This window comes from Bos mutus, chromosome 2 (genome assembly GCF_027580195.1).
Source record: "Bos mutus isolate GX-2022 chromosome 2, NWIPB_WYAK_1.1, whole genome shotgun sequence".
Classification (NCBI taxonomy): Eukaryota; Metazoa; Chordata; class Mammalia; order Artiodactyla; family Bovidae; genus Bos; species Bos mutus.
The window spans coordinates 28459142-28598094 of NC_091618.1; the positions used below are offsets into that span (position 1 = coordinate 28459142).

Consider the following 138953-nt stretch of genomic DNA (forward strand, 5'->3'; position numbering starts at 1 on the left):
CACCAGCACTACGCACCCCCCTACTCTGTCCGAGGGCCGGGTCAGCCCGGCCTTGACTCCTCTCCTGTGGCTGGCACCGACAGCCCCGCATCCGGTTTGGGGGCCCGCCCAGGTAGAGGCAGTGGGGGCAGTCGGTGACGAGAGGTTGAAGGGACCACGTCTGAGATCGAGGGGGCGGCTGGAGGAACAAGGGGCGGGGGACAGAGAAGGCAGGGCAGAGAGGGAAGAAAGGGGCAAAATCTCGGCTGGTCAGAAGCTGACCAAGTCTGAGTCTGTTGCGGGAGGGTTGGGGTGGGGAGAAGCCAATGTGGGGCCGGGTAGGCAGCTGGCAACCTCGGAGCTGAGGCTGGAGAGAGGGCCAAGGGCACTGGCGTTCTATCTGGTGGCAGCCAGGAGTCATCGTAGGGGCCTGAGAGGCAGAGGCAGGCCGGGGTGGGGGGGTGGTCAGAGAGAAGAGAGGACGTGGAAGGAGGAGGAAGAAGATCCAGGGAAGGAGGGGGGAGAGGGCTTTGCAGCAGTGAAAGCTGCTGGGAGCAGATAAGGCGGTACGGCAGCGGGAGGGATTAAAGCTCCGAGGGGCCAGGGCGGGGGCGGGGGCGGGGTGGGGGGAGGCGAGAAGGAGAGGGCTGAGGGCCGGACCCCGGGGCCCAGAAGATGAGTGCGGGAAACTAGGGCTGCGAGGGGGCAGGATTTAACCAGAGACCAGACGTGGTCGTCGCCTGGTTGAGGAGTGGGGAGAGGACGGAGTCTTCCTGCTCATCTCTGCTGAGGTGGGGGACTTTTCCGCCACTGATGGAGCCCCCATACGCTGCTCTCGGGGTGGCAGAGCTGAGTGGAGAGGGCATTCCTTGGGAGTGGGAGGCTACTGAAGACTGCTGGGGAGGCGGGTGGCAGGGGCCGGCCCTGGGAGCCTCCGAGCTCTGATTAGAACTTGGACTGGACACGAAGCGCCTCCTTGAGGCGGCCAGTGGAAACCGTGTCACAAGGGACCTTGACCACAATCAAGGGTGCCCCGCCAGCCCACCGGGGGATGGAGACTCCCACTTACGTCCAGGGTGGCAAGGACCAGTGTTTCGGAGGGGGGATTTCTCTGTGGGTAAGGGCGTGGGCACGGAGAGGGACAGTGGCTTCTCCCAGCTCAAGCCTCAGACACGATGCCCCTTACCACCCGCCACCCACCTGTTCTGCAAACCTTCCTGAAGGGTGTCTGGGGAGGGAGAAATCCCTGATCCCTACGGACGAGGGCCGAGGGCGGTTCAGAGGTGGCCCGGGCGGCGGAGGGGAGCCCCGAGGGAAGGAAGGGGAGGAGGCGGCGGAAGGCGCGAGGGCGGCGGGCGGGGCAGAGTAATTGCACGTTTGTCAGTTCTCCCGTCTCCGCGCACGAGGGAGCCTGTGTGGCGGTGGGTGTAGCTTCGCCTCCAGGAGTCTGTGTCTGTTGGCAGAGGTGTCAGTGTGTCTGTCTCAGGGGGTCTGGGCTCTCCCTGGACCCCCGCCCCCACGTCGTGTTTTGGGGAGCGCGGCTCTGGGCACACCCAGCTGTGCTCCGTGCTGATGCGGCAGATGTGGCGGGGCCCCAGCTGTGCCGGCTTCCCGGGGAGGGGGAGGGGCTGCAATCTGCTCCCCCGATAATGGCTGCTAAGTGCCAGGGGGAGGGGATGGAGACGGGGGTGGGAAGGAGGCCCGGTCCCCGCCGCACCCCACCCTGGCCGGCCTCCCCCCAATCTGTGTTCTTGGCTCGGCCTCTTCCCCCTGGCTGGCTCCTGAAGCCCGTCCAAATTTCTCTCCACGCTCAGTCCCCTCAGTCCCCGTCCCCAGCTCTCCTGTCACCCCATCCAGCTTGGTGCCAGGGACCCGCCGCCCCCCCACCCGGCCCCCAGCTCGCTCCCCCTCGCTGATTTTACAGAATAATCTTTTTATGGAAACTGGAAAAAAAAAAAGCGCTAATGGCAGGAGCGCACCCCTCCCCCGCATCCCTCCCCCCACCATCCCATACTTCCCACCCCAGTTCCCTCCGTTCTCCCCAGGGGCCAGCACCCTCCTACCCCTACAGGGCCAATGAGGTCCTGGAGGTAGTGAAGGGGGACCCCAGCGCTCTCCCCTCAGGAGGCCGGACATTCCCACCGGACACTCCCACGTGCTGGGTCCTGGGATGTTCCCTTAGGGGTGCAGGGGGACTAGGCCCCTCCCAGACAGACTAGGCTTGAAGAGAGTGGAGAGCAATGGAACTTCTCTCCTTAGAAGCCCCCTCTGCACCTCAGCACAGAGACAACAGTGACCTGCTCTGCCTGGGGCAGGGGGCACACCACAGAGACCTCAGCTTCACTAGCCCCCTCCACTTTTAACACTGCCCCTGCCCCTGCCCCCACCCCCACTGGGCCCAGGAGGGGGTTCCTGGGGGCCAGGGCCTGACACAGACTTATTGGATTTCACGGTGTTTTGCTGAGAAAATAATTAAATTATCATATTTATGATGAAGCTGCCATGGCCTCTGCCAACCACTCGGAACAGAAGGGTCAGGACTGGGGGTGGAGAGGAAGGGACCGGGCCCCTGGCCCCCTGGCCCACCCCTCTCCCAGCCCTTCCCTCAGGGGCTGACCCCAGCCTAGAGGAGCCATCTGCAGCCCCCTGCGGACCCTACGCAGAGGCGACAGAAGGTCCGGCCTGGAGAAGAGACTGGAGGGACCAGGAGTGGGAACGAGGCAAGAAGCTGAGTCAAGGCAGACTGTATTGTAGATCAGGAGTGCTGAAACCCCAAGGTTGTTTCACAGGTGCTCTGACTCTGCCTGCAGGGGCCTCCAAGGGCTAGGAGGTCACACCTAGCCCAATCCCCAGGTCAGCCTCAGCCCAGCTCCGCCCCCCCCCCCCAAAGAAAGCACATCTTTCTAAGTGCCCAGCTCCAAAGCTCTGAAATCCTGGGCTTTGATAAAGGCCCTGGCACCCTGCTGCCTGCCACCCCTGCTGGCTGCCAGGACCCCCTCCTCCCTCCCACCCACGCCCTGCACCCCGCCCCCAGTCTCTTCGGGTAATTAGATTCCTCTCAATTAGCAGATTACGATCATTACCAGCTCATCTGGCAACTAAGCTCTGCACCCACAGCTGGGGAAAGGGGGGGGGGCACCAGGAGGGGCACACGGGGGTCACGGGTGAACACCAGAGAGAGCTGGGTTTCTCTGGGGCTTCAGGAATGTGGAAGGAAGACTGAGAACCCTCCACCTACCCACCCACCTGCCGGAAGAGGGCAGAGCCAGAGTGTGGGAGGTGGCCAGGGCTCCTCCCCTCCCAGAATGGAGTAGCTCCCACTGTGCTTCTGGAGAGAAAGGCAGCAGCTCAGGCCCATCCGGCCTGCCAGGGACTAGAGGACAAGAGATCCGGCCTCGGGCGGGGGAGAATACCCCCATCCCGCCAAAAGCCAAGCTGGGAGCAGATGGAGCTGGCAAAGTGGAAAGCGGGCCGGGACTGGGCAGGAACCAAAGAGACCGGACACCAGGTGATCCAACCTTGGGCCCTGGGCTCCCAGGCCCAATTCCCATGCCTGCCGCCTGCACCCCACTGGCCAACTGAAATCCCTCCCCCTTCCCCTTGGAACCCTTACACTCCGGAGCCTGAGCCAGGCCCAGTGAAGGGGAACAGGGAGCCAGCATCTGGGTGAAGGCAGGGCCTGCAGGCTAGGAGCCTAGAGGGCCTTCCTCCAGAGCGGCAGAGAGGCTGAGGCTGTAGGAGGGGGAAATTTACCAGGGCTCCAGATTCATTATTCATGAGCCCGCAGCAACAACTCCAATTTAAATGCTAATGTGGGGGGGCCTGACTCAGCTGCCCCCCTTCCACCATCACCCCCGGCCCAGGCACAAGCGGAGTCCGTGCTGGCTCCAGGGTTCACCCGGGTTTATTAGGGAGTGGAGAGGGAGGCCAGAGTCCTCCAACCACCCACGGTGCTCCCTGCAAGTGCGCGTGTGGAGAGCCTGCCTGGACAGAGGCTGGCCACGCAGGCAGGCAGGAGCCTCAGGGGAGCAGATGGGAGTTCAGGGGGGCCTTCTGGCAGGCCCCCTCAAAGGATGATCTGGTTGGTGAAGCTGCGGCTCAGCTCCTTGTGTGGCAGAACAATCGAGTTCAGGATGAGCACCTCGGCAGGGATCCGGACGCGGCAGCCTGCAGTGTGGACCAGGGCACCAGGGAGAAGCCGTGGGGAGGGGAGGTGAGGGGCAATGAGCTGGGGGCCACCGCCATCTGGGGGTGGGGGGGACCCCTCACTGCCCATCTGTGCCCCCTGCGACTCACACAGGACCTGACACACAGCAGATACTGGGTAAATGTTTGCTCAAGGAATACACACACAGACACACAGGCACACAAATGCTCCCACAGGGCATGGCCATCACCTGTGGAAGTTTCTCGCAGCCCAGCACCCCGGGAAGCATACCTAGTATAGTGATGGCAGGCAGCAGCTTCCCGTCCTTGAACAGGCTCTCACTGTCCATGTGGGCTCGGGGGTCGTTGGGATTGGGGTCATTGGGGGTACCCTCCACACGGGCCCAGCGCCCCACGGTGCTCCCCCAGCCCACGATGCTGTGCAGAACACACGTGTGCTCCTGACAAACAGCACGAAGGGAGTGAGGGGCCAGATGCACAGCCCATGGGGTGCACTCCTCCACTTGGCCTCTGGGGGTGCCACGTGGGCAGCGTGGGCCTGGATGCCTACCTGCAGTGTGGCTCCGTGGAGGACGATGCTCTCTCGGAGCCGCACACCCTCACCTATGGTCACCCCCTCCCCGATGGAGACGTTGGGGCCCAACTGTGGAGAAAGCACAACCATAGGCCTTGGAGGGCTCCAAATCCAGTCCCCTCACAGAAAAGATAAAGGGGAAGGGACCTGCTTGAGGCCACCCTACAAGCTGTGCACAAAGGAGAGACCCAACCCTGAGCTCGGGAGAATCTGTACCGCCCTACCATCTGATGGCCACCTCCCTTCCTCCCTTCCTCTGGGCTGGGCCACTGCTTACCACCGCTGATGGGGCCACCTTAGCAGTCGGGTGGATGTAAACATTTCCTAGAAGCAGAAGAAAGGACTGGGGACAAATGCCCCTAAACCACACTTGGTTCAGGGAGTGTGGGACTGAGACTTCACCTCTGGATCTGTGACCAGGAGTCACAGCTCAGAGGGGAGGGGGGCTGAGCTGGGGGGCAAAGGTTATGGATTGGGGCAGGATGGGTACCTCGAATCCGTGGACCCCCTGGCGTGTGCTTGGCCAGGCGTTCTGGGTGAGTGAGCTGGTACTGGCTCAGATAGAGGCGGGAGGCATAGAGGGCTGAGCTGGGGGCCAGAAAGTGGAATGGGGGCTCAGGGGCCAGCAGGGCCTGCGCCCACTGCCCCAAAGTCTCAGATGACCCAACCACCCCATCAGAGGCCACTCCCATACCCTGCGGACTTGATCTGGCTCCAGATCCCGTCAGTGAGGTGCACATAGATCTGGCCCTGCCCGGCCAGGGCGGAGAATACGTCCTGCTCCAGGCGGATGGTACCTGCCCCGGGCCATAGGCCTGAAGAGTCCTCCCTGGCACAGAGGGAGAGATGCTGACATCAGTTCCCCAGCTGAGCCCGACTGGGGGCCAACACAATCTCCTGGGGACAGGGATCAGAGAGAATCCCACCACCTCTCCAGGTCTGGTCAGATCTGCTCCAGAAGGATGCTCACATCTCAGAAAGCTCTCCTATCACCCTCACACACATCACCCGCCTCTCTCCACCCCCACCCCCCGAATTGCTATGTCCCCAGGCACAGACCTGCTGCCCATCCTGCCCTACATCCAGAGGGAGTTCGACCAGACCTAGGTTCTCCCCACTTTTCCCATTCTCCCCGCCATCCGCCCTCCCTCTCAACTGGATGGAATGAAACACAGACAGACTCACCCCAGAGGAAGGCAGCTGGTGAGGGCAGAGACAGTCACAGAAAGAGAGGGAGAGAGAGAGAGATGGTGGAGATGCCAGCTCAGCAGAAACAGAGAGGCCAGGAGAGATGGAGAGAAAAGCAGAGATGGGTGGGAGTGAGAAGATGGTGATGCGTGAATGAGGCATGAGATGGGAGATGGGCAGGGGAGGAGAGAGTGAAGGCACGGATCCACAGAAGGAGCAGGTCCCAGCCTAGGACGACGACCCTGGGCTGTGGCTGATGATGAACAGGGCTCCGGGGCACTGTGCTCCAGGGGGACCCTGGGCCTGAGAGTATGGGTGTACGCGCGCGTGCACATGTGTGCACACACACACGCCTGTGTGCACCCATGTGTGTGTGTTGCCGTCTGTTCGGAAAGGCATCTCTGGGACACTCAGGGCTTGAGAGAAATGGACCAGGAGGGGAGTGGGCAGGCAGTGACAGAAGAGGAACTGAGATGGATAAGGAAGAGGGACAGAATGAGGTTAGGAAGGGAGGAACAGGGAGGCTCGGCTGGAGATGACAAGTGGAGACAAGAAGGACAAGGAAGGTGAGCAGGTGGATGTGGAGCCTGCAGAGACTGGGGGCAGGTGGCAGGGGGGGGTGGTCTGTGACCAGGGGCACTTGGGGTCACAGGGTCATGGGGCCTGCCTCACAGTTGCCCATCCTGCTGATTTCGCTGGAAGACATCCCGGAGGGGTTTCAGGGCTTCTGGGGAAAAGAGGTAGATGCCGCAGTTGATGATGTCACTGACGAATGTGCTGGGCTTCTCCACATAGTGCAGGACCTGAGGACAGAGTAGGCTGGGGCTAGGGGAGGAGAGGCCACTGCCACCACCTCTAAGACCCCCTGAGCTCCAGGTCCTCCCTGCTGCCAGAGTGGTCTTCCTGCAACGCAGACTGCCCCCGGCTGCTGGCCTTCACCTTCAAGGTAAGTCTGAACTACATGCCTTTCTCCTCCCCACTTCCCAGTGTTCCCGGAACACAACTCCATGCTATCGCATACCTGCTCTGGGAATGCCCCTTCCCATCTCTTCATCTGAAAAACTAGGCTTTCAAAACCCAGTGTGAGTCCACTCTGCCCCAGAGCTGGCTTCTCAGATCCGGGCACCCCTGACCTCTGGCCACACCTCACATAGCACTAGTATCATTTGTGATGGCTGGGTTTCCCACTAGTCTGAGATCCTTAGAAACAGGGATTGTCCTTCAGCTCTACTTTTCTTACACCTAGCTAGTGCCTAGCTCAAAACTTCAAAATAAAATTTATGCATGCACATGTGTGTATACATGTATTTTTAATACTAAAGCTGGAACAAATAAAAGGGGTATGTGAAAGTCAGGCTCAGGGAGCTTCACAAACAATGACAGAGACTCTCCGCCTTGCTGATTGTGCTCTGACTTCCGTAATTCTGGAGACGCTACGTGGCTTCCTGCCTCCGGGCCCTTGCACATGCCGGTCCCTCTACATGCAATGCATTCCCGTCTCCTTCATCTAAACAGATCTTTTCCATGTAGCCCTCCCCTCCCCCAGCCAGGCAAGGCTGGGTTGGGCCTCTTTTTGTGCTCTCACAGCACCCCAATCATTTATCTGTGACGCCTTCACTCTCGCAATCTCTCTAGAAGGGGTACAAGATGAACGACCGAGGACATACCCCACCTGTTTGACAAGAGTGGGGCCCACCCCAGAGTGGTGCAGCATTTCCAGAGGGGGAGTGGTTGGAGAATGACGACACACACAGGCCCTTCACCCCCTCCTCCCACGCCTGTCTCCTATCTCATGCCTCATTCACTCATCACCATGTTCTCATTCCCAGAGCAAGCACCCAGCCAGCCCCCTCTCTGCTCTCACCTCATGCGTCTGTGGATTCTCCACAATGCAGCCATAGTTGAGGGACTGTGTCCTGTTAGCCTGAAAGACACACACAGACAGTGACCTGCTAGCTCCAGAGCAGCAGGGTCTATTTCCTCTGTCTTTCTTTCCCTCTCCTATAGCACCTGGCACGCATCTCCACGGCAGACAGGGCTTCTGTCTGCAGCAAGGGTGAGAACTGATAGCTGCCGCCACCCCCTCACCCGCTCCCTGCGGCTGAGCAGCCAAAGGGCTTGGGATCTCCACCGCCATCTCCACTGCTCCTGGGGTTTCTAGCACAACTCCATCCTGACGCCCGTTCCCAGTCCAACCCCCTGGGCTGCCTCCCCGACCCCTGCATTCCAGAAACATTTCTGGATCACACCCCCTTGGCACCTTCCAGCCCCCTGGGGCCCTCTCACCGTGGTGCCAAGGAGCAAGAAAGGGTGTGGCTGGTGTCTGTGGACATCCAACATGGCGCTCAAGGGGAAGTCGGAGCAGACGTCAGCGTTGAGCACGAAGAAGGCTTCAGGGCTTCCAGCCAGGATCTGGTCCCGGAAATGGTAGAGACCACCCCCTGTGCCCAGGGGGGCAAATTCCTGCAGGTACCTGTCCCCAGGGACCCCAGGGCCAGCTCAGTGAGATCAGAAGAGACAGATATGAGGAGCCTGGGTAACTGACTCCTCCTGCTCCCAGAGGTACACCTGCCTGCGGTCCACAGAGAAACTCAATAAACTCAGGGATTCACAGATGCCCCAATAAGAATCCTCCTAGTGTGTGAGGTAAAGTCCAGTGGATGGACCCCACTCCCAAGAACCAGAAGTTTAGGGCACTGCCCCCCAACCCCCACACCACCCATGGGCACAAACACCTGATGGGAAGGTTGAACTCCTGCTGGGCAGCTTCCAGGAACCGGGTAAGGGGCTCATCAGGCTGGTAGAAGCCAATAAGCAGAATCTCCTGCATCCCAGGGACCTAGGCATAAAAGAAGAGGTTGGAAGAAAAAAATATCTGATAGGAAAGAATGAAAACGGGGAGAAATCCCGGGTGCTGGCTGCGAAGTCTGGAGACCACAGTTTCCTTCTCAGCTGTGAGCCCCTGGGCACTCACTTTACCACTCTGGCCTGTTTCCTCCTCTGGACAATGAGGAAGTTTGGAGAAAGTCTCAGTCCCTGATGTTTTCATCTTTTATTATTCTATTATCCCCTGACCTCTCACATCTGAACTGGGGCTCACCCTAGGGAAGATTTTGCCTACCAAGCTGTGTTAAAGAATAACCCATTCACTCCCCGCACCCCATATTTATTATCTGTCAATCTGAGCTTGAGATGAGGATATAATTTATCAAGCACCTATACTATACTAGGCACTTTACAAACACGATTGCAAGCTTTGCCATCTCACAAAGCAGGTCTAATCATCTCCGTTTTTACAAATAAGGAAACTAAGGCTCAGAAAGACTAGGAAATTTGCTCATGTTCTTACAGCAAGTAGAAACTAGATTCAAATAAAACCCTGCCGGCTTCAATACCAAAAGCAATAAAGAAATTAGCTCCTCAGTGAGCAAAGGTATGAGTTCTGTGCTTTGCTATCATTAAGGTTCCCCCAGCTACAGCGTTAAATTGTCTCTAAGATTTTTGCCTGATCTCACATTTCATGCTTTAAAAATAGGAGCAGAATCTGAGCACGAGGCCAGATGAGAGACTAGGTTAGGGGAAGACAGGAGGGCATCCGTACAGAACAACTCCAGGGGGCAACATTCACATTTTCATTTGTAAATGGTGGTCCCTGAAGTTATGCCTTGTGGGAAAGTCATGGTTGGAAAAGGGGGAAATATGGATGAAGGAGATGAGCAGGAAGTGAAGTGGGAGAGGAGAGCCTATGGGGTTACCTGGGCACAAGCCTCAATATGGTGCTGGATCATAGGCACCCCCGCCACAGGAAACAGGGGTTTGGGCACCTCAAATGACAAAGGCCTGAAGCGAGTCCCTGGGAGAGGAGAAAGAAGCACATTTCAGCTTCCTGCCTCCTTCTGCACCCACCCAGTCAACCACTTCAGCCCAACCTCCTCCCCTCATTCCCCTGGCTCCTCACCCTTTTGAGGGCCTCCAATCAGGATCACAGCTTTGAGCATGATGGCGATTGCTACCTAAACCTCAAATCCCAACAGAGAAGTTAGGCTCAGATCTCACACCTCAACCCAGGAACCTGATTCATATCCTAACTAGGCCCCAAACCCCAAATAGTAACACTTAGCCCTCTCCAAGGATGTAAATCCAAAGTTCAATATGCACCTGCCCGGGACACAACACCTCATATATTTCACACAACTCAAATCCCAGCCCAGACTCCAGCTGGCCTTCAAACCCCACAATGAATCCACCCAAATTCTGAAATTCACACCCCACAATTTGACCCCTAACAGTCTTCTCTCTGGCCTCAGATTCAGCAAACTCAGAAACTCAGCAAGATACACCCTTCTCAGATCTCAAACCTCAAGAAACCTAAACTCCAAACCCATCAATTCCCATTGTTGCATCCTGACTAGATCTTAAGCCCTGTACCCCAACAGTGAACCCTGAATATTGAACCTCATACCCTGAGTCCCAAATATCTAACTACAATCCTAAGAATGCCTCCCAAGTACTGAACTAACACTGATGCGTATATAATGCATCCCAAATTCAATTTAAAATAAACCTATATAGGCTGAACCTGAATCCTAAAACAAACCTCTAGGTGATGAACCCCGAATCAAAAGACAGATTCCTTTAGCGTCCCAAACACCGAACCTACCAAGCCCTGAGCACCGATACTGACGACAAGTACTGAATCTCTGGATTCGGAGAACTGATTGTTGACCCTCTGAACCCCACAACTGACTAATAAATCCTAGCCTCGCGCAGCCAGAGATTGTGGTACCAACACAAGAGCGTTAGGGCGGAGAGTCAGTCGAGACCTCCGAGCCGCTCTCGGTCTACCGTCCTCTGCCCGCTAATCCTTTCGGCAACCCTCCATCAGCTCCGTTTACCACTAGTCCCCTTTCGCTAGATCTGTCGCCCGCTACTGCTCACTCCTTCCGCGCACGTGTCTTCTCGCAACTCGCGAGAACTCCTTCGCAGAGTCTGCCGGGAATTGTAGTTCTTAACTATCCTCTTGCTTTCTACCAAGAGCCAGGAGGTGAGATTTATGGGAGAGCACGGGGGCCTGGCCAAGGAATCTAGTGGGCCGGATCCAAATTAGAAGAATGGAGCCTGAGAAACTGAGATTGGAATTTAAGATTAGGCCCTGAGCTGTCTGGGAAAAGGCCCAGGGGTATCAGCCAAAGCAGAGAGCCAGGTCCCAGGGAAGAGCGAGGCTAGAGACCTGAGGGAGTGTGGCCAGTCTTGAGATGGACGGGGCCAGAGTGCAAATCCCCCAGGAGAAGGTGGGGCTTGAGCTATGCAAACGAAGAGAAGGCAAGTGATAGACTTCGTAGTGCAGGAACTTTTTGACCGTGAGAGAAGTCATATCTCAGATTCCCTGTCTGCAAAATGAACCACTGGACTAGGCACCTTCCAAACATTCTGATCCCAACTTTCTGTGACCTTGGTGTGTTGATCTGGAATAAGCGTGGGTGCAAGTGCAGGGGAAATGGCGTCTCAAAAGAACAGAATAGACGCCGAGGGTCAGAGAGCAGCTTTATTAAGCAAGATGAAGGAGGGTGGTCTGACCCACCCACCCGGGGCTCCGGCCAGGGCGACGGGTCTGAGGGTTCCTTTCAGGCCACATCCACGCGAGCGATGGATGGTCCATGCGCAGGCTGTTCTCCACTTACACCTCGTACTTGCCGCTGTCCTCCGGCGTGGCCTGGCGGATAGTCAGCGTCGCGGTGGTACTGCCGATCTCAAAGAACACTCTAGATGGGAAGAAGGGGAGGGCAGGGCCTGGGGTCAGTTTACGCGGGTTCCGCCCGGGGTACTGAACTCCATTCTTCGCCTCCCAGTTCCCCGCCCCCGTCCCACTCCCGCCAATTTCTGGACCCCCGCCCCGCCCAAGCTCCCGCTCCAGGTGCTGTCCTTGCGCAAGTCCTCGCCCTCACCTGTAGTCTTCTTCTCTTCCCCGTTCTTGGCCCAGGCCACGTCGGGCGCAGGCTTACCCAGGATCTCGGCAATCAGCGTTACCTTGGCGCCTTTGCGCGCCTTAGTGTTTATCCGATCCCTTCTGAATCTTCGCTGGAACTAGAGGAAGGGAGAGGGACTGCCACCCAGTAAAAGGACCTAGAGATGAGGCAGGCAGGGCATCACCTCCCCAGCTAATACCCATCTCTAAATACTAGATGGATTTAAGCTCGCTGTGTGATGGTGGGCAGGTCTTTAACCTCGCTGGGGCATCATCTCCTCAACTGTCAAGCGGGACTAATCCCGCCCTTCGCAGAGGTTAATGAAGAAGGATCAATAGAGATTCTAGGGCTGAAAATCTGGAAATGTTCGCACATCTAGCGATGCCTCGGAAATTGCCCTGGGCTGAGAGCCAGAAGACCAGGGCTCTAACCCTGCCTCTGCTTCTGGCTCGCAGTGACCTTGGGGCCCTGGAATAGCGTGACTGAAGCCCTTAGCGGACTTCATAGGCTGGATGGGATGGAATTCTGTGGGTAGGAAAGGAGTACGCGCACGGCCGGCGCTGCGCCCTGGTCTGCGGCTCAGGCTGTGCGGGGGCTGGGCCACATCCCCAGGCGGACTCGGGGAGGCCCAGCGGTAAGCGCAGCAAGACCAGGCTGTGGGCGCCCGCCAACTGGTGCTACTCCGCGCGGTGACGCTGCCCCCAGGGCGCGTAGTACCTTCCACAAGGATACGCGCCGAGTCGGAGCACTGGCCGAAGGGGTTGGTTACGTTGACGCTGTACTGGCTCAGATCTGCCATCTCGCCATCGTGCACCACCAGTGCCACTACGTCAGGGTCCTTGAAGACATAACGACACTTGGGCCCGTCGCGCAGCTCCTTGCGGTCCTTGCCGCAGCGGATGAATAGGTCCAGGAAAGCCGAAACGCGGCAAGTCAGCTTCGCCGCTCCGCCCTCCATCAGCAGCACCACGTCCTTCAGCGGCTCCAACAATCTCGGTGGCCCCTTCTCGCGCAGCTCCTTCCAGGACCTACCCGCACGGTCCAAGTCAGGCCCCAAGCTCTCATGACACGGCCCGGGCCCACCTGCAGCCCTGTCCATCCGTACAGCATCCCTTGCTCCCCACCCACCACCCAGCCCACTAGACCCTTAAACGTGTGGGGGTGGGTAGGGAAGGCAGCCGCTCCTGAATTGTTAGTAAAATTGTCTTCTCTGGCAGCCACCCCTCCACCCCTCAGAAACCGCTCTACTCTAAGTCCAGTGACCCTACAGGTACATGACACTGTGCTCAGTCAGTATCAGTTCAGTCACTCAGTCGTGTCCGACTCTTTGCGGCCCCATGGAGTGCAGCACCGCCAGGCTTCCCTGTCCATCACCAACTCCTGGAGCTTACTCAAACTCGTGTCCATCGAGTTGGTGATGCCATCCAACCATCCATCCATTCTCCTCCCGCCTTCAATCTTTCCCAGCATCAGGGTCTTTTCCAATGAGTCAGGTCTTCGCATCAGGTGGCCAAAGTATTGGGGTTTCAGCTTCAGCATCAGTCTCCCCAACCCCCCAAATACAGTCTACCCCCATCCCCCAAATGCAGTCGTGAGCGTTCTGCAGCTCCAGCTCCCTTCCTCCAGCAATTCTCCAGAGCTCCCCCTTACCTGTGGTCCTGGTAAGAGGCCTGGATGCGAATGGCTGCTTTCTGAACCTGGGGGTCATTGATATCCAGCATACATCCAGGGGGAGGGGCCGCAGCGGAGCAGAACACAGCCGCTGGTTTTCTGGCAGGAGCTGGGGAGCAGGAAACAAAGAGGTCTAGGCTGACACAGAGATTCCGAATTTCAGCCTTTTCCTGTAGGTTCAGAACATCCCCCTATGTGAGAGTGTCTAGGCTGACCTGAAGATCTAGACTCGCTGTGAGGGCTCAGCTTCACCCTGCTGGGTGGCAGGCGGCATGGCCTTCCAAACGGCAGGGCCAGGGCACGGGTAGTTGTTCAGCCCCAGGCCCAGGTTTTATACATGGCTCCCCTCCTTGCCTTCTTTGGCGTGGCTGCCCCAAGCCCCCGGGGACCCAGCCTCCATTCCCTGACCCACACAGTCTCCTTATTTAGCCTGAGGATGCCTGGGATGCTAGCTCAGCCACTGGGGCAGCCCTCAGGGGAAACCTGGGCGGCTCTGGGGTGCATCATACATCAGCACCCAGAGAGCTGGGCAGCTGGGCATGGCCCCATCCCCTTCCCAGAGCAGGGGCTATCCATCTCACTTCCAGGAGAACTAGGCACAGCTTCAGGTCGACAGGAGACTCAGCTCCCTGCTGGGGAAGTTTACACTCAGGTCAGTCTCTGGAGAGAGAGACAACATGTGGGTCCTGGACACAGTCAGTTAAGGGGTGTGAGTGTTTGTTGGAGGTGCCCTTGAATAAAGCCAGAGTGGCGATGGGCTTCACTGTCCAGCTAGCCAATTATGAGAGGCCCACGTGGCAGTCAGGACCAATCTGGAAACACCTTACTCCCCCCAACCCCAGGAGTCTAGGGTTGTCATTTCCACGCTGTGCCTCCTGGTGGTAAACAGATAAACCTAGAAGGGACCTTAAGGATTTTTGAGAACAGCCACCCCTCCTGCTGCCCCATTCCCACACTCCCCTCCACGGGACATCGTAGGGTCTGGCTGCGCTACACTGTCCCTGGAGATTGGCACTGACTCTGACCCTCTAGGTCTGCCCAAGCTCCCTCCCTGGGCATAAGCTGGTGTATAGGGGCATCAGACCACCGGGGGTGAGGGGGCTAACTCCTCTAAGATTTGCCTGGAGTCCAGTCCACCCAGGCCAGGGCACTAGATAAGCCTTGCTTCCCTTCACTGTAACTGCCTGGCCAGGTGTGGAGCGCTGTCAGCTTTTGATCAGAGCAGTTTTGACACGGCTCTGTTGACATAAATTACCTTTGCTCCTCCGGGTTTGGAACAAGCAGTTCACATGCCATTTCCAATGGAGATGAGAGGGAAGCTCAAGATCAGAGGGGGGACGGGAGAAGAATTTTACCATTTATCAAGATATGAGTTCAGGCACCTCATTTTTATATGAAAACACTTGCAGTGTGTAGGGGATTAGAGACTCTCACAGGCAAACTGTATATCTTCATCGCTAAAATGGCAGGTGGTAAAGGTGGCTCTCTGGCCCCTTCCAGCTGGCCCTAATATTCTGTTATTTTATGATGATGGGGTTTGGCTCTTCCCTTGTGTCCTGAGAAGCCAGAGAGGCTGGGCTGGGCAAAAGGTGGTTTGGACTACAGCCAAGGGAGCCTCAAACTTGATCAGCAACACACCAGCACCAGCTCAATGTGCTCACGGTGAAAGGCTTTATTCCTTTTACATGGCCAAGAACAGAGTTTTCAGTCTGGGGAGGGACAGTGGGGCACAGTCCCTCTGGACACAAGAACTGGCTCCCCCTCCATCCACCTCAGGGCAGGGCAGCCCAGTTACAGGACCCAGTGATCCTTCTGTGGCACTGCAGGAGGGCCGCTAGAGTCAAGGTACCTTAGCACCCAGTGGATCCCTGGCTTGCCGTGGGAATAAGAAGGGCCAGACTTAGTGTCCCTGGGCCCCAAGAAAATCCTTATCTATGGCCCCATCGCAGCAGGCGCACTGACGGCACTCACAGCTGATTGGTGTGAGTGTGCTGATTGGTGCTCTGACACAGAGCGTGGGCGCATGAGCCTGCCCTGCTTTCCTCTACAGCTCTTTCACCATCTGCTCTCACCAATCATCATGATGAAACCCCCTCTGCTCCAGGGGTCAGGACAGAGCTGCCCTGTCCCCTGAACAGAGTGAAGAAGGCTGAGCCAGGATGGGGGTGTGGGCTGGTCCCTTCCAGAGCCCAGCATCCTCCCATTGCGATGATGGAACATGTGAGAAGAAGTCGGGGCCACCCATATAGTTAGAGGCTGGGGGTGGGGATTCAGTGGTCCTGCCAGGATTTCAGAAACTTTAGAGGGAGAAACACACCCACATCTTTCCTTTCTCAAGGAATAAGGGACAGGTGAGGGGCCAGGAGGGTCAGAGGGCAGGGGAGGAAGGTCCTAAGGTGCTAGGTGGTATACCTCGGTTCTCACTGGTCCAGAAAAGGCTGGAATGCCCCGTCCCAGTACCCTGGCATTGTGTACGCGCTGTACCCCCCAGTCATCCCTCCCCATAGACCACACACATAGGTCCTGCTGCTTGCTGTTTTTATTTTCCTTGTGACAGATAGACAGACAGCTGCACAGACAGCTGGATGGCTGGGGGTGGGGTGGGGATGGTCAGGACAACATAGGCAAGAGGGATTGGATGGCAGGGAGACTTCATAAAAGTCAATAAATAAATAAATATGAATGAGAAGGAGGGTGAAGGCCACAGAGAGGCGGTGGGGACATCCTCGGGCCAGCGCAGAGGGCCCAGCGCTGCGTTCACCGGGATAGGAGGAAAGCGCTGCTGGCTTGAGACCCCGCCTCCAGCCTTCAGCCCTCCACGCTTCTCCTTCTGGGGAGGCTGGCAGCTGGCCGCGCGCCCCCACCTGAGTCCTCTCTCCTCTCCCTCTCCCACCTCGCTGCCCTCTCTCACCTACTGCCTCTGGCTCTCTGGCACTGTCTCCACGTCCTGTCCCTGCTTCAGTGACACTCCCAGCCCCTGGCCTGTAGACACCCCGGGCTTCCCCCATTTCCTCCTCTCCATTCATTCACACCCTCTTGGGTTGGTTCTCCCCCAGATGCTCAGTCTCCCTCCCCCGGAACCTCCATAGAGTCTCCCCCTCCCTATGCCTCAGCTTCTTTTCCTCACTTGCCCATTCCCTCCTTGTCCCTCTTGACCTGATCCTGACTCCACCCAGCCTGGCCCATGGGTCTCCGGCTCTGACTCCAGCTGGGTGGCATTGGCCGAAGCCCAGGGTCTCTGTCCCCACAGGTCCATGAGGTAATAGCCCGGCCGGATGTTGGTGCTGGTGGTGTCCGAAGCCCCCCTGGGCCCACCCGGCTCCACGGGGGCCCTGGAATGTCCCGGGGCGTCAGCGGGAACCCCAAGTCGAAGCCCGCAAGGCCGGGCTGTGGTCCGAGGCGCTAGGGGCTGCCTGGGTAAGAGCGGAGCAGCACCTTGTGGCGGGTGGCGGCCTCGGCCCTGCGGCGCCGCTGCTCGCCCAGGAACTCCTTGAGCCGGTTGGTGGTGAAGGTGAGTGTCTGGCGGCGCAGTTTCATCAGGTAGGCATCCTGCAGCCACGGGTGAGCCAGGCAGTCCTGCACGGAGGGCCGGCTCCTGCCAGGCCAAGCCAGGGACAGTGAGGCTGGAGGCATGGCTCCCAGAGGAGGACAGACTCCACCCTCCCAGAGACAGGACTCCCAATCCTGGATTCATCCCTAGGGAATGAGCCTGGACATCTCTGGGATTCAGTTTCCCAGTCTCTGAAATGGGGACAATGATTCTGCCTGTGTCATAGGGCTGTTACGGGCTTTAAATGGTGGCAGAACAGCCACTTAGGAGAAGTAGGAGTAGTAACCGTAGTAATAGCAGCAGCAGTGTATTATTGGTGTGGGGTAGGAGTTGGGGGGCTTAGGTGTGGGCTGGGCCAGGGCAGTGTGAGGCTGGGAGAAGGTCATGCTGGGAGGCTGGCAGGTGTGAGACCCACTCACCAGGGATGTACTGAGAGGACCTTTCGCAAGAAGAGGGTGGCACTCTGGGATGTGTTGGGATACAGCTGGAAGGCATCAAAGCGGCCCCCCACAATGCGAGCCTCTGTTTCCTGGGGGTCTGGCTCATAGAATGGGGAGCGTCCACTGAGCCTGCAGAGGAGACAGTTCAGTTAAGAGATGCAGATTGAGGGTCAACTCACAGGTCCAGGGGGACAGTAGTGTGGGGATTTCTAGGGGCACAGCACTCGGGGACAAGGATACCTGGATATTTGTGTGTGTACATGCATGTGTGTATGTGTGCATGACTAGTGCACATGCATGTGTGGGTGGGGACGTGGGGATGCAAGCAGAGGGTGGGGCCTGGGGGCACTCACATGATGTAAGTGAGCACACCCGCTCCCCAGATGTCCGTGGCAGAGCCGATGGGGTCTCCCTTTACCATCTCAGGAGCTGACAGGAGACAAGAGCCCATGGTGAGCCAGCTTCCGGGTGGCAAGGGAGCAGAGAGAGGCAGAATACGCCACTGGGGGCTTGGGAAGCAGGATGGTGCCCAGGTCACCAGACAATGGGTACAAGCAGAGCAGCAGGCCCCGGATACTGGTGGGCTGCATGGCCCCCAGGCGAGACTTGGGGCACCTGAGGAATCATCCCAGGCACTGAATGTGTATGTGTGGGGGTCCCCAGAACTACAGAGGAGCTAAGAAGCAGATGATCACAAGCTGTCTCAGATCAGCTCCAAAGGTAGGCGCTCATTCACGAAGAGTATGGCCAACACCGAGATTAAGAGCCTCTGAAATCAGCTGGGCTGGCTCTAATCCCAGCCTGCCCCTTCTAGTGACAGGACCCTGAGCACTGTACTAAACCCATCTGGCTTTCCATTTCCTCCTCTGTAAAGTGTGGCTTGCACAGTTATTCTAGGGAATGGAGATGATGAACAGAGTATTTAGCAGGTAGCTAAATGGTAGCTAGTTTCCCTTATTTATATAAATTAATAATCAATTCTCCTGTGTTTATCACATCCTGGGTCTACCATGTACACTGATACTGAACAAACACCTCCCTGCACCTCTGTTTCCTCATCTGTAAAACAGAGGTAATATTATGCCAATCTCCAGGGCTACTGTGAAGAAAAATTGAAAAAAATCCACGGAAAGGACTTAATTCGCGGCTCACATACAGTAAGCACTCAATAAATGCCACGTGTGTGGGTGAAGTGGGGTAAGCCCTGGCTGCTGCCCCTTTGCGAGTACCCCATTCCCCCCTTAGATAGCATGGTGCCCTCACCCATGAACTCCAGTGTGCCCGTGCGGTGACCCAGGGGCCGCAGAGCCTGGGGGTTGTAGGGCTGGGCACTGCCAAAGTCCACGATCTTGAGGGCGTTGTCAGGGGCCAGCAGCAGGTTGTCTGGCTTGATGTCCAGGTGCAGCACGTGGCGGCCATGGAGGTAATCCAGGCCTTGTAGCAGCTGCACCACATAGGTGGCCACATCATCCTCTGAATACCGGAATCTGGAGGGATGGGGGTATCAGGGGACAGCCGAGCCCAGCTCCCCCACCCCAGCTCCCTGCCCGCCCAGATGCCCAGCCACCTGTCGCTGAGCCCACAGAGAAGCTCCCGGTTGCCGCAGCTCTCGGCGATGAGCACGAGGTAGCGCGGGGTGATGTAGGCTTCGTGCAGGGCCATGAGCCGCTCGTGGTGCAGGGTCCTCAGCACCTCGTACTCCTGCAGGACCTGCCGCTTGCCCTCGGCCGCGTATGGCACAATCTTGGCCACGAATGTTCGCCCAGTGGCATTCTCCCGGCAGGCGCGCACCACACCAAAGCGACCCCTATGCATTGGGGGGCATATCATAGGCTCAGAGGAGGGAGGGAGCACTTGTACTGTGCCAACTAAGCAGAGGGTAAGCAGGGATCCCTGGGAGCAAGGATGCTGTGGTTCCCAGGGTGGGCCCTGGAGTTCACTCCTGGGATCCTGGGTTTGAGTCCCAGCTCTGCTCTTCACTGACTCGGCACTTCAGGCATATCCTGTAACCTCCCCAACCCATCCATGGAATGGAATAATGCAACGTCTCTCTTTAATTTTCAGTTGTGAAAATTAAGATCACGAGGCCAAAGCGCTGGGCATGACGCCTGGCACAGAGAAAATCTGAACTTACTCAGGCTAAGGACCCAGATCTCATCTTCCCAGGCACCCCCAACTCCCCAGCCAGGCTGGTCTTCTCTCTGAACCCCTGTTGCTGCCAAAGCTCCATGTACTCCCCACCTCTGTCCTCCTTCCCTCCCCCAGCCCTGGTCCCGCTTGCCTGGCCTTCTCCTCCAGGAAGGTGTATGGTTTCTGAGGAAGGCCCTGTCGAAGAGTGGTGCCCTCTGGCTTAGGAGCCCTGGGGGGACCACCCCCAGGGGAGCCAACCACCTCCTTGGCTGGGCTGAGGCTCCGCACAGTCACTTTGGTGGGCTCAGGAGGGGGCTCGGGGGCTGGGGGCTCAGGGGCTGGTGGTGCAGACACAAAGGAGGTCACCATATACAGGGGCATTGAGGAAGAGGCTGTTTTCACCACTTGAGGGGCAGAGGCTGGGATGGGGGTCCCAGTGTCAGGGACGGAAGACCTGGGCTCACTTGGGGAGTCCTGGGCACTGGGTGGGGTAGGTTCTACTTGCTGGGCAGCCTGCAGGCCCCGGTGCTTTCGTGGGGGGGTTTGGGGTGGTGGACCCACAGCCTTGAGGGAGGACAAGGCCTGGCTGGGGGGTGCTGGGGAAGATGAAGGGCCGAGAGGGGCTGCCTGGGGGCCTGGGGGAGCAGGAGCTGGGGAGGGGCTCAGGGGAGGGGCCAGTGAGGTAGGAGCGTCAGGAGGCGGGGCCCTGGCTGGCCCTGAGGTAACAGGGGCATCTCTGTGAGCAGCAGATGGCAGAGCTGAGGAATCTAAGTAGAGACAGAGAAAACCATCACCATGGTGCCTCAGGGGCAAAACCAGGTGCTCCAAGAAGGGGCTGGACCTGGAGCTCAGTAACCCTGCCCTCCCTGGCCACCCCCGCCATCCCACTGACCTTGCACGCCCCTGACGAGGACCTTCTCAGAAGGGTTGCTGAAAGGCCCTTGCCCAGCACGGTTGGCACAGGCCACACGGAACCTCACAGTCACGCCCACTGGTAGGTGGGTCACGTTGTAGTAGCAGTCGGGGATGCCCGAGCTCACGGGGTGCCAGGAAGACTCCCCTACAGGCAGCATGGGGCAGGGGCTGAGGCCACAGAAGAGGTGGCCCAAGCTCCCAGTGCCATCTGTGAGGAGCTCAGGGAAGGTACTTGTCTCCCCAACTTCACTCTCCACCTGCCCCCCACCCCTGACCAGCCTGCCAGTCCCTCACCATCCACCCGCCGCTCCAGCGTGTATGTGCAAGGCGCCTTGCTGTCTCCCGGCTTCCAGAGCACCAGTGCTGTGTCCTGGTAGGTCTGGGGCACCTCGGGAGGAGCTAGCTTTCCTGGGGTACCTGGTGAGAGAAGTGGAGCCCCAGTGAGCCCCTGCACCCCATCGAGTCCTGTCCCACCACCCACATCACTGCCTCCTGGGTCCCTGCCCTGGACTCACGAGCCACAGCCACGGTACAGGAGCTGGTGATGCTGCCAAGGACGTTGGTGGCGGAGCACTCATAGAGCCCCGCATGCCGCTTGCCCGCCCGGGGGATGCTCAGTAGCTGACGACCATCTTTGCAGGACACGATGATCACCGAGGGCTCTGACCGCAGGGACTGCTTGTCTGCGGGCAAAAGAGGAGAAGGACGGGCTGCAGAGTGAAGTAGCACATGCGTCCTCTGGGCCCCCTCAGCTGCCACTTCCCGCTGAACATCCCCTGGCCGTGGGGCCACCTGCCTACTCCTCTCTCTCTGGAGGAGATGTGATCGCCTCACCTTTCATCCAGGAGATGTGGGGTGCAGGGCAGGCTGCCGGCAAGCAGAGCAGGGTGGCTGCCTCTCCCTCCAGCAGCACCTGGTCCTTGAGTTTGATGTGGAAGACTGGGGGAAAGTCTGAAGCGACAGCAAAGATGGTCATGGGTCTGCGGGAACCCCGGCTCCCTCACCGCTGATGGAGGGGAGGAGGCATGTGAGAGCTAGCACTGCCTGCAGAGGGCAGAGTGAAAGGCCATCTCTTCCCAGGCAGATGGGGGAAGGAGGTCTTGCCTTTGAGAATTTCCTTTGGGGTGAGCATGACTTTCCCAGGCACTTGCTGTGTGTACAACTATCTTTTCCCTTCACTGATTATTGAAGACATGTCGTAGTTGCTACCTTGTATGTTTGTAAGTCACTTTAAGCACAGCTTGGCACTAAGTAAGTGCTCTACAAACACCTGGTTTTGTTTTATTTTTATTTGACTATGCTGCACGGCATGCAAGATCTTAGTTCCCTGACCAGGGATTGAACTCGAGCCCCCTTGCAGTGGTAGCAGAGTCTTAACCACTGGAATGCCAGGGAAGTCCCTATAAGCACTTGCTAAATAAGATGAAAACAAATATTGAAAAACTACAATGGTTAAGCTCCTGCAATACCCATTCATTCTGGGGTACTATAGGACAAGTGACAGGAGCTGGTGACCTGAACTGAGACTCCCAAGACTGAACATACATTCAGTCAAAATGTGCAATTTCAAAAGACCTAAAGTCAAGGCAAACCTGGGGCAGACCCTGAAAGTGTGTCAGTCTCCCCCATCCCTTGTCCCCGCTAGGGTCTGGGGCACCTGTCCCAGACCTTCTACACCCTCCTACAGATCAGCTAAGTGGCAAGAGCTTTTGAAACAGAAAGACACCGTGTCTACATGACCTTAGACCATGTCTGTAAATTGAGGAAAATAACACCAAGCTCACAGAGTTGTCATGAGCATTCAAAGAGGCAAGTAAAGCGCTTAGCAGATGTCTAACATATAATAAACGCTCATAGATGCTAGCTTCTATTGTTGTGATTATTATCTCGTTAACATGCCCAGTGGAGAAGCCAGCACAGACCCCCAAAGAGGCTGTTTCAGCAAAGCTGGCTTCACAGCAGGCTGGTGAATGGGCCCACGGCAGGGCTGCAGATGGCCACTGCCTTTGCTCCAGGTCTTTGCTGGCCTTGTGGCTCATTAGTGCCCTGAGGATTTGCACTTCTGCTCCCTGGGAATGTCTTTTTAGAAAAATCCCATCCTGGTCTGGTGATGGTAGTGGTGTGTGTGGGGGGTGGATTTCTTTCATGTGGACTGAGAGGTAGATACACCTGGGAGCCCTGGCTCCTGCCTGTCTGCGGAACCAGCAGGGGGCGGGGTGTGGATGAGCTGGGAGAAGAGGATCTGCAGAAGAGGCTGACAGGACGTCAGCCTGCCCCTTTTCCCACTGTACCCCAGCGCTCCCCTAGGAGGGCTCCCACACCCAGGTGCCATCAACATAAAGGGAATATGGTTTTGTCAATGACCACCTTCAGATCAAGGAGGATACTGGGTAGCAGGGAGAGAGACGGAGCCAAGGAGAAGGAGAGATGAAAAGTGACCCTGGTCCAGCTCTGCCAGTCCCACTCATGATCCTCCCAGGGGCCAGCCCGACTTGGGAAGGTGGATGTGGGACAGCCTTCTTCCCGAGGGGAGAGGGGCAGAGGATGAAGTAAGGAGACATGGCCTTGGCAAGAAACCAGCTGCACAAGCAACATGGAGTCGGGAGGGGGGGCCCCAGGTGGAAAGGGATCAACTGTCCCCAGGCCTCGGGCTGGCTTCTCTCTCTATGCAACCCCCCACCCCCCACCCCTCCTTCCCTGCCCCTGCCCCCACCGGCCGGCCTCCCTCCCTCCTCTTCCCTCACTACAGCCCCCTCCACCCACTGCCTAGAGTGAGATGCCCAGACTCCCCCACCACCAGCCAAGGAGGGACGAGGTCACATGTTCAGTCATGAGCCCTGCTGAGATGCATCTGGAACAGTTCTGAGGAGTTTTATCGGAAACTGGAGAAGAGATCTATGACTGATAAAGGCCCTGCATGTAGCCTGGTGTGGTGGGCCTGCTCCTCTCTGCAGGTTGGTCTGGAAACCCTGGCCTCCTGAACTTCTGCCATCCGTGAGTAATGCTCCCCACTTTCAAGGGGAGGACTGAGGTGACCCAGGGGGGAAATACCTCCCCCGCCATAGCCCCGGGACGTGGGCAGAGAGATAGACCAGGGCATATCCCAGGTGTTGCTCCCCCCAGGAAAGAGCCCCGGAGGTGGCTTGTCTGTGTGCAGAGCCTTTGGTGGGGGCAGAGGGGATAGGGAGGGGCGATCGGGTGTTCAGGGCTATAGAGAAATGGAAGGTTGAAGGCACAGTCCAGACTGTGGGCCTCTGGGCTGGGAGAGAAAGAGTGTCTTTGGGAGCACGTTCACAGGCTTCCCAGATGGCTCAGGGGGTAAAGCATCTGCCTGCTAATGCTGGAGACTCAAGAAACGAGGGTTTGATCCCTGGGTCAGGAAGATCCCCTGGAGCGGGAAATGGCAACCCACCCCAGTATTCATGCCTGGAAAATTCCGTGGCAGAGGAGCCTGGCGGGCTATAATCCGTGGGGTCGCAAAGAGTTGGACGCAAATGAGAACACACACAACAATCCTGTGTACACACAGCACAGGGGGCGCTGAGGGACAGGGAGTCCGATCCTGAGCTCCATCAGAATCACACCCAGGGACAGAGACCTCTGTGTGGTGGGGGTGGGCAGCTGACCAAAGAAAGGCATTAGTACGATATCACAAAGCCACTTCTGGGCTCTGGGTGCAGAGGGTCATACAGTCCAACTTACTATCAGCTCTGTGACTTGGACAAGCTACTTAGCATGGCTAAGCCTCTGTTCCCTCACCTGTAAAATAGGCAGATGACAAAACTAGCTCCTAAGCAATGTTCGAGGGGCGAGTGAGGCAATGCTTGTTAAGTGCTTAAAGGACACTTGGTGTTGCTAATTAATGGCAGCTGAAGCAATTATGATGATTGTTGTTCTTTCCTGACTCCAGGCCCCCTCCACCACTGCCAGGGCTCCTCCAAGCTACAACTTGTAGCCAAGTTATACCCGGCTATAACTTTTCCCTGGGGCTCGCAGGGGGCTACTCACCCAGCAGGCCTGGATTACCTGACTCACTGCGCACATACTGGTGACCCAAATCCTCCTGGACACTGCCAGAGAGGTTAGGCTGTGACAACCTCTTGTCCTTCCGCAGCCGAGAGAGGCCCCAGCGCAGGCGGCTTCGACTTTCTGCAGGAGCTGTGAAGAACCAAGCCTGTGAGCACTTGCCCAGCCACTACCAGGGAATAGAGAACTTCTAGCCCTGACCCTTCCCTGGTGGTTCAGTCGGTAAAGAATCTGCCTGAAATGCAGGAAACCCAGGGTTCAATCCCTGGGTGTTGGGAAGATCCCCTGGAGAAGGGCATGGCAACCCACTCCAGTATTCTTGCTTGGAGAATTCCATGAACAAATGAGCCTGGCAGGCCACAGTCCATAGGGCCACAAAGAGTCACAAAGACTCGAAGCGACTAAGCCTCGACACCGGCCGGCTCCTGCAAGAGCCTCTATCCTTCAGCCTTCTGCCGCCCTAGTCCTGCCAGTTCTGTCCTGGGGGCCTCCAGAAATGTCTCCGCTTCTTTGCGCTGGGAGTCCCTGGCCCTCTCATTCTCCCCGCACCTGACATACCAGCCTCGCCCCCGCCAGATCCCACCACACCTGTTTACGCTTTCGCCTCCTGGGGCCCCTTCTCACCAGAGGAGCCCGACGTAGCGCTGGCCTCGGAGCCCAGGGACTCCGCGGAAGGCGTGGCGGCGCCGGCTTGGGCCGCCAGCTGATTTTGCGCGAGGTCCAGGCGCCGCAGACTCTCGCCCTCGGACGTGGCCCTGCGCAGCCGGCCGAACAGCGGCGTGCTGCGGCCCGACGCGCCCCCCGAGTCCTCGCTGCTGCCGCTGCGCTGCAACCGGCTCGACAGCCGCTCCAGCGTGGAGCTGAGCCTCCGGCGCACCGTCAGCACCGGGGAGCCCCGCGCCGAGCTGCCGCCCTCCGAGCTCTCGCCGTCCCCGCCGCGGGGCTCCCAGGCCGGGTGGCGCTGCGCGGGCGGGGTCCGCCGCAGACGCTGGGACAGCGACAGCGAGAGGCGGCGCACGAGGCCCGGCTCCCCGACCGCCCTGAGGTCCTGCACGGAGCGCGAGCGCTCGGGCCGTCGCACCAGCTCCAGCGGCGTGCCCGCCGGGCTGGGCCGGTAAATGCCGTCCTCCTCCTCAGCCCCGCGGAAGGGGCCGCGCTCCTCCGACCGCGAGCGGCTCAGCAGCCGCAGCCCCCGCGACAGGGGCGACTCCCGGCTGCGCTTGAACTTGGCCTCGAACACGGCCTCCGACTCCAGGTTCTCGATGCTGCTGCTGAGACTGCTCCCTGGCCTGCGGGGGACCGCCGGGACCCGGGCTTTTTCGGCTGGCCCTGGGGTTGCTCCGGCTCCCGGCAGCAGGCGCTTCTCGGAGGCTCCCGGAGGTGGGGAGGCCACCCTGGAGAACACAGCCGGGTGGGGCTTGGGTTCCAACCGAGATGCTGGAGACCGAGATGTAGGAGATACGACTGCGCCCTGTGGGGGGCCTTGCGCCTGGCCTGGCAGCTGGAGCGACTGCATGATCTGCGCATACGGAGTGAGCGGAGGCGCTAGGGTTTGCAGAGCTGTCGGGGGCTGTGTGGGCTTGGGGCCCCGAGCTGGTTCTGGCGTAGATTCTGGGGCCTTCTCTCGGGCAGGCTGGGGTGCTGGAGGCTGTGCAGCCTCACTGGGGGTGCCCACAGGAGGTTCTGAAGACTTAGGGATGCTGGGCTTGGCTGCACTGGGCCGCACGGGGCTAGGTGGTTGGGCCTCGCTGAGGGCGGACAAGGAGGGAGACTCCTGCAGCTTGCGGGCCCCCAGCCGGGCCACGGGGATCTCAAGGGGTGCCCCTGCTCGGCGGTGCCGGCCCCGGGGCTCTGCCTCACCCTGCGAGAAGCTACTGCTCTTCTGCAGGCCCCGAGCCTCAGGTGGGTGCTGGTGGTGGGGTGCTGCCTCGCTGGAGGCTGCCCGCGCCAGCCGGGGGTCACGAGCCCGGCCCCCCAGGCTCTCCAGCAGGGGGCCCCTGAGGCCGCTGACCTTGCCATCATCGGGGCCACCCCTCAGCAGCCGCTGGCGCAGGGCCTGCAGCCTCTGGGCATACTCGCCCTCACCCAGGCCTCCTCGGGTCAGGCGGGTGGCCCCCGGGCTGGGGCTTCGGCGCTGCGGCAGCTCGACGGACGCTGCCTTGTGCAGGCCCCGGCCCGGTTCCCTCGGCCCGGCCCGGGGCAGGGCGCTCTCAGCCGAGCTGCCCCTGCGGAGCTCTGCCCGCCGGGGGCTGGGCCCGGACGGGGACTCCTGGCCTGGGGAGGGGAGTGCCTGAGGGCTGGGGGCCTCCTGGTCCTGAGAGGGGGCCTTTCCTTGTTCCTGCCAGTCCATGGGGGTGGCCGCCCCAGCCTCCAGGGCCCCGAGGGCCTCATCCTCAGTGGGAATGTCAGTGAGGGACACCCGGGAGCCCGAAAACTCAGGCTGCAGAGGTCGGGGCACAGAGGGCAGCTCCTCCAGCTCTTCCTCTTCAGAGTCGGATGATGAGGACAGCCCTCCACTAGGGGGTGGTCTTCGGGGCACAGCCACCCACACCCGCTCCGGGGGTGCTCGCAGCAGCTCCGGGATGGGGCGCAGCACCAGGTGGCACTTGTAGCTGATCTGGGAGCGCTGGAGACAGGGTACCAGAGTCAGACCTGAGGGCCCTTCGGGGCCAAACTGACCCACTCAGGCCCACCTCATCCTCAGGGGAGAAGGCCTAACGCAGGCAGACGTGGCAGCCGAGAGAATTAAAAAGTGTATGAAGATAGATGCACAGAAGTGAGAGCATCTGACAGAAAAGGCAGCATTAGAGCAAGCTGTAGCATGTTGAAGAAGAAGGCAGAGGTGGGGCTCAGCCAAGTTTACCTGCCACCTCCGCCGGGAGAGGAATAGCTTTAGGTGATCCGTGCTCACCACTGCACCCTTTGCCTGTGCCTGTAAACCAAGAAAGAGGGCCTGAGGGAAAGTCCTCCATCAACCCTAACGCTCGGGCTTCAGCAGTGCAGAGATAACGTCCACAGGAGGGGACAGCAGATACAGCAGCATCGAGTCTGAGCTCCTCAGGCTCCCTTCCCAGGGGGGTCTGTCACAACAACTCCCACCGTCAAGGTGCCCACATGTGGACAAATTCCCTGAAGCTAAATGGAGAGGCACCTCAGGCTTCTCACATGGTGCTAGTGGTAAAGAACCCGCCTGCCAATGCAGAAGACGTTAGAGATGTGGGTTCCATCCCTGGGTCAGGAAGATCCCGTGGAGGAAGACACAGCAACCCACTCCAGTATTCTTGTTTGGAGAATCCCATGGACAGAGGAGCCTGGTGGGCTACAGGCCATAGCACTGCAAAGAGTCCGACACGACTGAAGCGACTGAGCACAAGTGCAAGTACAGAGAGAGGAAATCAGTGGCTCCCAGACTCCAGACCTTACACCAGGGCTTGCCCTATCATGGTACACTGGCTGTCCTGGGAGGCCTGTGCTCAGGCCCCTCACTTGAAACCTGCTCCCCAGTTTACCAACTGGCTTCCTGAAGAGCCAGAGCCCCAGACATCTGCAGCCTTGGTGGGCCAGACCTCAGATGCTCTCCTCAGCCACCCACCCAGGCTGTCCTTTTCAGAGCTCGTTTCTTATCTGAGAGACCAGGCTTGTATTCCAAGCACAGATACCAGAATGACCTCAGCCTTCTGTTGACCCAGCACAGTTCTCCATGAACAGTTTGCTTTTACTGGGTCATTTGCTGAACCCCTCCCTCTGCCTGGTGCTATGCCCTGCGGTGCTGGGGTTTGAAGATGAGTGAGAACTCTGCCCATAGGGAGCTCAAAACCAAGAGGACAAACCAGCCAGGCCACCCACCAACCACAGTATGCAGGACCAAGGCAGGAGAGAGGTGAGCCCCAGGAGTGAGGAGGCCCAGGGCTGGGCTCAAGAGCCAAGAAGAACTCTCGTGAGGATCCCTAGGATGTCAGGGAAGGGGGCAGGTCAGACCTGTGCCTTGCAGTCCATGATACCCCAATTTGAGCCTCAGTTTCCTTATCAGCCAAAGGGGAGTGATAATACCTTCCTTTGTAGAGCTATTGTGAGGCTAACAGATTATACGTAAATAAAATGCATATCATGGTTACTGCACACAGGAGGGACTCAATAAATGGAGCTGCTAATAACGTTCTCTTTCCTTCCATCTCTTCTACCACCGTTTCGCAAGACAAGACTCACTTTAAACCAAGGATGTTCCAGGGTCTCCTCTGCAGTAGGCCTCCTGTAAAGGAAGGAGTATTAAAAAGGCATTTATCATTCATTCATTAAACGTTTGGGAAAACGGGGCCACTAAGGAGTTGGGGGACTGACTGTCTACAGGCAAAGGCTTGGGGCGGCGTGGGGGAACTCTGCAGTGGGGAGGCTCCTTGGGTCTCGTACTCACAGCCGGTCCCGCACCAGCACTTTGATGAGGAAGCCCCGGGCCTCCCTGCTCAGGCTCAGGAACGTGGTCTCCTCGAAGGCCACGTTGTAGTTTCGGATGTTCATCAATGTCGTCCGATCATTTTCCCCAACGAACGGGGAGATTCCGGTCAGGCTGCATGGGTGGAGAGGGCTGCAGTGAGGGTGGGGCGCCTGGGGCTGAGAGGAGAGAGTAGGAAGCCAGCAGGAGCACAGGGCTGGGGACGGGAGGGGGCGCTGGGTGAATCTGTGCAGAATCTTGCAGATACTTGCCCGTCCTGCCCCTATTCGGCCCCCTGATGGCAGCACTGCCTTGAGCCCTGGGCAGCCAGACCCCTGCCCTCGGCCCGTGCTCTAGCAGACCTGTGCCAGCCCTCCCCCAGCCGCGGCCCGTCCCTGCAGTGAGGAGTCTGTGGCCAGGGGATATGTCCCCGGAGCCCCGGCCCTTCCCTTTCTAGTCTTCTGGACTAGTCCCCTGTCTTAATGGCAATGAGTCAGCACTGGCCTTCCCAAGCATACTACCAGCGTGTCCGCCCCTTATGGAGGCACATGGCGGTGGACAAAGCTTGGACACGCAGGCAGCGTGTCCACGTTTATGCTCGTGAGGCCCCTTCCAGTGTAGGAAGCAGCCAGGGCATGGAAGAGAAGGGGCAGGCTGCAGCCCTCAAATGTTCTGTTGCCCCAGGCTCTGCCAACGTTTGGGCCTTCTACGAGAAACTGTTAGGAGACGGGGTTCCTGAGAGCAGAGGGGCTCTTACCAGAGGAAGGCGACGACACCCACGGGCCTGTGGGGAAAGGAGAGTGAGCGGTAAGAGGGAAGCCCCGCTCCACCAGAAGTGAGCAATCCTCTGGCCACTGCTGATCTACTGAGGAAGGGTCCTCCCTGTGAACACTGCCATGGACAAACAGGTACGGGGAGTCTCCTTTGGGGAAGACCCTGAATCCAGAGGTCACAACGTGCCTGGAGGACTCAAGGATCATGGCAAGGCTGGCCTAGGAAGTCTGGAGGAATCTGCGGACCAAGAGACTATGCCTGCTTCACTTGGGGGTGAGGCAAGGTGGCTGTAGGTGGGGAGGTGTGGCACCCAGGACTATAGGGCTGAGGCCTTGAGTGGCTGGGTTGGCCTTGAGGGAGGAAAGGGAGGTAGTAACAAGGGCAGGAGACCCCTGTGAGCAAGGTCAGCAGCTGACTGTCAGAGAAGGCAGGCATCCAGGCTTAGTAAAGCTCCTCTCTGCCCCTGAGTGAGTCCTCAGCATGGCATGGGGGGAAGCTGCCCCGGCCCACCCCAGAAGCCCAGCATGCCAATGTTACCAGATGTCAGTGACTCCAGACACAGGGGTCTGGTTGACAATCTCGGGCGCCACGAACTCAGGTGTGCCGTATTGGCAATACTGGGGCTCTCCCGGTGTCAGCTCTTGAGCGTTCCCAAAGTCACAGATCCTCACCTGCTCCTCGCCCTCAACACCATCCCACACCAGCAGGTTCTCGGGCTGTGGGACACAAGGCGAGACGTGAGAGCTGAGGGCTGAGGGGAGGACAACCCAGGGGCCTGGCTCCCACAGGTGCTGCCTGCTCCCACCCCCACCTGCATCGCACCTTGACATCCAGGTGCAGCACGTGGTTCTCGTGCAAGTAGCATATTCCTTCTAGTACCTGCCGCATGTAGGCCCGGATCTGTGGAGACAGGAGGCCCAGAGTCCAGGGAGTATTATGTTTGATCACCACAAGGGTTGTGGCAAGAAGCCAGGCTATGCCTGGGAAGTGGCCTTCAGGAGGGGGCCGATACATAGGTTTGGGGTTACTGAGGTTCAGGGTTTCCATGTACAGCTGCACAGGCTGAGCACAGCACAATTAGAGGAGGACACCATTTACATGATAATAAGTAGAATTGTGCAGTGCACAATTTGTACAGCCCTATACGGCAGGATAGCACTGAAACTGAACAGAGTCTGGATGGGGCTCCTTCTGGGGTAACGTCTACGTGATCTTTATGTGAGGAAGACTGAGAAGCAACAGAGCTGGAGGCCAGGGTAGGTGCTGAGATTTATAGAAGACAGTGCAAGTCCCAGTGTGGGGGTCTGCTGCCTGCCTAACAGTGCTATCCACACCACCTTGGCCTGTTTGTGGCCACAGATGGCACACCTGGGATGCACCCCTCGGGTCTCAGAGATCAGGTGGGTGAACGCTGGTGCCCAGCCTGGCCCCTCCCACCCACTGCCCTCACCTCAGACTCACACACGGTGGGTTTCCTGGCCATTCGCTCCAGAAGCTCTTCTGTGCAGCTATGTCCTGGATCAAGGAAACAGTGACCAGTGCCAACAGCTGGGCCCACTCCCAGAGCTCCGGTTGGGTCCCAGCTCAGCACAGGGTTCTCTTTCCCCAAAAAGCACATCTGCTACCAGTTATCAACTGCATCTTCCCCTTCCCGTCATCCGGGTGCGTAGATGGGACAACCCTGCTTGAACTCTCACTTGCTGTGGGATCTCAGGCAAGTCACCTAACCTCTCTGAGCCTAGGTTCCTGCCGGTGTCAAATAGGGATAATGTTCTTCTCACCTACCCTGTGAAGTGTCTGTAAGGTTCAAGTTAGAGCAGCATTTTGTTGACTGTGGATGGAACCTCTTGACTGTATTTGAGAATGACCCAGAAGGCCCATGACACATAAAAATTTGTCATTTTGCTGAGGTCTGGGTTCTAACAGTGCAGACTGGGAGGCTAGCATGTAAGACATGGTCACCCTACTCGTGGCAGTGACAAGCCAGCTGCCCAGCATCCTTACCTCAGTGTGACTTTACAGCTCTTATGAAAGAATAAAATCCATTTTGTATGAGAAGAGCCTCCCAAATAAAGCCTAGTATTAACGTGCATCTGAAATGGGGGTCGCTGCAAATGTTTGGATATACTGTACTGCATTCCATGGTAAAAATCATGTGCCTCTTGCCGACTGTGTGATCTTGGGTGAATTACTTTATCTCGTTACACCTTAGTTTCATCATCTATAAAATGGGGATAATAAAATTCCGAGAGATAAGTATACATGATAATGAAACAGATGTTGGTAAAGCTCCTAGAACACTGCCAGCCATACATCAGGTACTTTGTAAATTTAAGCTAAAAAATGTTGGTCTTCACACACATCTCCAGACTCCATTCTGTGAAGTGTTTATAAGATGTCTTGGACTTCCCTGGTGGTCCAGTGGTTAAGAATCCACCTGCCAGTGCAGGGGACACAGGTTTGATCCCTATTCCAAGAAGATCTCACATGCCTCAGAGCAACTAGGTCTGTGTGCCACAACTCCTGGAGCCCATGCTCTCTAGAGCCTGTGCTCCGCAACCAGAGAAGCCACTGCAATGAGAAGCCTGTGCATTGAAGTAGCCCCTGCTCGCTGCAACTGGAGAAAGCCTGCACGCAGCAACAAAATAACCCACTGCAGCCAAAAATGAATAAAAATTTAAAAAAAGGTGCCTCGAGAAATCCCAGTTGTCGACGGGACCACTTTGTAAAGTGTAAAACATGTTGCTAATTGGCTATTCCAAGGACCATTCAGGCCACGTGTCCCCCACCCGCCCAGCCTGTCCCAGGATACAGCTCGGTGACGATGACCAGTCCCCGGCGCCTCTCGAAGGCCTCATGGAAGTAGAGGATGCAGTCATGCTGGAGCCGGGCCAGCAGCCGTGCCTCCCGCCACGCCGATGCCTTTGGCTTTGCCTGGCTGGGGATGAACTTGGCTGCAAACTCCAGTCCGGAGCTCCTCTCCACTACACGGCGCAGGTAGGAGAAGGCACCCCTGGGTGAGGATGCAAGGAGAGGACAAGGCTCAGCTGTTGCTGAGCCTCAGGCCCAGCCTCTATCGGCCCCAGACACCGCACCCACTCTGAGCCCCACACCTGCCGATCTCCTGCTGAATATCATAGAAGTCGCTGAGCCTCCTTCCTCGCTGCTCCTCGTCTTCCCTGATCCCTTCCACCTCCATAGCTGTCTGAGCTGAGGAAGAGATGCCTGGCGTTAGGTGGGGAGGACAAGATGAGGGACAGGGCAGACTCGGCCGGAAGACACAGAAGAGAAGCACGAATGTTGGAGCTGGGGCTGGAGGAGGGCGTGGTCTGGAGTGAAGGGCGGGAGAGTGATTCCCGTTCGGGGGGAGGCGCGGGCCCACATCATTGGATCCCTGGGTGAGCACTCTGCCTTGCTCCCCTTGAGTTCCAACGCACCTGAGTGCACAGCCAGCTCTGCTTTGCAGGAGACTTCGCCAGCCAGGTTACGGGCCGTGCAGGTGTAGACCCCTCCATCCTGGGCCCCCGCGCTGAGCACCACCAGGGAGCACTCGTTCTCCTCGTACACAAAGCTCACATGGTTGCTCTCGGTCAGCAGCGCCTCATCCTGTAGAGGTGGCCGTCACCCCAGCCCGGGCCCAGCTTCCTGTCTGCCTGGGACCCAGTTCTACCTCCACACCAGAGACCCAGTCTCACCCTGCCCTCAGGGTCTAGCGCTAGCTCCCCTAGGGGCCTGGCGCCACCCTTGTTTCCCAGCGTCACCAACAGCTCTGGGTCCCACTTCCTCCTCCTCTCTCTCCAGGCTTCCCTGACCCCTTCCAAGCCCCCAGGAATTCACCCCTCCATTCGCCCCCCACCACCCACACTTGGAAGGAGGCTGCAGCCAGCCTCTGACCTTGTACCACATGATGTCCGGCAAGGGCTTCCCGTCCACCACCACGGCGAAGCGAGCAGTCTCTCCAGCCCCTACCTCCACATCCTCCATGATGGACTCAAACCGAGGGGCCTCTGAAACAAGGGTGGTGGTGGGGAAACAGAACGCTGGGGTCACAAGGGCCTCCCTCCTCAGCCCCTCGCTGAGCCCTCCCTCAGCAACCAGCTCAGGCAGAACATCAGACCCTGCCCCGCCTCCCGCACCCCTCAGAGTCCCAACACCCCACCCTGGGGCTCTCAAACTTGGCCAAAGAACATGAATTCCTGGCCTGAACCAAGCACTCTCCCTGTAAATCTAAACGTGATGTTCTGCAAATCTCGGAAAACCTCAGCCAGGGGGTGCAGGCTTGCTTTGTTGGGCTCTCAGGATTCATTGGCCAGCTTTGAAATTAGGAGATTTTCACACACAAAAGAAATCTGGATTTCCTGCCTCTATTGGAAAAACAGGACTGGCTGTCCTGAGCTGCTTCCCTCACTGCATTAATGGGCTGTCGCGGAGCGGCCCGACACTGCCCCCTGTGGGTGGTGGCCCCCAGCACAGTCCTACTGCGGGCTTCTGACTGTACCCATCCAGGGCCCGGTGGGCGGCTCAGTTTGTGACCCCGCGTGGAGTTCACGGATGGCACTGCCTCCATCTTGAGGTTTTCTCTCTGAATCTTATTTAAATATTTAAGGGGCCTTCTACCATCTGGAAGATGGCAAGATGAATAGTCACCGATTCTCAGTTTAGTTCTCCCCCATGTGACTGATTTTATTCTCCACACATATCATGTTATTTCCTGGTAAAGCAGTTCTTAATTCTCATGACGGAATTCAATACATATTCCAATGTGCTTGTGTTTTTTGGAGAAACTTCTGGTGCCCTCCCCCTCCTTTCTGAGTGTTTGAGGATCTGGGCTTTAAGGGGAGTAGGGGGGAAAGCAGGAGTGCTGGGCAGGGAGCACCACCCAGCCGCAGGCACATAGCTCGACTTCTGCACAGAACAAAAGGGACAGCATCCTGGGGAAAATGCATCCATGGCCCGGGTGTGGAGGGAAGGGACCATTCCACCTGCCTGGGGGACGGGGGTGGGCACAACAGGAAGGGGTGTGGATCCAAGCCCAGGCCCGCTCTAGCCCTGGCCAGATGGGACTCCGTCTCCCTCAGTCACTGTCCCATCCAGGCTGGCTGCCGCTCTCTCAGTATCCAGGGCCTCCCCAAACCCCAGGGCTCTTCCTACACCTGGGAAGAAAGATGAATCCTACAGATGCTACTAATAAGGAGCCAGTGGTTGGGACTTCCCTGGTGGTCTAGGGGTTAGGACTCTGCTTCCAGGGGCCCAGGTTTGATCCCTGGTTGGGAAACTGAGATCCCACAAGCCAAGCAGTATGACCAAAAAATCCCCCCAAAAACCGAAAAAATCACAACCAAGAAGCAAAGGGGTGGCTGAGTGGGAAGTGCAGGCGGGGGGTGAGGTGGGGTAGGGTGGGAGGATGCGAGGCAGAGGGGAAGACACAGAAAAGGGAAACCAGCTACCCAGACCATCAGTGGCTCCATCCCAGCCACCATCCACAGCAGGGCCAGTAGGGCCCCCATATCTCCTCCTCACATACCCTACGGCCACCTCTCTCCCACTTTAAAGCTGCCCGTCCTACCCTCTAGGAATCTGGTCCCTAGTCTGCTGGGTATGGGGTGGAGGTGGTGGCAGGGGTCAGTCTACTAAGGTCAAAAGGATCAGAAAGTTTCAAGTTGACTTCAACAATTTTTTAAAGCACCAGAAGATGTACATTTATCCCGTGATAGGGTGGCCTGTGCTAACTAAAATGTAACTTTCTTTGCATTTGCTTGGAATCTTATCTACTCAGCAGGTAACTGCTTAGCTCACGCTGATCCGAAGTTCTGAGTGGCAGGTACATGTGTCTAGAGTTAATTAACAAACTGGAAAACAAGACAATTACTACTTAATGCAGGCTATGGTCTGAGAGACTGCATCTTGAAAGGAGAAACCTCACTGCAAAGGTTGGGAGGCTCTGTCACACAGAGCCTGTCACACAGGCTTGTGCAAAAGGGCAGCAGCCAGGATCCCAGAGCTGGGAGTCTGGTGATAAGATGCTCTCACTTGGGCCTTTTTCTCCACCTTCATCCCCCTGCACTGCTCCACCCCTGCCCCCAGCCCCACCCCAGTTTGTTATTCTGGAAGTACTATTTCCTGCTATATTTAACACAGGAGCTAGGAACACTGTCTGGCTTTGGAGTAGGGCATCCAGCCTTGAATCTCAGCTCCTGATTTATTACATTGTGTGACTCTAGGCCTGTTACTTAGCACATTCTCTGGGCCTCAGTTTCCCCATCTGTAAAATGCAGGTAATAGCTGATTCCATCTAACAGGGTTGATCTAAATATGAAACCAATAATAAATGTAAGGTACTCAGCACCAAGCCTAGCACATACAGGTTCTCAATAAATATCTTATTAGTACTAGTACTGTTATTGTTACTACTGCTGCAGTTATTATAGCCATTAGATGGACAAGCCTAAGCAGAGGCACCTGGGATTGTCAGGTGGGTGTGTACATCTGGGGGGTGAGGAGAGGGCTGTGGGCCTCAGAGCAGGGAGAGGTAAAGAGGCCGCGGTCACCCACCTGCCAGCTCCAGGGTGACTGAGCAGGCCTGTGTGCCGTGGCGGTTGCGGGCAGTGCAAGTGAGGGCTCCCAGGTCCCGGCGGCTCACCCGGCAGATCCTAAGAGAGTACTGGTCGTCATCCGGCTGGCTCAGCTCAAACACACCTGGCCGGGCCTCTAGGAGGGCTCCTCGGCAGCTGAGGGACACAGAACAGGGCAGTCACCCAGGATTCAGCCTCAGGGAGGTCAGCCTGGCCAGCTGAAGCCAGGCACCTCATGTGAGGAGTAGGGTCGGCAAGGCGGGCTCACCTCCTCCAGACAACCTGGGCCTCCACGTGGTTGAAGGTGACGGTGACACTGGCGGGCTGGCCCTCCACCACATACACGACGTCTGGCTTGTCCAGCACAGCGGGCGCCTCCTCCAGGGGCGGGCCTGCGAACGGGAGGGCTGGCTCAGTGCTGGGCCTCAGCACCCACTGCTCTCGGAATCCACCCCCCATCACCGCGTGAGCTCCATTTTTTTTAATAGACGAGGAAGCCAAGGCTCAGAGAGGTTTAGCAACTCGTCTAGGGAACTCAGCCAGGAGTGGCAGAGCTGAGATTGGACCCCCACCTCCTCTGACCCAGAGCCTCAGCCTCAACTTTGGTGCGTGCAGCTTTCAGGAGTGAGAAGGAAGCACTCTTGACAGGTAGGGGTCGTGTATAGCCATGCCAATCCTGCCAGTTATTGCGTCCACACCAGCCCTGGAGCCTCCTCCACGGACACCCTGTCCCCTGGCCTGATGGCTCTTGCCCGCCCCCCTCCAGGAACACCAGGCTCACCACGCTCCAGCAGCTGCGTGGGCTCGGACGGGGGCGAGGGCTTGCTGCTGCTCTTGATGGTGGTGCTGAGAACCCGGAAGACGTGCTGGACCCCCTTTCGCAATCCGGTGGCTGCCCACCCGGGCTGCCGCAGGCCCGTGACCAGCGCCGTCCACTGGTCTGAGCCCAGCACCTGGTGCTGCACGGTGTAGGTCAGGGCGTCTGGGTCTAGCGGGGAGGCAGCTGCTAGAGGCGGGCCTGGTTGGGGTGCTCCCCGCCCCCGTTCTGCTGGCTCGGGACCCAGGGTCTCATCATCAATCTGGTCTGAGGACCTGCCTCAGTTTCTCCTGTCACTTCTGCCCATTTCCCCACCTGCTCCTGCCCAGCCACAGGCGGGGGAAGGCTTAGAGCCCATGAGGTGTCAGGCATGCGGTCCAGTTACAGGCGGGGAGGGAGCTTAACTTAGCTCTAATTCCTTGCTACCACCTGAGGTAGACAGACTGAGGCACAGAGCAGGAGAATGCTGTGCACGGGGAAGAACCACCACCCAGGCACCCGGTCCCTCTGAGAAGGGAAGGCAACACGGCAGCCCCTGCTTTGCCTCCTCCCCTGACCCAGCACCAGGGCTCTGTCAACCGTGGGGAGGGGGCCCGCAAAGCCACTTCTGTCCTATTTTCAACGCTCCATCCACTCCCACTCTGACCTGTATATCGCCATTGGCCTTGCCTTCCTCTCCTGGCCGCCCCCCCCCCCCCCGGTGCCCTGCCTGAGCTTGTCTTGTCCATGCCCTCCCCTCCCCACCCATGCCCCCATGTGGCCGGGACCCACCGATAGCCATGTCCAGACTCCTCGGGGGGTTCCATGCAAGCGTGATCATCCTCCCGGTCACAGCCACTACCTGAGGGGCGCCGTCTGGGGGGCCTGGAACCACATCTGAAAGCCAGAGGTCCACCGTCCATGGGGGTCCTTTAGGGCCCCATCACCCCACGGGATCGCCAAGCCTTGGGGCACAGGCTGGAGGTAAAGCCCCATGGGCACAGGCAAGGCCAGGTGGCTCCCCAGAGAATGGAGGGGAAAGAGAGCTGGTGCAGAGGCCCTGCCCTCACCCAGGTCCCCAGGTGGGCCAGAGGCTAGGCTATGTACCCAGCTGACCGGAGGGTACCTGCCTCACCTGTGACGTAGAGATGAGCATAGCAGGCAGCTTTGCCCAGCTTGTTAGCAATGACGCTCTTGTAGACACCAGCATGCTGAGGTCCCACGGCAGGGAACACCAAGCGATGGACATCCCTGTCTGGGGGCGGGGAGGGACATGACACTGGGCCTGAGCTGGAAAGATACTCCGGAGGGTGGGCCCATGCCATCCAGGCCTGGCCCTTCACCCCCCACCCCCCCACAATCCGCTATAGGTGGGAGAGAAGGGCAGGGCAGACACAGAAGGGAGCCACACTCTAGGTCCAGGCTGCCCGTCCACACCTGCAGCCCCGCCCCTCCTGCCTGGTCCTCCAGCACTCAGGCCCAGACCTTCTCATCGTCCTCCACTACACTTCACCCTCTGCAGGTTCCTACCCCAGACAGTTCCCTCTTTCCATCCTCAGAGCCACTGCCCATCCCATCTCCAGCTCAGAGCCCATCAAAGCCTCCACTTGCATGAGCCACACCCCACCAGCCTCATGTGATCACATGTGATCTCTCCACGTGAGGACCTTCATGGCACCTACTGCCAAACAGGTGGCCTCCAAAAGCCCTCAGTCCAAACTCATCCACCCCTGTCTCCTGCTATTCTTCCATGTCCTGACTCTGACCCACCATCAGGTCCCTAAACAAGCCACATGAGTCCCATCTCCAGGTCTCTGCTCACAAAATTCCTCTCTTCTGGACTGTTCTCTTACCTGAAGCCTCCTTCCCCTTCAAGATATAGTTTAGTGAGTGCCAGCCCTGGGCACTCCTCTCCATGCCCCTGGTCCCCTCTGCCCCTCCATCTCTGACTACCTCCCCAGGACCCCCAGCACCCGGCCCACACTGCTTCGGGTGGTCCTTCCTCTTCTTGCATGCACCCCGCCTCCCGTAAGCTCCTTGAAGACAGAGCTGATTTGTCCCACCAGGCTCAGTACTGAATGCCTTGTATGCAGTAAGTGCCAAGTACATTAGATTATAAATTACAATAACATTTGTTTGCACTGTGCCCAGTCCATGCCAGATATTTGACGTGCATGTCTTTCTCCATATCCTTTCAACAACCCTGCAAGAGTGTCCTCATGTTACCAATGAGGTCAGAGACACTAACAGACTTGTCCCAAGGTCACACCACTAATAGACAATGAAGCCATGGCTCGAACTTGGTTCCCTTGGATTCCCAAGCTCTCTCCCTACACTGTGCCTCCTGAATGATGGTGAGGAGGCCATCCCCCAGAGGGACATGAAGGGGAAGAGATGTGCACTGTCCTTCCTCCTCGACGTCAGGGCCGTCCCCAAACACCCCTCCCCGCTCTTAGAGGTTATCTCTGCCCAGAACAGCCACCCATTCATTTATCTCTGCTGACACTATTTATAAAGGAAGAGAAGCCCAACACCACTGCTGACCCCAGATACAGACAGAAACAGAGGCGCCGGCTCAGATCCTGAGACAGACGCTCAGCCTGGGCCTCAGAGCAGATTGGGAGATGGGAAGCCTGTGGGCTGAGCAAAGACAGTGGTGGATGGGGATTGAGGGGAGAGTCAGAGCCAAGGTGGTAACACTGGGGATGGGAGGGGTGAGTGGAGCACGGGTGACAGGAGATGTCCTGGTTAGGCAGTCGGATGGTATTTGTCTACCTTTAGATAAATCTCTGTTCCTCTGCAAGCCTCAGTTTTCCCATCTGTAAACAGGGACCATAATACTTGCCTTACAGTTCTGTGGTGAGGAACGTGGGATTCTCATGTCAGGCCTTTAGCATCAGGGCCTGGCACTCAAGAAGTGCCTACCAAAGGTGAGTTTTGTCACATTGCAGCAGCAGTTAGAGGAACCCATCACGGGTTGCGGGGTGGCACTGTCTGATAGGGCGTAGCTAGACCTTCTCACACGAGGCTCAGATTCCTTCAAGGATGGAACTGAGATACTCCTTGAGAAAATACCCCAGGCTAGGAGGACACCTGGAGAAGGCGATGGCACCCCACTCCAGTACTCTTGCCTGGAGAATCCCATGGTGGAGGACCCTGGTAGGCTGCGGTCCATGGGGTCACTAAGAGTTGGACACGACTAAGCGACTTCACTTTCACTTTTCGCTTTCATGCATTGGAGAAGGAAATGGCAACCCACTCCAGTGTTCTTGCCTGGAGAATCCCAGGTACGGGGGAGCCTAGTGGGCTGCTGTCTATGGGGTCGCACAGAGTCGGACACGACTGAAGCAACTTAGTAGGAGGAGGAGGAGGACACCAACCCAAACGTGTCCCTCTGTAATTTTCCTGCTGTTCTTTCTTCTTTATTTGTTATTGAACAACCCTGGACCAAGCATCCTTTTGATGCAGATGCTATCCACGTCAGAATTTTCACTGGAATTTCTCCAGGAGGGTGAGAGAAGCATCACTTTATCGACAAGGATGATGGTAATGGTAACAACAGCAGCCGTAACAGTGACATTTAACACTCAGTGGCCCCTTGCTATTCGCCCTACGTGCTCTCTGTGTATTAACTGATTCAATTCCCACAACAAGCCTACCACAGATGAGGAAACTGAGGCTTGGAGAGTTCTGTAACTTGCCACAGTCAGTAGCAGGCTGGACTGCTGGGCCAGTAAGTGCTAACAGGCCTCTGAGGCCGAGAGTGGTGACCCAGCAGATGGGGGCCGGGTGGGCTCAAGGCAGGAGGCTGTGACCCCATAGCCTCTGTGGGTTCCCAAGCACCCCATCCCTGATCAGGTGAGAGAAGGCAGGCCCAAGGGTGGGCAGAGGGGATGGGCTCTTGCAAGCAAAGAGGGTGCTGGAGGGGACAGCCCCAGCGTCCCTTCCCGGACACGTACACTGCGTCATGCGTCGGTCGTCGCTGCTCTGGATGCGGTGGCCGTTGTGGAACCAGCTGATGGTGGGGTAGGGCAGGCCGGTCACCTGGCACTCCAGCATGGCCTCCTTGGCCAGTCCCACGTCCAGATCCTGCAGCGGCCGCAGGAAGTCGGGCATGGACAGCCGCTCCAGCTCACCCTGCTCGGGCTCCTCGGGGATGGAGGGCATCTTCTCCAGCTTGGAGCTGTAAGAACCACACAGTGGCCCAGGGGCCTGGAGTCGCACCTCCTACCACAGGGCTGGGGCCCCCGGAGGCAGCCCTGGCTGCGCGGGGGCATGGGGGGGGCCCGGGGTGGTACCTAGGGCCGGTGGCGGCCGTCCGAGGCTCCTCCACGTACAGCTGGGCTGAGCAGTGGGCCTGGCCGTGGGTGTTGGCAGCACTGACCGCGTAGAGCCCCTCATCCTCACTGCCCACGTGTGCGATGTGCAGTGAATGCAGGCCCCCGTCCTGCCGCAGCCGCACGTTCTCGCTCTCCTCCACGGGGTGGCCTGCGAGGGATGGGGGTCAGGCGGCAGCCTCAGACAGTGGCCCTGCCCTCTGACCCCTCAGTGGTCCCCCTCCCGACATCTGCGGGGTGGAGGGCCATACCAAAGTGAGTCCAGGTAACGGAGGGGGGCGGGCTCCCGCTGATCTTGCAGTCAAAGCGGGCAGCGCGGCCCTCCAGCACTTCCACGTCCTCCAACAGCCGCGTGAACAGGGGTGCCAGCGAGGGCCGCACGGTCAGCCGGGCACTGCAGGTCAGTTCATCTGGCAGGGAGGGGTCAGCACTGAGGCAGGGAAGGCTGTGGAGCCCTGGGCGCCCCAACCCACCAGTCTCGCCCTCGTGCTAGGCAGGTAAAAGGAGCTTGGACAAAAATTGGAGCCTGTGAAGAGCCCAGCCAGGTCCCGGGGCACCAGTCTGAGACCACGGGCAAGATCGAGAGGCCGAACCTTCTCCAGAGGCTGGTAGGCAGCGAGAGTAGGGAGCAGACTGCTGGGGCAGTCAGTGGGGGTACGTGGGAGACCAGGGCATGGCCTGGCTCTCCCCTCCTCACCTCGTCCTGCCCACCCAGGGTGAACCTCAGCACAGCTCTAAGAGAAGGGCCTAAAGCCAAGCCCACTCCGTCCTCCACACCCCTTCCCCCTACCCTTGGAACTCTCCTCTATGGCCAGGTCGTGCCCACACTCCCTCGCCCCCGTCCCAGACCCAGAGCACATGCCCCTGTGCCCCATACTACCACTGCACGCAGAATCTTCTGGGGAAACAGCAGCCCCTGACGCTGACCTGATCCCTTCCTGCTTACAAAGGCCTCAGTGTCCCCTTTAGGTGCACATCAGCACAACCAGATGAGGCATTATCTCAGCTCCTCACACAAGGATGGGGACCAGGCCAGAGATGTCATTAATAACAGCAGACATTCATTAGGCGCCATCTTCGCCAGGTGCTTAGCTTTGTCCATCCATACATTATCTCATTAGCCCTATCGCTCCTGCTATGAGGCAGGCATTACCACAATCCCTGTTTACAGGCGAACGGCCTAAAACTCTGAGAAATGAAGTGACTTGTCCAGTTACGCAGCTGCCATATGGCCAGGCAAGAACTGGAACCCCAGTCCAGGTGTGGTTGCTACACGCTGGCAGTGGGCTCCCCAACAGGAATGACAGTGAACACTGACACCGTGTCAAACACCTGCTTTGTGCCAGGTGTGACTGCCGGTGCTGCCTTGAAGGAGGCAGGTGTACTGCACTCTCTCACCCCACTGCTCTTCTCCCCAGAGATGGAGGCCCGTTTTCTGGTCGTCTTATTCAGCACCAGCACCATCGGGGCTCCTACACTTCCACTCCCCTCCCTCCAGCTCTTGGGAGCCGGCAGCAGCCCTCGGGCCCAAGTGGGCAGTTACCTTTGGCTGTACTGAGCTTGCAGGTGTAGACGCCGCTGTCGTCCTCATGCACAGAGGTGAGCAGCAGCTTGCATTTGCGGCCATCGAAATGCATCTTGCATTTGAGTAGTGCAGGCTGCAGCAGGCGGCCTCGGCACAGCCAGTCTACCTCCACGTCGGTGGGACCCGCCACCAGGCACTCAAACAGCGCCATCTCCCCGGCCCCCACGTCCACGTCCTGCAGAGGGGCCAGCACGGCCAGGGACCGGCTTTCAGGGTGTGCTGGGTGGGGGAAGCAGCCACAGGGGGCACACACGGAGCAGAGAAACACGGGCCGAGGGAGACACACACGCACACACACAGAGAGACAGACAGACAGACACAGAGAGAGAGATGCATTTTGTTCCTTTGGAGACAGGGAAAGCCCGCCCGCCCAGCAGGCCAAGATAGCAAGGGGCTCCCAGGCCTGGCTTCCGCATGGCCATCCCACCTGGGCCAGAGAGGGGGAACTCGGGGGAAGCGGGAGGGAATCAAGGGCATGAAAACCCAGAGGGCCACATGGGGACAGAGACGGCGGCGGAAAAAGAAGACACAGCACACCAGCTGGGTACAAACTGGACTTTATTTGAACTAAGAAACAGGTATTTCTGAATATGTCCACACCCACTACAGCAGGCCCCTACTCCTGCGCCAAGCCTGGCTAACTCTCATTCTCAAATAGAGCATCCCTGGCCCTGATAGTGAACAAGGGAGCCCCGAAGGGCCCTAAGCCTGCCGCCCAGGGCCAGGCCTCAGCCAGGCCTCCTCATCAGCACAGGGCCAAGGGCCTCTGGCTTTTGGTCTCTTGTGAAATAGAAAGGATTGTGCCATTTGAAACCCATTTCTGGAATGGTCAGTGCCCCCTGAGCCCCTTGCCCACAGCCCCCTGCCCCTCTGGTTCCCTCTATCCTACGGACGCCAGGCCATGTCCTCTCCCCCTTTGCCTGACCCCACGCCAGCTGGAGGGCATCCTTCCCTGACTGTCACAGACACACAGACAGACAAACAGAAAGACAGACAGGGCCTATAGCAGAGGCAGCACATGCACTCGCTGGGTGCTCCCCTTCGGGGAGAGACTGGGGGGTGGTCTTGATACCCCTCACAGCCGCCCTCCCCTCCTGGCACCCAGTCCGTGGGGGAGCTCCCAGCCTGCCCGACCATGTGTCCGCTTGGGGAGGGGGGTCCGTAAGGGCTCATGGGCTGTCCCAGGACGCTGTGTGGGTGGGGAGGGGAGGGGAGGCTGGGACAGGGTCCGGGCCGGCAGGGTCTGTGGGCAGGAGGCAGTGAAACACAGCGAGGTCCGAGAGGTGCCTGAGACAGGGGCGCGGCTCGGAGGGTAGCGGGGGGGAGCGCAGGCGGCCCCCTGAGCTCACTCGCCTGTGTACAGACAAAAACCTCAGTCAGCAAGCGGCAGGTTAGTGCAGCACACGCACACGCACGCACAGGCACGCACACCCACGCAGACCTGGCTAGGGCCCCTCTTAAGACTGCCAGGGCGGCATTGCTACTTTCGGCTCCCCGCCCAGGTCGGCCCTGGGGGGAGGGGGCGGCAGTCAGCCAGAGGCCAGGTCTCCAGGGTTCCTGGGCAGGCAGAGGCCCTGGGCAACCAAGAAGAAGGCATTCCTAGGCGTCAGGAGAACCCCAACCGCCTGGGGGACACTGGGAGGAATCCCAAAGAGAGAAGCACCAAGACGTGGGTTAACACAGAGAAGCAAGGCAGAGCCAGACCCTGGGGGGCGGGGCGGGGTGGGGGAAGGAGCAGGACAGGGAAGGGGGCTGGGCTGGGGAGGTGGGCAGGAGGAGAGCTAAAGAATTCAGAGATGGAAGAGGTGGCAGCCCCAGGCACCAGGAGGCATGGGCATGGTCACTAAGCGCATGGGGACTGAGGAGGTGACCATGACTCTCAGGGTCCATGCTCCAATAGGGAGCTGGGGGGCTCCTCAGAGCTGGCCTCTGCCAGGAGGAGGGGTGGTGGCTGAGTGTGGAGCTGGGGAGAGGGGTTCCTGGCCCTGAACTGCCCACAGGGAAGGTGGGGAGTAGAAGGTGAGGCAGAGGGCCTGCCCTGGGGAGGAAAAGCATCAGCCCCAAGGGGCCGCCTGCTGTCCTGAGGCCTAGAGGCCACCTGTCCTTACGCCCCAACTCCGGGGGCCCAGTCCTCTCCGTGTCTTCCCAGCTCTGCTCACCCTGGCGACCCCGGGGTCCCTGCAACGCTCCATGCCCAAGTCACTCCAAGGGCCCCTCCGGACGGGTCCGACTATCAAACACTCCCCACTGCCACCCCCAACCACGGTATCGTCCACACAGCAATGGGATGGGTGGAAGAAGCAAGAGAGGAGCAGGAAGTGGGTGTGAGGAAGGGGCCTGGCAAGGTGACCAAGGCTTAGAAGAGTGTGAGATGAGGACTGCCGGCGACAGGAAGCAGGGTCTCTCGAGCTGGCACCGGAGCAGGCGTGATGGAGGGTAGGGAAAGCAGTACTGTGTAGTAAGCTGAGCGCTCAACAATTTGCTGTGTGGCCTAGGGCAAATTGCCTCCCCTCTCTGGGTCTCAGTTTACTCACTACAGCATGAGCAGCTGAACCTGGGGACCTCGAAGGCCCTTTCAGTTGTGGAAAGCCATTAACTAAGCTTGTGTGAAAATTGGCAACCGGGCAGGGATGAGGCCAGGGCCAGGGTGAGGGGTTTGTAGAGAGTGTGAGGTACTCACCTCTGACCTCCAGGCGCGCCTCACACTGTCGAGCGCCATACTCGTTAACCGCCTTGCAGGTGTAGAAGCCAGCGTCGCCCCGCTCGGCAGCCAGGATCCGAAGCCGGCAGAGCCCATCCTCTGCCTCCTCAGCAAAGCGCCGCTGGTCTGGGCGCACAGGCTGACGGTTTCTCAGCCTGTCAGAAGGGTGAGAACTCAGTCCCCGGGCCCTGCGAGCATGGGGCTGCAAAGCCAAGCAGGCCTCCCACCCCAACATCATTCGTCCGCTCCCCAGATATGTCTCACTGGGCATGGGTACCCCTGGGTTACAGGGCTTGCTTTTCACCTTGACTCGCAATCCCACCACTGCCCCCTGCCCCCCAGGAACTTCCAGACACCCTCTGCCCACCTGGGTCACTCCCTTCTTGGAACCTAACTGCATATGTGTGTGTGTGTGTGTGTGTGTGTGTGTGCGCACGCGTTTAGGGGCATCCAACTCTTTGTGGCCCTGTGGACTGTAGCCCGCCAGGCTCCTCTGTCCATGGGATTTTCCGGGCAATTGCAGTTAAGAGTAACACCAAGCTATTCAGCTCTTGATAATCCTTAGATTTTTGTCTTGTTTTAACTTATGTTAATGGAGAGATAGCTTTCTCACTTCCCAAAAGGAATAGGAAATAACTTAGTGTTAAAAAACTACACTGGGGACTAGATAATCATTTAAAAGTGAAAAAGAGAACCCAAACCAATAGAAACCTAAGCCAAACGAGTCATCAAATGGCACCTGAGACGAAGCCCTGCAGCTAAGGCCCAAGTTTAACTCTGGACACTGGCAGCTCAGAAACAAATTAAGTGTGGGCCCAGTGCAGGGCTGGGCACAGCACAGGCCTCAAAAAAGTCACCCTGTTGTCAAATAACAGGGCTGAGGTTGGGATGAGGGTTGGGAAGCTTCTTCAGGAGCGAGAGAACACCGGGTCATTCACGTCAAGTGGACAGACAGGAGACCATCTGTTACCCAAACCCTTCGCAGAGGGGAAGCCCTGAATGAGTGTGAACACCAGGGCAGGGGTGGGGCCACGGTGCGGGTAGCCTGGGATGGTAGCCTGGGGTCCCACTGTGCCTGGGATGATGCCCCTTCGGACAGACTGAATTCCACAAAGGGTTCACTGACCCCCCACCCAAAGCCAGGCTTCACAGGGCCCAGCCCAGAGCCGGCAAAGCTGGAAGATGGTAGTCAGGGGCTGCTACTCACCAGGAGACCACCGGCTTGGGTTCGCCCTGCACACGGATGCTCATGGTGACGTCTTGGCCTTCCCTTACTGACTGGTCCATAAGTGAGACCTGCAGGGGACCCCGAGGTGTCAGGTGAGACAGGGCCCAGCTTTGGCTCCTAGGGGAGGGGGACCCTGGGTCAGAGGTCTCTTCCACACCAGTCTGATGGAGACCGACTCTGGGTAAGAAGGGTTGATGGGACAAAGCCCCAGGCCTTGCTGGAGCCTGGTGTGGTCCCAAGAACAAAGGGCCACACAAAGGAATAGGAAGCTGGGGGCTGGCCTTAGGGGGTCTGACCTTGAAAGTAGGGGGCGCCTTGGAGCCAGTGTCCGAGGAACGGCGATTCTGGCCAGGACTGAGCTTCATGGTGGGGGCTCCGGGCCAGGTCTCCCCGGGTTCCGGGAACTCCTCTGGGGGGCTCAGATACTCCTCGTCAGAGGTGATAGGACTGCTGAAAGGAGATGTTGACCCACCTGGAGGAGAGACAGAGGAGAAACAGTGCCATAGGGATGTCTGGAAGAAAGTGGGGTGGGCAGGGAGACTGAGACAGCTAGTGGAATAGTCTGGGGTCAAGGACCTGATAAGGTCTGCAAAGTCGCAGAGCCCAGGAGTTGACATGGCTCCGTAAAGGCCCAGGAGCCAAGGAAGCTCAGAAGGCCAGCCCTGCCCTGACTTCACATCCCGGGGCTCCTACTCACTCGCTGTGACCTTGCCCAGGTGTTTCCTGTCACAGAGCCCTGGACTCGTGATCTGCCAGAAGCTCCCAACCCTGACCCTGCTGATCCTCTTGAGTGGGGCAACCATAGGGAATGGCCTGGGGCAAAGAATTCAGGCCCCAGAGGGGCCGTTCCTGGACCTTGTGGGAGATTTGGGATTCCACTGGAGCAGGGAACCCACATTCCCAGCATTGAACTGCAGGCCCCCAGTTCAGGTAGGTCATGGCTCTGGACCCCAGAGTGGCACAACCAGGAAACCCGTTTCTCGGGTGAGCTGGGCCTGGTGCAGAGGAACACACACCTCGGACAAGCCCCATCCTGACCTCAGTGCCAAGGCCCATGAGGCGGCACTGTCCAGCCAGCCCTTCCCCCACTCCCTTCTCAGCTTCCTGCCCCAGATACCCCAGGGGCACCTGTTGGCCCCAGCCCTGGAGTACAAACCCCCAAACTCTCAGGGGCCAGGAAGGCAGAGTTTTGAGTCATCCACAGAGAAGGGCGGCTCAGGGGAAGAGGAGGGGGCACCAGCACTGCTTCGGGAGAGGGGTGTCCCCAGGGCCCTGACGCCCTCCCCTGCAACTGGCCAAGGGCCCAGCCTCACTGAGCTGGCTCCAATCCGACTGCCAAATACAGACATGAATCTGCCACAGCCCCCTGGCCCCTCCTCCTGGTCCCCCACCCCAAGCCCCTTTGGCTTCGCCCAGGGGCAGGGCTTGCACCCCAACTTACCCCACGAGACTCTGCACACGGACCCCAGCCGGCGCTTGTCCTGAAGGCTCTGTCCTGGCACCAGGCCTCCTGTGGCCTGCCCACTGCCCACCCCTCTGGCTCCCCAGGGAGCGGGAGCCCAGCCTGCCCAGCCCCACTCACTCTGCTGAGGCTCTGCACGAGGTCCAGGGGGAGGGGAAGGAGCCTGGGGAGGGGGAAGGAGGAGGTAGGGGCTGGCCTGGCCGGGACAGGCTGGGTGGCAGGCAGGCAGCTGGCCGGGGGAGGTGGTGCCTGGGCCCTGGAGCGGAGGGGGAGGAGAGGGGAGGGGCAGAGCGGCCTCCCTATTTAGCCACCCTGATCATTCCCAAGCAGTGGGATCTGCCTTTTCTCTCCTTATGGCTTCTGGACCCTGACAAATGAGAAACCCCCTTAATGGTGCCTCGGCTCAAAGGGTGGGGGGGGGCGCGCTCAGTCCCCAGGGGAAGACGAGAGTGACACTTGGCTATCTGACCCATTTGTCTTGCCGTGTCCACCACAGGAGGTACTGACGGCAAACGGCCCCTATGATGCCCTTTTCCCTGACCATTAAATGGCTAAGCTCCCTGATGCTGGAATCCACACCACCAAGCCTCAACCACTAGAGCTGGGCCGTGCCCAGTCTTCCCTGGTGCTGAGGATCAGAGAGCTGTCGGGACCTTTGACTTCTACTTGAGGGGCTCAGAGTCCCCACTCTGCCTCTCCAGTCCTGCCATGGCAGGTGTGGCCCCGCAGCGACCGTGGGTTCCCGAGCCTTGCACCCAGCCACCTCCTCTACCGGCTCTACCAGGGACCTGTTGGCGACATCCCTCACCCTCTCTGCCCACCAGAGCCGACAGGTCAGGAGGACAGAGGCCGCTGCCCACAGTGACCCCTCACCACTAGCACCCATCTGCACTTGGATGGGCATGGGGCTCGGAGACAGAGCAGCAGAGCAGGGGAGCTGTTGAGGAGAGGTCACATGGCCTTCTCCCGCCAGCAATCACCCCCGCCCTGCGGCCACATTCCCAAGCTATGACCTGTGTTTCCCAGCGCTGCCAGTGAAGAAGGGGGGAGGGCCCACCATTCAGGTTGGCTGTCCTGACATGGAGATGGAGAGGGAAGTCAGGATGGCACTTGATGAGCATCTGCTCAGGGTTTGAGCACTAGTTGATGCCGAGATCACAGGCATAGCCCCTGGAGGCAGGCATCCCCCTCCTCTCCGTGGAGTCTGGTGACCTCTGGGGTCACCTGCAGGTTGAACAGCACTGAGGCAGCTCAAGTGCCCAAAGAGAGACTGCAGAAATTAGAGCTTGACCAGCAGGGTTTGCAGGGAGCCCGAGACCCCTGGTGGTGGCTGGGGGAATAGCACCTGGGGCATGGGGTGATCAAGGGATTCAGGAATCCACCTGCAAAGCATGAGACCCCGGTTGATTCCTGGGTCGGGAAAATCCACTGGAGAAGGAGTAGGCTACCCACTCCAGTATTCTTGGGCTTCCCTTGTGGCTCAGCTGGTAAAGAATCTGCCTGCAATGCAGTAGACCTGGGTTCGATCCCTGGGTTGGGAAGATCCCCTGGAGAAGGGAAAGGCTACCCACTTCAGTATTCTGGCCTAGAGAATTCCATGGACTCTATAGTCCATGGGGTCGCAAAGAGTAGGACATGACTGAGTGACTTTCACTTTCACTTTCAAGTCCCTTAGTGGCTTCCTGGGTAGCTTAGCTAATAAAGAATTTGCCTGCAACTCAGGAGACCCCGGTTCGATTCCTGGGTTGGGAATTAGGAAGCCCACAAGTCGGGGAGCTCTCCCTCTTAAGACCAGTGCATCTCAACATCCCCAGAGGTGTTGCTGGTATAGACACAGTCACAGCCACCTACATGAAAAGCCTCTACATCAGAGCTTCTCAAAGTGGTCCTGAACCACCCATATCAGGACCACCTGGCAGCCTATTTAAATTATAGATTTCTGACCCGAAAAATTAGATTTCCTGAAACAGGAGAAATTTTTTTAAATGGCATATCCCCAGGGAGATTCTTATGCATAGAAACATTTAGGGACCCCAGGACCCTCAGTGGATGAGGACAACCCGAAGAAGTGGTATCACTAAGTCCCACCTCAGCCGGCCAACAAACTTCAAGGCTAAGCTCCAAACCTTGGAGGACTGGCTTCACTGGCCTCTCACCTGGCACAAGGCCCCTGACTCATGGTGGTGCTTCTCAGAGTTCACCTGGCACCAGAATCATGTGGAGAGCTTCTTAAACCCCAGCTCACTGGGTCACAGCCCCAGAGTTTCTAATGCCGTATGTCTGGCTGGCGCTCTTACCCTCCATCTCTAACACGTCCCCAAGGTGATGATGATGCTCCTGGTCTGGGGTCCACACCTGGGGGCCACTACTCTATGGTCTCTACTGCCATCCCAACCTCCACTCTCAGGCAGATCCTCACTACCCTTGGCAGATTCGCATCCCGCCCAGCCTCTGCACGTGACCTAGGCTTTTCCAGGGGTTTGTGAAAGCTTCTACCCTGACTGCCATCTCGGTGGTCCACTCCAGTCCTGGCTTTCCAGGAGGGCCTCCAGGTATGACTGGAAGGGCTGGCAGGGGTGAAGAAAAGAGTGGTGTCCTCAAGAAACTTCCAGCTGCTTGAGATGACAAACCAGATACCCACACGACATAATATCAAGCATGAATACGGTGGCAAGAGTGGGGCTTACTGATAAGGGCCAGATGAATACAGAGAACAGGATGTTACTTTCGGCTCAGGGAAGAAGGGAGAACTGATGGAAGGGTGGTATTAGAATTCAGAGTTTGGTTTAAGTAGGAAAAAGCATTCCTGGCAGAGGAAACCAGCTGAGCAAATGCTCAAAGGCAGAAAGCGTGTGCAGTGAACTATAGCTCATCCTTCTGGCTCAAAACTAGGAAAAGAAGAAAGAAGTGGGACGTGACAGTGTCAGTGTCTCTGGCCATTGCGGGGTCATGCTCAGGCCCAGGGGGTCAAGGTCTGCTTCAGGGGTGCAGCCTTCACTCTGAGGGCAAAGGGGAGCTCTGGGAGGTACCTGAGGAAGGGGTAACGTGCCGGACGCTCACAGCACTGACATGTGTGGTCAGGTTGTTCACAGCCCACTCTTCACACGCACTGTCTCGGGAGGTCCTCTAGAGGTGATTCCTCTAAATGTCTGCTGGGTAACCCCGCCGAGGAAGTGAGGGAAGGGAGGACACAGGCTGGCCTGCAGCTGGGAGCGTCCACAGGCGCTGCCAGGAAGTGTCCCCGCTTAGAGAAGGAGAAGGGCTGTGCTGAGAGTGTTTCTGTTTTGGCTTAAAATGGATCTGGAAGCGGAGAGAATTTCACGTGGTCGGCCTGACCTAGCTATGGAAGCGGTTAATTCCGTACTTGGGGCTGCCGCAAGTTTAGATAAATTGGCACTAACGGTGGATGAGGTCCCCGTTCTTTTTTTTTTTTTTTTGGCCACACCGCATGGCTTGTGGGATCTTAGTTCTCCGACCAGGGATCGAACCCAGGGCCTTCAGTGGTGAAAGCACAGAGTCCTAACCACTGGACACCCCCTCATTCTTCTGCCAGCTGTGCGTGATGACTCCCACTCTGGGATAGCAGCTTTTGTGGGGCAACTTGCTTCCGGTACAGAGCAGTGTGGCAGTGGGCTGAGTCAGGTCAAGGGACCACACTGCTTTCTTAGATGCTGTCCAAATCGCTGGCAAAGATGGACAGAAGGGCCGTGTGGCATTTCAAGGTCCCCTCCATGGGCAGCTGCTGCCTTCCCAAGGAAAAACCTGTGATTCTGGAGCAACAGACCAAGACCAGGGGCCAGAAGAAGCAGGGGGGTGGTGGGGGAGCAGATGTTGGCACCATGATTTCTTCTTCCTCTCTTTTTACACTGATGACCTCCAATAAACCACTTCTTCCCTATTATGATAGTGTTGGTCCTATTGGTAGGACCAGAATGAGCTTTGTTAAGCCTTATCTTCTGACCCAAATGTCCTTAGCCTAATCATTAGCCCCACAGACCCTCACAAATCTTACCAATGAAAGTAGCCCAGGAGTTACAAAGTGATCCTTGCGTTGTAGACGAGAACACACCACCAGCTGGGGCCAAGGCTCAGCTGGAAAATGCTAGAACCGTAGACTCAAATATAGAAGACCTGTGTGTGAGGGGAGGGCTGAAGGCAGCTGGATGGAGGCCTGGGTGCGTGAATCCCCCATGTCTCCCCTCCTCCTGACCAGAGCTTGCAGTGGGGGTGAGCTGACCACAGCCACCAGGCACGCAGGGAAACAAAGCAGCACTATAGCCGAAGGGAAGGTGGGGAGCCAGAGAAGAAGCACAGAAACGCTCCCCCAGGCTGACCCACCCACAGGGGGCATGGACAGCCTCTGCCCCCCGCCCTGGGAGCTCCAGAGCACAACTTTACCCTTGTGCCTCGAACCCTGACCCCTTTCGGGTAGCGGAAGAGGGGATGGTACAGTGCAGTGATTAGGAGGACAAGCTTGGGAGACCCAGGAACAGGGCTTCAAACCATGATCTGGCCTCCAGCGGCCTCTGCTCCTAGAGCTGAGCACCCAACAGGGTAGCCACCAGCTGCCTGAGACAATTTCAGTGCACTTTAACTAAAATGAAATAAAACAAAAAGTCAGCTCTTCAGTCACACTGGCCACCTTTCATGTCCTCAACAGCCACCTGTAGTTAGTGGCTACCCTATTAGGGCAAGTAAGAACGTTTCTATCATCACAGGAAGTTCTATGATCAGTGATGCTCTGGAGCAATTTGCTAAAGCTTCCCAAGTCTCCACTTCCTCATCTGTAACATGGTCATGACAAACTTAGACAGTGTGCTGAAAAGCAGAGTCATTACTCTGCTGACAAAGGTCCATATATAGTCAAGGCTATGGTCTTCCCAACTCATATTGAGAGTTGGACTGTAAAGAAGGCAGAGAGCTGAAGAATGGATGCCTTCGAACTATGGTCCTAGAGAAGACTCCTGAGAGTCCCTTGGACAGCAAGGAGATCTAATCAGTCAATCTTAAGGGAAATCAAGCCTGCACTCATTGAAAGGACTGATGCTGAAGTTGAAACGCCAGTATTTTGGTCATTTAATGTGAACAGCTGACTCACTGGAAAAGTCCATGATGCTGGGAAAGACTCCGGGCAGAAGAAGAGGGCATCAGAGGATGAGATGGCTGGATGGTATCACTGATGCAACGGACATGAACTTGGGCAAACTTTGGGAGATGGCGAAAGACAGAGAGGCCTGGCGTGCTGCAGTCCATGGTGTTGCAAAGAGTCAGACATGACTGGGCGACTGAACAACAACAACAACAGGAGCATAATAATAAAGCCTACCTCCCAGGGTTGTATTACATATGAGAACCCAGTCAACACAAGACCTGATCACATAAAAAGCAGAGACATCACTTTGCTGACAAAGGTCTGTATAGTCAAAGCTATGGTTTTTCCAGTAGTCATGTGTGGATGTGAGAGCTGGACCATAAACAAGGCTGAGCACCGAAGAACTGATGCTTTCAAACTGTGGTGCTGGATAAGACTCTTGAAGAGTCCCTTGCACAGCAAGGAGATCCAACCAGTCAATCCTAAAGGAAAACAACCCTGAATATTCATTGGAAGGACTGATGCTGAAGCTCCAATCCTTTGGCCACCTGATTCGAGGAGCCAATTCATTGGAAAAGACCCTGATGCTGGGAAAGATTGAGGGCAGGAGGAGAAGGGGGTGACAGAGGATGAAATGGTTGCACGGCATCACCAACTCAATGGACATGAGTTTGAGCAAACTCTGGGAGACGTGAAGGACGGGGAAGCCTGGCATGCTGCAGTCTATGGGGTTGCAGACAGTCGGCTACAGCTCACTGACGGAACAACAGCATGTTACCTTATTCTGCCTTCCATGCTAAATTTATGTTTCATGGGTGAGTGTTTCCATCGCTTTAAGTCACCTGTTGCTTCTAACATTCTGAAGCAGATTACAGATGCTCAATAAAGGCTGCTGCCCTTGTGCCAACTCTGTCACTTTACCCTTTCATCATCCCGTCTGTAAAGCCGCCATGTTACTCCGGAAATGTTCCTCTCCAAGGGGTGTATGTGGTGGGATGCAGCTCAAGTGAAGGGAGAAATGTCAAAGGGTTTGTAAAAAAGTATCTGGCACTCTCCAAACACAAGAAACTGTTCAGAGACATGAAGCACTTGGCACCTAGTTGGTGCTCAGTAAATGCACGTGTGATGGATGTGGGCAGCATTGAGAATGCTTAGCTTCACCTCCCACACACCCCCACCACTCGCCCCAACACACACACACCCTTTGGGAGCATGACTGGGTCTCCACAGAGTTATCCAGCAGGGTGGGGCGGGCGGGGAGGGAACCAGGGCTGGGGTGGGGCTGCAGAGGCAGCGAGGGCAGGCTCTGCCCTGCAAATCCAGCACCCGTGCAACTCTGTTCTGCAGTTACCCCTGTTCCTGAAGTTCCCAACCAGAAACTGAGATCTGTCGGATCTCAAAAGCTTGTCCTGTTGAGGGGAGGAAGCCCAAGAGGGCACTGGGCAGCCACCCCTGGTTACCAAGGGGGGCCAGAAGGAGCAAGAAAGGAAGGTGGCTCCAAGAGACCTCTTCCTACAAGACACCATACCCTCCCTCCTCAACACACTCCCAACCCCACCCACAGCACACTGCCTGACACCCTTCCCTTGCCCCACCCCCTCAATCCCCACAGACTCCAGGCCTGGGACCCCCCTCCCTTGCCAAATGTCTGTGCCACCCACAGGTTCCGCCCATTCCTGCTGCTCTCTAGGTCCACTGGCCCCCGTCCAGCTGCTCTGGACCAAACAGCGCCTTGTAGGGTAAGAAAATCTGCTTTCTCCACGACAGCCGCGTCTAGACTCACGTGCTTGTCCCTCAAGCCCTGAGGCCGTCCAGCCAGCCTGGCTTATGGGAACTGCTCCGTGGCCACAGTGCCTGGTGCGGCTGACTCATGTGATGAAGCTTTCTGGCTCCCCAGGCTGGAGGAGGCACAGAGATGCTGTGGCGGGCTAAAGACCCAGGGACTGGGAAATACAGAGGGGCTGTGGGCCGCAGGCCTGGGGAGGGCAGGGAAGGAGTCCCCAAGGCACAGACAGGCTGAAGGAAGGGCAGAAAAGGAAGAGGCAGTTTTCTGGGAGCCTCCTGGAAACCCATGCTCCTGTGCTCAACATCACCCCTTAATAATGCTAACAACTAACATTTGTCTACAGCTTTACAGTTCATAAAGCTCGTTCACACATTTGCTTTCATTCGTGAGGATGGTATAATTATCTCTGGTTTACAAACGAGGAAACTAAAGTGCAGGGAGGTTCCATGTGGCGGAACATAGAACTCCCAGTCAAGTGCTGACAGTTGCCTTGCCCCAAGCCTCCTTCCCAACCTTAAAAGGCTTTCAAATGGCCCTGAGCCAGTATTGGGGCAAACTGCCCCCCCTACTACCACCACCACGCACATACAACCCTCGGCCAAATCTCAGCCCAAGCCAGGTATTGACCGGAGTCCTGGAGCCAGGCCAGGGCCCCCAAAGAGGAGCGGGGAGCTGAGTCAGAAGCCAGATCCCGGAGGTGATGGAAGGACGGAAGCATGCAGTGGAGGGATGGGTATGATTCAGCGTGGTGGGAGGGGCGAGCAGAAGGAGAATACCTAACTCATGGGCTCCTGGAAGGGGGACGTAAGCTAAGGAAGAGGCAGACCTGCAGGCCTGCAAAGCCAGACAGGTGCAACCCAAAGGACCTAATGCTGGACTGGGACTCAGGCCAGACACTGCCAAGAACTCCCTAATCTCTGATCGTGAAGGTGCTAAGGACCCAGGACCACAGCAAACAGGCTCTGTAATCTTGTCCCCGGCAGCATGGAGTGAAAGTAAAGGACAGAACAAGGCGTACTACTCCCTGTCCAGGCACGCCTAGCCCTTCCCCCTGCCCGCCTAATTCCCAGGCTCCTGCAGGGCTCTGATGTCTCTCAGTCCAGGATCTCACAACACCAAGAGACCGCTTGGCCAGTCTAGGGACCAGGTTCATCTACCCTGCACTGTCCTCTATCCCAGGTCCGCTGACCTAGGTTGATTGCCCAGTGGTAATCTCCTTAATGAACTTCCCTAGTGGCTTAGATGGTAAAGCATCTGCCTACAATGCAGGAGACCCGGGTTCAATCCCTGAGTCAGGAAGATCCCCTGGAGAAGGAAATGGCAACCCTCTCCAGTATCCTTGCCTGGAAAATCCCACAGACGGAGGAGCCTGGTAGGCTACAGCCCATGCGCAACGTTTCCTTTTGAAATACCCCCTACCCTCTCTCACCTCCCCACCCCACCCCACTGCCCAGGGCCAGCACTTTGTCAGCCCAGCAACCTGAATGACTTGAACTGGCAATGCACACCAACACCAGCCCTCAACCTGAAAGAAACCGGGCTCAAATCCAAAGGAAGTAGTCCGACACCAAGAAAGGACTTTCATAAAAATAGAAAACGAGGCAGCCTCAGCTATATCCCAAGAGGTACTCTCAGATGCATCTTCTTTCGGGCTCTGGGTTCAACTGAAGGAGCAAGGGAGCAGGGGAAGGTTGTGGCACTTAAAAGTATCTGTTTTTACAAGAGGTAGGAATAGAGGTGACCATTCTAGAGAGGAAATGACCTCAGAAGACTCCTGATGGCTTTTAAACCCTTTGAGCAAGGAGATTCTTTATCTCTGAGGCTCAAGGATAATTTGCTTTCCCCACAAAACCTGGTTCAGGGAACTGTCATGGAAGGAGGGCGTTTAGAGGATGTCGGAAGACACACTTCAGTGACTTCATGAATTGGCCTCTCTGGCATGTGCCTTGGGAATTTGGCCACTGCCTTGGGGGCAGGGCCATTTAAAATGCTTGCACTAGAGCAGCCAACACAGGAGAATGGACTAGAATGCACACTGGTTGAGAGCCCAAGCACCAGGCTAGGAGTGGGAAGGGTCACTAGTGGCTCACCCCCGCCAGCCCCAGGGCCCACGGTTCCCTACCAGGTCTCACGGCCAGCGTGGCAGCGCAGCGGGCCTGGCCCAGCTCGTTGGTGGCAGTGGCTGCATAGCTCCCGGCATCGGCGGCCCGGGCCTCCCGGAGCAGCAGGGTGTGCCGCTCGCCTTCTGCCCGGATGAGAAGGCGGCCATCACTGCGCAGCGGGGACCCATCCTTCTGCCAGGACACTGTGGGGAAGCAGCGGGGTGACCAGGTTGTCCCTGCCCACAGGGGCCCACTGGGGCCAATCTCCCCCCACCCCACCCCACACAGGGCCCACAGCACTCCTCTCCCCAACCCAGGGAATCCCGAGGACTGGCCCCTCAGTCACAAAAGTCCAGGCCCACCTTCCCCTCTCTCAAGGGACTGTGACCCCACTAACACACACAGACACACACATATACACACGACACAGCAGTCTGGCCAGCCCCATGGAATGGATGATCTCCCCGCCCACTCACCGTACCCCCTCCCTCCCATTCCCCCCAAGGACTGGGGTGGGAGGCAGGGAAGGGAGACTCTCCCCTCCTTCTCTCAATCTTAACCTGACCCCAGGCCTAGAGCTCACCTTGGGGCGGGGGGTTGGCGGTAACAATACACTTGAGCAGCACGTCCACCCCTGGGGCCACCACTGCATTTTGCAGGGGGATCTCAAACACAGGGGCCTCCAGGGGCTCTTCTCCAGCAGACACATAGGAGTCATCCGAAGACTCTGCAGGACACATTGGCGAGAGGGTAAGGGGACATGTCCCTGTGGGAATGACTTGGGGGAGAGGGGGCAAACCCAGAGAGAGGGCCTTCTGGAAGGCAAGGGTTGGAGAGCAAAGGGTCTCTCTCCTGAAGCTCCTGAGACAGGGAAGAAAGGAAAACAGAAGGGAGTTCTCAAACAGAACAGGGCGGTGGGACTCTATGGTGGTTTGGCTGCTTAATTTCAGCCACAGTTAGGAGGCTGGTTTCTGGAGGACGACAGGGACTGCACTGTGCTTGTCGTTACACAAATCAGTCATCAGTGATCATAGATCAGGCCCTGTGCAAGGTGGTCTGAGGAGGACACAACTTCATAAGCTTCCAAACAGAGAACAAGCCAATAGCAACCCAAGACCTAAGCAATGCTAGTGTGACAGGGCAATGTGTGGTAAACTGTCAAACTAGTGATGCCACTGGATTAAAAAGGGAGCAGCAGGTGCTTCCGGTAGCCATGAGAGGCCTCATGAAGATCAGCTTTGACTGTGTCCATTCACCAAACAGTAACACTGCACTTACTACTTACTCCGTATGGGTACCAGGGACACATTAAGAAATAAGAGGCAGTCCCTGCTTACAGAAGAGACCATACACACACAGGAAGAGAGCTCCTACGCTCAAAGAGACCTTAAAACTCCACCGTCGTGACTCTCTCTGGGTATTTTCTAATTCTGACCTTCTATAAGCTAGATAACAGGCTTCCCAGGTGGCGATACTGGTAAAGAATCCGCCTGCCAATGCAGGAGAACTAAAAGACGCTGGTTCAATCCCTGGGTTGGGAAGATTCCCTGGAGAAGAAAATGGCAACCCACTTCAGTATTCTTGCCTGGAAGATCCCATGGGCAGAGAAGCCTGGGCAGGCTACAGTCCATGGGGTTGCAAAGAGTTGGACATGACTAAAGTGACTTAACACAACCCATGAGCTAGATAACGCACAGTGTCTGTAGCCAAAAGAGCCATGAAGATGTTATGCTGTTCTCTAGGTACAAAACCTTGGACAAGTTAGATAATCTCTGTGCCTCAGTTTTATCTGTAAAATGGAGCTGATAAATAACACCCAACATCCTATAAAACTGGCATATAGATTAAAATAAAGTAACACACCCAGTTAACACAACACCTGGAACATGGCTGTGGACACTCAATAACATGGCTAGTAGAACGATGAATAGGCACCTAGTCATCTCTAAAGATTTTGAGACAGTACTACTAAAATGAAGAATAATGTGATGAAAAAAGCGGGGGAGGAGTGCTAAGTGCACTGAGAGAGACACCAACAGTGTCCTAAGAGCAGGGGGTTGACATATCTGGCGTGGAAAAACAGCAGAGGCAGGAGTGAGCTGAGGATGGCTCCTCAGTCTCGCACCAGAAGTGGCCCCAGTTGATGTTCAGTTGAGCAGAGTTAGGGGCAGAGGCATTTGGGGTACTAGCCACCATCCACAGGAGTGGGCGACAACACACTGGTTGGCATGTGATCACAGTCAGCTCAGCCACGCAGGGACTCAAAAGATAGGAGGGATGAGGCTAGAAGGGAGGCTGGGTGAGATCTTAGTAGCCCTGATGGGTCAGGTGATGTATGGGGATGAGAAGATCAGTACTGAGAACTGGCTGGCCCTAAGCTTAACAGTAAGAGGGACATGATCAATTACTTATTGAGATGGCCTTTGGTCTCTTCCCCCACAGACCAGTGGGGCTGTGGAGGGTTTCCCCCCACCATTAGATCCTTGACCCAACAGCCCAGCAGGCCACTGGACCCAAGGGACGTTATAGAAGGCATTGGACATGGGATCTTTGCTTACAGCTCCGCTCCGCCCAGCCTCCATCAAAACATTCTCACACTCTCACCATCGGACAGGTCATATACAAGGGGCCTTCAACAATCCTTCACTCAAACTGGAACCTGGGACCATGCCTTTCCTCTGAAACCGCACCCTCGCAACTGCCTAGCAGTCTCGCTCCTTCCAGACATGCTCCCACCCAGGTCTCACTCAGCACCTTCTCTACCCTCCCCGAGGCCTTACCGAGCTCAGGCGAGGTGGGCCGCGCCCGGCGACCTCTGCCCTGGCTGCGGGCCCCTCGGCGGTCCCAGGCCCCCCAAGGACCGTCCTCCTCTGGCCCTCTGCGCAGCCTCTTCTCGGCCTCGGGTCCCGCCCTGTTCTTCTCCAAGGTCTGGGGCACAGCAGCGCCCTCCTGGCCCGGCGTGGCCCAGGGCAGGAAGCGCACGGCCTGCGGCGGGGGCTCCCGCTTCCGACCCGGGGGAGCTTTCGTCCTGGTCTCGGGGGGCTCGGAGGTGAGGGGCGGCACCGGGCTCCGGCACTCCTGGATGGCTCTGCTCCGGGTCAGCGGGAACTGGTCCCGGCGCCTAACCTCCTGCTGCGGGCCTTCCCCCGGCTCCGTCCTGCCCGCTGGCCCACGGCCCCGGGGCCTCCCTGGCTCATCCCCGGGCTTTTCCGCGACGCTCGCAGGGGGCGGCTGGGCGGCGGCGGGGCTCAAGGCCCGCGGGGTCTTGGGGGTGGAGGGCTGGGAGAAGAGCGGCGGCTCGCCGGGCTCTCGGGGGGACGGGGCGCGCTGCAGCGTGGCGCGCAGGGACTCGTGAGAGCGCACCAGCTCCTCCCGCGACGTGGAGCGGCGGATGCGGCCCAGCTCCTGGGCGAAGCGCAGCTCGAGGTCGGACGCAGGGCTGCGCTGACGCGTGCGCTCGTCCAGCGAGGCCGCCTTCTGTTGGAATAGGCGGCGCCGCTCGGCCACGCTGCCCGCCGGGGACCGCAGCTCCTCCTGCGAGGCCCTGGGCGTGCCCCACGGCCCGCCGCCCTCGGACTTGGGCTGCTCCAGCGAACGGGCCTTGCGCAGGGGCACCCAGGGCCGCAGGGGCGCCGGCGGCGAGTCGCTGCGCTCCAGGCTGCGCCGGCGCTCCTCGAAGAACTGCAGCTTGTCCAGGATGCGGGAGCCAGCGCGCACCAGCCTCGGGGAGCGGCCCAGCGCCGACTGGCGGCCCGAGGCCTCACTCAGGGGCGTCTGGGGCCGGGACTCCGCCGTGCCCGCTAGCGAGGGCCCGGACGACTTGGACTTTTTCCCTCGCTTCTCTTCGGCGGTGGCGTCCTCGGGCGGCACTGGCTCCCGAGAGCGCCGGTGCGGCGGCGTGGGGGTGGCCAGGGGCTGGCCGCCGGCTCCCGGCGGGGGCCGCTTACCCACCCGAGGGGACGGTGGGGGCAGCAGCGCGGATTTGGAGGGGGGCGGCAGGGCTGGGCGACGGGGGGCTTCGCTGGCGGGCTGAGGCTGAAGGTCAGGCTCCTCCTTGTGCAGTCCGCTCTGAGGGACACTGCTGCGGGACCAAGACGAAGAGGGGCAGGAGATTCAGGGGGCCTCCCCTCCCAGACCTTCGGGTCGTGACAGGAATCGGGCGGTGGGCATGCTGGGAAGGCTTGGGGGTGACATCGGCCAGCCCCTCCTCCGCCCCCCCCACCCGCCAAGAGGAAGGCACAGCCAGAGCAGGTGCTGGGGAGAGGCTGGCGGCTCTGGCCCCGGAAGATTGGGCTGGTGGCTGGGTCCAGGAACAGACTCAGTCCCAGGGGCTCTGGCCAGCCCCCTCTCCCCAGCCCCAGAAGCTGGGAAACAGCACAAACAGAAACTGAGTGGTGGGGGGAAAAAAAAAGGATGAGGCTGAAGACCCAAAAGATGAAGTGGGCAGGGAAGGCGGGAGGGTGGGATGGGGCGGGGCCCTCTCAGGAATTCAGCCTCCCACTCATTCCTGCCCCCAGCTGGCCCCCACAGCCCTGCCCTTCCTCAGCAGGGCATACCCCTTCACTGTGCCCCAGGAAGAACAGGCACACGCCTTCCAGGAGCAATACCCTCATCCCTGGGATTGCCTAACAGCTCCTCAGACCTGAGCCCCCACCAGTGCTGACAGCAGGTGACAGCTGAGGTCCCTGGAGTGGGAGACGAGGGTACCCAGGTTCCCGTGCCTTTGATTAATCTGCCCCCGGTACAAGGCCTCTGACTTTGTCCTGCCCCTGGGTAAGTTACCTTGAGTCCTTGGAAACCACCCCCTGAGAAACACAGAAGCTCCCCAAAGGGGTATGCTCAGGAATAACTCAGCTCCAAAATAACTACTGTGTGGGCCTGAACAGTGAGTGTGGGAGAAGAGGAGGAAGAAAGGAGCTGGGCAGCCCCAGACTGCCCCTCTCACCTCCAGAACTTTGATGCCCAAGAGCTGGGCCTCAGTTTCCCCCATCTGGACTCTTGGGGGCACACCAAACAGAGAGATTAGCAAGAAAAGGAATTGGAGATATTAGCATCCTACCTAACACATTAGAGAGAGCTTAATAAAAACTTATGAAATGGCTCATTGAGTACTTATTGTGTGTCAAGCATGTACTGAATGCTTAAAATGCATTGAGTCATTTAATCCTCACAACAATCCTTTGCGACAGGACTGTTATTATCTCCATTTACAGATGAAGAAAGTGAGGTTTAGAGAGGTGAGGTGCCTTACCAAGGTAACATAGCTAGGAAATAGTTGGTGCTAGATTGAAAGCCCAGTAGTCTGGTTTCTAAGCCCTTATTCCCTCCAATATGTCTGGAATTCTGGGGGCACAGAGACGGGAGAAATAGTATGGTATTGAAAAAAAAAAAAAAGTATGGTATTGGCCATAAGCATAAATTCTCCAGCGCCTTAGTGTCAGGCTACCTGGGTCAGCCGCCTACACAGCAAACCTCACCTCCAACAGGGTATGGGGTGGGGGTGGGGGGCATGCAATCTAGAGTGCCCTAGGGAGAAAAACCTCAACCAGCCACCTGCAGGGAGGCAGAGTCTACTCTGGGGGAGGGACAGCAGAGTCCCTGAGGAACGGCCTCTGGGAACTGGGTGAGGCAGGGAGAGAAATTGGGGACAGCAGAGGAGATCTCTTGCTGGCAGTTTCAAGCTCCAGGCCAGCCTGTGTACCACAGACATCACTAAGGAAATGGGTTCCTCGGAAGTTGCCATAGCAACTCCAGGCTCCGGCTGAGGCCTGGCAAAGAAAGGCAGGGAAGGAAAAGGCAAGTCCAGGGCATGGGAGCACCTGGTTAATGCCAGCCAGATAAAGCAAGGGCGCCTCCTCTGCACCTGCCCCCAGACCTCTTCCCTGCCTACCACCAGCCACCTCAGCCACCCGCAAAAAAGGCCTCCCCCCACCAGGCCCTTTCTTTCTCCTCCATGGTGGTACCTCCCACACACACACCCATACCCATCACAAATCAGGCCCCCCTCAGCTCCCCAAATGCCCCCTGATAACCTCTCTCATCAGCCACTCCCCTCTTCTACCAAAGCACTCTCTTCTGTATCTGCCAGTCCCACATCTCCAAAACCCAAAACCGGCTCCAACATCTCACTCCAACACCTCCGCTCCTCACCGTAGCCTCTCAGGACCACCTTCAACCCCACCCTGAGGCGTCTCCCACATGGGGTCCTCACATGCCCCCACCTCTATCACTCCGAGCCCTCTGCCTCCAGCCTAGCCCCCCCAACCCCCAATCTCCACCCCACCCTGCCCCAGCCCCCTGCGGCCCACACACTTCACATCCCCCTGCTCTCCCAGGCCCCTGGCCCCAACAACCCCCTGACCACCTCGCTCTCTTCTGTCTCCTGGTTGTGCTCTCGCTCGCTCCCTCCTGCTCTCCCGGGAGCTGCCGTGCAGAAAGGTTCCGTTCCTCCCAGAAAAAGGCCCACATGGGAACAGGAATGTGCAGAGATGAAAAGGCAGCAGCTGCTGAGACAGCAGGCACGGAGGGGGCCCCTGATGGGGGGGGGAGTGGGGATCCTGGGGACAACTGGAGCCTGAATGGGCGAGGCAGGAGAGGGCCCCCGGGAGAGTGGAGATCTTGCGGGAGACAAGGAAGGGAGATAGGGGTCCACGAGACCATGGAGATGGCACAGTGAGCCAGGACAGGTGGGAGCAGGAGCATGTGGGTGGTGATGGAACAGGAGGAGGATGGAGCTGTGTAGGAGGACAGAGTGGGCAGCTGGGGCCAGGAGAGGAAGCAATGGTGGGGGGGTGGAGAAGTGCACAGAGGGATGGATGGTGCAGGGGACATGGGGTGTGGAGGCTAATGGACGGTGAGGGGCAGTGCGGGACGGCATGGTGAGGTGGGACAGTGAAGGGCCCAGGTAAGGCCGTTACTTACACGTGGATCGAGAGCGCCCGTCCTCTGTACAGGCTGAATGCGCTGCCGTACAGGTCACTGGCCACCGAAAGGCTATCCTCTGACCCCCAGCTTGCGCCCACCAGATTAGCTCGAGATGCCCGTACGAGCGGCTCCACCCCCAGGTGCCGTGGCCCGGCCCCGGTTGCCTGTGCTTGCCTTGGGCTGCCCGGGAGGCGGCGGGTGCCAGCCCTGCTGCCCGCTTCCTGCTCCAGGACCGTCTGCCCGCTGCCCCACCAGCTCACTTGCTCCTCTGAGGTGCCTGTCACGGAGGTCGGGGGCGTGTCCAGGGAGGTGCCCACCAGGGTATCAGAGCCCCCTAGAGAGAGGAACACAGTGAAGCCAGGCACCTTTGGAGGGAAGGCCACCTGCTGGCTCTGTGTGCACCCCAGAGAGCTCACCCGTGGGGGTGCTGAAGGCCCCATCATCCCGAAGCTCCAGGCGCTGGGTCCCCTGCCCGTCGCTGATGTCATCCTCGCCTGTCTCCGAGTCTGGAGGAGAAAGGGTCTGTGTGGGCAGGGCTCTCCCTCCCCCTGACTCCGACTCTTCCCTCCTGCCTCCCCCGCAGCAGGCTCCACATCGCCATCAGGACTCCCATCATCTATCCTTTCTCGCCTTAGCTCCCCACATCCCGCTGCCCATCCTGGGAGCCTCGGGGTCACCCCTCCCATGCCGGTCCTCTGGCTCCTCACCCCTGCCTCCGTGGTAGTGCCCTCAAAGCTACCTGCAGTCCCCCCACCCGGCCACTTGATGGACTGCAGGGCTGTAGCCCCTCCCCCTCCTCTCCGCCAGTGATAACTTAAGTTCCCACACAGCCCCCCAAATAACAAGATCCTACGTTTCAAGGCTCTAAAGTCTGGGTTCCGGTACCCAGGAACAAAGGGGAGTCACCTCAGAGTCGTACTGTCAGGGCACTCGACCAACCGCAGGGCCAGCCTGTCCTCCACCCCAAACCAGCCGGAACACATCAGGGTGCAGCTGAGGCAGGGTGAGGAGAGGCCGGGGTTGGGCAGGGAAGCAGGGGAGTGGAGGGCCAGGGCAGGAGCCAGTTTCCTACCGTAACTTTGCTTTCTGCAGGAGCGGAAAACTTCGCTTCCATAGGAGCAGCAGGAGAGAGACATGGACAGACTGTTATCAGAGCGTTTGTGGGGTAGGGCATGATGGACAGGCAGGACAGAGGGGCCATCAGGGTACCCGGTGCCCAAAGATGCCCTGTGGGGATGGGAGTTGGGGGAGGGAGACACCTGGGATGAGCAAAGCACCTCTCATTCGCTGACTGCCTGCCGGCCCCAGTGGGCCCAGCACTGGGGAGCCAGTGTGCTTTGGGAGATTCTTCCAATGACCCCAGTGATTCTGCACCTTTGCACTTTCACTGGTGCTCCCACTGGCCACACACACACACACATACGTACACACACATACACCCACTTGTACTCAGCCCAGCCACAGACCCAGGCCCCCCATTAGGGGTCAGGCCCACCTTCTGGTACAATATCTGCATTGTGCTTTGACCTCTCAAAAGAACCTCTCCATCTGTTTGGCATCATGACGTGACCTGCACCCTCTTCCCAAACCCTCTCTGCTACTGCTGAATGGTCCTCAAAAATGTGGTCAGGCTAGGAGCAAAGTTTCTTGGGCATGTTTCTTTTAACTTTCTCAGATTCTATTAGGTTCTGTGCCTCAGTTTCTCCCTGAGTGCCATGACAAGCAGGAGCCACGTGCTGGTTGTAGAAGCATGGCACTTAACTCATCCCCACCTGGCCCACAGATGAAGAATAATAAGTCCGGGACCCATGAGGGGGTGTGCCAGCTAACCCCCACCCCTATTGCTAGGTCCTTTCTCAGCTGCAAGGGGCTTTCTTGGGTGGGTGGGTAGGTGGTTAAGCAGTTAGGTGGGTGGGGGAATATGGGGGTTCTGTATCTCATGGGCCGTCTTCAGGCCTGGGTGCCTCATGAAGGGACATGGACCAAGAGGAGGAGTGTGCACGGGCTAGAGCAGGCAGCTCACGGTCCACGCACCATGGGTGAGTCGGCCAAAGGCCCGGCGGGAGTGGCCGGTTTTCTGAAAGAGAAAAGCCAGAATGAGGAGTTGAGGGGAAGGCTCGCTCCTGATGCTCCGACCTCCCTATACCTCTCGTCCAAAGCTCTGTATCAATCAGAAACTCGGCCCAGGGGCCACTGGGGGCAGAGCAAGCGGAAGGGACCCCGGCAGCTAGCTTCCCCTAAAGGGAATAAATATCTCCAGTTTTCCTTGCTTGTCAGCCCTCCCCCTGGAGCTCCCGCGAGGCTCTGGGGAGGAGCTGGGGAGGAAGAAGGGTGGACTAAGGGTCAAACGCTGGTCAGAGGACTGGGGACCTGAGCGACACTCTCAGAGATAGGCTGACTGATGTGAAGGAAGAAATTTGGTGGGGGGGGGGGGGGGCATGCTTGGATGACTGGGAGATGGAAGGACAAGGACACAGATTCCTTATGGGGGCGGGGGGGGGGGGGAGGACAGACACCCCTGAGATAGGTGTCAAGAGGGCAGGAGGGTGATGCGGGGGCAGAGGGCAAGGTCCTCCAAAGGACGGGAGCCTCAGGAAAGCAAGAAGGAGGCCCGGGTCCACGGAGGACAGGGCAGGGCTAGTGGAATGCACTGAGCTCAGCGCGGATCCCTGCGCCGTTGCTTCCAGGAGCCCCGGAAGATGGAAGGCACCGGAGTAGGGGGCTGGGGAGAGCCAGCCAGGGGCACGGAGGGGTTGGACAGAGGCAAGAGGTGGTACAGAAGCCCGTGGGCGCTCCACGCCGAGGGTGGCTGCGGGGGCCTCCCCGGGGGTCGCGGCGATCGCGGGTGCTGGGGGTTGGGGCGGCGGGGGCTCTGCCCTTGGGCGCGGGGAGGGGCCTGACGTAGGCCAGGGAGCCCCCTGGAGCGCGCCCTGCCCGCCGCCTCGGCCGCCGGGGTGGGGCAGGCTCGGCTCCGGCGCCCCCTCCCCCGGGCCCCGCCGCGGCGACCCGCCCTCCCTCCGGGGCGCCCAGCCCTTCCTGCCCCCTCCCGGCGCCGCCCGCCCCCGGAGCCCTCACCTGGAAACGCTTCTTCACCCACAGCTTCTTCATGGCGGGGGAGGGGGCCGGGCCGGCGGCCGGGCGAGGAGGGGACGGGCGGGGGCGGGGCGGAGTCGGAGGCGGGGCCGGGGGCGAGGCGGGGAGCTGGCGGGGGCCGGCGCCGGTGGCGGAAGGAGCCTCGGGGCCGCCGGAGCCCGGGCGGGGGGAAGACGGCGGCGGCGGCGGCGGCGGCCGGAGCCCGCCCTTCCCCCGCCAGCCCGCACCCCCCTAGGAGCCCCTTCCCTCGCCGGCTGCCCTGCGTCCCCGGGGGCGGCGATCACCTGCCTCGCGGCTCCCCGACCCCGCATCGGCCTCCTGGGTCCTGGGCACATGGGGAAACTGAGGCACAGAAAAGGGTGCAGTGGCCCCTAGGAGAGTTCGGGCCACTAGCTCATTGGCTGCCCAGCGCGGCGTCCACACCGCCCCCCCCCGCCTCCCGCAGGGCCGCTCCAGAAGGTCAGCCGCATCTCCACTGGCTCACTCCACAAACATGCGCGCGCGTCCGCCTTGCCAGGCAGTACCCGACACATCGCAGGGCCGCGGCGCCGAGCGGGGGCGCCCGGAGCATACACAGGGCACGGGTCCTCCTAGTGACCTGGACCCAGAACGCGAACCCCTTCAGGCTGCTAAGGAAGGTCAGAGAAGGCCCTCAAGTTCCCTGATTGTAGGTCCTCTGTCCCTGCACCCTGGCATACACACACACACACACACACACACACACACACACACGAGCTAAGATGCCCAGAGATTTTCCTGTTATTCACAAATATAACCCAATTTCTCATTCATGGGTGAGCACACATCAAATTTTCTTTATCCTCCTGGCATTTGGCACCATGAATGTTTTGCTTGCACAAAATGCTACCCCTCCCCCCCACACACAATCATTATAACTAAGTTTCCTAAACATTTATTAAGTGCCAGGCACTTTATCAGGGCTTCCCTGGTGGCTCAGATGGTAAAGAATCTGCCTGCGATGCAGGAGATTTGGGTTCGATCCCTGGGTCAGAAGATACCCTGGAGAAGGGATTAGCAACCCACTTCAGTATTCTTGCCTGGTAAACCCCGTGGACAGAGGAGCCTGGAGGGCTACAGTCCGTGGGGTTGCAAAGAGTCAGACATGACTGAGCAACTTCAGGCACTTTATAATCGTTACCTCACTGACAACAACCCTGTGAGTTTGAAACTCTTAAGAACATGTAACTGACTCCATTTAATCAACAAGTGACTAAGGCTCAGACAAGTCCTATCACTTAGCAAAGCCACACAGGTTCTGTGCCTCCACGATTGCCCAGATCCGAATTCCCACCCCAGTCCACACAAGTAGTGCCAATCCTGGTTGCTGAGATGTGACTACAAAGTCATTATCATTAACACTGGCAGCATGCCTAGCACATACGGAGCAACGGCCTAGGCACTTGATACGAATAAACTCAATCTGTACACAGAGGCACAGAGAGGTTACTTGCCCAAGGTCACAGAGCCTGTAGTTGGGATCCCGGGATTCTCACCCAGGCACCATGACTGAGTTACTGAGCATCATGCCATAAAACCTCATATACTGATTGGTTAGGAGGACCCCTAACTTTTTTTCTTTAAAGCATGGGTCCAAAATAAATACTGAGCCAACTGATGAGTTTTGTTCAGCCTGTACAATATTTTAAGTGGGGCAAGCCTGCTCAAATTCAACTGCTGACAAGACCACCTCTCTCCTTTTCAGTTTCTACTTGGCTCCTGAAGTTGTTTGAGTTGTATGGCTCTTTATTTGAAAGTTTTAGGTCATGTCTTATACGTTCTGAGTGCCTGCAGGTGGTCCTGTTACCCAGACCCCCAGAAGCAGAGGTTGCACCTACAGACACACACACAGGACATGCAGTGAGAAGGGGACACGTGTATGTCTTTATCAATTCCAGCCGGAGGACTCGGGACACACATAGGCGATTTCCCTGCCCACCCCCAAACACACCCACTCACAGATGTGGGAGCTGAGTGAGGAGAGGGGGTAACTTGAGCCCCTGTTCCCCAGGAGAATCCGAGGGGCTGGCACATTCCGTAGCAAAAATAACCAATGGGCAGCAGGCGTGAGTGACGGGACAGCTGGGCCGAAGAGGGGCCCATGAGACTCTGTTCCTGCTCTGGGCTTGCACCGCTCACCCACACAGGCCAGCCTGGAGCATACTTTCAGGGCGGGCCTCCCCGAGCTGGCCCCTAAACGCCCCATTTTCTTCCAAGGCTGGGCAGCTGGGCCACCCTGCCATTGCTCCAAACCAGACTTCCAACTTCTGCCCCGCTTGCAGGTCCCCTTAACCAGAGAAAAGCCACGCCTCATCTCTCACAAAGAGCCTCCATTGAGCCAGATACCCACACCCCACTCTTCCCTGCCTTGTTCTAGTCTTCTCCCTTCCTTCCTCCTGCTCACCCTGCTCTGATTTTCTGACATACTATATAATTTTCATATAGTTATGATTTTTGCATGCATAATGTGTTCCCTCCCTGGAATGTCATCTCTAAGAGGACAGGGATTTTGGTCTTTCCCCCTCCCCTGACTTATAAATCTCAAGCACCTAGCACAGTGACGGGCACTCGGTGGGCACTCCATACACGTGGCACATGGGTGGGGGCACAGAGCTGCTGGTAGTGAGGATGGGGGTGGGGGGATGGGGACTATGAGTCTTGCTGGAGCAGGTCATTCTCCAGCCTTCCTCCCATCTCTGTTCTGACCCAGACCCTTTTCTAGAAACTGGAGACGTGACCATCTTGTTTCCACCCAGGATCTTCCTGGGAGGGCTACCCTCACTTTAGGAAAGTTCTCTTGTGTGGGCTTTGGCTGACTTTACAGCCTCTCTATTCTCTTTTTTCCCTTCCAGGGCTCCTCACTGCTCCTGATCTGGCCCCTCCTCCTCTCCCTAATTAGGACTTAGCATGAATGGAGGGGGCCACTCTCCATATCCATTCCCAACTCCATGCTGGTTTCCTCCTAGCTTTTCTTCCACACTGTCCACATTCTAGGTGAAAAAGATGATACTGCACCATCTAGCTGCAGGCAGCTCCTGCTGGAGTCCCCAACCTTTCTCTTGCTAAATGCCTCCTTCTCTCTAATCTCTCCTCTCCATGCCTTCAAGTCCCCTGCGTGGTTTACTACCATCTGTTGACTTTGGCCCTTCTGATTGGCACCAGGGTCCCCCAGGCCCTGGCTATGAGACTTCTGACTGCCAAACACGGTGAGCATTGTCAGCTTGCGCCTTCCCTTGGCTGTGCTCTCTCCTCCTTAACCCCCACCCTTCAGTATAGGCCTCCCTCTCCAGTCACACATGCCCCAAGCTTTGAGGGTGGCACTTGCCCTGATTACTTGACTGGCACATAGCTTCTCAGCCCATCCAAATGGGAGCCTGATGTTTTGACAGAGAAGAATGCCTGCCTATTTTGGAGACAGCAGAGGCTAGGGAGAGAGTGGAGATGCTGGCAGAAGGATACTTGGGGATACTGACAAGAGGGATAGTTACAATGCTAGATCCTGGCCTCAGTCTCCCCACGCTTCTCTTTCTGAGGACAGGCACTGTGGACCTAGACTCAGATCTGGGTCTGCCACCTCACTCACCAGGTGACATTGGGTAAATTCCCTCTTTGAACCTCAGTTTTCTTCTATGTATAATGGTCATAACAGTAACCTGGAACTTAGAAGACTAAATACTGAAATGAGATAGGGTGCTTTACACATGTTAAATACTCTACAAGTATCCTGCATCTCTGCCATCGTCACTATTCCTAGTCTTTCCTCATTTCTATACCCCCAAATCCCACCTCCTATTTCGCATCCTTCAAATTCTCCAGCCTGCAGCCCTCTTGTCTTCTCAAGGCCCCAGCTTCCCCAACCATGCCAATATCCCTCTATCCCTGAGCTAACATCTTGGGCTTCAGAAGTGCCAGGAACCTTAGCATCACCCCGTCTTGCCGAGCCAGACGGCAATCCCAGCCAGGAAACTGCCTGCTTCTCTCTGCAGCCAGATCCTGGCTGGACTTCCTCGAGAACCCTGAAGTCCTCCTGCTATTGATCCCAACCAAGAAAGTTTTCCATGAGGAAGTCTGAGCGATGCTGAGCTGCTTGCCCAACTGACCTTGATGGAGACCTCTCACTGGGCAGGGATTGGTGGAGGGTGGGCAGTAGGAAGAGGAGGAAGCCAGACTCAGCCAACATCACCAAAGCAAAGCCCCTCCCTCACCAATCAGGTGGGAGGGGCATAGTAGTCAAGCATGTGGTTTTTGGCAGTGGGATAGACCCAGGCTTCCATTCCTGCCTTGCCACCTCCTATCAGTACAACCAAGGTGCTTCATTTAATCCCTCTGGGCCTCAGGTTCCCTAGGGTTGCTGTGGGACTTAAATGATATATCAAAGGGTACGATAGCATATTGCCTGCCACACAGCAGCATAGTGGCTATTCATACTATTAAAAATTGCTACTAAGACTTATTACCAATGAATCATAATTGCAAAGCTGCTATTGGGGCAAAGCTTCTACCAGTATGAAAAAGTTCTCAGATGTGACTTGCTGCAGCCCCTCTTCTTGTTTTGACATGAGTGGCAAAAGGTCTCCAATCTAGTCCCCGAGCACCCAGAATCCTTTCCTCACCCCAGCCTTTCAAACATGCTGTTCCATTAGAGAGCCTGCAGACGGGCCTCTGGCCTCCGGGCCTCTGGCTAGGTTTGCCCAGCCAGGGCTTAGCTCTGCTGACCCTGCCACCTGGATTCCAGAGGGGCTGGGAGGCTCTAGCATCCTGTCACCCTTCCCACTCTGGGGGACCAGGGCAGGCAAGGAGGTTCTCATCTTCAGAAAGGTCCTCCATACAACAGACAGCTCCTTCTCCCTTTTCTCTCTCCTCCCTCCAGAACTTAAGAGGTAAAAAGGCCCCAAGAGCCCAAACTCAGAGGACTGGGTTCTGAGATCTGGGATGGGCATAACTAGCTGTTTGTCTTTAAGCAGACAGCTAGTCGTGGCCTCCCCCTCTGCTCTGGACCACAGCATCCTCATCCTTAAAGCTGCAGCCTGTGGACCTGCAGTTCTCTGTGGTCCTTTCTGACTCTAAACAAACATAATGACACCAGGATCCTTCTCAGCACTTCTTCTCTGTCCCGTATCTCTCTCCTCCAAGTTGTGTTCTCATCAACCTATCGATTGTGCCTTTATTTATGTTCTGTTTTCAGTCCCCTTTGCCCCTGAACAAAGGCCCCCAAGGAGTCCCATCGTCTCCCAGCTTAGAGTTCTGCCAGGACGAGCCCCAGCCCCTGACCCCAGAGCAGGTACGAGGAAAGCCTGTACCTGGCCAGGTGTGAAGCCAACCAAGACAAGCCAGCCTCGGCCCTCTCGGTCATTGAAGAGGAAGGTGGGCAGGGCAGAGCTAGGGAGAGAGTGGAGATGCTGGCAGAGGGAGGCCGAGCCTCTTTTCCAGCTCCCGACAGCTGCACCCCGCAGCCTTCTTTACCCTCCAGCTGCTGAGTTCCTTCAGGATGCTGGAGCTGTGCAGCTCGCTATACCCAGGGAGCACGGTATGCCTCCTCCTCAGCCCCTCAGCATGTCCCCCTATGTGACACTACCCAGCCGGAGTGAGAATTCCCTCTTGAACCAGGACAAACTCATGATCTTCAAGCTCTTTGCCATCTCCCCCAATTGCAGCTTTCTTCCTCAGAATTCTATTGCTTAAGACTCAGTCTGCTGAGATTCTGTCTTCAGCCTAGAGAAGAACTGGTTTAAGGGCTGAGAAGTCAAAAAGGAAGCCGAAAACACTGACCCAAGGAGATTCGGCCCTGGCCTGCACCCACACCAGCCCCAGCAGGACCCTGAGCACAGGGCTCAGTCTTATGCCCCTTCCCTTCCACCTAGGACAATCACCCACCCCTTCACACACACAGGCAGGGCCATGCCCCCTTCCATGCCCTCTGAACCTGGGGGAGACATGGCCCATGCACTTCCCATACCAATTCCACAAGCCCCTCATCTGCTGGCACCACCAGACGCCTGCACTGCCCGCCCACGCACATGCACACGGTGGGCTTGCGTGTGGATTCTCAGGCACTCCCCTCCATATGTGCTGGGAACCCCCAACCCAGGCTCTGCCTCCTGCTGCTCTGCACCCTGTCCTGCTGCTCTGCACCCTATCCGTACTTGTCCACCCACTGGCCCCTTCCAACCTGCCTAGTGCTGACCACACAAACCTGGCCTGGCAATGGACTATGAGGAGTTCTGACCCATCCCCTCAACACCACAGCCAGATCAGGGGAGCCCGCCTCCTCCTTCAGACATGCAGGCATGTCTGAAGAGGTGGATTCCGAATCTAAATTATCAGAGCCGGTGAAAACAGTTTCCCCAGGAGGCCCCTCTCTACAGGGAAACTAGGAGGGTTCCCACTATGCAATGCTCAGAGAGGCCTGAGTGGGGCTCAGGCTTGGCTTACCAAACGCTGACCCTTAACCTCTGACCTTCCTGTGGGGAGCCTCTCTATCTTCACACCCGCTTTCCCTGCACTTTCCTCTTGACGGGCACTCCTGGGTCAGCACATCTGAGAAGCCAGAGCACTCGGAAAAACGCTGGATGAACAGATGCCTCCCCCGAGCCAGCGGCGGCCCGGGTAACCTTCTCTACCTGTGAGCACCCCCCTCCCCCCGGCTTGGCCCCCACCTCCCCATTACCTCCGACCTCCAGCACGGTGAGAACCGCCTCGCAGGAGGCCTGGCCCAGCTCGTTCTGGGCCCTGCAGCTGTACACGCCGGCATCCCGCGGCCCGCAGCTTCGCAGCCACAGGCAGCTGGGCTCAGGGGCCGGCGGGGGCAAGCGCTGCCCATCCCGGAACCAGCTGAGGCTGGGCTGGGGCGTCCCGCTCACCACCACCCGCAGCCGCACGTCGCTGCCCGCAGACACCGCCGCGTCCTTCAGGGGCCGTAGGAAGACCGGCGCCCCGGCCACCGCGGCCGCCGCCCCTCCGCCGGCCCCCACTTTGGCCCTCTTCGGGGGCACCCCGGGGCTGGGGGGTGCCCTCGTGCCCGCGTCCTCGCCTCGCGTGCCCCGGGCTTTCTGCATGGCCTCTGCGAGTTGAGCTGGGGAGACGCCGGAACTGGACGGCCACGGGGGCACCCGGGGGATGTTGCCCTGGGAGATGAGTCCTGGGGGGCCGGCGCCCTGCCTTCCTGCCGCCCGCCCGCCTTCGGCCTGTGCTACCCAGAAGGTCACCGGGGCGGCCGCGGTTGCGCCTCGGGGGCTATTTTTAGGCCCCCCGGCTCGGGTTGCGAGGGAGCAGTGCAGGGAGGGGGCAGCAGAGGAGGGGACTTGGACTCTACTCTGCTTCTTCTCCCCCCTTTAGGAGTCCCCGTCGCCCCCCTCCCTTGGCTTATATGGGTCCCTGAGGCCTTTTCCAAGCCCCCTACCCTGCGGTGTGCCCCGCCCCCCAGCCACCCACTCATGGAGTCGGATTACCCTTGGGCTAAATCCCATTTCCCTTCCTCCCTCCTCCTGGGTCTCTGATTCCCAGCCTCAAGCGGCTGGGGGAGAGAGAGAGAGACGGTCCCGGGTGAGACCTCTGAGAGGCAGATGGGCAAGCAGGCCCAAGTGGAGGTGAGCAGAGGCTGGGGAGGAGGGACCAGTGGCTTCCCCCAGCCTCCGTGACAGCCGTGGTGAACAGTAAGACCTGGAGCAGGGAGTCAGGTGGACCGCCCAGCTAGTCCCTGCCCTTACTTGCTGGATGACATCAAACATCTCTCAACCTCCACATCCTCATTTGTAAGAACTGAGTCGTTGTACAGAGTTGCAACAAGCAGAGAAGAGTGGGAAGGAGGTTCCAGGCAGAGGGAACAGCCTGACCAAAATCAGAGCATGATGAAAGGAGATGATGTGTGCTAAGAATGAGAGGAGTCTGGGGAATTCCCTGGCTGTCCAGTGGTTAGAACTCCACACTTTGATTGCCAAGCGCACAGGGTTTGAGCTCTGGTAGGGGAAGGAAGATCTCACAAGCCACCCAGCAAGCCAAAAGGAGAATCAGAGGAGTCTGCAAGGATTGAACCCCAGTGGGCGAGGTGAGAGGTGGGTCCTGACAGGAGACCCTTTGCTCCCTAAGGTCTCTATCCTGATGGCCCTGGGGTGGGGGTGGGGGATGCAGGTAGGGCACTGCAGGGCATTAAGCAGTAGGATAATATGGTCAGAGCTGATTTTTAGAAGGATCCCTCTGGCAGCCACAGTGGGGAGGGTGGATTTGAGATGGGAGGCTTGGAAGCCAGTTAGAACCTGTGGTTCTTAAAGTATTGTGTACTGTGCTAGGTCGCTTCCATCGTGTCTGACTCTTTGCGACCCCATGGCCCGCCAGGCTCCCCTGTCCATGGGCCTCTGTTAAAAGCACAGCTTTCCGAGCTCCACTCCCAGAGGTGCATGTAAAGTATGGGGCCCTGGGAGGGCCCCGGAATTGGCCCAGTGACTCTGATGCACCTGAGAACTGTACTTTGAGAAATGTCAAGCGAGGACATTATTGCTTTTAAAAGTCTAAGTGAGAGTTTTATGATGAGACGATCTGTGTCTTGACTCTGGTGGTAGTCGTGTGAATCTACACATGTAATAAAATTTCATAGAACCAAATATCTGCACACACACACACACACACACACTAATGAGAGCACAAACTGATAAAATCTGAAGAAGATGGTGGACTGTATCAATGTCAGTTTCCTGGCTGTGATACTGTACTAGAGTTATCTAAGATGTTACCATTCGAGGAAACCAGGTGACTGATACACAGGATCTCTCTGTACTGTTTCTTATAACTGCAAGTGAACCTACAATGATCTCAAAATAAAAAGCTTAAAAAAAGTTTAGGTGAGAGAGCCAGACCTGACTTTGAGCCCTGAGGGATGGACTTGGGAAAAGCAGGGAGGAGCTGGGAGTCATTAGAGGGAGAAAGTTACCCTTTCCCCTCCCTGCCAACCCTCCCCACCCCCACTGTCATTCTGGCAGGCTAAGTGTGCTTGTGTCTGTGTGTACACGGAGAGGGCAGAGAAGAAACCGTGTAAACACTGGATCATATCTACAGGGACGAGAGCCTTGAGGAATGAAATCTTTGGCTTTAGTTTACGTACATTAACGCTTACTTTTCGTGATGTGCAGTTCTGCTGGTTTTGACAAATGCGGACGACTGTGCACCTGGTTCCCCAGGACCGTACAGAACAGTCTCATCACCCTAAAGATGGGCCTGAGCATCTCCTTCATAGTCAACCATGCCCTCTCCACCAACTCAGGCTACCACAGATGTTGAATTCTCAAACGTAAATTGAATTCTATAAAGTAAAAATGGGGAGCGGGGGAAGACATTGTAAGCACATGGAACACCAAGACTAAAAGAAAGATTTGAGACTATTTTTAAAAAACCAATAACCCCAAACTTCCTAGCATTATACCTCAACAGTTTGCATGGACTGTGGTAGGTGGTCGGCTGGTTGGTTGAATAAATTAACTCTGTGATCTTGATCAAGTTATTTAACATCCCTAAGCCTCAGTTTCCTCAACTATAAATTGGGAATAGCCCAACTCAGGGTTTATTCGTTCATTCAACAAACATTTTTTAGTTCCTCCTGTGTGCCCGGCACTGTGCTGGCCTCTAGAGAAATAGCAGCAAACAAAACAGACAAAGGAGACTTCCCTGGTGGTCCAGTCACTGGGAATCCGCCTGCCAATGCAGGGTACATGGGTTTGATCCCTAGTCCAGGAAGATTTCCATTTGCCAAAGGGCAGCTAATCCCATGCCACAACTACCAGAGCCTGTGCTCTCGAGCCCGTGTTCCGCAACAAGGGAAGCCGCCACAAGGAAAAGCCCATGTACCGCAGCTAGAGAGTAACCCCAAAGACTGCACACAGCAACAAAGACCCAGCACAGCCAAAAATAAATAAACAAATTTTAAAAAAGAAACAGACAAGGGTTTCTACCCCCGTGTTGCTTATATTCAAGGAAGGAGACAACTATAGGGAAACAAATTATAAAGATCAGTAGAAGATAAGTATTCTGGGGCAATGAAGCAGGGTAAGAGAGATGGGAGGGGGTACTTCCCAGGTGGCGCTAGTGTGGTAGAGGATCCACCTGCCAATGCAGGAGGCACGGGAAACTCGGGTTCGATCCCTGGATCAGAAAGAACCCCTGGAGGAGGAAATGGCAACCTATTCCAGTATTCTTGCCTGGAGAATCCTATGGACAGAGGAACCTGGTGGGCTACAGTCCACAACATCACGAAGGGCTGGACACAACTGAAGTGACTTCACACACACACATGGAAGATGGGAGTGTGATGGGGGGCTTGCAGTTTGAAACAGAGTGGTAGGAATTGGCCTCACAAGAAATTGTTGAGCCAATCTTGAAGGGGTGAGAACCAAATGGAGCAGAAGTCTGGGCAGGACTGCTCCAGGAAGCATATGCCCTGTAGGCTCCAGAAGAGCAGGGCTGGGGGGAGCGTGGGGGAGCTAGAGGGACATGAGTTCAGACACGCAGTGGGGGCCAGATAGCCTAGCATCTTGTAGGCCATGACCCTTTTATTTCTAGTGAAACGAGAAGCCATCTCAGAGGATTCTGAGCCGAGGAATTACATGATCTGACTTAGGTTGTTGTGATGGCTTTAAATTATTATATTAAATATTAAAACAAATATTAACTATTTAAAAGGGCCTGGCACAGAGCCTGGAACGTGGCTCGTTCTCTCCTGGTTGAATGAGCATAATGGGGGCTTTCGCTGAGGTGTGGGCAATGAGTGTGCGGGCCTGGGTCAGGAGGGCACAGGCCCTGGCAAGTCGCGGGCGCCCTCTCCTGGCAGAGCCCGCGCTGGCTGTGACGCCGGAAGCCCTCCAGCCCTCGCCAGGGCCCTCACCTAGACCAGCTGGCTACAAGGCGCTCATCTGTCCCTCAGAGCGGCCCCACAGTGCCCCGCGGCCTGGCGCCCAGCTGGTGTGTGCTGCCAGTCTGCCCTGCTTTGCAATCACAAGCCTGTGGTGTCATGGAAAGAAATCTGCTCTCTGGAGGCCAAGGAGCAGGGGCCCCCGTCCTCCTCTGCCAATGATACACTGTGTGACCTTGGCAGTTCACCCATCTCTCTGGGCCGCGGGAGATTCCTCCAAGTCATAATGAGGCACCATGTGCCTGGCACATGGCAAAAGCTCACTGATGAATCAGTGAATGAAGTGGGGACCGTCAACCTTTCTGGTAAATATTTAATTTAGAGAAAAGTAAATAAAAGTGCCCAGCGGGTATTCATTCAACAAGTATTTAAATATTTGATGGGCACCTTCTATGGACAAAGCCCTCTTCCAGGCACCAAGAGTAGTGAATAAAATGAATGAAAACCTTGCCCTTGGTTAGCTGACATTTTAGGTGTTGAATCAAAGGTCAATGATTTGCATATGAGTCCTGGGCAGGCTGGTGGTCAGAGGAGGAGCGAGAGAAGTGGTGAGTGAGTGGAATGCTTTGTCTCCAGGCGCAGGGGTGGCGGGATAGCCAGAGTGGACAGACAGGATAGGAAAGGGCCTGCTGAGACGTCAGTTCTTGGCTTATAGACATATTTGCCTCCACAATCCTTCCCACTCCACCTGCTCAGGTAGGGTCTGAGTTGGTCTGGAGCTGCTCCCGTGGTGGGAAGCTGGTCAGCCCTCTGAACCATCTTATTTCTCAGTGTTCAGATGCCAGTTCCCAAAGAGTAGGGAGAGGTTTAGCCATGGAGGGGACAGGGATACATACAGTGTGTGTGGGTGCAGACTGAAGATCTGGGTGTATATGTATGACCACCAGAGACCCAGATCTTTTTCAGTTTATTTTTGTCCATTCTCTGGGATCAGGCCACATGCATCTCCTCTGCCCCAGATTTCTAGGTCACGGTCCAACCCCCAAGGAGACAAAGCACAGGGCTTAGAACCAGAAGCTCCAGTCCAGGAAGGCTTGACTCAGACCATGCTTTCCCCTGGGCCTCCTCCCTTCTCTGAGGACAGATGGGTAGCCATCACAGGGACAAATGTGTGTGAGAAGGAAGGACTTTCTGACCTTCAGAGCTGTCCCAGCAAGAAGGGGCCCCCTAAGAGGCAGTGTGTTCTTAGACCCCAGAGACACTCAAGCGTAGCCTTAGGACAGCTGGTCAAGATGTGGGACTTTCTGGGGGGCAAGTCATGGCCTGGGGGCCTTTGAGATCTGGGTCTGCCAGTCTTAAAGAGTCCTCCACTTTCTCCTTCTAGTGACCAGTCTGCACCTAAGCCTTTTTTGGGAAGGTAAGGAAGCCCCTAAGCCTTTCTCTGACCTCATGTCCCTTTATCCTTTGTGGGGTAGATGAGTGCTCAGAACTCATTCAGGGGGAAGAGCAAGCTGAGAGCCTCCGGAGGTTACTCACAGATACACGAACACCACCATGCCCACGTGGGCCCACCTCACCCAGGAGTCTCTCTCACACAGAGAGGAGCTCAGATTCCAGGGCCCCTCATAGGCTCAGGATAAGAAGGCGCTGCCCCCCTCTATCCCAGTGTGCACAGGAAATGCTCCTGCTCATTTCTGTTGGGGGTCCACCACGGGTTGATTGTGGGGGGGTGTTCTGGGGCCTGCAGGGTTCACTCTGTTGGAGGATTGCAGGGAAAGGAAGGGAGGGTGGGGGACATGGGGTTTAGCCCCAGATGCTCCCAGGGCAAGATGAAGGATAGCATACCTTGAAGAAGGGGGTCCTTCCTGGAGCCCTGGAGGGAGGGACTACACAAGTTACAGGGTGGGGGTGGGGGCTGGCAACTCATGAGCCAGGGCTGCATCCAAGAAGGGGGAGAAAGAGACACCAGAAAGGCTTTTGGAAGCTTCTGGAAAAAGCCAGTTAGGAACAGCATACTAAGGACTTTAGGACTAAAGCTCTGTTGGATTTATTTCCCTTACAAACTGTCCGAATTTATCATGTTTGTGATCTCTACCCTCTTCCCGCTTCTAAAGGGTAACCTCTTAAATCTGAGGGGTGGTTGGAAGACAGAGACCTACATGGATCCATCAAGCTTCCTAAATCTCTGATCCACCTGGAATTTATTTTTTGAAAGGAGTGAAAAGACAGATTTCACTGCTGCCCCTGTCCATGGCTACCATGCCCAGTACTGAATAATTAAGGTTTCCCCACGGAAACCTTTAAGATATCTGTGTTAATGTTTTATGATTTTTTTTTCCATATGTCCTACATTCCCTCCTATCTTTCCAAATACTCCCAAAATTTCCCTTTGTCATTTTAATTAAGATTGTATTACACTGAAATTATAAGCTAACATAGGATGACTTGACATCTTTTTTAGAGCAGTGAGTCTTCTTCTCCAAGGATGAGATAGAGCTTTCTATTTTTCTTAACAAGGTTATTTTTCCTGACTTGGCCTTGGAGCTTCGAAGATCCAGGTTTAGTGGGAAGAGGGTGTAAGCTACCTTAGGCAAGGACCACAGGAGCCCTACTTCAGAGCAGTGTGTGGGGGCAGTCCTGGTAATGGGGCGTAACAAGAGGTATGTGTGAGTCCCCAGCAAAAGCCCCCTCCCCCATATGCTACACACATACAGCCAGGCTGCAAAGCTCTGGGAATAGACGGGGTGGCAGGCCCTGGGGGACAGTCTGGCTGGTCAGGAGGGCAGCACACAGTTCACCTCAAGAGGTGATACAAGGAATTTCCTGGTGGTCCAGTGGTTAGGACTCCATGCTTCCCTTGCAAGGGCACAGGTTTGATCCCTGGTCGGGGAACTAAGATCTCACATGCTGTGTTATGTGGCCAAAAAATATTGAAAAAAAAAAAAAAAGACATAGTGTGACAGGGCTCTCTCAGAGAAGACCTGGCAGTCAAAACAGCAGGGGCCGTGCTAGGCTTGTGCTTATCTTTTTATTGTTTCTGTTCAGAGCCCCTGCAGCGGGGAAGGGGCAGGCACGGGGAGGTGGGCCCCCCTACCACCTGCCTGAGACCGCTCTCTCCTCTCTCCTCTTCGCTCCAGCATCTCGCCCACCCTCTCTCTTTCTGCATCTCCTGCTCCCACATCTGGCACCTTCGGGGGTTCTCTCTTGCAGCCCCTGCTTTGTAAGCCCACCTTGGGAAAGTAAGGGACCATGGGGTCAGTCTCAAGCCCCCCAGTAACCACGGGGGGGCTATGTCCCCAGTTACCTGCCTGGCTTGCTGAGGATGCTGCCTTTCTGACTCAGGCCGGGGAGGGGGCAGTGGGGAGGTCCACAGGGCTTGACCTGACCCTGAGGGGTTCCTACATCCTACTCTGGAGTCCCCTCCAAAGCCATATGCTAGAGCCTGAGGTCACGGAGGTGGGAAGGGTAGGGTCACTGCCATGTCTTGGCTCCAGCCTGGCCCTGTCTAGCACACTCCAAGGGCGGCCCAGGGCCAGGCCCCCTCACTTCAAAATCCAGACCTCACACGGCAGGGGTTCCCTGTGCCTGGGAGGGTTGGGCCATGTCCCCTGTGGGGACCAGGAAGGGTGGTCGCAGTGAGCAGGGGTCTGAGGCTGTGAGGGGAGCACTGTGGCTGGGGGTGGTGCCCTGGGATGGAGGGAGGCTGGCTTTAGGAGGCAGTGAGGACAGAGGTGAGCACGGTCTCTGGCAGCAGAGAAGCCTCTGGCTTTAGAGCACCTCATGCTGCTGTTGTGTGGCCTCACTGACGACCTGGAGAGGAAGAGAAACCCAGTCTAACCCAGGGCTGGCCAGAGAATGGAGTCATGACCCCGGGACACCTCCTCCCCAGAGTGGCAGACCCCTCTGCCCCCAGGCAGAACCAGCAGCACGGCTGGTAGAAGACACCTGGCTGACAGCCCCCCCAGACACACCCCACAGGCCCCCCTACCTCAGGGGTAAGGGGACCAGGCAGACCACTCACCTCCCCGTCCCGGGTCTCAATGGTCTTGATCATCACCGTCTTCTTGGTATGGACCTCAGAACCCCTCTGCTCGGGGCTTGTTTCTGTAACAGATTCATCCACACACTCAGCCTGACCAAGGCCAGGCCTGGGCTGTTCCTGTGGCTGGGAGTCCTTCCCTGGTCTCACTGGGCAAAGCCCGGAAGATGCCCACCCCCTCAATATGGGCCTGTTACTTTTTCAGCAAAACATCTTCACCTGTCCTTGTGCCCAGCACCCAGTAGGTGGCTCTGCAGACCCAAGGGGCTGTCCCAGGGCTGAGATAAGACAAGGAGCCAAGGGGTGTGCTCCAGGTGTTGGCAGGTTCAAGAGGGTGAGGGATCACCTAGGCCCCAGGCCACCCAGCAGTCCCCCCTCCACCGACACCCCTCCTCACTCCCCCTCCACCCTTGGTCCCCAAGAGATCCCTGCAGGAATCCCTGCAGGGTACCCTGACAGTTAGGACCCTAGAGCCCAGAACCAAGGCACTCTTTTGAAGGATCTCATGGTACCCAGCCCCCTTTATCTCCGGATGAACAACTTGATGTCTTAATGAAAGAGAGATGGACAGGAATCAGTCACTGATTTATTGCGCGGATGGCCAGTCACTTGTTCCTCCATGCCTCAGTTTCCCCACTGTGAAATGAACGTTAACAGCAGTACTTGCCCTGTCATGGCCCAGAACTATTGACTTGAAAAAGCATTAAGCGATTTTAAATGCAAGGCTCACACTTGATATCTGCATAAACTGCTAACCGAAAAGAGCCATTCTGAGTTTTATTGGAAGGGTCAAATTTAGGTCCTTGGTGTTATGAGTTTGGTGTTCATAAATCTCCTTAGCAGTCAGCCAGCCTGTGATGAACATTGCAACTCGGTGGAGCACAGCATGTATTTTTTTCTGATGGAAATGAACATCGAATATATAAAAGATTTGATCTAGGAAAGGCGAAGCTGCCAAGGACTCCAACTTACTTTCCTAATGTATCATTAGAGCGTGTTTTTCTGCTCTCTGGGGTTGGAAAGCCACTCGATCTGCATATTACTAATGTCAGAATGGCAGAATGCCCTAGGAGTTCGTTCTTTTAATTGTTTGGCTTTGCTAAGGTTTGGCTTCATTTTTTAAAGCAAGCACCCAACATCTTGCTCCAGAAAGCTGGAAATGCTCAATAAGCAGCTGGAGGGCAGTGGGGGGTGCTTGGCAACTTGTCAAACAGACAATAAGTGGTGGGTGCCTTGTAGCTCAGGCATAGGGTTCTAGATGCTTCTGCCGCCAGGTCCCCAAGGATACCCTGGTACTTCCTCAGAGTTTGGGTATATTAGGAAAAAGAAACTGTTGGCCACTTAATATTCCCAGAAGATGCAGGGGACATGGTCATACAATACAACACCGTGAAATTTAAAAAAATAAAATAAAAAGCTCCCTTTGTCAGAAGATGCCTCTACCTAAATGTCCCCATTCTCCCGTTGCAGCCCCCTTTCTGTTCCCCAGACCCCATCCCTGTCCCTATGGTGTATCCTCCCTTCCTGGCTGGCCTTGGGCAGTGCCCATGCTGGCCTCCTACCCTCTGCCACTCCAGCCTCCACTTGCCAACACGCACTCACCTCGGAAGTTGAGGGCAGAGAAGGTCTGGATAGGGAGGTTGATCCTAAAAGGAGAGAGACCAGGCCCCCAAAGGGTTAGGACCCTCCATCTCTCTCGTCACCACCCCTCAAAACTTGCCCTGATCCTCTGTAAACACCATCCTCAGCTGTCCCAGTCCCACTGACTTCAACACTGCTTGGGGCATGGGGCCAAAGGCCCACTCGAGCTGTCCCAGGAACTGTCCCTTCTGGAAGGATCACCCCAGTCCTTCTCTGACCTGCTGGTATGACACCAGGACCCCCACTGCACCCTCCACCGTACCCAGATTTCTTTCTTGCCCTTGGCATTGCAGGGTGTATCAACAGGAGCTGTGGATGACATCCACTGCATGTGCCCACCCTCCAGTCAGTCTGGGAATCTCTGGCCCACTCACAGGAAGGCAAGTTCCAGGAACTGCCACCCGCCCTTTATGCCTAGAGCTGGGAAAATGCAGTGTGACCTTAGCTACCTGAAGGGGTCATTATATGAGGATATTATTCTACAGTATCTGAAATCTTCCTCTCTATAAATCTGTATCTAAATATGTCAGCTGATTTTTGTAAACTTCAGATTTTATCATTTTTGTGAGCATCAGTGGGCATCATTTTGTTGAGTACATGATCTGTTTTGAATTGATGTTAAGTTTATATAGTGAAATGCACAGATCTTTAGAGTGCAATCCAGTGAGTTTTGATCAGTGTCTACATCCATGTAACCACCAGTCCAAATCAAGATATAGAACATTTCCATCAACGAAGAAGGTTCCCTTGTGTCCCTTTCTGGTTGCATGGTGTTTTTGTGTCTAAAGGTGATTTGTTCTGAGCACGTCATTGCATCTTTTCCTGTGAGCACGTGTGTGTGTACACATGCATGTGTGTGCAGCCTCTGAGCATGAATCTCTGCACCTTCTCTCTTAGCCTATCATGTCCCAGCTCCATCTGTCTCTATTCATCTCTATCTGCCCCCTCCCTTTCCTTCCTCATCACTCCCAGCTCTGCTTCCATCTCTCCCTTGACTGGCAGTAATGTTTTATTACTAGTTGCTGAATATGGTTTTATGCTGCTGGTTCTTAATTCTGAAGGTGGATATGGGAATACTTATATTTCTCTTTTTATAAAAGCTATTAATTAAATCACTTTTTACCCAGGTGGCTTTGGTTAATTCTCTGTAATCAGCGCAGTGGTGGCCTCTTGTATAATATTGCTTCTAGATCTTGTGATGGTGATCCTGAGCCCCGCTTCAGGGCAGGAAGGGGCCCTCAATGCACCCCCCTCCAGGAGCCCACGGCCAGCCTCTGCCTGGCCCCTCACCGGCTCTCCTCGCCCTCCAGCAGCTTCCGGTAGGTGGCAATCTCCACGTCCAAGGCCATCTTGACATTGAGCAGGTCCTGGTACTCGCGCAGGTGGCGGGCCATCTCATCCTTGAGGTGTCGGATCTCCTCTTCCAGGCGGGCAATGTTGTCCTGGTAGCCGCTGGCCTCACTAGCAAAGCGGTCCTCTAGCTCCCTCATCTGCCTCATCAGTGAGTCGTTCTGCAGGAGGGGGTGCCCAGGTCAAGGACGGGCTGTGCTGGTGGTCGAGGGGACACGGGGGGCCCAGGATGGACAGAGGCACAGTCTCCGGGCTGGGAGGTACCCCAGATAGCCAAGCCGAGGACTTGTCAAAGTCCTCTGAGCCAGGGAACTCGGAACTCAAACGAAGCCTTATGTGGAATATCAGAGAATACAGCTGATACAAGGGAACATGGCTGTCCACCCTTCCTGCCTCCACGCAGGAGTCCCACGATTCCTGAGAGCCCCCCTGGGAGTCCACCTGTCTGTTTCTACCCCTGTGGTAGATATGAGGAGACAGAGGCCCAGAGAGGGTGTGTGATGCGCCTGAGGTCACAGAGCGTAAGCTGCAGATGGGAAGGGCTGGGCCAGGCAAGGTGGGCAGGGACTCACGGTGCCCTTGAGGGCGTCGATCTCACAGGTGTAGGACTGGATCTGGTGGCGGTACTCCATCATCTCCTGCTTGGCCTGGCGCAGAGCGTCATTGTTCTTGTTGGCTGCCTGGGTCAGGTCAGACACCTATGGGCAAAGAGAGAGGGTCCCTGAGATGATAGGGAGGATGCAGGATACAGGAAGGGGTGGGCAAAGAAGCATGGAGACCCTGGGCTCACCCTCCTCCCCAGAGATGGAGCCATAGGAAATACCTCCAAACTGGGATTGAGGGGACAGAGGGGCTGCCAGAGTCTCACCTTTGACTTGTACCATTCCTCGGCTTCCGAGATATTCTTGGCCGCGATGGTCTCATACTGAGCACGGATGTCCCTGAGGGCAGCTGTGAGGTCTGGTTTCGACATGTCCATCTCCACCTGGACCTGCTGTTCCTGAAGCTGGGCCTGTAGCTCGCGGATCTCCTGCAGGGTATGGCTAGGCTTCAGTCCCCAACCAGCCCCAACACGTACCCTCACAACCCCACTCCCCGAGTCCAGCACCACCACCATCCGCTCCAGCCGCTTTCACCAAGGCATAGTACCTCTTCGTGAACTTTCTTAAGGAACGCGATTTCCTCGTTGAGAGATTCAATCCTGCGCTCCAGGTCAATTCGAGCTAGAGTGGCTGCATCCACGTCCTGGGAAAGGTCAAGTGAGAGGGAGAGGGACACTGATCACCCGGGCATTGCAGAGGGAGACCAGGCGTGACACAGAGGGGACAGAAGGGGTAAGGCAGCTGGGAGACCCAAGAGGACTCACGGCTCGGAAGGCAGCCAAATTGTTCTCCGCTTCTTCTTTCAGCTGAATTTCCTCTTGCAGCCTGGCAGACACAGGCAGAAGGACAGACAGATGGTGAGGATGAAACAGGCTGGGGAGAAGACTGACTGGGGGCTGCCCAGGGAGTGGGCTCAGAATAGAGTGAGGAGGGCCCGCCCACACAGGGAGGGGACAGGAAGTGGCCCGATCTCTGCCCTGGAGCCACACCCTGAAAGTCCATGTCCTTGCTAGTTTGTGACCTCCCTGGGATTAAGAACTGCGTCTTATTTTGTCCACCTCCCGGTTCTTATTTTATCCACCTCTGGGTTCCCAGGCCCCAGCCCCAGCCTGGCCCATGTAGGTGCTCATTTAACGTTTGTGACCTGGGTGGTAGAACAGTGATCACTTGGACAGAAAAGCAGGACCCACCAGTATTTGCTCTATTCTTGCTGCCTGAAGCACAGGGAGCCTGGTGGAGCCACAATCAGTGTTCCAATCTGTCTGAGGGCTGCGTCTCCCCTCTCTCCCCCCCCCAACTCACTCTCTCCTTTCCTCCAGCTTATCCATCCTCCCTATAAAGCTTAAGTCTGGCCCAGGGGTCAAGATCCCCTCTCTACCCCCAACCACAGGGCTTCATCACAGAAGAACTGAGAGCTACTGCTGGCCCCAGATTTCCTTGTCTCCTACCAACCTGTCCTCTCCCTCCCACTGCCTATGGGCCTCCTTTCTCCTTCCATGTGCCCACCTGAACCCAGAAACAAACCCCTAGCATCTTAAGATGCTTTGTAAGAAGCACCTGGTCTCCCAACGTCGCCCATTTCCACTCCACGATGTCCCCAAGAAAATTGGGACCGTAGCCTCGTCTGCAGCCTGAGAGCACAGGGAGAGGCATGGCGTCTCTTCCCCCTCCCCCGGAGACACAGCTAGACCATCCTCACCCTGGGTACGATGGGGTACTGACCACTGGACCCAGCCCCAGGCCTAGCCTCCCGTGCCCGGCCCCTGGAGAGGGAGAGGGTTCTGAGGGCGCTTGCGGGTGCTCACTTGGCCTTGAGCCGCTGCAGGTCGTCCAGCAGGTTGTCCCGCTCGACGTCGACGCGGGCGCGCTGGTTGGTGAGCACCTCCACCTGGCGCCGCAGCTCGCGCAGCTCCTCCTCGTAGATCTCGGCCACGCGCGTCGGCTCCCGGCCCTTGAGCCGGTTCACCTCCGCAGCAAGCGCCGCGTTCTGCTGCTCCAGGAAGCGCACCTTCTCGATGTAGTTGGCGAAGCGATCATTGAGCTCCTGCAGCTCCACCTTCTCGTTGGTGCGCGTGGTCAGGAACTCCTGGTTCACGGCATCGGCCAGCGAGAAGTCCAGCAGCTCGCCCGCGCCATAGGAGGAGGGCACGCGGGTCGAACCCAGCCGGCTGGCCCGCAGCGCCCCCAGGCCCCCGGCCCCGCCCGACGTGCGCGACACCTGGTACACGCGGGACGTCACCGAGCTCGAGGAGCCCTTGGTGCCGAAGCCCGCGCGCGGGAACACCGGCGAGCTCAGCGGGGAGCCGAGCGGGAAGCTGGGGGCCCCGCCGAAGGTGCGGCGGTAGGACGACACCCGCTGGCTGGACGAGTAGGCCTGGCTCATAGTGGCGGCGCGGGCGAGGCTGGGCGGCGCGGAGAAGGAGGCGGCGGGCGGCCGGCCGGAGAGTGGATGTGGAGAGGGGAGACAGGGCCCCCGGCCGTCCGCACTATTTGTATCCCTCCTGACATCAGCCCCCGCCGCCCCTCCCCTGACAGCTGCAGGATCCCGCTGTCCTGCCAGGAAAGGGCGGCCCCTGGCGTGGGGGCGGGGAGGCCAGCTCCCCCGCAGGAGGACTGAGCCCCTCAGCGGGCGGGTGGGTGGGGGCCCCTGCGGGGTGTGGGAGAGGCTGGCGGACCTAGGAGGGCAGAAGGTGGGCAGGCCTGCCAGCCGCTTCACCCGGGCGCAAACATGTCTGGAGCCCCCGGCCAGCCCCCTTTCAGTCCTTGCCTCCCTGGTCCTGGGGTGATCAGCGGAGAGAGCTGGGGAGAGGCTTCTATTTAGTTTGAGGGGCTTCTTTTGGCTCCAAAGAGATACTTTGGGTCATTTCCTGAAGAGACAAGGCCTATTTCCAAGACAGTCTGCAAATCACCTTTTTTTTTTCCCTAAAGATTCTCCGAAAGTGGCAAACATTTAGGAGGGCTCAGACAAAGACCAGGAATGCCCCAGCCAGGCCTAGTGGAGGAGCGTCTCTGACAGGCAGGGAGGATGGGAAGGCCTCCCTGGGATAGGCAGCCATCCCCACCAGAGCCCACCTCCTCAGGTATGTCCACTAGCATCTGAGTTCCAGCTCCCAGCCTCAGTTTCCCTCTGGATTCATGAAGGTCCTCTTCCACCCCACCCCTACCAGTGAGGGTGCAGCCTCAAGTTTACAAACAACAGGGTGATTTCCAGAAAGGGCCTGGTAGGCTCTCAGTTTCCAATTATAACAATTATAACTGTGTCCTCTCACCCCCACACTGCCAACTTCTCTGGGCTTCTGTCCCTGTGAGCCCACCCCCACCCCCTCTCTGATTCATCCCCCTTCCTCACACCACCCCCACCCCCAGGGGTTTGTGTTTTGTCAGGAGCCTCATGTCAACCCAGCCATCTCCCTGGCAGCAACAGCTGCCAACCCCAAATACCAGAGCTGGTATTTATAGAGGAGAATGCATCAGTCCGGGAAACAAGCACACAGGAGAGGAGCTCTGGGGGGGTGGGGGTCGGGTACCTGAGGAGACATGGGTATCAGATGGTGGAGGAAGGCTTGAGGCGATGAGCCCCAATCACTTCCCACCCCCTTCATGCTCCAAGCCCCCAGCAGAGAAGCCCTGAATAGGGCTTGTCCATCCCTTGTACTAAGGTCTCCTCCTTAGTACAAGGCACTGGCTGACCCCTAAGGACATTTCCGCTTCTCCATGAATATTGGCTGTTTCTCCAAAGCTCCACCTGGCACTATTCAGGTCTCTCTTAGGCCTGACCCTTTAGGAATGCAAAGTTTGGAAATAGAGGTCTGGTCTTATCTTAGCTCTGCCATCACCTGAAGATGTAATTACAAGCAGGCAAGTCCTTCCCTTCTCTGTGTCGTCACTATAATGTATGAATGGTCACCCTGGCGGTGTCTACCGACTATGGGTTTGAAGAGGCTCAAGTAACAATTACTACCTTGTGTATTCTGAGCACCCACCGTGTGTCACTCTGCTAAGCACTTCCCACCCGTGATCCCCAATTCTCTTGACACCCCTGTGAGGTAAGAGCTAGTACCCTTCCCATGTTGCAGCTCAGGAAGCTGAGGCAGTCTGACTCCAGAGCCCATGCTTTGTCCCCAGGGTATGTGTGAATGTGCCAGGTTAACTGCAAAGAGCTTTGTTGCTGCTGTCTTTGCAAAGCCCTTTCACATTCAGTTTCTAATTTTTATCCAAGAGACAAGCTTATGAGGTGGGTGGGGAGTTCCAGATATTCTTATCCAGCCTTCGAGTCAGTGCAAGCTGTTGTGTTCTGGTTATTTTTGTGTCTCGTCTCCCAAACTAGATTGTAGGCTCCTGGAGAATTTTGGGGAGACCATGTGACTCCTTTGCATGTCCCTTTGGACAGGCAGCACTGTCCTTGTTCAAAGTAGCCTGAAAGATTTCTTTCCCATCCCCTTATTTTGTTAACATACGCTGCGTGCACACAAACACACATGTCCATGAGACACACCTGTCCATGAGTGGACAGGTGAGTCAGCTCCCAGCCACTCTTATAACTGAATCCCTCTGACTGCAGCAGTTGGCTCAAGGGGCAGGCCTGGACCTGACCAGGGCCAATCAGAGACCCACCTTGGAATTTATACATGGAACTGGGATTACTAAACTGGAGCCTGGCAACCATGTTTCCTACCCACTGGGGAGGTCTTTCTGGCATAGGGAAAAAAAGGTCAGCATGCCGGGAGCAGCAGAGACACCCAGAGAAAAGGAGAATGTGAGGTTGGAAGTCCTAAATTCCATCTCCCGGGACCCTGGTTCTTCAGTTCTCCATTTTGTGAGCTCCCCCAGTATCCTTCCTGGGTTTGGGGCCAATAAACTTTTCTTTTTTTTTTTAAACTGAAGAGACTTGGTATTGGCTACTGCCATTTGTAATCAAAACAACCCTGGCTAATATGCTGTAAGGAGACTGTGCGCCCATTTCCACAACACTAAAGAGGCCAGAACACTTTTGGGACTCCTGTCTGTGAACAGTCTCCAGACCACATAAGGAAATTGCCCTTTGGACCAGCCTGAGGCCTCAGTTCCTTAGTGAAATGAGACAGAAAGCAAATAAATAAATTATACCATGTATTCTCTAGTCAAAATCAACATCTACCAGACTTGGCTCTGAACCACTTGGAGCTGTTTCCAAAATTTGGTTCCACCCCTAAGGATTTGCTACCATGGAGGGCAGCAAAACAACACTTGGAGGCTTGGAAGGCAGGTGAAAGAGGAGCATTCCAAAGCATGTTCCTAACCAGGCAGCACCACTGAAGGAAGAGTTTAGACTCCCCTTGGGACTTCTTAGAACTAGACATGCTAAAAATAATGACAATTTATCTGGATGGGTAATGCACTTAGCATAAAATGCAGAAGGTATCATTCTGTGGGTTGCTTTTTCACTCTCTTGATAGTATCCTTTGATGCACAAAAGTTTTTAATTTTGATAAAGTCCAGTTTATCTATGGATTCTTTTATTGCCTATGCTTTGGGTGTCATATCCAAGAAATCATTGCCAAATCAATGTGAAGAATGTTATCCCCTGTGTTTTCTTCTGAGAGCTTTACAGTTTTAAGTCTTTGATCCATTATGAATTAATTTTCATACATAGTATAAGGGTCCAACTTCATTCTTTTTCATATTAATATGTTATATGAGTATTATATGATAGATAATTTCCCCAGCACCATTTGTTGACAAGACTGTCCTTTTCCTCTTATTGAAAACAATTTAGCCATATATTTGAAGTTTTTTTTTCCTCTGGGCTCTCTGTTATGGTCCATTGACCTAGGTATCTGTACTCACACCAGTACCATACTGCCTTGATTACTATAGCTTTGTAATAAGTTTTGAAATCAGGAAGTGTGACTCCTCCAACTTTGTTGTTTTTTTCAAGATGTTTTGGCTATGAGGGGTCCATTGAGATTCCATTTTGAATTTTAAATGGAATGAATTTTTCTATTTCTTAAAAAAATTTTTGGTGGGATTTTTATAGGGGTTGCACTGAATCTGCAGATCACTTTGGGTAGTATTGAAAGCTTAACAATATTAAGTCTTCCAATCAATAAATACTGGATATCTTTCAATTTTTGTGTCTTCATTTCAGAAATGTTTTGTAGCTTTCAATGTACAAGCCTTACTCTTAAGTCACTTCAGTTATGTCCGACTCTTCTCGACCCCATGGACTGCAGCCCACCAGGCTCCTCCATCCATGGGATTTTCCAGGCAACAGTACTCTTCCCTAGTTATGTTTATTTCTAGGTATTTTATTCTTTTTGATGCTATTATAGATGAAGTTGATAATGAGGGCTTTTCCCTTTATTCTGTTAATGTGATATATTATACTGATTGGTTTTCATGTATTTAACCATCCCTGCATTCCAGAAAAAAGTCCCATGTTAACATGTGTATAATGCTTTTAATATGCTGTTGAATTTTGGTTTGCTAGCATTTTGTTGAGAAGTTTAACATTAATATTTATAAGGAATATACATCTGTAGCTTTGTTTTCTTGTATGTCTTTGTCTGGCTGTGGTATCAGACTAATGCTGGCCTCATAGGATGTGTTAAGAAATACTTCCTTTTCAAATTTTTAGAAGATTTTGAGAAGGGTTGGTGTTAATTCTGAAATGTTTGGTAGAATTCAATAAGGAAGCCATCTTGTCTTACTCTTTTCTTTATTGGGAGATTTTGAGTCATTCTTCTTAATCATTCTTCTTAATATCCTCATTTGTATTTCACATTTGTATTCGTATTTACCATATTTGGCCAATTTTTTATTGATAAACATTTCCAATCTTTTGCTATTATAAACAATGCTGCTATGAACATCCTTGGAACAAAACTTTTAAAAAATATTTACTTATTTGGCTGTGTCAAGTCTTAGTTGCAGTACATCGGATATTCATTACATCATGAGAGATCTTTCTCTAGCTGTGGTGCATGGGCTCTTCTGTCGTGGTACACAGGCTTAGTTGCTCCTTGGCATGTGGGATCTTAGTTCCCTGACCAGGAGTCAAACCCATGTCCCCTGTATTACAAGGTGGATTCTTAACTACTGGACCACCAGGGAAGTCCCGGGACAAACTTCTGAATATATAAAGTTTGGTAAGGCATTTTATTCTTTTGGTAAGGTATCACATTATTTTATGGTCATATCTCTCACTGGAGCTAAGTGATATTGGAAATGGGAAGGTCCACCAAGACAGACCTTTTCATTCATCATTTGCCAGAAAAGGGGGACAATTTATAAATGTGTGTTCATGGTACAGTCCCCTTGTATTTAATACAATGCACATTACCAATATATTTTGTTGAATCAGTTAAAGGAGGAAGTCAGTCCTGATGTTTGCTTGAAATCTTCCCACATTACTCTAACCTTGGAGAGTCTTGGAAACTTAAGGTTGGAAGTAACTTCATAGGTCATGAGGTCAACCAGTCCCACACACCCACTTCTCAGTTAAGGTTTAAATTGTTTCTACTGTGACTCAAGCAAGCACTGCTCCACTTTGAATCCCTCTACTGCCTGGGGACACAGTGTCTCCAGGGTGCCCACTCCACTCCACAAAGAGTATTGGGTAAATAACATGCCTTGGTCATGGGACAACAGACAGCCCTGCTGTTTGAAACATTTCCTTATATTTGAACCCAGGAGATGTCTCTGCTATACCTATTACTCTGCCCTGGGAACCAAACAGAGTGAAAAGAAATCCCTTTCAGAGATCCAACTTCAAATATTTCAGGGTAGTGCTCACATCTTTTGGAGACTGCCTATTTCACCATTCCCAATTCTCTCCCTTCCCTAAACTAATGGACCAGCAAAACCCAAATTCATCCTAGCCTCCAAAGCCCCACCAGACTGGCCCGTCTTGCTAACCTTAGCTCACTCACCTCTCCTTTGGGCTCACCTCATACAGCCTCTTTTTTGTTGGGTGACACTGCCAAGCTTTTCCCTGCCTTCCTCTAAACTCAGTGACTGGAGGGCTTGTGGATGCCTGGGTAGATCTCTGAACCTCATGGAGGGTGCCCTAGAAGACAAGGGCCCTGGTACCATAGGACCTCCCAGGCCCCATGGATGGCATGGATAGGGGGCAGGCAGCTGATATGGATGAATCACCAGGATGGGGATACCGACTTGGCCACCACAGGGCATCTGAATTGAGGGAAAAAATGAAAGAGGTCAAAAAGGAGACAACCAGAAGTGACTTTTCCACCTTGCCCTGTCTGGGAGCATCCCCCAGCCCCGGTCTACTCCAGGATCCCAGACGCAAGACAGTGCTGGTGCCTCCCCACCGTGCACCCCCTCTCCACCAGCTGACCCCCACCTCCAGGGTTGCCTGTGTCCCTTTGTCCAGGGCCCACCCTCCTCTTTCTATTTCCCAGCATCTTGGTGCTTCTATTCCAAGCTGGGTTGGGTCAGGAGACAGCCACCGTGTCAGAGCTTGGGGACAGTATGGCAGGTGTGGATTCTGGGACCCTGGCTCTTGCCTGAGCTTCAGCACTTGGTGGGGAGGTGGGAGACCCAAGCAAGGGGGTCTGGAGGTGGGGCAGTCAGCCAGAGGCTAAGATACGGATGCTTATCATAGAGGTTCACCAACTAACCATCTGTGCCCCCTGGGCAAGTCCCATTTCCTGCCTAGTCTCACATGTCCAGGTGTGAAAGGGGATTGGGCCGGGTCATCTCCAGAGCCCCCTCAGCTTCGGACATCCTGAGTCTCTGGGCCCAGGGGGTGGGACACTGAGTGGTCCCTGGCAGAGTCATCCCCGCCTCAGTGCTCCCAGAGACCCGGCCCTCAACAGTCCCTTCCACGCTGCCCCCCCATCTTCCTCTCAGCTGTAGGGCTGCTTAACCTCCACAGGCGGCTGAGGAGCTAGAGTGACTGTAAAAGGGAAGGAATGTCCAGAGGCAATTGTTTCTTCCTGATATCACCGCGGGGGAGGTTGGGTTGGGGGGCCCAGCTGGAACGGTGGCGTCAGGATTATCCCTGAGACTCATCCCCCGCCACCCCGGCCTCCCCCCTGCACTGGCCCCCTGGCCCCACAGCCAGCAATCACCCCTCTCATCCACCACCCTCTGCATCTCACTGGTTTAAGACCTCCAGGCCTCCCTCTCCCACCTCTCTCCACCTTCTGACCCTAGACCCTCTCTTGGGACCCCTCCTTCATGGCACCCCCACCCCAGCTCTTATAAATTCCTCCCACATCTCCTCCTCGTCAACCCCACACCCCTGACCTAGCTCCTTCTCTGGGGAGGCCTCACAGGCTGGCTCCAACCCCCTCCTGACCCACGCTCCTTTTACAGACATGGAGTGCTGCGGGTTTTCTGCCAAAGTAGGAGAAGTCTGAGGCTGATCTCACCTCCTCCTTATAGGCTGCCTTGCAGGCTGGGGAGGAGGCAGTGGGGACAGGGAGGCTGAACCTCAAAGGGAGGAGCTAGTAAATGGAGGTGAAAGTGCTTTGTGGACTCTGAGCATCTGGTAGCTTTCAGGTGTTATTTGAATCAGTAAGAGGTTTGAGGCGAGGAGGATGGAGACGGAAGTCAGTTTGAAGCAAGAGGAGGGAGCTTTGCTAGCATGAAGGGAAGGTCCCCAAGAAGGCACCCTGGTGCCCTGGGAGCAGCATATGGCTGGGAGTTTAGGAGGCCAGAGTCTTGGCCAGCCCCAGATAAGCTGTGTGACCTTGGACTGGTTGCATCTCCTCTCTGGGTTGCAGTGTCTCCTTGCTTAAAAATGAAATATCCTGGACGTCCCTCCCTATTCTGACCCCCAAAAGAGGAGGGAGAGAGGCCCTTTCTTATGAAAAGGTGCCTCCCTGGGCTGCCTCATCTGAAGCCTTTTTGCTCAGACAGACTCCTATCAAGCCAAATCCAAACACTGGCGCATACTTAGAACACACCCAACCCCACCGTGTGTTGATGAGAGGCAGCTACACCTGCCAGCAGAAATGGACTCAGCCTCCTCCGTAGAGACACATTCTCCCTCCCCGCAGGTTCCTCCTGCCTCCCCTGTCTCTGTTGGCTCCGTCCTCACTGTGTGAGCACCTGTTCCTGCCCCACAGAACAGACACAGCCCCCACCTCCTCATGGGTTCCTGGCGTCTCAGCTGTCCTGGTACACTGCTGCCCCCACCACATCCAGCCACCTCCCCACAGTTCCCAGCCATCTGGGGGAATACCCCTGAATTCTCCAAGTCCCCTCAGTCCTGAGCCATTTCCTGAAGAGGCAGGGGAGCCCTCTCTTTCCAACACAAATATGCACCGTCCCCTCAGCTGAAACCCAAGGAGAATAAGAGAAAACTGTCCTTGATCAGACCAGGGTTTATCAGGGTGGAGGAGGGGCAGGGGTGTGAGAACTGGGGTGGGAAGGTGTCAGGGTGAGTTGGGAGCAGCTGAGCTTGGTGTAGGGTGGCACCCAGCCCTGCTCCAACCTCTGTGAAAGGAGATTTCATGGGTTTCTCTGCCTACCTATGGACTCACACTCTAGAGAGTCACTCAGGGCCTAACTCTAACCTGTCTGCTGAAATGTAAGTTCCTTCTTTCTTAGACCTTAACCCAGATAGAGAAATAGAGCTTCCCTTCTTCCCCAGGATTCTCCTGCCATTCTTAGTGCCATCACTCACCCCTCTCTTCTGCCTGATTTATCCCCATTCCTTTTATCTTTCTTCATAGGCTGTTTTTGGTTTCAACCCCTCCAGTTTGGTCATATCCCTGCCGTCCTGGGCGCTTTCCAGGTTTCCTACATCCCTCTGAGGCTGTGGAGTGCTTTAAACAGAGCCTGAGCAGGCTGGCAATGACCTCACGGGGCCACTATGCACAGTTGCTATCTATAGCCTTATAGGATCATCCTCCTCTTCCTCCAGCCAGCTGAGTCACAGTCAGCTTGGGGTCCACTCAGACCCCACGGTCTTCTCTGCCACTCCAGACCACAGCCCATTACAGCATCCTGAGCTGTTTTCACTGCTGGGTCAGATGCTTATTCTTCAAATTTTCCAAATACACAATGAAAGTGAGTCTTGGGTTCCAGAAAATGGCCATTAAAAAAAATTAACTAATTAATTGGGGGAGGGGTGCACTGCACGAGGCACGCAGGATTAGTTCCCTGCCCAGGCATCAAACCTGAGCCTCTTGAGTGGAAATGCAGAGCCTTAACCACTGGACCACCAGAGAAGTCCCAGAAGATACCCATTCTTGAACCTTCAGTGTTTTTATAGCCCCAGACAGAACTCTTCTCACACCTGTCCAGACAGCCAGCCAATGGCCCAAGTTCCATTTGACTTTGCAGGGGTATGGGACAAAGGGAGGAATTTGGGGAGCAGCTCCTGGGCCACTGCCTGGGTTCAGATTGGATCTACCACTCTTGGGTGAGTTGCTTCACCCCTCTGAGCCTCAGTTTCCTCATCTGTAAAATGATTATAATAGCATAGGGTTTGGGGAAGACTGAATGAGAAATGGACTGTAAAGCACTTAGCACTCAGCCTAGCACACAGTGAGTGTGAAGTAAGTGCCAGCCATTACTAATATTTTATCCTGTTTGGACCGACAGGAAATTGATTCCTGGAGGTCCAGTCTGGCTTGAGTTCTTGCTTTAGGACAGCAGGTAGAGGCCAAGATTCATAGCCAAGACTGCCTAACTCCAAAGCTCTCTATCACAGGCTATGCTGCCTCTGATAATAGCAGAGGTACCACTTACTGAGGGCTTTCCATGTGGTTCAGTGGTAAAGAATCCACCTATCAATGCAGAAGACTCGGGTTCGATCCCTGGGTCAGGAAGATTTCCTAGAGGAGAAAAGGGCAACCTGCTCCAATATTCTTCCCTGGAAAACTCCATGGACAGAGGAGCCTGGTGGGCTACAGTCCATAGGGTTCCAAAGAGTCAAACAAGACTGAACAACTGAGCACACACCACTTATTGAGCACCTACTGTATACGTCAGAAGAATATAATGGAGTAGAAGGACGTGCGCACATCTTCTCCTGAGAGAACTCCAAAATCACAACTCGCTGCTGAACAACTGTTGACAGGAGAATGTTGGATACCACCAAACAAAGATACCCCATGTCCAAAGGCAAAGGAGAAGCCCCAGGAAGATGGTAGGAGGGGCGAAATTGCTTTTAGAATCAAAACCCATACCCGCATGTGGAGGGCTCAAACAAACCTTGTGCACACCAGAACCCAGAGACCCCACAGAGACTGAGCCAGACCTGTGTTTGAGTGTCTCCTGCAGAGATTTGGGTCAGCAGTGGCCTGCCGCAGAGAGAGGGTCTCTGGGTGCAACAGACCTGGGTATGGCATAAGCTCTCTTGGAAGAGGTCTCCATTAACGCCACCATAGAGCCACCAGAACTTACACAGGACTGAGGAAACAGACTCTTTGAGGGCACAAACAAAACAGACTCTTTGTGTGCACCAGGACCCAGGAGAAAGGAGCAGTGACCCCAAAAGAGACTGATCCAGACTTGCCTGCGAGTGCCCAGGAGTCTCTGGCAGAGGCGTGGGTGGGCAGTGGCCTGCTACAGGGTCGGGGGCACTCAGTGCAGCAGCCCATGCATGGGACCTTTTGAAGGAGGTTGCCATTATCTTCATTACCTCCACCATAGTTTGGCCTCAGGTCAAAAACCAGGGAGGGAACACAGCCCCGCCCATCAACAGAAAATGGATTAAAGATTTACTCAACTGTGGTGTTGGAGAAGACTCTTGAGAGTCCCTTGGACTACAAGGAGATCCAACCAATCAATCCTAAAGGAAATCAGTCCTGAATATTCATTGGAAGGACTGATGCTGAAGCTGAAGTTCCAATATTTTGGCCACTTGATGCGAAGAACTGACTCATTGGAAAAGACCTTGATGCTGGGAAAGATCGAAGGCAGGAGGAGAAGAGGATGACAGAGGGTGAGATGGTTGGATGGCATCACTGACTCGATGGATGTGAGTTTGAGTAAGCTCCAGGAGTTGGTGATGGACAGGGAAGCCTGGCGTGCTGCAGTCATGGGATCACAAAGAGTCAGACACAACTGAGTGACTGAACTGAACTGAACATTGCCCCACTCATCATAACAAGGCCCAGTTTCCCCCTCAGTCAGTCTCTCCCATCAGGAAGTTTCCATAAGCTTATCCTTACCCATCAGAGGGCCAAGAGAATGAAAACAATCACAGAAAACTAATCAAACTGATTACATGGACCACAGCCTTGTCTAACTCAATGAAACTATGAGCCATGCCATATAGGCCCACCCAAGATGGACGGGTCAGGTGGAGAGTTCTGACAAAATGTGGTCCACTGGAGGAGGGAATGGCAAACCACTTCAGTATTCTTGCCTTGAGAACCCCATGAGCAGTATGAAAAGGCAAAAAGATAGGACACTGAAAGATGAAGTCCCCAGGTCAGTAGGTGCCCAATATGCTACTGGAGATCAGTGGAGAACTAACTCCAGAAGGAATGAAGAGACAGAATCAAAGCAAAAACAACACCCAGTTGTGGATGTGACTGGTAATGGAAGTAAAATCAACGCTGTAAAGAACAATATTGCACAGGAACCTGGAATGTTAGGTCCATGAATCAGGGCAAATTAGAAGTGGTCAAACAGGAGATGGCAAGAGTGAACATCGACATTTTAGAAATCAGTGAACTAAAATGGACTGGAATGGGTGAATTTAACTCAGATGACCATTATATCTACTACTATGGGCAAGAATCCCTTAGAAAAAATGGAGTAGCCATCATAGTCAACAAAAGAGTCTGAAATGCAGTACTTGGATGCGATGTCAAAAACGAAAGAATGATCTCTGTTTGTTTCCAAGGCAAACCATTCAATATCACAGTAATCCAAGTCTATGCCCTGACCTGTAATGCTGAAGAAGCTGAAGCTGAACGGTTCTATGAAGACCTACAAGATCTTCTAGAACTAACAGCCAAAAAAGATATCTTTTTATCATAGGGGACTGGAACACAAAAGTAGGAAGTCAAGAGATACCTGGAGTAACAGGCAAATTTGGCCTTGGAGTACAAAACGAAGCATGTCAAAGGCTAACAGAGTTTTGCCAAGAGAACACACTGATCATAGCAAACACCCTCTTCCAACAACACAAGAGAAGACTCTACACATGGACATCACCAGATGGTTAATACCGAAATCAGATTGATTATATTCTTTGCAGCCAAAGATGGAGAAGCTCTATCTATACAGTCAGTAAAAACAAGACTGGGAGCTGACTGTGGCTCAGATCATGAACTCCTTATTGCCAAATTCAGACTTAAGTTGAAGAAAGTAGGGAAAACCACTAGACCATTCAGGTATGACCTAACTCAAGTCCCTTACAATTATACAATGGAAGTGACAAATAGATTCAAGGGATTAGATCTGATAGACAGAGTGCCTGAAGAACTATGGATGGAGGTTCGTGACATTGTACAGGAGGCAGTGATCAAGACCATTTTCAAGAAAAAGAAATGCAAAAAGGCAAAATGGTTGTCTGAGGAGACCTTACAAATAGACGTGAAAAGAAGAGAAGCTAAAGGCAAAGGAGAAAAGGAAAGATATATCCATTTGAATGCAGAGTTCCAAAGAATAGCATGGAGAGATAAGAAAGCCTTCCTCAGTGGTCAATGCAAAGAAATAGAGGAAAACAATAGAATGCGAAAGACTAGAGATCTCTTCAAGAAAATTAGAGATACCAAGGGAACATTTTATGCAAAGATGGGCACAATAAAGGACAGAAATGGTAGGGACCTAACAGAAGCAGAAGATATTAAGAAGAGGTAGCAAGAATACACAGAAGAACTATACAAAAAAGATCGTCATGACCCAGATAACGACGATGGTGTAATCACTCACCTAGAGCCAGACATCCTGGAATATGAAGTCCAGTGGGCCTTAGGAAGCATCACTGTGAACAAAGTTACTGGAGGTGATGGAATTCCAGTTGAACTATTTCAAATCCTGAAAGATGATGCTGTGAAAATGCTGCACTCGGTATTCCAGCAAATTTGGAAAACTCAGCAGCAGCCAGAGGACTGGAAAAGGTCAGTTTTCATCCCAATCCCAAAGAAAGGGAATGCCAAAGATTGCTCAAACTACCACACAATTGCACTCATCTCACACACTAGCCAAGTAATGCTCAAAATTCTCCAAGCCAGGCTTCAAGAGTATGTGAACCGTGAACTTCCAGATTTCAAGCTGAATTTAGAAAAGGCAGAGGAACCAGAGATCAAATTGTTGACATCCACTGGATCATTGAAAAAGCACGAGAGTTCCAGAAAAACATCTACTTCTGCTTTATTGACTATGCAAAAGTCTTTGACTGTATGGATCATAACAAACTATAGAAAATTCTTAAAGAGATGGGAATATCAGACCACCCGACCTGCCCCTTGAGATATCTGTATGCAGGTCAAGAAGCAACAGTTTGAACTGGACATGGACTAACAGACTGGTTCCAATCGGGAAAGGAGTACGTCAAGGCTGTATATTGTCACCCTGCTTATTTAACTTATTACAGAGGACATCATGCATTATTCCAGCTGAATGAAGCACAAGCTGAAATCAAGATTGCTGGGAGAAATATCAATAACCTCAGATATGCAGATGACACCACCCTTATGGCAGAAAGTGAAGAAGAACTAAAGAGCCTCTTGATGAAAGTGAAAGAGGAGAATGAAAAAGTTGGCTAAAGCTCAACATTCAGAAAACTAAGATCATGGCATCCGGTACCATCACTTCATGGCAAATCGATGGGGAAATAATGGAAACAGTGAGAGACTTTATTTGGGGGCACTCCAAAATCACTATAGATGGTGACTGCAGCCATGAAATTAAGACACTTGCTCTTCGGAAGAAAAGCTATGACCAACCTAGACAGCATATTAAAAAGCAGAGACATTACTTTACCAACAAAAGTCTGTTTAGTCAAAGGTATGGTTTTTCCAGTAGTCATGTATGGATATGAGAGTTGGACTATAAAGAAAGCTGAGCGCGGAAGAATTGATGCTTTTGTACTGTGGTGTTGAAAGACTCTTGAGAGTCCCTTGGACTGCAAGGAGATCCAACCAGTCAATCTTAAAGGAAATCAGTCCTGAATATTCATTGGAAGGACTGATGCTGAAGCTGAAACTCCTATACTTTGGCCACCTGAGGCGAAGACCTGACTCACTGGAAAAGACCCTGATCCTGGGAAAGATTGAAGGTGGGAGGAGAAAGGGATGACAGAGGATGAGATGGTTAAATGGCATCACCGACTCGGTGGACATGAGTTTGAGTAAGCTCCGGAAGTTGGTGATGGACAGGGAAGCCTGGCGTGCTGCAGTCCATGGGGTCACAAAGAGTCGGACACGACTGAGTGACTGAACTGAACTGAACTGTATATTTGGCATGGTATTCTGTATACCTGCTATGTAAAAATTACTATCTCCAATCTTCATGACACTGGGAAGTAACTATTAACCTCATTTTTCAGTTATAGACATTATGCTCAAAGAGGTTAGATTAGTTCCCTAAGGTTATACAGGAAGTAAAAACAAAGTCTGGATTTGAACTAAGGTTCAAATCTTAGCCCATGGTTCCTAGAAACCCAGTTCATTTCTCTGTGTGGTCAGTAAGGCCTTGCCATAAACCGCGTTGGCAGGCTCAGCTCTAGGTCCTTCCCCTTTTAACTTGGCCCTAGCTGGGGATCTCCACTGAAAAGTCCCTTGTCCAGTGGACAAGTCTCTCTCGACATTCGGCCCTGCTTCTCTCCCCAACCCCACCGCCCTCAGATATGGGGCTGGGCTTGGAAAGAGCAGCAGACTCTGGGTTTCATCTCACAGGAACTGGGGTGGAGCACTAAAGATTTTCTATCTGGGAAATATAGGGACCACTCTGCCCTGTGCCACCCTGAGGCCGATCAGGCACTGGGGCTCCCCCCAAGGCTGGAGAGGCTCCCCTGAGTGCACCCTGGCCCCAGACTGCCCCCCGCTGGCCTGGGAGGAGGTTTGGGACAACAGCACCCACAGTTCTCTCTGAGAGGCTGCCTGGAAGACTGGGACTGGGGGCTGGGCTTGGTCCTGTGTCCTCCAAGTTCTAAAGAAACTCTGGGGTCCACTGTCAGCTGCTGGGGATTCCATTGTCCCGGCTCTCAGGCCGGGCATACATTCTGCTTCCCAATTTTAAAGGTCCTGAGAGATACAATTTGTTGAAAACAGCACTATAATTTTTTTTCTCCCCAGCCGGCAGTGGTCAGAAATCTACCTCCCCTACTGTCCCAAAGAGCCCTCCCCATTGCCCCCTCCCCATCCAGCCTCGAAAAGAAGAAGGGCCAGCACACCCTCCCCCACCCCCACCTCACCCCCTCCGCCTTTCTTCTGGCTCCCCAGCCACCCTGGGTACCAGAATAGACCACTGACCACCTGCCCTGGGGGCTAGGAGGGGCCGCAGCCGGTGCTGCCACTCAGGCTGGGGTAGGGGATGGAAAAGGTGGGAGCGAGGACGGCAGGAGGGCGCTCCGGGGGCCCAGTTCCAGCTGCTTCTCTGTGGAGTGCAACGGGTTCCCTACCGACTCTGGACAGGCAACCTGTGCCCCCTACTTGCCAGCCGGACAAGCTGGAATCGCTAGAAGCCCTCTCAGTTCAGGCGGTCTCCGCCCCCGCCCCCCCCCCCTCTACCTCGCCCCCCCCCGCCCCCTCTACCTCCCCCCGCCCCCCAGTTGTCTCCCCCACCCCCGCCCTCTGATCCTCCCTCGCCCCCCACCCCGCCCCCGATCTCTGGCCCCATCTTTGGTCTCAGCTCGCCTCCCCTCCCCTCCAGGTCACTCCTCTTTCTCTCCCCGCCTCCTCGACCTCTAGGTCTGCGTCCACATCCTCCAGGGACTCAGCCCGCCAACTCCCTCCCGGGTTCTCCGGGTCTCTGCCCCTCCCCTCCCCCAGCTCCATCAAAATGGGAAGGCCCTGGCTTGGTGATCCCACATTCCAGCCTTACTGGGGTCAAGAGGGCTTCCGGCCCGATGTGGGATCCCTGCCCCCACCCCGATCGTCCAGCCGCTGGCCCTTTGCAGCTCCCTTCTCTGACATCTCCCCCAGCCCCAAGCCCGATTTAGCTCCTTTAATCTTCCCTGTAATCCAATCCGACCGTTTCCTGAGCACACGCCGCACTTCCCAAACTGTTAGTCCCTGGAGAGGGGTGGGGTGGGGGAAGGGCGGCTCGGCTCGTCCCTGCATCGGAGCACCCCCGTTCTGGCCCCATCCCAGGCACTCCTGCTGCACCCCTCTTCTTTTCCCCAGCCTTAGGAGGCCCCAGGGAGCTCTGGCTGTGCAAGCCTAGCCATCTGGCCTCCTAAGCCCAGGCCTGAGACGATCCTGACTGCTGACCGCCTGTTTCCCCAGCTAGTCGGAGCTTTCGCTTGGTGCTAATTCCCTCCTCCTGAAACACCCTCCCCTCCACAGCGCACTTCCTAGGAAACTCTTACCCTCTCTTCTCTCAAGGGCCAGCTCCAGCCTGGTTTCCCAAATTCATTCCGGAGACTGCCTGGGCCGCTGGTCCCAGGTCTGGGTGAAACCAGCCATGTGGCCCTGGGCAGGTTGCTTCCCTCTCTAGGTCTCCATTTCCTCATCTGTAAATGGGGATCATAATAGTGCATTCCTCACAGAGTGGCTATGAGTTACCTGACACAAGGTGGTTAGAACAATTCCCAGTGAATGGTAAGTGCTGTTTAAGTGTTTGATGAAACTATCTTTAACTGCCTTGTATTACAATGACTTCATTTCCTCCAAGTTGCTGCTGCTGCTGCTAAGTCGCTTCAGTCGTGTCTGACTGTGTGCGACCCCATAGACGGCAGCCCACCAGGCTCTGCTGTCCCTGGGATTCTCCAGGCAAGAACACTGGAGTGGGTTGCCATTTCCTTCTCCAATGCATGAATGTGAAAAGTGAAAGTGAAGTCCTCAGTCCTGACCCCATGGACTACAGCCCACCAGGCTCCTCTGTCCATGGGATTTTCCAGGCAAGAGTACTGGAGTGGGGTGCCATTGCCTTCTCCAAGTTAAGACATCATAAATTGTGAAATACTTCATTTATTCAATAACATCATTTCCAGTGGAAAAAAAGGAACAATACCACGTAAAATGTACAAAGTATCTGTAAGCCATCTTCCAACTTCATGTATGTGTAAATTGTTCAGTGACAATATTTGTGTGGCAGACTCTCTGCTTCTGTCCAGTCTCCTTTTCAGCTTCATGTATATTCATTGTTTATGATGGGTGTCCAAGGGCTTGGGTTCAAGTTCTTATTCCCAAATTGCATTTAGCTAGGGGCAAATCCCATGGACGGAGGAGCCTGGTCTGCTGCAGTCCATGGGGTCGCTAGGAGTCGGACACGACTGAGCGACTTCACTTTCACTTTTCACTTTCATGCACTGGAGAAGGAAATGGCAACCCACTCCAGTGTTCTTGCCTGGAGAATCCCAGGGATGGGGGAGTCTGGTGGGCTGCCGTCTGTGGGGTCGCACAGAGTCCGACACGACTGAAGCGATTTAGCAGCAGCAGCAGCAGGGGGGGTTAGGTAAATTCTTTGGCTCCTTTAAGCCTCGATTTTTACTAAATAGCTAATTGAACATAATCGTAGTGAATATTAAACGAGATGCTGTATGTTTAAGGCGTTGAGGCCCTCATTGGATATTCAACCAGGAGAGCTATCATTATTGTGATAATTTTAAAACGTTTGTTGAATCTGGGCTCTCCAAAGACTCGAGGCGGACAACTGCTATTTCAAGGTTGAAGTGCCCTCCAGTGGCCGTGTGGAAAAACTGCAGGCTTCCGGTGTGCTTGGGGAGTCCTTCCTTTGCTGGTCCAGGAACTAACTCAAGCCAGCCCTACCTCCAGATCAGGCTTATAGCCCTCCCCGATTTCTTCACGTTATCTTTCCTTTTACAGAGGCCTTAAGAGACTAGGAGCAGAGCTTTATCCCAGGAAGGTTACAGCCTGGACAGACACTGTCTTCAAGCTTGGGGGCCCAAGGCCATGTGACAAGGAGGTAGGGTGATGGAGAGCATCCATTCTGCTCTGACCTGGACACGTGGGATCTGGCCTGAGACCCCTCATGCTGCCCACATCCAAGACTAACGGAGAACAGTGTACCCCTTCCAACTGGCTACTTCTGCGCTGTGACAGATGAGTGTTTTATCTTTCCTTCCACCCTCACCCTCTCCCCACTCCCCATCTTGTTTTCTTCCTTCCTTCCTCCATACATCGATATTTATTGAACACTGGCTGTGTAGCAAGCCCCACATCCTAGGTGCTGGGGGTTAAAAAGATCAATCTTAACAGAGACACAAACACAGCCACCAAGAGTTGTGCACAGTGTCCCAGACACCACACGCAGAGTTAATCCTTGCATTTGAGTGTTTATGGCTTCTCTGTGTGGCTGAGTGGGAGGGAAGACACAGGAACATCAGATCCAGGCTGCCTGATTTCCTCTAATGAAATGTGTCCACAGGGGAAGCTTTGTCTGGCCAGATTTGAGGGCTGACTGCCTCCTCCCAGGCCACACTGCTTCCCATAGCAAACACTGACCACACTCCCAGCTCCACCAGCGTGGGGATACCCGAGCTCCCTTACCTTCCCCCACCACTGCCCTTTTCCCCAGGGCTGGGAGTCAGCCAATACTTAGCATGTAAGCCCAGCTCACAGGCCAGCTCCCCATTGTCCAGGATGGAGAGGAAGGAGCCTTCTGGAGTCACTGAGTCGGAGGGTGGCTGGAGGTACCACGATGTTTTTGGAAGATGTCAGGAACGGAAGGAAGGGAGGGCACAGTGATGCGTGCATGGTTCATGGGCCTCTGTTGCCTCCTCGAGCTGCCCTCCTCCCTCCTTCATGATCAAACTGCTCAAATGTCTTCCCACACCTGTCCTCAGTGTCCTGTTGCTTGCTCCTCATTGTTGCATTTCCTCAGAATTCTTCTCAAATCTAGTAGCACAGGGTCCCTCGCTGGGTCCCCTCAACTCCTAGACCAGTGCTGTCTACAGAAATGTAACGGGAGCCATATGCATCATTTCAAATGTTCTAGCAGCTACATCTTAAAATAGTAAAAGAAACCAGTGAGGTTAATTTGATCATATATTTAACACAATGTATCCAAAACATTGGGCTTCCCAGATGGTGTAGTGGTAAAGAATCTACCTGCCAATGCAGGAGATGCCGGTTGGATCCCTGGGCCAGGAAGATCCCCTGGAGTAGAAAAGGGAATGGCAATCTATCCCAATATTCTTGCCTGGAAAATTCCATAGACGGAGGAGTCTGGCAGGCTGCAGTCCATGGGGTCACAAAGAGTCAGACGCAACTAAGCACGCACATACACCCAAAACATTATTTCAAGCATGTAAGCAGTGGTCAAAAATTGAGATATATATTTTGTCATAATCCAATGTATACAATATTTTACACGTATGAAAGTGAAAGTGAAAAGTGAAAGTGAAGTCGCTCAGTCGTGTCTGACACTTTGCAACCCCAGGAACTGTAGCCCACCAGGCTCCTCCATCCACGGAATTTTCTAGGCAAGGGTACTGGAGTGGGTTGCCATTATAGCACCTCTCAATTGGGACTGGCCACATTTCAAGATGCTCAGGTGGCTGGTAGCTATCGTGTTGCAGTTCTAGAACCTTCATCCACTTCTTGGCATACACTCTCTCACTCGGTATGGCTCATCATCTCATTTCCATGTGTCATGTCTCCCCAGTGAGATTCAAAGCCTCCTGGGTCAGAATCCTCACTTTTTCATCCCTGTATCTCCTGTGGTTCCTTAAAGCTGTGTGCCACACTCACGAGGCCCTGCAAGCATGTTTGTTGATGGGAGTGAGCGCTGGGAATTGATTTTTGTGGTTTAGTTATGGCTGTAAATGGTGTATTATAGATTGCCTCTATAGATGCACCCTGCTGCAATATTAGCAGAAACAAGCAGCCTGGTTGTCAGCACAGACTGGGGCCTGGGGCAGATGGGGCTCGCCGACTCAGGCAGGGGAAATCCTGCCAGACCACATACCATTTTTCTGTCTTCAGGGCCTGTCATTGCTACCGTGTGTGCTCCTCCCTACAACCCCATCTCCCTTAGATCTCAGAGCCCTTGTCAGGGAACATTACACAAAGGATGTGTCTCCAGCATCCTCCCAGCAGGCTGGGAGCTCCTCTGGGCAGGAAACGAGTTTTATTCAGATGGACAAGAGCCTGACCTGCAACAGATGCCACAGAACATGCTTGTGGAGTGAATAAATGAATGGATGGCTGGAGCCAGCCAAACCTCTCATTCACATACTCTTGTACCCAGAAAAATCTTTGAGTGCTTACTATGTGTCAGTAGATACTAAGGATTCAGCCTGAACAAAGTGGATGTGGGCTGTGCCCTCCTGGAGCTCGCATTCTGCAGGTAGGGGGGTTGGATATGGACCCATGGAGCCCCCGGAATACAGGACAGCCTCCCCCAGGCCAAGGGTTATCCTTTAGACCCTGGGCCACAGTAGGCTACCCCCTGAAGCCCGGGTGCTGTGAGGCCCTTACTATTTCAGATTGCATTGATGATGTCATAATGGGCCCTGTGGGATGGACCGAGGACCCTGCAGGTCGCAGCAGAGGAGCCAAAGCAGGAGAAGGAGCTGGTGGTGCCCATTCGACCTCCAACAGACCTAGCTTCAGCTCCAGAGGAGGCAGCAGGTGACCATGGCACTCAGCCTCTCTGCCACGTCCATTCCCAACAACTGGCTCCCAGGCTACCCTGAGGTAACCAGGCCTGTGTTCTAAGGCTGTCTTGGTGGGAGCACCCCAGCCAGTCCAGAGCGCCAAGCTGTGAGCCATGCACTGCCCGGGGGATAAAAAGATGACCAGGACTTCAGGCAGGGACCCTCAAGTTGCTGACACACTAGACCTTGAGCAAGTGGCTTCCCAGAACATAATCACTGTCCTCTTGGCTAACTTGGGCATAGCGGTGAGCTAAGTGGTGATGAAAATAACTCCAGTCCAGTGGTTAGGACTCGGCGCTTTCACTGCTGAGGGTGTGGGTTCAATCCCTGGTTGGGAAACTAAGGTCCCAAAAGCCTCATAGCATGGCCAAAAAAAAAAAAAAGGAAAATAACTCCATACAGCCCCATCTCGTTCCCTGGCTTCTCCCGTGTCATCCCTGAGCATTGCACTGTGCTCAAGGGCTGCCCTTGACACTCTTGGTTTGGAGAATCTAGTGTTTCTCAGAATGTCTAAAGGTAGAATTATTTGCAGCATGGTTAAAAACGCACATCACTGGGCCTTCGTGTAAATCTTTCAAAGCAGAATTTTCAAGGGTAGGGCTCATGAATCTGCATTTTAAAAAACACTCAGTAATTCTTACCTTAAGCACTGTCCTAGGGTGGAAATGCCTACCAGAGTCCCCGAGTCCCATGTCTGACTGACCAGGGTTGGCTAGTTTCTCTGTCCAGAGATGGGTATCGGCTTTTGATATTGTATTACTGATGAAAAGCCATGATTTAGAGGCTACTGGCGGCCAGCCGTCACTTGGAAGGAATCAGTGGCCACCGAGAACAGAATTCTCTATCTTTTCGACTCATCTATAAAATGCTTACCTGAGCAGACACTGTTTAAAGGCCATTAAAATACCAGACACAGAATAAGCCAGTCTCTGGGACTTTATAGACATATTTACTCAAACCCAAGTGCTTGCAAAGAGTAAATAATAGGGAAGCAAAATGAGCAGCACCCCTAGAAATACGAACTGAAAGTAAACAGCCCTGTTCACTAAAATAAACAGGACAAATCCTGCAAGGATTAAATGACCTCCAGTAAGAGAGGCTCAGAGCCAGCAATGCTCACTCCATCTTGGCTCCCGGAAGAAGGGGAGCTAAGAGCCTGTCCCCGCCACCTGGGGGCATCAGCTGGGGCAGCGGGGGGCAGGGAGGGACATTAGGAGGTCAGGGTCAGGTCTCCAAGGGCAGACAGTAGTTTTGGGGGTATGAGTGCTTCCCAGAACTCCCTGGCAGCCTGCCACAGGGCCTGAAACCTCCAAGATTAAAGGCCTCTGGTAAAATGCACATTTTCTGGAGGTATAGCACCTCAAGTCACTACTATTTGTGATTTATTCATTAATTTCCCAAATGTTTGTTTAGCACTTACTGTGTTTCAGGCCCTGTGCCAGTCACTAAAGATATCAAGGTGAGTAAGGCATAAACCTGCTCTCAAGTTGCTCACAGTTTAGTATGAGAGATAAGACTGAGGAAATAATAATAGCTAACTTTTTCTTGGGCTGCCTAGTTGGTGCTAGTGTTAAAGAACCTGCCTGACAATGCAGGAGACGTAAGAGACGTGGGTTCGATCCCCAGGTTGGGAAGATTCCCAGCAGAGGGCATGGCAACCCACTCCAGTGTTCTTGCCTGGAGAATCCCATGGACAGAGGAGCCTGGTGGGCTACAGTCCATAGGGTCACAAAGAGTCGGACACAACTGAAGTGACTTAGCATGCATGCAACATGCTTAAAAAGCAACATGCTTTTCTTAATCTTTTTTTAATTGAAGTATAAATTTACAATTCTGTGTTAATTTCAGGTGTATAGCAAAATGATTCAGTTATATATATATATATATTCCTTTTCAGATTCTTCTCCATGATAGGTTATTACAAGATATTGAATATAGTTCCCTGTGCTATACACTAGGTCCTTATTGTTCACCTACTTTCCATATAGTAGGGTGTAAGCATAGCTAACATTTATTGATCATTTATTATTTGACCAGGCTTAATGATAAGCACCTCACACACATTATGTCATTTAATCCTCCTAACGTTATCTTATTACTCTTACTTTTCCTCATTTTGCTTCCCTTGTGGTCCAGCTGGTAAAGAATCTGGCTGCAATGGAGGACACCTGGGTTCGATCCCTGGGTGAGAAGATGCCCTGGAGAAGAGAAGGGCTACCCACTCCAGTATTCTGGCCTGGAGAATTCCAGGGACTGTACAGTCCATGGGGTCACAAAGAGTCAGACACGACCGAGCAACTTTCACTTTCCCCCATTTTACAGATGAGGGAATTGAGGTTCAGCATCTGTTGATGTTGGTATGATGGTAAATGTTTAACAGCTTGCTTTCTGGAGGAAAACAAAGCCCTGGTTTGTAGGATGTGCCATTCACCGTAGTGTGGATTCTCCCAGGCCAGTCTCAAGCCACCAGCCTGCTGTCACTGAATGTGGAGTTGGAAGGGGTGGGAGCGTGAGCTGCCTCCAGCATAGCACTGCAATGGCCAATCGACAGAGGAGCCAGAACTTGAACCTAGGGGTGTTTGATCCTGAGCCCTCGCACATAACCAGTCTGTTACACTGTCAGTAACTAAACAAGGTCACTGACATTTGAGAGGGAAACACCTCAAGACTGGTGTGAAGTTCTGGTTTTACAGTGCCCCGTAAAACTCCCAAGGTTAATAAGCAGCACTTCCCTGTATCTCTTTGTTTTAATCACCAACAGAAACAGTTGTTTTTCTTTGGAGGGTCATGAAAAAAAAAAAAAAACTTTTTATCTTGAAACAATTACACATCTGCAGAAATAGAGAGGCCCCATGTACTCTTCATCAGATATCCCCCAGTGGTTCCCTGTTACACGACTACAATACAATACCACAACCGGGCCAATGATGTTGGGGAAGTGTGTGTGTATAGTTCTATGTCATGTTATCCAAGATTACCAGATATTACAAATACAGGACACTCAGTTAAAAATTTGTTTTTGGTGTAAGTGTGAAAGTGCAGGTGTTGCTTGATTGTGTCCAACTCTTTGTGACCCTATGGACTGTAGCCCACCAGGCTCCTCTGTCCATGGAATTTTCCGGGCAAGAATACTGGAGTGGGTTGCCATGCCCCCCTCCAGGGATCTTCCCAACCCAGGGATGAACCCAGCTCTCCTGAATTGCAGGCAGATTCTTTACCGTCTGAGCCACCAGGGAATCCCATGCACTCTTTGGGACACACTTAGATTAAGAAGTTATCCTTTGTTTATCTGGAATTCAAACTTCACTGGGTGTCCTGTATTTCAACAGGTATCTCTCAAACTTTATCACATGTGTAATCATGCAACCACTATCATAATCAAGGTGTGGAACCATTCCACCACCATCAAGTTATTCCCTGTGGTGCTCTTTGAGAGTCACGCCCATCCCTTTCTCCGCCTTCCTTGGCCCTTGGCAACCACTCCTCTGTTCTCCAAGTCTATAATTTTGTCATTTTCTTAGCTTAGCGTAATGCCTGTGAGATCCATCCAAGTTGCTGTGGTTAGCGGTAGTTTGTTCCTTTTTATTGCTGGGGATTATTCTATGAGGACCATTTCTTGTTATTACTTTTTGGCTGCACTGGGTCTTAGTTGTGGGCTGTGGGTGCTTCACTGGGGTGCGCAGGCTTACTCTAGCTGTGGCCCAAGGACTTCTCCTTGTGGTGGGATGAGAGGCACTTCTCACAAATAACAGAAATTTTATTCCTCAACAGTCCTGTGGTTAAGGGGCTTTCCAGGTGGCGCAGTTAGTAAAGAATCCACTAGCCATTGCAGGAGACGCAAAAGACAAGGGTTTGATCCCTGGGTCAGGAAGATTCCCTGGAGAAGGGAATGGCTACCCACTCCAGTATCTTTGCCTGGGAAATCCCATGGACAGAGGAGCCTGGCGGGCTATAGTTCATGCGGTCGCAAAAGTGTTGGACACAACTGAGCGACTAAATAACAACAATAATTAGAAGACTGTGGAATATTTTCTCACATGGCTATATAATACTTTTGCCAGTCATTTGTAGTTGGACACTTAAGTTGTTTCAGTTCACTATTCTGAATGACACTACACTGAAAAAGCAGTTTACATCTGAATCTGTGTACCTGCATTTCAATCCTGAAGATAAATGTTAAGGTTTGAGTTGCTGTATCAAAGGATAGAGTCCCTGATGGCTTAGACAGTAAAGAATCTGCCCAAAATGCAGGAGGCCTGGATTAGATCCCTGGGTCAGGATGATCCCCTGGAGAAGGGCATGGCAACCCACACTAGGATTCTTGCCTAGAGAATTCCATGGACAGAGGAGCCTGGCAGGCTACAGCCCATGGGGTTGAAGAGAATCAGACACGACTGAGCATGCACACAGTTGTCAATATCCAGTGGTTAAGACTCCACACTTTCACTCCTGGCGCCCGGGTTCAATCCTTGGTCAGGGAACTAAGATCCCACAAGCCACATAGTGCAGAGAAAAAAAAAAAAATTAATTCACCTAATAAATATTCATTATTCATCTACTATGTGCCAGGTACAGACATGAGGCATGGGGAGCTGGCTGAGTCAGTCAGGGTTTTCGCCAGGCAAGTAAGCAAACCTAGAGTGAGCCAAGGACTGGAGGCGTGTGCAAGGGAGTGATTACAATGATGGAGCAGATGAGTTGTACCGAGTTGGAGGTGAGTGAAGAGGAGGGGAGTGAGGAATAGGGAAGAGGTAGGATCAATAGTTTTTAGCTCATGTGCGGGTAAGGAATTAACAGAGTTGAGTGCATTTTTCTGAAGCTTTTCCTGTCTCATTCCCAATTTATTTTTTGTTTAAAATATCAATATCAAAAGACAATTTCCATATCAGAGGGTAATACAGCTTTGGGGGGGCATTTTTTAATTTTTAAAAATATGTATTTATGTATTACCCTGTGCCAGGTGTTAGCTGCAGCGTGTGGAATCTTCAGTCTTTGTTGTGGCATGCAGGATCTTTAGTTGGGACCTGGGAACTCTTAATTGTGACATGTGAGATCTAGTTCCTTGATCAGGGGTCGAATCCAAGCCCTCTGCATTGAGTGCAGCGTCTTGGCCACTGGATCACCAGGGAAGCCCCACGTGGGGCTTTTTTTTTTAACTGAAAGCTGTAGGGTTAAACCCTAACCAACAAATGCTACCAACTCAATCACGGTGCAGAAACGACAAACATTTAGTCACAGAAAGCACTCAAAGATTATTTTGCCACCTGTTACTTCTTAGTTTCAGTTTTAGTTTTTTTTAAAAAAACTTTTTCGTATTTACTTTTTAAAAGCTTTACTATGTACACACATAGAAAAAAATTCAAAAACTGCAGAAGGATTTATAGGAATCCTTTTCATAGGATAAAGGAAGTTTCCCTCTACCCTCAACTCTCACCTATCACTTTTCTCCTTCCTAGAGTCAGTTACCATTTTTTGTGTGCTTCCTGACATGTCTTAAACATGTAGGAATATGTAGTCGGATATTTATACACATGAATGACAGCACACCATAACTGCCATTCTGCACCACTTGTTTTTTCACTTAATAATATATCTTGGAAGTTGTACCTGTACAGGCACTCATTCTTTTTAACTAAATAAAATGCTTTTTCAAACCTCCCTCCTGCAGCCTTGGTTGAAAATTATAATCTTGCCTGAGCAACTCTCCTCCAGGCACTCTGGGATTTGTAGATCTTACACAGCTGAGTCTTGCTCGGAAAACAGGACTTGAGCAGAAAACACGTGTTGGAAACTTAAGTGGCCATCCAACAACGACATAAGAGAACAAATTGTGCCGTGTTATGCAAGACCCAGAAGTGAATTATTTACTTAGTTAAACAACCGAGATATCTACCAGCTATGAGGTACCCAGGACTGTCTTAGCATCAGGAAATCAAGGTCTTCTGATTTAGCTTCTCACTGTACCCATTTTAGCAGACAGGGCAGGACACACACACACACACACACACACACACACACACACTCACACTCACTCTAAATGCCTTCTCCCTACAGCATTGCTTTGGTCTTCTCTATCCCAAATGTATTATGTGACAAATTACTACGTAGGAACCATCTCTCATAAACTGATCAGAAAGGACACACATATCAAATCAACTCACACTGAAATGTGTAACAGATTGCTGTGTTAACACAGGCATTTGCACTTAAATAGTTGTTCAACCAAAAAGATAAATAATAAATGGTAGCATTGTAAACACCAGATAAGGACTGGTGGGGAAGATTTTCTTGAGGAGGCTGAAGGCAAGACTGATTCTCAGAGACATTTTTTGGATAGATGAGGTCCCTTCTTGACTCTTCACTTCACACCCAATGCCATTTCCTTATCCAGAGATGGCCACTCTCCTTCCAAACACATTGCCATGAATTTACATACATATTTATATAAAATCTAGAAATTTAGCTCATTGTGTGAGTTTTACCAAAATACTCTTGTTCTATAAACATTATTCTGGAAATAGCTCTTTTCCTCCCTCAACAGTATATTTGGTACTTTTTCCTATCATAATACATCAAGATTGACCTCACATCATTTCTTAGTGCCACAAGGTACTCTGAAACATTTTGTCTCAAACTTTAATGTGAATACAAATCATCTAGGGATCTCCTTAACATGCAGCTCTGATTTGGTAGATCTGAGGTAAGCCCTGAGATTCTGAATTTCTGAAAAATTCCCAGGTCAACCAATCACACCTTGCAGAACAGAGGTGTAGAGTATGGGCGAAGTGGTGTGTTAGAGTCAGCTTGGACCAGCTCATAAGAACTGACCGTCAAATTTCTAGGAATTTTGTGATCCTATTGTTAAACACAGCAATCCTTAAAAATGAAATTATATAAACTTACAACCAAAGAAATTATATTGAAATAGAGGTTATAAATACTCAAAAATCATCACTTTCTTAATTATTTTACTACAAATCTATGTTCCTGAGGTTATTTGTGTCTATTTGCATCCGTTTGGTAGAAATCTACACAATGGTTTGCTTTTCCAAATTCCTTCTCAATTCCACTTTCAGTTCATGTTGGCAGTCTAGAATTAGCCATAGGGAGTGTTTATACCACAGAATTGGGTAGAAAGACATACATGACCCCAGGCTTTCTCCTACATTTGATATTACCAATCTTTTTCATTTTTGCTAATCTGACAAATCAAAAATGCTATCTCACTTTTAACATGCATTTCCCTGGCTATTTGAGATTGGGTCACACAGATGCTCATTCCTAGTAATTTAACAGTTTCTCTTGTTCTGGTAAATAGGACCTTTTTATGATTATATTTTCTGTTTGATTATTGTACAGGAAAGCCGATGATTTTTCAAATCAGGCCACCCCTTCTTCCAGTTCTAACAGCTCGTCAGTTTATTGTCTTGGTAATTACGAAAGTGAAAGTGGAAGTTGCTCAGTCCTGTCCAACTTTTGCAACCCCATACAGTCCATGGAATTCTCCAGGCCAGAACACTGGAGTGGGTAGCCATTCCCTTCTCCAGGGGATCTTCCCAACCCAGGGATCAAAGCAAGATCCTCCTGTATTGCAGACGGATTCTTTACAAGCTGAGTCACAAGGGAAGCCCTTGGTAAAAAAAATATAACCCACAAATAGGGACAGATTATGCTTTTACATATAAAATCGTTTTCTGGCACTGGCTCTGACTTCGGATCCACATTGATTACCAGTGATAACAGCTCATCAGCTTCTGATTTGAACAGGGATACTTCTGTATTTCCCCACAATGTCTGCTCTAGATTTCTGGAAAACAGCCTTTATCCTTTCTCTTCTCGTTTCTTGAGAGGATTTTGGTTTTGTTTTTTGTTTGGTTTTTTGGTGGTTCTTTTTTTTTTTTTCGGCTGTGCTTGAACCTGCACTCTTGGCAGTGAAAGTATGGAGTCCTAACCACTGGACCGCTAGGGAATTCCCTGGTTTTGTTTTTATTAAGACTGGATGTTCAATTTTTCAAACATTTACTTTCACTTTCACTTTTTAAGTTTTGCATTTTATTGATATTTGAATTGCTCACATTAATGTGTATTTTTTAAAAAACATGATACATTTTACTTTTTATTTGAATTGTTTTTATTTATTTTTTATTCAAGTACAATTGATTTGCAATTGCTGTGAACAAGTACTCTTCTTTGTGATCAGAACATTAAAGAGTTCTGAGCTAAGTCTCCCTCCCCTTACCCTGTTTGCATCCCTGTTTTTGCTCTTGTCACTGTCCTTGAATGTGTTCCTCCACCAGTAGCCAGCCTCTGGCTCCTCAGAGAGCAAGAATGTTCTCTTCATGTCCCACTCAGCAGTGAATTTTTATACATAATGGCATTCCAGGGAACAATGAGGGAACGCCATGAATTTAACCCATCACCTAGTGTGTATATTCCTGAATGTGCTTAGTCGCTCTGTTGGGTCCTACTCTTTGCAACCCCATGGACTGTGGCCCGCCAGGCTCCTCTGCCCATGGGGATTCTCCAGGCAAGAATACTGGAGTGGGTTGCCATGCCCTGCTCCAGGGGAATCTTCCCAACCCAGGAATTGAACCACAGTCTCCTGCATTGCAGGTGGATTCTTTAACAGCTGAGCTACCAGGGAAGCTCATATTCCTGAATACGACATTGCAATATCTATTCCTTTGAATTGAGGGCCGCAGGATCTTTCCAACTACTCCTCACTCCCTTGACGTTCCTGCTACTGCTACTGCTAAGTCACATCAGTTGTGTCTGACTCTGTGCGACCCCATAGATGGCAGCCCACCAGGCTCCCGTCCCTGGGATTCTCCAGGCAAGAATACTGGAGTGGGTTGCCATTGATATTCCTACTCCAGTACATAAACAGCAGATTGCTCCATCAACCTGTAATCCCTGGAATGTTTTTAACACCCCTGGTAATTGGCCCCTGTGTTGAACCTAGGGACCATCAAGAGTCCTGATCAGAGTCAATGGCTAGGCAAGGACCTGGGTTTTGTTTTTTGTTTTTTTTTTTAATGTTAACTATACTCCAGTAAAAATTGGAGTATAGTTTACAATGTTGTGTTACTTTCTGCTGTACAGCAAAGTGAATGTTATACATATACATATATACACTCCTTTTTAAGATTCTTTTCCCATATAGATCATTACAGAGTACTGAGTAGAGTTCCCTGTGCTATACAGTAGGTGCTTATTATCTATTTTATATACAGTAGTGTTTATATTGGAGAAGGCAATGGCACCCCACTCCAGTACTCTTGCCTGGAAAATCCCATGGACGGAGGAGCCTGGTAGGCTACAGTCCATGGGGTTGCTAAGAGTTGGACACGACTGAGCGACTTCACTTTCACTTTTCACTTTCATGCGTTGGAGGAGGAAATGGCAACCCACTCCAGTGTTCTTGCCTGGAGAATCCCAGGGACAGAGGAGCCTGGTGGGCTTCCATCTATGGGGTCGAACAGAGTCGGACACGACTGATTCGACTTAGCAGTAACAGCAGCAGCAGTGTTTATACGTCAATCCCAATCTCTGATCTTATCCCTCCCCTCCTTCCTCCTTGGGAACCATAAGTTTGTTTTCTACATTTGTGACCATAGTTCTGTTTTGTAAATAAGTTGATTTGTAGCATATTTTTAGATTCCACATATAAGTGATGTCATATATTTGCCTTTCTTTGCCTTACCTCACTAAGTATGACAATCTCTGGGTCCATCCTTCTCATTGCAAATGGCATTGTATTATTGGGTTTTTTTATGACTGGGTAATATTCCATTGTATATATGTACCACATCTTCTTTATCCATTGATGCACATTTAGGTAGCGTCCATGTCCCAGCTATTGGAAATAGGGCTGCAGTGAACATTGGGATGCATGCATCTTTTCTCTCTCTCTCTTTTTTTAAAATACTGATTTGGCTGTGCCGGGTCTTAGTTGTGGCATGTGGAATCTTTTTGTTGCTGAGTAGTGGCGCAGGCTTAGTTGTCTGCAACATGTGGAATCTTAGTTTCCGACCACGGATCAAAACCACATCCGCTGCACTGGAAGGCAGAGTCTGGTTAACCACGGAAGCACCAGGGAAGTCCCATGTATCTTTTGAAATATGACTTTCTCCAGATATATGGCCAGGAGTGGGATTGCTGGGCATACACCGTATGTTAGCTCTACTTTTAGTTTTCTAAGGAACCTCCATACTGTTCTCCCTAGTGGATAGACCAATTTACATTCCCACCAACAGTGTAAGGGGATTCCCTTTTCTCCACACCCTCTGCAGCATTGACTGTAGATTTTAAAGTGATGGCCATTATGACCAAATGTGTTCCTGGGTTTTAAAAATTGCTACTTAACACTCTTGACATAGGAATATTGGAATTGCCTACAAGAATATATGGAGTTTGTCTTTTTCTGTCCTTTTTTTTTCCCTTCACAGCTGCTTTCGAGATCTAGTTCACTGACCAGGGACGGTAAAGATATAAAGTTGAAAGGGCAATGAAGATTAAACTACCTAGCGCATTAAGCTTTATTATAAAGCTAAAACTTATCGTCAGCCCTCCATAAACATTAACCATGTTGCTTTTATTACCACCAGAGTGCCTGTGGGGAGAGAGAGCACTTTGTACAACACCCAGGTGACCAGGTGAGCTGGCGGAGGCGTTTTCTCCTGGACTCCCTAACTTGGGGGTTGGGGGTTAAAGAATCGGGCCGGCCGTTCCAGGCTGTCCTAGCACCTCCGGGTCGGCAGAGGGCGTCCGCCACCCCCCGTAGAAGGGGCGGAGGGCGGGGCGGGGCGAGCCTCAGGGCCGGGGCGGGGCTATAGCGGCGGGAGTAGGGGCGGGCTGTGCGCAGGGGCCGGGCACTCGGACGCAGGCCCACACGTAAGGCCATGCAGGTAGGTGGTCTCTGTTCGTCCCCGACGAACTTCGATCCTAGACCCGCCCAGGTGCCCGCCCGGGTCCAAGCTCAGCAGCGTGCTTGCTGACGTGGGGGGCTCCCCTCGACCCTAAACGAAACCGAAAGTCTGATACCAAGTGACTTTACCTTCCCGGGTTGTTCAGGGGTGAGACCCAGGTGGGGTGTTCCCTAGGGGACAGGGCTTTGGTTCTGGGGTGGGGTCACGCATGTGGTGTACGGGCCGGCTCAGAGTTAGGGGCCTCTGATTGCGAGCTCAGAGTTTGGGAACTGACCGGGATTTCCAGCTAGTCGGTCACGTGGGGATGGACTTGGTGGGGCCGGACTGAAACTCGGATTAGGGGGCGGGCCGTCTGGGACCGGCTGGGCCCAGAGCGCAGCGGGAGGGTTGTGATACTTTCCGGTGGGTTGGAGCCCGGCCTTCTGCGTCTCTTGGTGTGGGGACAGGGGCGGAAGCCGAGGTCTGAGCCTGCGAGCCCTCACTCGGTGGGGATTGGCTGGAGAGGTTCCCGAAGCCGAGATGAGTCAGGGGTCCTAGACCTCGTAAGCGTATGAGCGCCCCCCCGACCCCCGTCCCCTAGGTGGCCATGAGCGGCAGGGCCCGCAAAGAGGCGGTGCAGGCCGCGGCCCGGGAACTGCTCAAGTTCGTCAACCGGAGCCCCTCTCCTTTCCACGGTGAGTGACCAGGGCAGGGGGCGGGTAGGGAGCCGGTGTGCCTCCTCCCGGCTTCGATCAACCGTGAGAGGGTTCTTTCCCTACAGCGGTGGCCGAGTGCCGCAGTCGCCTCCTCCAGGCCGGCTTCCATGAACTCAAGGAGACCGAGAGCTGGGATATCAAGCCGGAGAGCAAGGTACTGGGGATGGGGTGGGGGCGGAGAGGTAGGAACCTGGGCTGGGGCTCTAAGTCCTGTGCTCTGGCTAATCCAGCTCGAAACCCCCACCCCAGTACTTCCTGACCAGGAACTCCTCCACCATCATCGCATTTGCTGTGGGGGGCCAGTACGTTCCCGGCAATGGTTTCAGCCTCATTGGGGCCCACACGGACAGTCCCTGCCTCCGGGTAAGGAAGAGGGGCTGCCCGGGAGAAGGGAGGCATCAGGGGGTGTGCAGAGAAGACTTGTCAGCTCCTTCCTCCACTCTTGGGGCCCTTCTGTGTCACACTACCCGTCCTCTCGGCGCCAAATCATGCCGCCTGGCCTTTTCTGAATTCTTGTTCCCGGCTGTCCCACTCAGGTGAAACGGCGCTCTCGCCGCAGCCAGGTGGGCTTCCAGCAGGTTGGTGTGGAGACCTACGGTGGTGGGATCTGGAGCACCTGGTTTGACCGTGACCTGACCTTGGCTGGACGTGTCATTGTCAAGGTGGGGACTGGGGTTGGATCTGGGAGGCCCTGAGCTTCAGCTGCCTGAAGAATGACTGTCACCTCCCTTCAGGGAACCTGCAGAGAGCCCCCCAGGGAAAGGGGGAAGGGGCAGCCTGGGTCAGAGGACCACCTTGGTTAGTCTGGGCGAAGTAGGGGATTTAACCAGCTGCAGACGCAGGGCCCCCCAGCCTGGGCTGACCCTGCCTGTTTGGCCACAGTGCCCTACCTCAGGCCGGCTGGAGCAGCGGCTGGTGCACGTGGACAGGCCCATTCTTCGCATCCCGCACCTGGCCATCCACCTGCAGAGAAATGTCAATGAGAATTTTGGGCCCAACATGGAGATGCACTTGTGAGACAGGGTGAAGGTGGTGGTGGCCTGGAGCTGGGGAGGGTGTGGCGTGGGTGATGGTGGGGGGTGCCTGCTGGGATCTCGGAGACCACTCCCTAATGGTGGCCATGGTCAAGTTCTACCCCAGGGACCCAGCAGATGTCCAGGGCCCTGAGAGCTCTGCTTTGCTGAGAGGGAGCTGGGAATTGAGGGACTGGGGCAGTTCCCCATCAGGGGATGCCTGAGCGCAGGGTCCTGATGCAGGGTGTCCCACCTGCTGTGCCCTCCAGCACTCCCCCCACGTCCCCCTCACATGTCTTCCCGCAGGGTCCCCATTCTTGCCACATCCATCCAGGAGGAGCTGGAGAAGGGGACTCCTGAGCCAGGCCCCCTCAATGCTACAGTAAGAGCCACCTGCTCGTGGGGAGGGGCGCAGGGGGGAAGAGACTGGTTCCGGAGAAGGGGAGAGAGTGCGGAGTGAGCCCTCCTCTCAGCACCCCCTGCCCTGCAGGATGAGCGGCACCACTCGGTCCTCACGTCCCTTCTCTGCGCCCATCTGGGGCTGAGCCCCGAGGACATCTTGGAGATGGAACTGTGTCTCGCCGACACTCAGCCAGCGGTGAGGAACTCATCGGTGGGGACCCTGGGATTCCAGCCGGCGCGAGCATGTCTCCTCCTGAAGCGCTCATCACCTCTGCCAGTCCTTCGATTATACTCATCCCTGTTCTCCCTCATAGCTCAGTTGATAAAGAATCTGCCTGCAATGCAGGAGACCCCAGTTCGATTCCTGGGTCCATGCGCTGGAGAAGGGATCAGCTACCCACTCCAGTATTCTTGGGCTTCCCTGTGGCTCAGCTGGTAAAGAATCTGCCTGTAATGCAGGAGACCTGGGTTTGATCCCTAGGTTGGGAAGATCACCAGGAGAAGGGAATGGCTACCCACTTCAGTATTCTGGCTTGGAGAATTCCATGGACTGTATAGTCCATGGGGTTGCAAAGAGTCAACACGACTGAGTGGCTTTCACTTTCACTTCACTGTTTTCCCAGTAGAGACCACCCCGCTCTGCTTTCATGCAGTGGTTCTCGAAAACAGCAGGTTTCCCACGCCAGGTCTGCCTACTCGGGCTGTTTGGGGTGGGGGCATAAGCTTTCCACAACTTCCAGAGGAGTTTCTGCTACTGGGGTCCCTGTCCACTTTGACCTGTGCTGGCTCCAAACCTCTGAGGACGGGAGGCCTGGACGGGCACCGCCCCCGCTTCCTGGAGCCTGTCCTTGTATCTCTCCCAGTTGCTGACCGTAGGAGATGGCCATGTCTTTGGATGCTCGCCCATGTTTGACATGTGCTCAGCTTCTATTTCTTGCCTAGTCTCCTCTGTTTAGTTCCTTGGCGTTCTCCTTTTCTTGTTTGGTCTCTCCCTTGTCCTGTCCCGTAGGAACTGGTCAGGAACCGCAGGCCTGCACCCTCCTGTCCCTCAGCTCCAGCCTGGCCCTTCTCCATCCTCCTCTCAGCTCAGCAAAGAGGGCTGAGTGCTCTAGGCCAGAGGCTGGGAGAGGTTGGGCAAGGAACCAAGGAGATGTATTCAAACGCAGCTCTTAGGGAGCAGGGAGAAGAGGCTGAGTCCTGGGGAGGGGATGAAGATCAGGATGACCGTCCTGTCTTTCTAGGTCCTGGGTGGTGCCTACGAGGAGTTCATCTTTGCCCCTCGGCTGGACAACCTGCACAGCTGCTTCTGTGCCCTGCAGGTGAGGAGCGGGGCACTCCCAGGAGCACTGCGCGGGAGGACCGCCTTGAGTCCTATGGGTCATAAGACCCCTGATGCGGGTGGACCATGGGGAGAGGCCTAAATGCCGCAGCCTCAGTGTCGCTCCTCTGGGCCCCATCTTTGCACTGGCTGGGCTGGAGGGATGAGGTCCACAGGAGGGTTGTTCAGGGCCTCACAGAGACTTGTCCTGCTTCCAAGTTAAGCTCTGCTTTAAAGGAAAGACCCTAGCATCCTGTATAGCAGTATCTTCCCCTCCCTTTAACCTTCCCCCCCAAGCCCTGGCTTAAGCCCACCCAGCCGCCTTTGAGCCTTGGCATCTCATTGGGTGGCTGCATTGATATTCCCCACCTTCTTTCTACCCTGGTCACTTCCTCCTCCTCCTCACCTATCACCCGTGCTCTTCCCTCTGTCCTTTCCATTCTCCCCTTTGCACCCCGTCCTGTTCTCAGAGACAGGCTTTTGGCTGTAACTGAGACCAGAGCCAGACCTGGGATTCATAGCCACTTGCACCGCCAGCCAGCCAGTCACATCACCTCAACGGAGTCACAGTCACCTCTTTGGCCCTTAGTGTCCTTGCCGAGACCAACTAGTTTACATGACCTGTCTGGTCCTTTTGACTTGCTAGGGTTCTCAGCCCTTCCTCTCCATCTTACACACTCTCCTGCCTTTTGTGTGGGAAGGCATGTGAGGGAGGAGAGGGAGCTTTTCCCCCATCTCGTCGAAAAGGCCCCCCGCATGTCTTCCCACCCGGCAGCGCCCTGAGAGATGCAGCCCGGTGACCGCTGGAGCCCGCTTCACTCGGGCCTTGATGGTGGGAGGCGAGCAAGTGAGCCTCCCAGGTGTTGGTGGGCTGAGTTATGGAAGGAGGAGTGGGGAGGACGATGCTTTTGCCTGCTCTCCCAACAGGCCTTGATCGATTCCTGCTCAGCCCCTGCCTCCCTGGCCGCGGATCCCCACGTGCGCATGATCGCCCTCTACGACAATGAAGAGGTGCTTGGGGAGCTCTGGGGAGGGTCTCCTCCGGGGAGTCTTGTGCAGCCAGTGGTGTCCAGCAGCTGCCACGGGCCAGGGCTCTTCTGGAGGCTCCAGGGATGAGCCAGACACTGCCTGTGCTTGCTCAGCTCTCGGTGTGCCCTCTGGCTCAGCTTGTACCTGCTCCTAGTGTGACGACAACTCCCATGTCTCTGGGTGCCACGTGGTGAGTTCCTGGAGGACAGGGACTCTGCCCTTTCGCACTAGCAGCCCCAGGGCCTGGCGCAGGCTGGGTCCTCACCCTGCCTGGGTTGGGGTGCTTGGGTTAGGGTGCCAGCTGAGACGCCTACACAGCTACACAGCTTCCTGTAACCGCACACGTCAGGGTTAGCAGCTCCTGTCACATGCACGAAAGAAGATTGACCAGGGAGTTGGGGCACCTGGGCTTGAACCCCAGATGGTCAGGGGATAAGGAAGGCAGCCAGAAATGGAAGTGGACTGGACAATTCTCTTTCTCCCCTGGACATGGCCAAGCATTAGACGGTGGCCCCAGCTCACCATCAGCTTTTCAGTGGTATAGGGTTGGGGAAGTGGCTGATAACAGTCCGCATTCCCACCCACTGATTAAGTGGGGGTTCTGAGCCAGTTTGGGCAGTGGGCCCCTCTTCCTGGCCTCCATCTCCAGACTCCCAGACCAGACCCCCAGAGCCGGGCCTCTGTTGTCACCAGGTGGGGTCAGAGAGCGCACAGGGCGCACAGTCACTGCTGACGGAGCTGGTGCTGCGGCGGATCTCGGCTTCGCCCCAGCACCTGACGGCCTTCGAGGAAGCCATCCCCAAGTCCTACATGATCAGCGCAGACATGGCCCATGCCGTGCACCCCAACTACCTGTGAGTCTCCTGCACTGGGCATACAGGCCTCACATAGCTGGAGACTGGAGCGCGGCCTGCCTTCAGGCTCAGCCCTGGGCTTGGGGCTCCGCCTCTCCCCTTCCCCTTCCTCCTCATTCTGCCAGGAGGTTCCGTGGGGATTTCCTTTTGACTGCTCTGTAGCCTGACTTGGTCAAAGTCACGTCATGCCTAACCCATCCAAAGAGGCTCTGTCTACAGACTTACTTCTGCACACGCCCCCCCCGCCCGCCCCCCACCCCCGCCCCCCGTTGCAAGAGGCTGCCTGGAGCCCTGTGTTTAGCTTGACTCTGAGGTCCTGCAGGCTGGGTGGGAAAGAATGCCGTATTAGCAATGTCTGCCGTGAGCGAGTGGTGCGTGTTGACAGCTGTTGTTGGCCATCCCTGGCCCTTCTCGGTCTCTTACAGGGACAAGCATGAGGAGAACCACAGGCCCTTATTCCACAAGGTGAGGCGCTCCTGCTTCTCCTCTGGTGTCTGGAGGCCTGACTGTTTCCAGGCCCCATCCTGTTCCTCTGGACCTATCAGGCATCTCTGCCTCCCTCTCAACTCCTGGTTTCCCTCTCCCCAGGGCCCTGTGATCAAGGTGAACAGCAAGCAACGCTATGCCTCAAATGCGGTTTCAGAGGCCCTGATCCGAGAGGTGGCCAGCAGTGTCGGGGTGCCCCTGCAGGTGAGGATGGACCCTGCCTGGGAAGGTGGGGTGGGGGGCACAGGCAGATGGTCCCCCAGTAAGGAGGGCCTGGTAGACAGTCTTTAGTGGAGGAGGGTCCTAGTTGAGTGAGGAGCAGTGGGGTTGGATATACCCCCACCAGAGCCAGGAACTGTTCCCAGAGCCAGGAACAGTTCTGGTTCTGACGGGATGCTAGTCCTGTGACCCTGGACTCGTCTCCTGATTTCCCTTGATTTTGTTTCCACTCCTGGAAAATGGGGTTAAAGGTGCAGTGTCCTCGTGGCACATGGAGAGTTAGTCCTACCGCTTTCCCACCCAGCACCTCCAGCTCCCCTGTGTCTCTCTTACACGCCCTGGGGGCTTCCATAAGAGAAGTTCAGGGCCAGGAAACCTGGAACTCATTGTCACTCTTGCTTTGGCAACGGCCCATCTAGTCAGAGAGAGAGGGAGGGAGGGAAAAATATGCAATGATTAAGATCTATGTTAGGATAATAAATGTTTCAAGGGCTGGAGCCCAGGTGGTCCGGTGATAGACATAGCAGGGAGGTCCTGATAAGTTAGGACTAGACATGCTGAACTCCAGCCTAGGGCTCGCTCTGCCCATATAGCTTCCCCCACCTCACACTGTAGAACTGAGTTGTTCCATTCTCAGTAAGGCCTCTCTGAGGAGGTGACATTTGAGCTGAGACCTAAGCATTGAGAATGAGGCTGCTATGAGTAAATAGCATCCCTGCCTGAGGATGAGAATTAGTCACTTAGTCGTGTCTGAGTCTTTGTGACCCCATGGACTACAGCCCGCCAGGCTCCGCTGTCCATGGAATTCTCTAGGCAAGAATACTGGAGTGGCTTGCCATTTCCTTCTCCAGGGGATCTTTCTGACCCAGGGATTGAACCCGAGTCTCCTGCATTGCAGGCAAATTCTTTACTGTCTGAGCCACCAGGGAAGCCCCAAGGCAAAAGCCCCCAGTGGGCAGGAGTGATCTTGGTCCATTAGGAGCAGCCAGAGCTGAGAGCATGAGGGGGAGGAGCCAGTCTTGCTGGGCCTCCTAGGCAGGAAGGGTGTTTGGATCTTTTGCTAAGGCAGTAGGAGGACATTGGGGGATTTCTCTTCAACAGCTTACAGCAGAAGCAGGGCATATGTACTTTAGAAAATATAAATGGAAATGAGAAAATAAAACTTAATCCCAAGAGATTTGTACGTACTCTTCCAGATTTTTTTCTATGTATATACTTAACACACGTTTTGTTAAAAAAAAAATGAAATCATCTTGGATATATCTTCTGTTTCCTCTTTGTACTCAGTGTTCTCCATCTTTCTACTTCAGAAAATTTTAGTTTCCATAAATTTGTCTTATTTCATACACAGATCATTTTCAGTTATCCCCAAAGCATTCTTTACAGTCTGTCCCACTTTGGTTTCCAGTCCAGGATCGTGTGTTATATCTGGCTGTTTATCTAGCATAGCTACCCCACCTACTTTTGTTGTTCTTCTTCTTTTTTTAAATAACATTGACTTATTGAAGAAACCAGGCTCATCATCCCATGTGATGTCTCCTTCCTTTTTGTATTTTCCTGGTTGCTTCCTCATGGTGTCATTGAGTTTAAGCCTCTAGCCCGTGTATTTCCTGCAATCTAGAATTCATATCTAAAGGCTTGATGGATTCAGGTTAAACCTTTTTGGCCAGAAGACATCGTGAGAGGTGTGTCCTCCACGTTGTCTCACCCACACACTATCTGGGTGACTCACCCGTAGTGATAATAAGGTTGATCACCACACTGGGAGGGTTGCCCTCAGTCCCTCCGCTGCGTGGAGGTATTTCTCCTTTGACCGGACAGTAACCTGTACAAGTGATGAGCTTCCCATCAATCAGACAAGTGCTGAGTTTTAACACTAATTGATAATCCTTGCCTAAGTCCATAATTTCATCAGTGTTTACTGAAGAAATGCCCCCGTCCATTTTTTTTATTCCTTTTGCATTTATTAGCTATCATTCTTCTGTGAAGTAGAACTTTCTCCCATCCAGTAGGGCCATTTGATTATTGTGAAGTATGGTTGCTCCTGGAAAGTTAGGACAAATACTTACTGTTCCCTTTAATAACCAGTTTTCAAGGTGAAGTGTTTTAATGGCTGCCTCCCTTTTTGATGGTCTTGTAAATTGAGAATCATAGATTTCCGCTGGTTCAGGTGGATCTGGTCCACATAGTCATGTCATTTCACGCTCAAATTGTCCTGACTTTGACCAGCGGGAGTCCTTTCCACATAACTCCTGTGTTCTCTGTCATGACTCTGGGTAGTTGTCTTGCTTTTTGGCCCAAGAGGAAATTTCAGGCTCATCTTGCTCATTTCTCTCCCCAGACTTGGTGGCCTTTGATGGATATTGATGTCAGAGGCTTGTCTAGCATCATGAGTGTTCTTTGTTATTGTGGGGGCGGGGGGAGGAATGCTTTGGGGTCATTTCTAAGGACATAGGAAAAATGTACATATTTTAAAAATCGTGAGTTAATACTGCGATTCTCATTTTTAAAAAAAGAACAGTTACTACTTGGTTTTGTAATTTTCTTTTATGTGGAAAATCTTGATGTCTACCATCGTTATTATGATGGTATGTTTACCATCACATATTTACTTTTGTTTACCAGAATACAAATCAAGTAGTTTAAAACTTCCCATAGCTATATTTTTAAAACCACTAAGATTCAGATCAGATCAGATCAGATCAGTCGCTCAGTCGTGTCCGACTCTTTGCGACCCCATGAATCGCAGCACGCCAGGCCTCCCAGTCCATCACCAACTCCCGGAGTTCACTCAGACTCACGTCCATCGAGTCAGTGATGCCATCCAGCCATCTCATCCTCTGTCCTCCCCTTCTCCTCCTGCCCCAATCCCTCCCAGCATCACAGTCTTTTCCAATGAGTCAACTCTTTGCATGAGGTGGCCAAAGTACTGGAGTTTCAGCTTTAGCATCATTCCTTCCAAAGAAATCCCAGGGCTGATCTCCTTCAGAATGGACTGGTTGGATCTCCTTGCAGTCCAAGGGACTCTCAAGAGTCTTCTCCAACACCACAGTTCAAAAGCATCAATTCTTTAGCGCTCAGCCTTCTTCACAGTCCAAGTCTCACATCCACACATGAACACAGGAAAAACCATAGCCTTGACTAGATGGACCTTTGTTGGCAAAGTAATGTCTCTGCTTTTGAATATGCTATCTAGGTTGGTTATAACTTTCCTTCCAAGGAGTAAGTATCTTTTAATTTCATGGCTGCAGTCACCATCTGCAGTGATTTTGGAGACAAAATAAAGTCTGACACTGTTTCCACTGTTTCCCCATCTATTTCCCATGAAGTGATGGGACCGGATGCCATGATCTTCGTTTTCTGAATGTTGAGCTTTAAGCCAACTTTTTCACTCTCCACTTTCACTTTCATCAAGAGGCTTTTTAGTTCCTCTTCACTTTCTGCCATAAGGGTGGTGTCATCTGCATATCTGAGGTTATTGATATTTCTCCCAGCAATCTTGATTCCAGCTTGTGTTTCTTCCAGTCCAGCGTTTCTCATGATGTACTCTGCATATAAGTTAAATAAACAGGGTGACAATATACAGCCTTAACGAACTCCTTTTCCTATTTGGAACCAGTCTGTTGTTCCATGTCCAGTTCTAACTGTTGCTTCCTGACCTGCATACAAATTTCTCAGGAGGCAGATCAGGTGGTCTGGTATTCCCATCTCTTTCAGAATTTTCCACAGTTTATTGTGATCCACACAGTCAAAGGCTTTGGCATAGTCAATAAAGCAGAAATAGATGCTTTTCTGGAACTCTCTTGCTTTTTCCATGATCCAGCGGATGTTGGCAATTTGATCTGTGGTTCCTCTGCCTTTTCTAAAACCAGCTTGAACATCAGGAAGTTCACGGTTCACATATTGCTGAAGCCTGGCTTGGAGAATTTTGAGCATTACTTTACTAGCGTGTGAGATGAGTGCAATTGTGCGGTCGTTTGAGCATTCTTTGGCATTGCCTTTCTTTGGGATTGGAATGAAAACTGACCTTTTTCAGTCCTGTGGCCACTGCTGAGTTTTCCAAATTTGCTAGCATGTTGAGTGCAGCACTTTCACAGCATCATCTTTCAGGATTTGGAATAGCTCAACTGGAATTCTATCACCTCCACTAGATTTGTTCGTAGTGGGCTTTCTAAGGCCCACTTGACTTCACGTTCCAGGATGTCTGGCTCTAGGTCAGTGATCACACCATCATGATTATCTGGGTCGTGAAGATCTTTTTTGTACAGTTCTTCTCTGTATTCTTGCCACCTCTTCTTAATATCTTCTGCTTCTGTTAGGTCCATACTATTTCTGTCCTTTATCAAGCTCATCTTTGCATGAAATGTTCCTTTGGTATCTCTGATTTTCTTGAAGAGATCCCTAGTCTTTCCCATTCTGTTGTTTTCCTCTATTTCTTTGCATTGATCGCTGAAGAAGGCTTTCTTATCTCTTCTTGCTATTCTTTGGAACTCTGCATTCAGATGTTTATATCTTTCCTTTTCTCCTTTGCTTTTCGCTTCTCTTCTTTTCACAGCTATTTGTAAGGCCTCCCCAGACAGCCATTTTGCTTTTTTGCATTTCTTTTCCAAGGGGGTGGTCTTGATCCCTGTCTCCTGTACAATGTCACGAACCTCATTCCATAGTTCATCAGGCACTCTATCTATCAAATCTAGGCCCTTAAATCTATTTCTCGCTTCCACTGCATAATCATAAGGGATTTGATTTAGGTCATACCTGAATGGTCTAGTGGTTTTCCCTACTTTCTTCAATTTCAGTCTGAATTTGGCAATAAGGAGTTCATGGTCTGAGCCACAGTCAGCTCCTGGTCTTGTTTTTGCTGACTGTATAGAGCTTCTCCATCTTTGGCTGCAAAGCATACAATCAATCTGATTTCGGTGTTGACCATCTGGTGATGTCCATGTATAGAGTCTTCTCTTGTGTTGTTGGAAGAGGGTGTTTGTTATGACCAGTGCATTTTCTTGGCAAAACTCTATCAGTCTTTGCCCTGCTTCATTCCGTATTCCAAGGCCAAATTTGCCTGTTACTCCAGGTGTTTCTTGCATTCCAGTCCCCTATAATGAAAAGGACATCTTTTTGGGGTGTTAGTTCTAAAAGGTCTTCTAGGTCTTCATAGAACCATTCAACTTCAGCTTCTTCAGCGTTACTGGTTGGGGCATAGACTTGGATTACTGTGATATTGAATGGTTTGCCTTGGAAACGAACAGAGATCATTTTGTCGTTTTTGAGATTGCATCCAAGTACTGCATTTCGGACTCTTTTGTTGACCGTGATGGCCACTCCATTTCTTCTGAGGGATTCCTGCCTGCAGTAGTAGATATAATGGTCATCTGAGTTAAATTCACCCATTCCAGTCCATTTCAGTTCACTGATTCCTAGAATGTCGACATTCACTCTTGCCATCTCCTGTTTGACCACTTCCAATTTGCTTTACATTCCAGGTTCCTATGCAATATTGCTCTTTACAGCATCGGACCTTGCTTCTATCACCAGTCACATCCACAGCTGGGTATTCTTTTTGCTTTGGCTCCATCCCTTCATTGTTTCTGGAGTTATTTCTCCACTGATCTCCAGTAGCATATTGGGCACCTACTGACCTGGGGAGTTTCTCTTTCAGTATCCTATCATTTTGCCTTTTCATACTGTTCATGGCGTTCTCAAGGCAAGAATATGAAGTGATTTGCCATTCCCTTCTCCAGTGGACCACATTCTGTCAGATCTCTCCGTAAGATTACTGAGTGACTTTTCTTTATGTGTGGGTGGGGTGGGGTGCATGTTACGAAGCAAGGGGACATAAAGGGTACATATATATTTCCAGTCCCCCTGCCCGCTGCTTGGGGAATGGATTGTGTGAAAGGCAGTACGAGGTAGTTAGAACTGTGCTGGTGGTAGTGCAGATGGAGAGAATGGGACCGATTCAGAATATCCTGTCCTTCGGGCCTGCCTTAGTGTCAGCCTTGTGACTTTACACCGGTCACGTCCACTCTTTGGGGAGGTCGGAGTGGACATTGTACCAGACTCCTTTCAGCCCCTCAGTTCTAAGGTGACTTCCTCCTGGGTCTTAAGAAACAGGTGTTACATGTTGCTCATGAACGGCTCTCCCTCTCCGCAGGATCTCATGGTCCTTAAGAAACAGGTGTTACATGTTGCTCATGAACGGCTCTCCCTCTCCGCAGGATCTCATGGTCCTTAAGAAAAGGTGTTACATGTTGCTCGTGAACGGCTCTCCCTCTCCGCAGGATCTCATGGTCCTTAAGAAACAGGTGTTACATGTTGCTCGTGAACGGCTCTCCCTCTCCGCAGGATCTCATGGTCCTTAAGAAACAGGTGTTACATGTTGCTCGAGCACGGCTCTCCCTCTCCGCAGGATCTCATGGTCCTTAAGAAACAGGTGTTACATGTTGCTCGTGAACGGCTCTCCCTCTCCGCAGGATCTCATGGTCCTTAAGAAACAGGTGTTACATGTTGCTCGTGAACGGCTCTCCCTCTCCGCAGGATCTCATGGTCCTTAAGAAACAGGTGTTACATGTTGCTCGTGAACGGCCCTTCCTCTCCGCAGGATCTCATGGTCCGGAATGACTCACCCTGCGGCACCACCATCGGACCTATCTTGGCCTCTCGGTTAGGTCTGCGGGTGCTGGATTTAGGCAGCCCCCAGCTGGCCATGCATTCCATCCGGGAGACAGCCTGCACCACAGGAGTACTCCAGACCATCACTCTCTTTAAGGTGACTCTGAACCCTCTCCCCCGTCACTGTGGGAGCCAGGCTCCCTCCCCATCTGGTACCTGGATCAGTCCTGGGGCACCATCACCAAGTGAGCGGCCCGTGCACGGGGCTGGTTGTCTTAGTGCTACCGTGTAGGGAAAGTAGGGTCCCCCTTCTTCTCAAAGCTCAGGGGCCCTCATCAGCCCCCAGAGGATAATGAAAAGTTGGAGAGGAGATTGGGGATGAGAAGACTGACAGCAGTCAACTGTGGGCGAAGCAACTACGCCTTCCTCTCTTGCTGGGCTGTGTTGGTAGACAGTGAGCAGTGGGGCACCCCCCATCTGGTCTCCACTAACCGCAAATCCCATGTTGCCTTCTCTTTTAGGGCTTCTTTGAGCTGTTCCCTTCTCTGAGCCGTAGCCTCCTGGTAGACTGAGACCTCTGGAGAAACTTCTCTCACACGTGAGAGGGGAAGTTCTCAGCTGAGCTGAAGCTGGATTATTAAAGTGGATTTTTCACTCAAGCTCATTCCGTTGCACTTATTTGGAGGTTGGCGGGGTGGGGGGTTCGGGCCTGGCTTAAACCTCTGAGTGCAGAACAGGCGGGGAAGTTAGGGTACAGGTAGAGGAGGCCGCAGATCCTGGGAGAGCTCATGGAGACTGGATTTCAAGTCTGTTTTTCTTTTTTCTTAAGCTCATGCCTAAGTGAAGAGGTGGGTGAGTTCACAATGGGAAGGTCACGTCTTCTCCCATCCCCAGTCCTTCCATTCCCAGAATAGTTTGGGAGCCCAGCCTGGCCCTCAGGTCTGAGTGCTCAGCGTTAGATGCCCCCAGAGCCTCCCTGGGCGGCTCAGGCTGTTCCCCTTTGCACCCATCCCTTTCCCACCCCTCCCAGGCACTGCCAGGAGAGGGACAGAGTCTGGGCTTCAGCTTTGCTCTTCATCATCCTTCACTTAGCAGCTGCTGCTGTTACTTGATTGTTAACATATGACCAAGAAACGATTATCACTGAAAAAAATCAAAATAGGAAAAGTCCACAAGTCTACTTGTAAACTCTTCTATCAAAATAATTGTGCTAAGTGGTGTCTTTCCAACTTTTTGGTTACCAATGCAAAAATTAATTTGTATATAAATACAACCATTTAGGTTTTAAAAAACAGTAAGATGCATAAAATAATAATGATGCCTGTAGGATTTAAAATACATATGATTAAACTGTATAACCACAATAGCATAAAACTATGGAGAGAGAAACGTGTTAAAGTGTGCTTAAGTGTGTTTAAACTTAAGTATCTTGCTATGTTCAGGAGGAGAGGGAAGGAATCAGTTCAATACTATCCTTTGAAGTCAAGGATTTATATTGTAGTTTTTAGGAAAGACACTAAAATAGAGCTTGAGTCAATAGCTTCTATTAGGGGTTGGATTGTCCCCTGAAAGATGCTGAAATCCTAAGCCCCCAGGATCTATCGATGCAATGTTATTTGGGAAAAGGGTCCTGCTGATGATCAAGTTAAGATGAGGTCATTATAGGGGTCCCTCATCCAACAGGACTGTGTCCTTATAAAAAGGGGAAATTTGGACACACAGAGATGCATAGAGTGAAAGAGATGAGGAGACCGCAAGAGTGCCATGTGAAAGTGGAGGAGCAGAGTGTTGCAGGTACAAGCCAAGGCATGTCAGAGATGACCAGCAAACCACAGGAAACTAGGAAGAGGCAAGAAAGGATTCCCCTACAGGTTTCAGAGGGAGCATGGCCCTGCCAACACCTGGATTTCAGACTCCCAAGCCTCCAAACTGTAAGAGACCAAATTTCCATTGTGTTAAGCCAGCCAGTTCAAGGTACTTTATTACAGCAGCCTGAGGAAACAAATGTGACTTCAAACTAATTGAGTGAGGAAAATGGGATAATAAAAAATAATCGGTCTATTCTGCAACTTCGCTTCAGATGGTTCAGCAAAACCATATTATGTATATGTGTGTGTGCTATCAAATAGTAAAATAGGTTGGCTCTAAGTTAAAAAGCATTGACTCTAAGTGGAGAGATTGAGGGTGTTCATTGTACTATTTTTTTTTTCAAATTTTGTATGTTTGAACATTTTTATACTAAAAATGTGGGGAAATTTTTTTAAAATTCAGAAGGAGAAATGAAAAAAGAAGCAGTAGAAAGCATTTAAGATGGTCGACTGAAACCCAGTATCTCTACTTAAAACATTAATAAATTGACTAATTGTATCATATCTCAAAGTTCTTATTTAAAAAAACAAGTAGACTATTTTAGTCAAAATACAAAGATTGTCAGACTCAGAAAATTATAGCTGTTTACAAGAGACACAGCTAAAACAAAAGGATACAGAAGGTTGACAAAACCCTATGTATTTGTCAGTTTTTGAATTCCACAAATTTCATATACGAAACCATACTCTCTTTGTCCAAATTGTCAGATTTCTTTTTTAACTTGTCTGGCTTTTGATTAACAATTTTGGCTTTTGATTAACAAGATTTGATTAGCATAATATTTTTTAGATTTATCTATGTGGTTGCATGTGGAAGTAGTCCTTTTTTTTGCTGAATATTTTATATATACCATATTTTGCTGAATAATAAAATAATACCATATTCAGCAAAATATACCATATACCATGGTTTCTTTCTTCATTTTCCTATTGATGGTATTTGAATTGCTTTCAGCGTTTGGCTATGATGAAGAAAGCTCTTGTGAACATTCTTATGCAAGTATGCTGCTGCTAAGTCGCTTCAGTCGTGTCCGACTCTGGGCGACCCCATAGACAGCAGCCCACCAGGCCTCCCCGTCCCTGGGATTCTCCAGGCAAGAACACTGGAGTGGGTTGCCATTTCCTTCTCCAATGCATGAAAGTGAAAAGTGAAAGTGAAGTCGCTCAGTTGTGTCCGACTCTTCACGACCCCATGGACTGCAGCCTACCAGGCTCCTCCGTCCATGGGATTTTCCAGGCAAGTATATTTGTGGACAAATACTCATTACTCTTGGATATATACCTAGGAATAGAATTACAGGTTATAGGATAGGTGTATGCTTGTTTTATAAGAAACTTCTAAACTATTTTACAAAGTGGCTTTTTACACACCCACCAGGAAAATTCTAGTTGCTCTACACCCTCACCAACACTTGATATTGTCAGTCTCTTTAATTTTAGCCATTTTGTTAAGTGTGTAGTAGTAACTGATTGGATTTTAGTTTGCATTTTCCTGGTAAGTAATATTGAGCACGTTTTCACTGGCTGTTCGGATAACCTCATGTGAAGTTGCTGTTATATTTTGGCCATTTACATTGACTTGTTTGTCCTATTCTTATTGATGGATATATAGAATACACAGATGTACACTCAGAACGTAAATTCTGAATGTTTGTATGTTCCTATATAGAATCCAAGTCCTTTGTTGGGTTTGTGCATCAAAGATACTGTCACCCAGTGTGTAGCTAGTAGAAGCTATTGATTTTTAAAATATTTTTCAACTTGATTGTGGTATAATTTACACACAAGAAACTATACCCATTTAAAGTATACAATTTTTTTGAAAAGTATACAATTCAATGAATTTTCACAGATATATACATCTAGGAAGACATCTCCACAGTCAAGATACAGAACATTTCCATCACTCCCCCAAAAAGTTGCCTTCTACGCACTGTGCAATCATTTACTCTCCATCGCTGGGCCCCAAGTGACCAGTGGTCTGCTTTCTGTCACTATAGGTTGGTTTGCATTTTTTGGAATTTTTCATAAAAGGAATCAGGCAGTACGTGCTTTTTATGTCTGGTGCATAATCATCTGATAGTTTCTCCTTAGAACAAGTAATGTAGGGAATTACGCTGATAGATTTTCCTAATATCAAGCCATATATTCCCAGAACAAGTCCCCCTTGGTCATGTCATGTTCTTTTTTAAGGGATCATTAATTGTATTTGACAACACTTTATTTCACTTTATTTGGGATTTCAGCATGTATATTCATAAATAAGATTGATTTGCAGGGTTTGTTGGCATGTTAGGTTTAGCTATTAATGTTACTCTTGCTTCATAAAAAATTTTTTGATGTTTTCCTGGTCTAATTTATTTATGCACTAATTTTTGTAAATTTTGGTTTTAGAAATTAGTCATGTTATCTAAGTGTTCGCATTTATTTGCCCAGTTTAAAGCAGTCTCATTACTATTTCCCCCCGACCCTTTGGTTAATCATTTCCCCTTTAATTTCTCTCTTCTCTCTCCCCCCTCTCCTTTTTTTCTCCCTTTCTTGTGTTTGTTCTCCTTTTTTTTCTCTTAAGTTAGCCAGTAGTTTCCCAATGGAGTGGATTTTTTTCTAAGTACCAGCAGTTGTTTACCTTTGTTAGTGCTAAGTGTTGGTAAGCCCCGCCTGCTGTTGTATCACAGTTACCAAGCCTCCCCCTGGCTGAGGCAGGCAGTGTTGATGAGAGGGATCACTCCCTAGTGTTGACGTGATAATGGGATTTCAGAACAGCAGAGACCAGGTGGCAGCACTTTACCACTCAAGCTTGTAGTATTTTCTGTCTCCTAATTAGGCTATCGGAGAAGGCAATGGCACCCCATTCCAGTACTCTTGCCTGGAAAATCCCATGGACGGAGGAACTTGGTAGGCTGCAGTCCATGGGGTCGCTAAGAGTCGGACACAACTGAGCGACTTCACTTTCACTTTTCACTTTCATGCACTGGAGAAGGAAATGGCAACCCACTCCAGTATTCTTGCCTGGAGAATCCCAGGGACAGGGGAGCCTGGCAGGCTGCGGTCTATGGGGTCGCACAGAGTCGGACACGACTGAAGTGACTCAGCAGTAGCAACAGCAGCAATTAGGCTATAAGCCAGAGTAATGACTGTTTTTTTTTCCCCCCACTTTGGCTGCTTGGCCTGTGGACTCTTCTTTCCCTGACCAGAGATTGAACCTGTGTCCTCTGCGTTGGAAGGTGGATCCTTAACCACTGGGCCACCAGGGAATTCCCCAGTAATGAGTACTTTTATTTCCTTCTTTCTCTTTAACTGCATGATTTTTGAGGCATGCACAGAGACATTTGGACTTAAGCAGCTGCTGATATCCTGTGGGGACTGCAACTGTTATTTGTGATAATAAAATGTTGAATTAAATAGAGGACATTTGGAAGCCTAGATCATTTTTAAAAATAATGAAATAATAAAAAGTAGAAGGTGTTTGTAGAAGACGCTGTGGGTAACCCACCTGTGGGTCTCACTTTCCCCACTTCAGTCCACTTGGGCCCACGTCCAACCACCGATATCTGTACTTCTTTACCTGCAGGCTTTCCTCTGCTGCTTAACTAGTTTTCCACTCACGTGGCTGTTGGAAATGCCAGGGAACTAATACTGTCTACCCCAGAGAAGTTTAACCAGTGATTGGCGAGATTTTGTGTATGGATACACAGCTGCACATGTCTTGGGTGAAGTAACTCTGATGTCTGTGGTTTATACTGACTCCCACAGTCTCTCATGAGAAACGCTGGGCTGGATGAAGCATAAGCTGGAATCAAGATTGCCAGGAGAAATATCAATAACCTCAGATATGCAGATAACACCACCCTTATGGTAGAAAGTGAAGAACTAAAGAGCCTCTTGATGAAAGTGAAAGAGGAGAGTGAAAAAGTTGGCTTAAAGCTCAACATTCAGAAAATGAAGATCATGGCATCCATCCCATCACTTCATGGCAAATAGATGGGGAAACAATGGAAACAGTGTCAGACTTTATTTTTTTGGGCTCCAAAATCACTGCAGATGGTGACTGCAGCCAGGAAATTAAAAGCACTTACTCCTTGGAAGGAAGTTATGACCAAACTAGACAGCATATTAAACAGCAGAGACATTACTTTGCCAACAAAGGTCCGTTTAGTCAAGGCTATGGTTTTTCCAGTAGTCAGGTATGGATGTGAGAGTTGGACTATAAAGAAAACTGAGCACCAAAGAATTGATGCTTTTGAACTGTGCTGTTGGAAAAGACTCTTGAGTCCCTTGGATTGTTAGGAGATCCAACCAGTCCATCCTAAAGGAGATCAATCCTGAGTGTTCATTGGGAGGACTGATGTTGAAGTTGAAACTCCAATACTTTGGCCACCTGATACGAAGAGCTGACTCATTTGAAAAGACCCTGATGCTGGGAAATATTGAGGGCAGGAGGAGAAGGGGACGACAGAGGATGAAATGGTTGGAAGGCATCACCGACTCAATCAACATGAGTTTGGGTAGACTCCGGGAATTGGTGATGGACAGGGAGGGCTGGCATGCTGCAGTTCATGGGGTTGCAAAGAGTCGGACACGACTGAGCAACTGAACTGAACTGAACAGTCTCTCCAGCAAAATTAAACTCCAGAATGAAGCCTGATAACAAACCCCTACATCAGCCAGCCTCCCTTCCTTGTCTCCCACCCCTCCCAATGTTCTCCTTCATCTCCCGAGTATACTTCTTGCCCTCAGATTCTTGTCTAGGGTCTGCTTCTGGGAAAACCCAAACTAAATTAGAATTCCTTTGAGATGGAGAATAAGGCACTCTCCTATTCTGGGCTTCCCAGGTGGCACTAGTGGTAAAGAATCTGCCT

General features: G+C 53.8%; 5 protein-coding genes across 14 annotated transcripts; 1 reads left to right on the plus strand and 4 right to left on the minus strand.

Annotated features, from left to right (window-relative positions):
* Window positions 1-3865: 3865 nt before the first annotated feature.
* Window positions 3866-10855, minus strand: GMPPA (GDP-mannose pyrophosphorylase A). 3 transcript variants are annotated; one of them, XM_070386135.1, is made up of 13 exons: window positions 10565-10855; window positions 9867-9917; window positions 9664-9761; window positions 8644-8747; window positions 8195-8381; window positions 7773-7832; window positions 6581-6711; window positions 5415-5549; window positions 5211-5308; window positions 4998-5044; window positions 4697-4789; window positions 4418-4586; window positions 3866-4146 (listed from the first exon to the last, which is right to left on the minus strand). In XM_070386135.1, the coding sequence occupies exons 2-13, from the start codon at window positions 9904-9906 to the stop codon at window positions 4046-4048; spliced, it is 1263 nt and encodes a 420-aa protein (XP_070242236.1). In that variant the 5' UTR covers window positions 9907-9917; window positions 10565-10855; the 3' UTR covers window positions 3866-4045. The 3 variants fall into 3 exon arrangements, with proteins under 3 accessions (XP_070242236.1, XP_005889754.1, XP_070242231.1); XM_005889692.3 differs by having other exon boundaries at window positions 9867-9927; window positions 10569-10854; XM_070386130.1 differs by having other exon boundaries at window positions 9867-10855.
* A 1004-nt stretch (window positions 10856-11859) lies between these two features.
* On the minus strand, window positions 11860-13837 carry SPEGNB (SPEG neighbor). The gene is made up of 3 exons (XM_070380071.1): window positions 13761-13837; window positions 13525-13654; window positions 11860-12902 (listed from the first exon to the last, which is right to left on the minus strand). Exons 2-3 carry the CDS (start codon window positions 13593-13595, stop codon window positions 12218-12220), a joined length of 756 nt encoding a protein of 251 aa, XP_070236172.1. The 5' UTR covers window positions 13596-13654; window positions 13761-13837; the 3' UTR covers window positions 11860-12217.
* A 2229-nt stretch (window positions 13838-16066) lies between these two features.
* SPEG (striated muscle enriched protein kinase) lies at window positions 16067-74821 on the minus strand. 7 transcript variants are annotated; one of them, XM_070386158.1, is made up of 43 exons: window positions 74173-74806; window positions 66429-66471; window positions 65467-65501; window positions 64811-64900; window positions 64569-64728; window positions 60251-61551; window positions 58054-58197; window positions 57491-57673; window positions 47325-47500; window positions 47008-47096; window positions 45780-45955; window positions 43058-43318; window positions 41766-41924; window positions 41476-41665; window positions 41137-41360; window positions 38313-38432; window positions 37970-38074; window positions 37163-37369; window positions 36650-36773; window positions 36362-36537; window positions 33704-33816; window positions 33247-33415; window positions 32923-33019; window positions 32622-32822; window positions 31260-31317; window positions 30632-30709; window positions 30347-30525; window positions 29793-29819; window positions 29018-29170; window positions 28813-28855; window positions 27470-27538; window positions 25231-27232; window positions 24607-24738; window positions 21415-21531; window positions 21096-21263; window positions 20875-20997; window positions 20558-20725; window positions 19817-20432; window positions 19103-19342; window positions 18799-19022; window positions 17889-17964; window positions 17515-17664; window positions 16067-17140 (listed from the first exon to the last, which is right to left on the minus strand). In XM_070386158.1, the coding sequence occupies exons 1-43, from the start codon at window positions 74558-74560 to the stop codon at window positions 16948-16950; spliced, it is 9747 nt and encodes a 3248-aa protein (XP_070242259.1). In that variant the 5' UTR covers window positions 74561-74806; the 3' UTR covers window positions 16067-16947. The 7 variants fall into 7 exon arrangements, with proteins under 7 accessions (XP_070242259.1, XP_070242275.1, XP_070242280.1 ...); XM_070386174.1 differs by having other exon boundaries at window positions 65467-65621; window positions 74173-74780; XM_070386179.1 differs by lacking the exon at window positions 74173-74806 and adding an exon at window positions 67470-67551 and having other exon boundaries at window positions 65467-65496.
* Window positions 74822-81348: 6527 nt separating this feature from the next.
* DES (desmin) lies at window positions 81349-88431 on the minus strand. Its single transcript, XM_005889691.3, has 9 exons — window positions 87777-88431; window positions 86736-86796; window positions 86519-86614; window positions 86238-86399; window positions 85942-86067; window positions 85310-85530; window positions 83981-84024; window positions 82361-82443; window positions 81349-82149 (listed from the first exon to the last, which is right to left on the minus strand). The coding sequence occupies exons 1-9, from the start codon at window positions 88352-88354 to the stop codon at window positions 82108-82110; spliced, it is 1413 nt and encodes a 470-aa protein (XP_005889753.3). The 5' UTR covers window positions 88355-88431; the 3' UTR covers window positions 81349-82107.
* Window positions 88432-119491: 31060 nt separating this feature from the next.
* DNPEP (aspartyl aminopeptidase) lies at window positions 119492-132890 on the plus strand. Of its 2 annotated transcripts, XM_070386210.1 has the most exons (15): window positions 119492-119580; window positions 120182-120275; window positions 120362-120450; window positions 120546-120659; window positions 120833-120958; window positions 121179-121309; window positions 121616-121691; window positions 121800-121907; window positions 122953-123030; window positions 123957-124040; window positions 124752-124912; window positions 125338-125377; window positions 125501-125602; window positions 132216-132383; window positions 132748-132890. In XM_070386210.1, exons 1-15 carry the CDS (start codon window positions 119575-119577, stop codon window positions 132796-132798), a joined length of 1428 nt encoding a protein of 475 aa, XP_070242311.1. In that variant the 5' UTR covers window positions 119492-119574; the 3' UTR covers window positions 132799-132890. The 2 variants fall into 2 exon arrangements, with proteins under 2 accessions (XP_070242311.1, XP_070242319.1); XM_070386218.1 differs by lacking the exons at window positions 132216-132383; window positions 132748-132890 and adding an exon at window positions 131769-131951.
* Window positions 132891-138953: the final 6063 nt, after the last annotated feature.

Bases quoted from the DNA above. Each gene is read 5' to 3' on its own strand.
- GMPPA (XM_070386135.1), bottom strand. From the start codon at position 9,906: ATGCTCAAAGCTGTGATCCTGATTGGAGGCCCTCAAAAGG. The intron at 8,748-9,663 runs GTAACCCCATAG...TTTTATGCCTAG, and splicing joins ATATTGAGGCTTGTGCCCAG to GTCCCTGGGATGCAGGAGAT. The intron at 5,045-5,210 runs GTACCCATCCTG...TTCTGCTTCTAG, and splicing joins AGGGGGTCCACGGATTCGAG to GAAATGTTTACATCCACCCG.
- SPEGNB (XM_070380071.1), bottom strand. From the start codon at position 13,595: ATGCTGGATATCAATGACCCCCAGGTTCAGAAAGCAGCCATTCGCATC. The intron at 12,903-13,524 runs GTAAGGGGGAGC...CCGTGCGGGTAG, and splicing joins GCCTCTTACCAGGACCACAG to GTCCTGGAAGGAGCTGCGCG.
- SPEG (XM_070386174.1), bottom strand. From the start codon at position 74,560: ATGCAGAAAGCCCGGGGCACGCGAGGCGAGGACGCGGGCACGAGGGCA. The intron at 66,472-74,172 runs GTAATGGGGAGG...TTTCTCTTTCAG, and splicing joins CACCGTGCTGGAGGTCGGAG to AAAACCGGCCACTCCCGCCG. The intron at 33,416-33,703 runs GTCAGAGGCTGG...CCACCTCTACAG, and splicing joins CGGACATCATGTGGTACAAG to GATGAGGCGCTGCTGACCGA.
- DES (XM_005889691.3), bottom strand. From the start codon at position 88,354: ATGAGCCAGGCCTACTCGTCCAGCCAGCGGGTGTCGTCCTACCGCCGC. The intron at 85,531-85,941 runs GTGAGTCCCTGC...CCCCTCCTGCAG, and splicing joins TCGACGCCCTCAAGGGCACC to AACGACTCACTGATGAGGCA. The intron at 82,150-82,360 runs GTGAGTGGTCTG...CTTCCTCTCCAG, and splicing joins TTGAGACCCGGGACGGGGAG to GTCGTCAGTGAGGCCACACA.
- DNPEP (XM_070386210.1), top strand. The intron at 120,959-121,178 runs GTGGGGACTGGG...GTTTGGCCACAG, and splicing joins CTGGACGTGTCATTGTCAAG to TGCCCTACCTCAGGCCGGCT. The intron at 121,692-121,799 runs GTAAGAGCCACC...CCTGCCCTGCAG, and splicing joins CAGGCCCCCTCAATGCTACA to GATGAGCGGCACCACTCGGT.